This window comes from Pseudopipra pipra, chromosome 2 (assembly GCF_036250125.1).
Source record: "Pseudopipra pipra isolate bDixPip1 chromosome 2, bDixPip1.hap1, whole genome shotgun sequence".
NCBI lineage: Eukaryota > Metazoa > Chordata > Aves > Passeriformes > Pipridae > Pseudopipra > Pseudopipra pipra.
This window is the reverse complement of record NC_087550.1, coordinates 6650679-6794857: the sequence shown is the minus strand read 5'-3', so window position 1 is coordinate 6794857 and position 144179 is coordinate 6650679. Positions and strand designations below refer to the sequence as shown.

Genomic DNA, 144179 nt, shown 5'->3' with positions numbered 1-144179 from the left:
GCCGCGCTAATCACCCCAGGGGCTCAGCCTGCCGCTTAGCAGAGGACCTATTAATTAGTGGTGCTAAGCCAGGAACAGCAGAGAGTCCTGCAAAATTCATACGGGTGTCAGCCCTGAAAGTGCTTTGCCTCTATTAAAGAGATTAATAGCTGTAGCATAGAAAGTGAAAACCTGCTGTTCCATCTCCCGTCTTGCACCCCCTCGGTCTTTCATGTGGTAGTGTAAGAGCTGTCATCCCTTTGTCAGAGGCTAAAGGAGGCTGCTTTGCCCTTTTTTATATAAACTTTTTTTGCAGACAATCTCTCCTTCTTGCATCTAAAATAGATGCAGCTTCTGAATTCACATGAGACAGAGCCATAGCAAAGGATCTAGGAGGAAAGAGTGCACGAGGCTAAATCTAGAAGCCTTTAGAGAAATTCACTGTCAGATTGGAGTAAAGGGGGAAAAAAGTGCTGACTTTTCCAGGTTTGAGTAGTTTTTTACATATGAGACTCTTTTTTTTCCTAAATGGGAAACACTGGAAAAGAGTAAGGAAAAAAGAAAAAAAAACAAACTTAAACCGGATTATGTTTCTCAAACTAGTTATTTGTAAAGTAATATGTATTTCATCTTCTCCAGTAGAACCAGAGAACTAGGGAAGGTGATTTCTTTTCCTCCTATTTTCTACAGGTTTCATTCACTTCCCGTGTCTAGTAAGCGTTTCTACGAGTCTGTAAAAAGACAGTTGGGAGGCTCCCAGGCTATCAATATTCAATTAGCATTTAGTACTACACTCTCCTCTGCAAATTAAAAACTATGCAGTTTCCATAGTGACCTAAACAAGGTAAGAATCAGCTGATTTAAGTGAAGATAAACAGGCAACAATGTAGATATTTGAAATTAGTTTGGGGATTTGTTGTTTGGGTTTTTTCTATTGGATTAATGGTTGGTTTTGGTTTGGTTTTTTCTCTCAAGGTGTATTTGGAGTAATAGACTGTAATCCTCACTTGAAAGATCTCTGGCAATGACTGGGCAGCCAGACCTTATTGTGACACTGGTTTGGTTGCTCCTCAATGCTGATACTTCATAGTAAATGGCCAGGGAAGGATATTCTTCATTTTCAGCTGTTCATGTAGTTTCGCCAGCTCTTTTTCCTTGTGGCATCATGACTTAAACAGACGCACATCTGTGATCTGTGTGTTTCTCTGAAATTTGAGTGACAAATGAGACTCCTTGCAATGCAGAAGGGACCCAGTTACCTTCCATCCTGCAGTGGTGCCACTATCCCATCACTGGGACAAACCCACTGCAGCAAGAGACACTGGATTTACTACAGAAAAGACATCCAGCACAAAATCCTACTTTTTCATAAAGTTCCTTGAGCTCTGCTTTTAAAACTGGCTTTGTTTAGACAATGATAAGTAGATATAGCCATCTTCCTGTTTTGTTTGTGGAGCTTCAGAGGTAAAAAAGCACGTTGTGTTAGTTTTGTGAAGATCAACCACAGGTAAGAACCTCAGCTTAGAGAGAGTTCCTCTAAAATACTGCCACTGTGCTCCCCTTTTTAGGGTGGTGCCCTTGAGGCTGAACACAAGCTTGTGATGACTGCGACAGTCCTAAGCCAGAGAAAAACTCTGAACTGTCCATGGAAATTCTCTGGCTTTTAAGAACAATATTTCTTTTAGTTTCTAAAGTGTTTTGTTTTAAAATGAAGATGAGGGAAAGGAACTAATTCCAGACTTCCATCCTTCCAGTCTGAAGTATTTGCAGTCACTGATGTGCTCTTCCTGCTGTGGGTTCTTCCACATTAGCTGAAGTGAATTAGTCTGAGCACTGAGGCTTTTTTCTCAGCCAACCATCCTATTCCCTGTTGCTGTTTAGGTAAGAGTTGAACTCTGTGTTTAGAGCCCCTCATCGAGATTTTGGGTCCCATTAAGCCAAGTCAGTGCATGTGCTAAACTAGCATAACTAATCCAGCTACCAGTCCCAAAGTTACCTGGTGGGGTAACAAGTTCACAGAGATGCTCAGGCTGTTCATGTCACTACAACTGACACGTGTCTGTTATAGGTGATTCTCTGCCCTGCACCAAGTTGAATGAGGCAATCTTTTGCCACACCAACAAAAAAAAATGGCAAAATGTACTGTAATAGTTTATATACTTTTTTATTCTGATACATCTATTGTTTGGGAGATTCTATATGGTGTGGATAATAAGACAAATTAGGTATTCCAGCTGCAAAAACACAGAGAATGATGTGCAGTTCAGCTGCAAAAACACAGAATTCGTGTGACATTATTCAATCATCTTCCCCTGAGAGGTCTCCCCTCCTAGGTCAGTGTGGAAACGACAGCCATTGCCAACACGATGTAGTCCATTAGCCAGGCAATCAGGATACCTGCCTTTCTGCATTCGCCAGTTGTGTGCTTTTAGCAAATATTCAAGTCAAACGAAGAAAATTGGACTGTCAAGATCCAGAAGATGTTAGTAGAGAGAAACACAGCTTCATTTTTGCAGGGGGTTGTGTGTGTGTGAGAGAGAGTAAAAATATATATACTTTTAAAACATATTTAGTTTACACTAAAGAGGCAATTTCACAGCTTAGAACATTTAACAAGAGTCTTTCTTTTTGGGTCTCTTTCAAATTGAAGTATATATTTCATGTGGTTTTGTTTATTTCTGTAATTGTCATCACTATCTTCATCTTTCATCCTGGTAGGTGTTCATTGAAATGTGCAGCTCCCTGTAAGAAAAGTTCATTGATCCATCCATAATTTTCCAGGTGTGTATATACAACTGTGAATTACACACTTGCACCACTTAGGGCTGAGCAGTGAGTTAAAATTCTTGTAAGAACCTCATGGATTTCCTGTTTTTAGCATTCCTGCTGCTGGTATCTGGCTGCATGTAGTATCCTGACTCTGCATGTTCCTATCCTGATACCAAACGTGGCTTGATGCTTTAACAACTATTTAAAAATGTGAGCTCAAAAATGACAGGAAAATCTATGAATTGGCTAGTTCGAGGTTTATGAGTTTTTAAATTCTTATTATATAATGATAAAAACAGCTTGAAGGGTGCAGACTCAGAAAGTGTCAGCTGGTAGGATTAGTAAAAAAGCCCTTTTACAGCAAATCTACTGAAAGGAACAACTGAGATTTTGTGTAGTCTAAATTTTCCCCAATCTAATACATCCTGTATTCTATTCAAAACTTCACTTCGCAGTGTGATTCTTAGCTAGTGTGCATAATTCGTTTACTAATGCAAATTGAACAGTCCAGCAACAGCTCTTATTTAAGAAAAATTAAAAAGAAAAAAATAAGAAACAAAACTCCTGCAGGAAAACTCAAGTTCTCTGTTGAATAATTAAATTTACTGGTTTGTACTTTCTGTACTGGTTTTTCTTACATGCACTCTTTGCCTGCTCTGAGGCAAACCCCTGAGTTTCATCATCCTGAGATGTGCCTGCTTGCTTATGGTTCATGTTCTGACCATCCAAACTCATTGATATCGTTTGATCTAAGCTGTGGGTTTTTTAAGCTGCTGTGTACTCACAGCTCCAATTTACCTCAGCTGCACAGCAGCCAGGAAATCACAAAACCATCTTAGTAATATTCTGGAATTAATATTCTACTGACAGTAATAATGGAGAAGCCATGGCCACAAGAGCTGTACAGGCCAAGCTATGGCCTGTTTTTCTGCATCCTATGAAGATGATGGTCACAAGCTGAAGATGAGCTGCCTTTCAGGGAGACTTTGAGAGAATTGTGGAGGTCTTTTCCAACCTAAATGATTCTGTGATTTTGTGATGTGCCGTTGCATTGCCTTTGTCCATAGTGATCAGTGATATTTTATGGCCTAAGGTCAATGTGGTTAGGGAAAATCCAAAACCAGATGAGATGCAAAATAGATGTGCAAACAGGTCCACCATGATTTTGGTTATGGACCACCTGCCAGTGGGAGAGGCCAAGTGCAGTGTGTTGTGGTCCATTCTGAAATTCAAATTTTCAAGAAGCCCAGACCACAGCAACTGATTTGATTCTGAAACTTGGAGGGATGGGAGAAGTTGATGTCTTACTGGATCTGGTATATCTGTTAGCTGTAAACATTGAGGTAAAAAGGGTGCTAAGACGTTTAAAAATGGTGTGAAGAATTGTCCTCTCCTCAGTGATGGATGTGGCAACTTGATGCAGCATTGATGAGATCTGATCTGTAAGCAAACATGTTTCAGATGGGAGAAGAGCCACTGGTTAAACCATCTTGCAGAGCCTATAGTTCAGTTTGGGGCTCTGCTGGGGTTTGTGTTTTTGTGTTTGGTTTTTTGTGTGTTTGTTTTTTGTGTTTTTTTTTTCATTTCCCAGCTTAAAATGATTCTCTTGCAGCTGCAATAGTTAATGAAGTGCTGAAAATGGAGTTGTTATTCACACTGGGGGGAAAAAGCCTTCCCTCTGCTGGCTCTCCAGGAGTCGCTGGGATGAGTCATGGGGGAGGACTTGGCTGTTGGCTCAGGCAGTACAGCCTGATGAGCCAAGCTTGGGAGTTTCATAAACAAACATCTAGGCAGCTGCATCCCACCCAGGCTGGTGATGGGAGGACAAACTGTGAGGTGTGGCAGGAGAGCTCTTCAATTCCTGTGCTCCTGGCTTTCCTCTGCAGCAAGTGGAACTGCAGGCATTCTCCTACAGACAAAAAGGACTTTCAGTTTAGGATAACCCTCTTTTTTTATATTTGTCAACCAAGGTGTTGACGTTTTGTCTTCTTTTGGTGTATTTCACGTAAGTCACAGCCATAGACATTCTCCCAAATAAACAGACATGTAAGACATTTGCCAGCATATTTACTTTTCCTGTGTGAAACTAATTATTTCTTTAGCAGATGTCTTGGTTGTGCAGCCCTTTCCTGCAAAGATCATGTCCTGAGAAAGAAAAAAAACAAAAAAGTTCAAAAGCTGGTAGAATGGTAGCAAACATATAAGTATAGCTGAACAATTATTTGAAATAATAAATTACTCACTTCAGCAAGACCCTGAGTGAATCTGAATCCTGGAATTCCTGTGCTATGTAAAGAGCCCTGACAGTGTTTAAGTAGGAAACTTTCTCTGCAAGGAAATGGGTAAATAGGGACCTCAGATGTTCAAAGCTAAGGGCCTGCAGAAGAAATACCAAACCTCAGGGCCATGCCCTTGATTAGTGTATACCATTGGTTAAACTTATATTAATCAAAGATCTGTCTCTTGATAGTTGTTCACATTATTTGGTCTTACTGACCTTGCAAAAATTGATCTTGTTTGATTTTAGTCTGTAGGAGCTTCTGTCTCTTCAAGCTTTAATGATAAAGGTAATAGTAGATTAACGTGACTCAGACAGTGGCTGCCTGGTTTTGGTCCTATCTCAAAACAAAAAGCAGAGAGATCTAAGCATAGAAAAAATTATCAAAGCAGTTAAAGATATACATATTTAAAATTAAATCAAAACTGCCTGTCTCATATTCTTGAAGGCTCTGGAGAAACAATTAACCAAAGGCATTTTCTGGCTGCAGCAATCAGTGGAGATCAGCTCTTTTATTTGCCAATCCCTTCTGCAGTGTTTATGTGAGCTGAGTAACAACAATGATTTTCTTCAACACGTGTGTTTCCAGTATGTGTGAGATAAATTTTACCAAATAAGTGAGACAAGAAGACATCTCCAAAATGCCCAAATGAGGTATAACGTCGCACTTCCAGCATGCTACAGGGACAGCTTGTCAATAGAATTGCTTCTCTCTCAGCAGTGTCTGGTGGAGCTGCAGACAGAAAATCCCAAAGAAACGTCAGTGAGGCCTAAAATAACGATAAAGTCATTTTCAAGTTATTTTCAGAGGTACCTACTCCTCCCGTGGCATGACAATGAAGCTGTCAGAGATTTGAGCAGGCAGTTGGCCCCAGAACACAATGCTTCTGCCCTGTGTGTTTGCATAAGGCAGATACAGAAGTTGTAGCACAATTATCTCTGGGAATGTTAGACCGGAGATGGTCTGTGTGTTCATGAGAGGCTGAGCAACAGAGGAAGAACTAAACATTGAGAAATTCAACTTGCCACTGAAATTTCCAACTCAGTCATTGTTTGGACCACATTCTGTGTGTGGGATACTTGGTCCCCATGACACACTGGGATATTACTAGCGTTGTTGTGGAGACTGAGGGACATAACATAATGGTCTGTGCTTAGGGGCTGCCCACTAAAATGCTCTGCAACAATGCTGATAACTTCAGAGAGCATTGCATTATTAGTTTATTTCAGTGGGATCTGGGTGAGCCTAGGTAGAGCTCTTGGACCTATGAGTGCAACTCAGTTTCTCTCCTGTCAGTTCATCCTTGGTACCTCTGCCTAACTGTTCTTCAAAATCAGGTTAATCCAGAATATAGCAGAAAGCAGCATGGTTGTGGTTTGACTTTGGTTTTTCTTGTTTTGGTTTGGTAGTTTTTCCCCTCCACTGTTAACAATGACAATCTTTCTTTCATCTACTATTTGTGGAAGTGTCTGTGGGAATGGACCACCACAAAGGCATTGTGAAATGGCTTCAATTTAGTGATAATTCAGGATAATTCAGTACCAGTTCTGGCTGGTTATAACAACTCTCAGGGAGCTTTTCAGTCTGGTTTAAATCCAATTCCTGTTTAAAAACGTCCACGAGACAGCATCACTGCCCATCAGAAGGTTTGCATAAACTGCACTGGTATTATAGCCCAGTTTCTATCAGATTGCATCATACTGGGAATATGAACAGCATCTGTATCCTAAAAACCGTTTCCCTGTGCAGAGAGCTGACTCTGTCTGCTTGACCGCTTCTGGTTTCCTTGCTATAAGTGGCACCATGCATAGTTACTCAAATTATGTTTAAAAAAAAAAAAAAAGAGGAAGGAAAAAGCCTGTGAAAAATAATTTTATGCTTAAACCAGTACAAAAGTCACTCACAGGCACTAGTGGTGCTGCTTTGCAGTGCTGGAACAACTTAAGCCCTTAAATTTAGAGCCTTGAAAGGCACACAGCAAATGTTAACCAAACTGCTTTCCCCTCTGCCTCCAGGGTATTGATTTTAAACCCCTAAGCTCTGCTAGCCTTTGGATTTCCCTTTTTAGGCAGGAAGTTTGTTAGAAAGGAAATGTACATGCTGCAGGAAAGGAGAGGCCTCTGGTAGTGTCCAAGTCAGCATTTACATGACTCAGGTTCATTTCGAGAAGAATAATTTATGGTGCTAGGAATAAATAATAGTGGTGAGTTCTAACTGTCCAAACACGATACATAATACCCCGGAGAAAACTTCCTCTGCTGTGTACTAATGACTGATTGTTGGCTGTTGTGTTATAAATGTCTGTAACGAGTAAATCATTTGAAAATAACTGATGTGCTCAGGTTTGTTTAAGCAGCACTTGTCAAACTGCATCTTCAACCCAATTTGAGACATGAGTTCGATTTACTGCTGCAATCACTGTGGTCTCTTTGCCTGCATTTGTAAGCAACCAATGCAAGGTCAGCTGCTGAACTTAAAATATCAATGATTTAGTGGGATTTGCATTGCACAGAATGGCCATTATGTCAGTGTCTCTTCCTGAGGAAATAAATACACTGAAAATCAGGTAAGTGCCTAGCTCACCTGGGAAGATCATCCACTCGCTAATTTTAAGAGCAATAGCAAAAATATATTCCCTCATGAATTCAATTTGTGTGTGGAGAAACATTTTCAAGCTGTTCTTAGTATCACCATGTTGGCTGCTCCTCCAGCTGCATCCAGGGTGAGTAACTCTGCCTTTTTTCTTCTTTCTTATTGCAGCTTTACTGAAATGGCTTTTTCTATTATTTTTTTAATCATCAAAGAGGAGAGTAATTTTTGTTTCTCTCCCTGTCTAACATTGGTTCTTGAAAGAGAACCTTGAAACTTTTTCATGAAAGGAAACTATCTGAAATGTTGCTTTTCCTTTCAACTTCATCTCTTCGTTGTCACCAGCAAGAGACCTTTCTAGAGGTAACGATTTTCTGTCTATCTCTTGCAAAGTAAATAAAATTATTGGGCAGGGTGATAACTGGACATTGCAAATTTTTCCCTGCCTGGTGAAGTCTACACTGATTTTGCTGGTTTTCTGCACAAGCAGAGTTTTCTAAGTGGTTTTCAGAGAAAAACAAACAACAAAAATAGTGCAAAAATAGTCATACAATTTACAAGATAAAAAAAAATTTCTCTCCATTCTACCAATTTTCTTATCCCAGATGACAGTTAACACATTCATGAAATTTCTCCTTGGCTGTCCTCCTTGTAATATCCAGGCACTGAGGTTTATTATTAGAGCTATATAGGAAGGAAGTCTTGGTCCTTTTAATTCCAGGTTTTTGACAAGGACACAATTACTTAAATGAGATTTAGGGGGTTTATTTCTTTCAACTAACTGAGAGTGCAGGTTTGGGTTTTTAATTGCTTGATGTGAACAATTGTTCTTAATTGGATTAAGAATACAAAGCCAACCAAAAATCTCACCCAGGTATTATAATGGCTGTGGGTCACCACTGATTTGAAGTCAATCTTGAAGTACTGACATGGATTTCAAAGGTTTCATCTCCTATTTACAGTTCATTGAGCCTGCCAGTTCCGCTGCTCAGCATTCATCTTAGTCAAATCAGCTCTCCTGAACTTTTTTTCTCTTTTTCTTTCTTTTGCATGTTTTCATGAGAAGGGGAACCCATCCAGTGAATGGCTGAAACTACACCACTGATAGTGGATAAGTGGTTGCATCATTGAGCACAGTTTTATTTTGCTTTAATTTCTCACGAAATATTTGCAGTATTTTTTACTAGGTTAAAAGATGGCTCAGTTCTGATTACTTTGCATCCAATGCACTCATCTGAATTTAGTATTCAGTGAGCAATTCTCCATCTCAGTCATATGCATAGCTTCTTACCATCTGGCATCACTATGGCTACTACTGGCCCAGTGCAGTTTCCATGGTAGTCAATGGAAATTTTTGAGGCTGACTTCACAGAGCAGGAGAGAAAATACGTCAATCCAGAAAAGGTACTAACAGAGTTCACATTTTTCTTTGCATTGCCTTATTTATGTAATAGGGAAAATGTAATCCCACCTGACAAATGGATTCATCCAATATTTGTAAAGGGGTGGAGAATTGTAAAACTAGGTTTTTCAAGCCTCTGGTGCCATCTTTGAGAAAAGAGCTGTAGGATGAGAGCAAATATAAGGTAGGGGAAAAATCAGCAAACACAGCATCATATTCACAGATCTGGAAACAGATCTCTGCTCTTGCAAAGAAAGATCCCTCTAAATCCTTCCATGGTTCAGTTTGTTTTAACAAAGGTGTATGTGTGTTTGATGTCTGATTGATGCTAGTCCTCCATTGTTGCTGTAGCCTTTTCAGGAATCAGAGAATTAAAAGGTCATGTTGAACAAGGTTCTTAAATTAGTTGAATTACTGTAATCAAGGACAGAATTTGACCTGGTATCTTGATTTTATTGATGTCATCTGCTTCATGTGTCTCTAATACAATGGAAATATGAGAGCTGACAGTTTCAGTCCCTTTGACCCTCTTGTGAGTGAGGCCAGAGCCTCACCGGGAGAAAGAGAGCTACAGCATTCCAAAGTGACTTTCACGTAGACTTTCTAACTATTATCTTTTTCTCCTCTCTTCAGTGCATTCTTTTTCTGTGTATTAAAAATCACTTTCCCTCCTCCGGAGAGATTTTCTCTATCCCATGCCCTCTTTACTCCCAGCTTCCATGACCCTCTCTTTACCTTTCTTTTCACACAGTACACAGTTTGGGTTGTTTTCAAACAAATCTGAACTTTTGCTTTGTTCTGATTTTATTTGTGGCCTGAAAAACAAAGCCCATGAACTTGAAACAGACGCTGAATTGCCTATGGGGGTAACCTGCAAAGTACTGATGCTTGGAAAGTTCCCAAAAGAAAACAAAGCCCAACAGTCTTGCCTTGTTTGTAGAACTGATGGAGATCATTGACTCCTAAACCTTTGCCATCTCCTTCCAAACAGCCCCCTAAAATAACAAATACATGGGCTATGTCAAACAGTTATGGTCTTCTGGCTCTGAATCATGAGCCAGACAGGAGAGTGACATTTAGGCTCTTTCTGCACATAAACATTGGTAGCTCAGTTTAGGGGCAGCCCTGTCATGTACAGCTAAACTGTGCTGTTTACTTCCACTGAGGATCTAGCCTGATATCCCAAAGTGAACAATTGAAGTGATGGATCTGGAAAACAAAGAAAAGAATAAAAAGTTGCAAGTTAAATATTTGTATAAAAAGAAGATAATTAAAACAAGCAGATCCTGTAGTATAGATGCTTTTAAATGCTAGCTTGGAATAAAGAAATTGCTTGCTCAAAATTAAAAATTTGAAAGTGAAATTTCACTTCATTGCTAAAGAAGTTGAACTTTTTACACATATAGAAAAATGTCATTATTCATTGATGCCATGCTGGACATATAGTTGCAAAGTTTAAACAAGGAAAACTTTGCAGCCTTAAGGGAAGTCCCCACAAAGAAACAGAGAGGGAAGAGGGCACCACCAAATACAATTTTGCCCAAAGACACAAAGGTGGGAGTTATTTTCCTGCTCAAATGGGAACATAAATATGGTTAATATAAGAAGTGCCATTTATTTCTACTTCTGTTTCTGAAACAGCAGTAGTGTTTCCAATGTTGCTGCTGGTAAAATGAAGAGGCACAGCTTATGCCTTTGTAGTGTCTCCCATACCTAAAGAAAAAAAAGAGTGATAGTGTGGATTCTCTCTGCTTTTAGTAAGATTTACTACAGGCTGAACATGTGTGTTTGCTTACTAGGCTTGGTTGCCTTGCCTTGATCCATGAGAATGATTTATGCTTATCAAAAACTGTGCATTACAGTGCAACCAGTGTCCACTGTGCCCACTGTGTCCACTGAGCCTTCAAATGGCAAAGGTTCTTCTGCAAAGACTGGCATACGTTTGAAGGGCTGAATGCCAAAGATACAGGGCATATTTATGTGACTTGAAGCCCATCAGTCATTTGAATTAATGGGGAGCTTGATCACAGCATACTTAATTTTTATTGATTCCCCCTTTGTGCCTTCCTAGGATATGCTTGTTCTTTGTTTGGCTTTCCTTATCCTTCCTTCTTCCCCTCTGCATTTTACATTCATAAGTTTTGGAAATAATAAAGTCAACTATATAGAAATATAAACACCCATCTAATGAAAACAGCATGTAATAGGTATGCTAATAGAATCTATCACTCACCTGTTGTACACAATATGTGACTTTGGTAAGAAATAGGACACTGAAAACCTTATTCCTCTCTTGCAGCAGCAGCAGCATGGATCTCTGGAGTGACTCCAAAGCAGGCAATGGAGTTACACTCCTGTAAACACTGATGGGAGACACCAGCCCTGAGAATTTCCTCTCACAGCACTCCCTCTTCCACTGCATTATGCAAATGTACTGTGCGCCTTCACTGCTCTCAGCATTTCTTTTTTTCAGGTCCCATTTATACAGAATTACTGAAGTCATCTAAGTAATAACTTGAAAGAAAATAGACTCATTCAGTCAAATATTTTGAAATTGCAATTGGCCCTTGAAAAAGAGTGAAAGCAGGACAAGTTACAGACAGTGGCAGTGGCTAATCTTTCAGCCTATTATTTTACCACATGGGGGTCTATGCCACAGATTTTCATGCTGAAAATAAAAGAGAAATTAGTCATTGTATGACAATTTATTGGTTAAGTAGTGTTCTCTGTTGCAGTGGTATTTGCCTCCATCTAGAAACCATATGTAAGGCTATGGCTCCAAAAGAGATTCAGCTGCATGGGGGATGATTTTGTGGTGACAGACATCACATGACTTCAGAGGAAGAGAGCTGCACTATTTAGTTTGTACAGAGAAAATTAATTTTCTGGCTATGCTAAGAGTCTATGAAAGTAAACCTGCATGCGAACACATGGTGGACTCTAATAGGAGATGATACCTTCTCTGTGGAATTGAATAGAGAATTACATCGCATTCATGGGACTCTGTAGGATAGTTAAAAAGAGAAAATATTCCATCCTATGTTATTTGACAGTCTCTTAGATGGCCTTTTCCCACTGAAGGTAGGAGTGCTTTAATAAGTACAGGCCTTTATAACTAAAGTCTGTTCAACTATAGTAAAATTCTATAAATTTATGTATTAAATTTCAGTCAAACTTTGTAAGGTTTTTCTACAAGAGAAACACACAAAGTGTATCTATTCTATTTCTCCACTAAATGTATCCTTAAAATGCTATCAAGGTGAGATAATTTCTCCACTGGCAAACCAGAAGTAAGGCACTAAACTTGCAGTTAACTTTACTGCTAGTTATCTTCACTCTTGTTGACTGTGTTGAGGAGAAGGACCAGCTCCAAAACACTCCTGTCTCTGCCTGACTATAGAGTGTGTTCCAGAACCCACACAAGCATAACGTGGCTGCATTAGACATAATAAACTTGATTTTAAAAACAAATGTTGGGCAACACAGGTTCACACACGGTCATCACTGGAGAAAAGGTGGCCTACATGGTCCAGCTTGAGCCTGCACCATATCCCACAGCCCCACCCATGCATGGCATGCAGAGAAAAACTCTGAGAAGAGGCCAGAAATTGGTGTGTCCATCAGCAAAATGATCTGATAATTTAGTTGACCCAAGTAGAGAAAAGAACTCTCCAAAAAGAAGATGACTAAGTGGCCAGGTTGTGTTACTAATTTATAGCAGTTTGAGATGAACTGCAGCCAGGAGGACTTTAATTTATTTTTTTCTCCTTTAACTCACTGTTCACCTCTTACCTATCAAACTGTCAATAAATCCCTTAGTGCTTCATCATTGGTGTCCCTGCCTCAGCATGCCATGAATAAGAGAAGGGAAAGGCACTGCTATCCTCTAGACGCTATTGCTGAGAAGCACAATCTCTTTCATGCTCTTTTGTTATTTTGGTACATTGATTTTGTATATAAAAACAAAGTAGATTTTGTATTGTGTTTCTAAAACACAGCTCAGGTCTGTAAGAGGGACAGAATCCCTGGCCCTGTTACAGACCTGAGCGTTACTACAGTCTGAGCTCTTGTTTTGCAGGGTTTGGGCTCAGCCTAACCATGGCTAATGCTCTAAAATGCCTCTGTGAGGCACTGCCAAGGCCAGTCTCATAACAACACTATAAATATAACCAGCTTTCCTTAGTGGTTTGGAGGTGCATGCCCATGTAATGGAGCAGGGGCAATGAGAAAGCTGGAGGTCAAAAGTAAGCATGAAATTCTGAGAGGCTAAAGAAAAGCAGAGGTGAAAGTTGCACCTCTGAAAAATTTTTTCCCTTTGTGTCCTTCATTCCATCTTTGCAGAATTTTCTTTGATATCTGCACATTTTCCTGTGTGTGCATAGTAGGAAAGAAATATGCGAAATTTGGTGATATATTTCATGCATGAAGAGTTAATGTAGGGATCTATCACAATTTACAGTGCTGCAACAGGCCTCAGTGAGCAGATCTTCCTAAAAGGTCTCTGTCTACCCTTTCCCTACAGACAGGCAGAGAACACTTTTAAACTAAAATTACCTGAATGGAAGGAAATTTAAGAGAAAGTCCAAAGAATAAAATTTTTTTAAAAAAATAGAAAAATAAATTAGTCACTCCTTATAAAATCATTGTTTAAATTAGCCTACTGTTGTGGTTAGTGGTTAAAATAGCCATGGCTATACCCTCTTTTCATTTCACTTTCTTTTAACACTGACCCCTATGTTAGTGTGTTTGATCAGATTGTGTGTTACTAATCAAGGTGTAGACAGGCCTCTGACACTGTCCTTCAAATCAAGGAGTGCAAGTGAGTTGAACCATAAAATGGATCCAATTAAAATAGTTTGGGACAGAAGCTCTAAGATTAATCTGAGAAGTTTTTTAGTGTTTCTTTTTTTTTTCTTCCATCCCCCAGATCAATGTTCTTGTCATTTGGCATTTCTTGGACCTCTGTGTTACCTTTAGTCTCTTTTCGAACACCAGTAAAAATTTTACTCTGTGAATTCAGGTAGAGATGTAAGTATTTAGTATACTGTAATCCTAAAGAAGCTCTAATCTTGACAAACAAACATGAAACACAAGCTTTAGTTTCAATTTAAGAAGAAAAAAATTTTAGCTAGACATCACCTTTTTAGTACTTATCAGTTTTATATGGACAGTCATATTTAACTGATTAAAAATATGATACCACACAGAAAGTCTGATCTGTTGATCATACTGGTGGTGTCTTTCATTTCCCAATGGAACACTCAAATGTTACTCATATTTTTTGAAGGGCTTGATCGTACAAAACATGACTTCAGAAAGTGTCTACACTGAACCTTCCTCCTGGTTCCTAGAGAGCAGGAAGGAAGGAAGGAAGAAAGGAAGGAAGGAAGGAATGTGTTCGCTCAACACAAAGTTATATTTTGCTCACATTTCAATTCAAGCCTTCCTGTTGTGTTTGTGAAACGTACTGAAAAGGCAAAAGCTGAAATTACAGTCTTATCATCAAAACAGGCTGATTCAGGGTTTATATGCAGCTAATTGCTTACTGTTTAACCTACTTTTAGCTACATCCCCATATGCAGCCTGTTTCAGTCTCTAAATGCTTTCAAGTCATTTGGGGAATATTAATTTGTCCCTCAGCCCAGAAGGGTGCCCAATCGTTGGGTCAGCTGTTAAGAATGGGAGAATAGTCATTAACACCAGACAGCTTGCTTTCTTCCATTTGATCAGATTACAAATGATTAATCAAAAGTAAAGACAGTTTGAGGAGAGCCCACACTGTCTAACTCAATACATGCCTTTTGTGAAGTACCATTTGTCTTTATTATGTTTTATTTATCCAGTAGCAGTCCCTGAATGAATTAACTCTGCTTTAACTTGTGCCATCAGAGCTTGTAGTGATGCCAAATTTTGCCCCAAAGAAGGCGCAGAGGAACTGCTCAGAGACAGAGTTTTCAGTCTATAAGCAGGAGGTATTTATTTTTCATGGCCGGGAAGCAGCCAGGTCGCCCTGGGCAAACTGCTTCCCGAAGAACTTACAATTTGAGCTTTTATACACTTTTTGCTAAGCAATTACATCACATATTATGAATATTCATTACATTGCAACATCTACTTTTAATATTCATAATAGGCGGAGTTGAGGCGGAGTTAGAGGCGTGGTCTTCAATTTGGGGAGAACTTTGGTGGTCGTTCCGGCCTTTCTTCATCATGAACCCGCTGTCCTCACCATCATCTTCTTCTTAAACTTTTGAACCTTCCCTAATTTGGGTAGTTTCCTTATGCATTTGGCAGGGTTTCTCAATATCTGGCAAAAGTGCTTAATTGTTTGGCTTGTCCCTCTTCTTATCTCTCTTTGTTTTCCTTCCATATGTCCTTTTTTGTGTGTGCTAGCATTTTTTGTTCAGGTCTATGTTCTTCTATGTCAGGGTGTCCTGTATCCTAGTGGATTTATTGTCTCCGCTATTTCCTAATACTGAGCTCTATGTGCCTTTGCTGAAAGCCTGCATTTGTGCTTAACTCTCTCTGATCCTTACATTGCTTTATTAAATTCACTTCTCAGGTGTTACCTGGCTTCAGTAGTTCAAGCAGGAACACACAGCCCCTATATTATTTAGGCAAGTTAAGTTTATTACTTCGCATTTATAGAGCCTTGGTTCTTCTCTGTGCCTTGTAATCACAGAGGTCTTTTACCAGCACAAGCAGGAAATGAACTCATACCCATTTCTAACAGAATCCAGACTTACAGATTGAACGTGGAATTACAGCTTCTGTAGCTCTAGAAGAATATATTGTGACTTTTGTCCTGTTACATTACAGTGTATTTTAAAGCCATTATGGACAGTCTGACAGCTGCTAGAAATCAGTGTATCACTCTCAAATCCAAATGAGCTTCACTTGTTAACAGTTTGTTGAGGACTTGGCCTCTTCTGCTTCCAGAGCAGTGTGCTCCATGATTTTGGAGCACATGCTGCTGATGGTTTCAAATGTGTGTTCCTGAGTTGCTCAGTCCATTTGAAACTCTCAACTCCTGAATCAAAAAGAAATAAAGGAAACTAATGCACCAGGTTGTACTTGTTTATCACTGCCAAAGTAGAATAATCACATTGCCAATAATTGAAGTTCCCCTGGATGGACAGTAGTGACATTTAGAAGACAGGTGCTTTCCAATCTGGATGCTTGGAAAATCAAACAGGTGGGCAAAAATGCTTCCATGTTGCAGGAAGTCTGCTTCCCATCAGTATCCCATCTTGATAGAGGCCCTTGATTATAGCTCTCTGGGAAACTTTAGTTAGTTAAAAGTTCAAATACCTATTAAGAATTTCATCTGGGCAGCCAATATGCAATTTTTCTCTACAGAAATGCAAGCCATGGGGCAAAAGCTCAAAAAGTCTTTGCCTGCTTCCTCTTCCTACTCCACAATCGTACATGAGTACAATCAACACTTGTTCTTAATGAGGCTGTAGCTACCCTAGAGTGAGGAAACGTGCTGGGTGGAAAGCTCGGCATCAGCACACATGCTGAGACCTGGAGCTGGCTTTGCACATCTCCACCCTCCCAAGAATGGGCACATTGCATTTCAAAAAGTCCACAGTCCTTCAGGGTTTCTGACCCATGTGGTGTGAAAATGAAAGATGCATTTTGTAAGTACAGGCTTGCTCTCGAAGGAGCATGAAGGTCAGCTGCTGTGTGCAGCTACTTCAGTAAATCAGAATGGTTTCCAAGGGTGTCCAGGTCTGTTAAAGCCCTTTTGTGGATACTTCTGGAATAATACCACAGAGAAAGGCAGCATCTTACACGACAGCTGTGATCCTATAAGTGTTGCTGATCAGAATACACCTACGTGGAAGAACTTCTGGGGAAGAGAACTTCAGTTTGTACCTCAGTAACCAAAATCTCTAGGTCTCTCTGGGCTTTACCTGATGTAGTAGATGGAAGAATGAATGTTTGCCAAAATACATGATCTTTGTTTTTTCCCATCTGAAATCATAAAAGAATAGCTACATGATAATTTAGGGGACTAATTTAACATGATGTTTCTCTTCATTTACCTCACTGAGTCCTGTTAGTAGCACCTCGGACCTCAGACTTTTGTTCTTTAATAGTCATAAGTTGCAAAAAAGCAACATAAGGAAAAAAAAAGCCAATTTATCTTTCAAGGCAATGATTCACAGTAAAAATAGCTTTCATCTATCTGCCTCTTGTGTTAATGTAAAAATCTAATTTTCTAACTTTAAATTCACTCTGAATCCTGCCTCTTTAAGCTCTGTAAAATTTCTGTTGGTGACCTCTACTTCTTGCATAATTACTGTTAATAAAAAGCTTGAAAAAATGTTAATAAAAATCTTGAAATGCCTCACTGAATCGGAAAGCTATTTAAATACTTGCTATCAAGCCCAAAGTTTGAAATTACCTTTGTCTTTTGTGTACTTGGGCAAGTCTTCAGTGGAGCTGTCTTGCTTTGAATGATTTTGTGCAGGTTTGGATGAGTGCAGAAGGTAGTCCAGAAGATTTTCTTTTCCAGACTGGAACTGGAGCAAATTGAGTTTCTGTGGAGAATTAAGGCTTGAGTCTTTGATCTGTATCTGAAAGCTTTTCCTAGAACTGATTCCTGTAGCTTCTCAAGAGGTGGACTGGTGGAGAATGTACCCCTTTTCATAGAAATGAAAAAATCAGGAGTGACTGGAGAAGTAAAAACTCCTTATTTTGAAAGAAAAGGGTACCTCAGGAAGGAGGAGCTGAAGAACTTGTTTTTGTTCAACTGTGTGTCCAGACAAGATCACCGGAAGCTGGCTGGGACAGAGGAGAGACTCCCATTTAATTGAGTTCTTTAATTGTCTGAAATGATTCAGAGAAAAAAATATGAACACTAAAAGAATGAGTGAGGACATCTCTGAGGACTTTGCCCTAAGCCCAAAGGTGCTCCACTTTGGTGAGAAAACAGAAAGAAATGTGCCCATTTTATGGATACTCAGCCTTATACCTCACATGTGACTGTCATCTGTAGATGATGGTTTCTTTTTGCTAGCTTCGATGTAGTGCACTATACTATTCTATGTTATACTGTAATCTACTAGCAGTTTTTAGCTTTTATACTGTGTTGTAAAATAATTATGATTGAGATCTTTTGTCTGTTCATTTATCATAATAAATGATTCATTTAATATAAATAGATCTGATTTGCCATCATTAAAACCTGTCGGGCAACGTGGTTCAATCACACCTTATAATTCCTTAAATTTAAACCACTGACAAAATCTGAAGCTGATAAAGGTTTTAACTTGACCTTAAACTCCTTTCTGGAAAAGAAATACATTTTTGCCCCTGTGGATTTTGAAATACATGAGCTTTACATATCATTAAAGGGGGTGGGCAGATTAAAAGAGTTGAGCAATTATTATTTTTAAGTCTACTTTTTAACATATCTCAGGTATTTTGAGGCTTGATATACAGTTGGGGTTTTTTAAATGTTTTGAGTTGATGGTGACACGTTTGAAACTCCTGATACATCAGGAGTGTGGAAACAGGAAGACATGAAAGGGTCAGAGCCTGCCTTTTGCATGTTTTGTGTATCTGGAGCCATATTGTGGAAAGGAATTACTTCCGTTAAACAGGAGGTATTCTGGCCTCTGGATTTCGGGGAGAGTTTCTGATCTCAAATTTCCTTTATGTCAGCTCATGTAACCATAATTACCAGGCACCAGTTTCTCTTATCCCAGTTCCCTATCCAGCATCTGCACAGACCTCTGAAATCCCAAACTTATCGGTGTGAATCTGTGCAAGTACTCTGGTTGTGGGAATTTATTTATTTTTTTTATGTGGGGGATTTATTTCTCTTTTTTTCTGATCAGGTGCACAGCACACGCCTGGTTCCCACAACTGAGAGGAAGCAGATTCTTGCTTTTCACTCTCCTGGGCAGTAATTACAATTTGTCAGGAATGAAGCTGATTTTATAACTCAACATTTCCCCATAGCACAATTGTGTAACACCTAAACAAATATTTGTTCCTGTTAAATGCTTGGGGAAAAAAAAAATACAAAACTCCCATAACATTTTAGTGGAGGCCAGAATTGGCATAAAGTAGTCATAGGAACAAACCCTTTTATTTCCCCCATCCTAGAACATTGTACAAAATTCATTGAAATTGTCAGTAAGACTTCCATTGACTTCTGAAGGAATAATTCCAGATCCTAAATATATATAGTTCATTATGAATGTTGTATCAACATTCATAATCTATTTATATATTCAGTTGGCATAGTAAAGGTACAAGATTGTCATCATTGTCCAAGTATAAATCTTGGGGCATCAACACAGACTTCACTTCCTGTGCTCCTCCAATCATGGATTTCTGATTACAAGTCTGATAAAGGAATGAAAGTAATTTTTTCTGATTAACTTGGTACTGAATCTTCTTCTTTATACCATCTTTTATACTGTGTCAAACAGTCACAAAGGAGAGGATAACACGAGAGATAAATCTGTAGTGGTTACCACTTTCTGGGCCTTTTTTAAGTCCTTAAGGAGAAGCATTTAGAACAGAACAAAAGCTGTGAAAACTGGTAGTTGCCACCCAGGATTTCTGGTGTCTTAGTATTATTCAAATCCACAGCAGATAGAAAATCCACAGAGATAGAAAACAGGATTGTAAAGCAAGTAACTATGACTTTTTTCACATTTTCTTTTAAATTTCATTTGAAAGGAAAAAAGGCCAGGATAAGAAATATTTTAGGAAATATTTTTGATTGAATATTCATGGATACTGGTGGAAAATTATGGGATTATTAAAATATGTTTCTGTTGTATGGAAATAAGACCATCAGATGCCTGTACCCATCATGAAGCAATGCAAATGAAATGACTGTCAACTATTTACAAAGTGATGGCTCTTACTGAATCTGTCACCCTTACTAACTCCCTGCATATTCCACCCCTCCACCTGTCTTGTGGTGCAAGAAGTGTAAACTAAAAAACGGGAAAAAAAAGGTTCATGAAGACTGGGATTTTTGTCCATGTTTTGACTGGACTGGATGAATTATTTGAAACATTGCATTTTGTTTAGTGATATTTCAAGATAATCCATTTAAGTGGAAAAAAAATCTTACTTCTATTTTTTTTTTTTGAGCACTTACTCATTTGTATGAACTTTTTATTTTTTAAGAGTCTCTCCTTTTTTTTTTTCCCCATGTAAAATGGAAAGTAATGTTAGCTTCCCAGATTACATGATAAAAGTGTTTTATTTTCTTGTGTCTCACTCATCCTGTGATCTTCTAGGTCCCCATAAGAATCTGACTGGCAGAGTGTTCATGCCTCGAGTCAGGGCACACAGAAAACAGTCTTAGTGTAGTCTGCATCTTTTTTTTGCTTAAGGAACTAAGATATTTGCGGATCTAACACCTTTTCATGGCAAGCAACATACCTAGTGATACGTGTTTTTTACTTGACTCAGGAGTCAAAAACAAAAGAGAAGAGGTATCCAGTGGTGGAGCAAACAAATTTCTTGATGTTGGGAGGAAATTTCCATTAGGAAATTTTGAAGGAAATGAGAGCCATAAAGCCAAACCAGAGAAGAACACGCCAGGAAAGTTTTGTCATGTGGGAGGTACCAGGGGACCTTAAAGATCATCCAGTTCCACCCCCTGTCACAGGCAGGGACACCTTTCACTAGACCACCTTGCTCCAAGCCCCGTCCAAACTGGCCTTGAATACTTCCAGGGATGGGGCATCTACAAAGTCTATGAGCATCCTGTGCCAGGGCCTCACCAGCCTCACAGTAAAGAATTTCTTCCTAGCTTCCAATCTAAACCTGCTCTCTTTCAAGTCTGAAGCCATTCCACCTTGTCCTGTCCCTTACATGATCCTTCCTCTGCTTTATTTCAGAACCTAAATTTGTCCATGGGGTTCCAAGCAAAATAAAACTGAGATTCACTTTAGATTTGTAATTTTACAGTGCAGCTGGAACTTTATGCTTTTGTGTCAAAAGAAGCCTGAAGGTAATGGTATATTAAATTGTTCCCCTGAAGCCCTTTTGGTCCATAAGAGTCATATGAAGCCACGATCCTTTACATGTGTCTGCATGCACAGAGCCTACAGAAACAGGAAGAAATCAAATACACAAAGCTGGGTTTTGGTTAACCTTAACTGGAAAAAAAAGTGGCTAAAACCAACAGCATTCTCAAACACAACACAACAGCTAGTCACAAAAATCTAGGGAATCAAAACCAAATCAGAATTTTTAAATCAAATAAATAGAGATGCTACCTCTTTGAATTCCAGCTGTTAAGCAGTACATTTCCAAGTTTATTCAACAGCCTTGAGGGTAATATAGCAAATATGTATTTTACTGTGTTTTGATAATTTCTGCAAAAGAGATTTCTTCTGGGTTATCTACTGAACTCTATCCAGCTCCTTGGTGGAAAACCTCTTGCAGGTTGTATACATTTCACTTCTACATCATCGACCAGCTTGCTTCTAAGTAAAAAAGATGATTGGAATTTGCAGGTACGTTAGTTATTGGTGATTTTACATTGCTGAGAAGCCAGACTTTGACAGTTATAAACAGATGCCACTCTAACACATTTGGTTGTACTCAAAAAGTGGAAATGTTGTTTTTTCTTGATTAAAATAGCAATAGTAAAACCATAGCTTTACTGTGAGTAGTAAAACTTATCCATTCACAGTCAGGAAAAAAATTAATGATCAAACTATTCATACGTTTGTTCAATAGCAATATTTTCTACTTAGATCAGTTAGTTAACAGCACTCGATGCACATGTTGAGCAGAAATGAAGTTGGACTGAGGATGTTAAACCTGTGATTATTCATCAAGCATAACCTTCACCTGGAATTTCAGGGCCAAATTCAGTGGGTCTGCAGACAAAGATTGTACTGTGTGAGAAATATTGTTTTTCCACCCTTTGGGTGTGAAAAAAGAGGTCAGATGTTCCATATAATAATCTCTGAATGCAAAATTTTAACTTCTGAAAATTTTTGTGCTGTAGTAATTTAAAAGATAGATACATATGAGCTTCCAAATTGAAAGTGACCCAGACATAAACTGTGGTGCCTCAGTTAACTACAGTCTTAATTAAAGCTTGACTGTGTGCAGAAAAACTAAACTATAAAATATTTTTAAAAATAAAATAACCACTACCATCTAATGTTTGAAGGTTGTTATAGTGATTGGTAATGCTTTGCAATAATGTGTGTGCCTCTCTGCCTTTTCAGTAATAAATGGATTGCATAAATGATAGAAGCTACCATAACCTGGTGAGTTCATTATGGAATTATGTCTTTAATTCACGTGCAAAACTAATCATAGGAAGAATGTTCATGCTGAAGCTGCTTGAAAAGAATGGTAATGTGAAAAGCTTTTTTTTTAAATCCATTGATACTTTATTCTATATGAACTCATCACTAGAAGACATAAAAAAATCTTTAAAAATCAAGTTACACAGGTAACAAGACCAGAATGTGCACAGAAATCTAAGTTTTGATTTATTTCTTTTTAATTAGTGAGTGCTGTGTGGCTTTGTTTAGTACAGTGAAACAAACCATGTTTGCCAGTGTTTCCCCACTTAATGTAGGAAATTCCATGTTCTGAAGCATTTAAATCAATCTAATTGCCTTTGACATGTCTACTGCTTTTCTTTTTTTTTTTTTCTTCAGGATCTATTTCTCCTTTTGGTACCCAATTCTTCCTATGTCTCTATTCTCTCTGGCCTTCATATGACCTTTCTTACTGTTTTCAACTTCCTTTTCTTTTCATCAATGAAATTTCAATGGAAAATGTTGTTTGAATCACAAATTTAACTCCAGTGCACAATGAAGGACCAGATACCACAAGGTTATGGACATGTCTACTTTACAGACATGGGACAATGATGATGTAGATGTCCACAGTAGCTGTGAGTTGCTTGGGCAACAACACAGGTTTTTGCACCACATGGGCCAGCATGAACTAATGCAACCAACTCCTGCTGCATTGGTGCACAATAAAACCTGCAAACCCTTCTTTTGTGAGATGTAATTTTGAGGATGCCTGTTTAGATCAGGATCCTGAGACTCGGAAGATCACTGCCAGAGAAAAAAACCAAAATCTTCTCTCTCTGGTGCACAGGTATTTGTCAGTCTTTAGGCATGAGTTGTCTTTCTATTCTGTCTAAATCCTGAAGCAGCTTTCCCTGTCCTCTATTCAGAGGAGGCCGCCTGTGCTGGAAGAGCTTTTGGTTATGATCTGGATTCACACTTTGTGGAGATTAATTAAGTGAGGAATGGATACCCAAGACATTTATAATTAAGGCCTTAAGTAAGTCATAAACCAGGGCTCCAAAGATGAAAGCTCACTGCTTGACTGATTCACTAAATCACACATTCCCTCTTGACCACTGTTTTAAGGGCATAGTCTTTGCCAGCTCCTTGCACATGCTCAGAGAATTATTCCCTCTTTTTTTATAGCCAATGGTATAAACAGGCTATACATAAATAATACTGTGAGCTCAATACAGGTAATACCTGTATTGGTGGGGCTGTGTTCAATAACAAGACAACCAAAGCTGCATGATAAAATTACTGTAAGATAAAATTCCTGCTGCCTGTGTGGTGCAGGCCTGTGACATTTTGCACGCAGAGATGCAAAATGCCTGTTGATATAAAGCAGATGTTCTCATTTCATCCCGGTGCATTTTGAATACAGAGAATGTGGTTGATGATGATAATATGTGGACTTGCTACTTTAATTTTACTTGTGAGCTTCAGGGAAGTTTTTCCTCGCTAGAAAGCCTTGCCAAACCTATCTGGACATATAAGTGACCTTTATTTATATTTCTAATGGGGAATGGATATTCAGCTGTACATAACCGAATCTTAAACATTGACTTCTGATCCCTTTTTTTGTTTGTTTGTTTGGGTTTTCTTTTTGTGTTTGCTTTTGTCATGAATTGTGTATGGAGATACTAGCTGTAAATGAGCATTTCCACGTGGTTGTTGCCTTTGTTATATCTTGAGCTGTTGGGTTTGGTCCTCTTTACTGTCATATACAAAACCTTATTTTGGGTGCTATGGAGCTGGAATTGCCTGAAAATCCTTCAGGAATAACCAGGCCACGTAGAGAAACTTGAAAATATAACTTGAAAGGATCCTCCGCTTATCTGAGATTACCATGAGTATATTTCTCATACTTTTTTTGTGAAATGTTTTGGGTTAGCTAAAAAAGAAAACTAAGTAGTTTCTGCTTAATATACTTAAAATATTTCTTTTTCATTTATAAAGTTCATAGCTATCTTCACTAATTAATTCTTTGCTTTCGTCTTCATTTGCAATTTATAGGGTGGGTTTTTTCCCAATTTTATGAAAGTTGCATAATTACAAATTATGTAATTGTTAAAGCTGAGACAGAACCAACTTAATTCCCTTCAATTCACAGACAATACAACTCTGGTGAATAAAGTGCCACAAGATTATCTGCCTGCAAACAGCAGTTAAGAGTTTGCTTTCATGTAGTTGCAGGGAGCTATGAGACATTTCTCTATTTCAACCTTAGCCTGAGATAGTTCCTCCAGATCACATTTAAATAAGAGAATAGTTAAGAATAAGATTCTAAACTCACTCTGTTTATAATATCTCTGGGCAACTTCTTTCTCATATTTACCCAGATCACTTCAGACATGCTGCAGTTATTTCATGGAAATTTCAAATGCCATTTTCAGATGTTCATCTAAACGAAACGTCAACCTTTTATTATGGTGGGGAAAAACCCTCTTTGACTATAAATTTATTTTAAAAAATTAATTAAATGTTATGTGTGTATTTACAGGACTTCACAACTCTGGAAGATGACTTGCGGTTGGTTTGTCCTGGCGGAGTTTGTGCCAAAAAAAGAGCAGAGATTATCATTTTACACCGGTCTTTTTCTTGCTTAAAATACCGCCGGGGTTGTAGCTGCTCTGGTAGCTGCGGGAGAGGACGAGGATGAGGATGAGGATGAGGATGAGGATGGAGGGAGGCGGTGGGGCTCTCCCGATGCCGCAGCTCCACCGCGCGGCCCATCCCGGTACCGCGGGTGCATTCCAGGGAGCATCCCCGGGTGCCTCCGTGTTCCCAAACTACGGGAAATGGGGACATAAACACCTGTAGAACACGTAATAACAAGTCTTTAAGGAGTGTTGAGTCTGGATTTGACCAGATCTCCCCTGTGATTCAGGAGTTGTGAACAGCTTTCTCTGTTCGTTCCGTTTCCCTCCTGGAGCTGGAGCTGCCCCGGGGTGCCCGAACTGAGGAACCAATGTGGTGTGTTGTGATTTAGTAGGATGATTATAAATTTATGATTTATACTGATGCTGCCGCCCCTGAGCTCCACAGCCAGGCAGGAGCCATCCCAGCTGGGGCGCCTGGGACATTCCTGGGGCATTTCTGCATTGCCTGCCCACGAAACCCAGTGCCTGGCTCAGCACCTGCCAGAATCATCCCTAAATGCAGTATAACATTTCTTCTGAAGCTAAACTCACATGAAATTTCCACTTCTCTGCAATTCCTTCACATTTCTGTAATTTTTTTTGGAAAACAAAAAAACTGAAAACAAACAAACAAAACACGAAAACAAAGCAAAACCAACCTATTGGAGGAAAATCAGAGAAGTTTTCCATAGATAGCAATGCAATGCACATGTATTTTTCTCCACAACCAGATCTTGCATAACCTTTAGAAGGTATTATTCCTGAAAACCTGATTTATGGAACAGCAAATGGCTGGATAGCTGATCCTCAGGGGAGAAAAATGTAACTCCTCACTAACAAGGATGTGGACAGACCACCAGATTCCTAGTTGATGTTGCTGGGCTGATGACTTTATTAGCAAATATTTTATATAAGCCTGGTTTGTGTGTTCCCAGGTAACTATGTTGGGTTTAACAGCTTACATAAACATAACAAGATCTGTTGCATCCCATTGTGTCAAAGCATTGAATGAGAAACTGGCAGTAGATCATCCAAAATAATGCAGTTTGACATGTAAGGATTTTTTTCAGCTAACCTAGAAATTCTCTGGTAGGGGGGAGATATGTTTTGTCCCTTAAAATATGTGATTCTCCACAAATACAGGCTCCGGTGATAGCACATCAGTAGTTAGCCACGTGAGAAATATCCCTTTCTCACTGGTTTTAGTATCTTAATTAAATATATTTGACCAGTGAGGCAAAGGCAGAGCGGCTGAGTGGGCAGAAAAAAGTGCTACATGGCAGATTCTTCTTAATGTGGGCCATCACCTTTTGTCATGTGAGCAGGAGCTCTCCTGCCCCACAATCCAGAGTGCTTTGTATGGGATTTCTTATTTGTGCTGTCTCAAACATCCTGTGTTTGTGTTCCTCTTCAGATGAACTTTGATTCTGACCCTGCTGAGGGTGCACTGCTTGTTTTGGAAATACTTGCAATACCCTCAGAGTGTTTATTTTCCACCCCAATACATTTCTACATTCTTGCAAGCTTTCCCTGGTTGTAATGCGATGTTTGACTGGGAAACAGAGAATACAAAAGAAAACCAGTGCCCCAGTCTCAGGGAAATGTAGTGAAACTATGACAGAAAGTGTTTTATTGGAAACAAGACAAAGATTTCCAGAGAAATAATAAACAGCTGGTCAGCATCTCTGCAAGACCATCAACTTCAGATGTGTATTTCCTGGAAGGATCAGACTATTTTGTTTAACTCTCTTCCTCTGCCGTCAGCAGGTAGAAGCAGCAGAGGGCAGGTTTAGTGCTAATGTTCCAGGGCAGATAATTAGATATTTAATAAGTGTAGCAGCAATTCAATTTGCATGACCAGATAACCGTGTACAGATTGTTCCCAGCAATGGATCTGAAGTGCTGACTTTCTCCAGGTATTTGTTGAAGACCAGCACTTAGACCACACAGTACATAAAGAGTAAACTCCAAAGGGGCAGTAGCAGGAAAACACTTCTCCTCTGCAGAGCTGTGCGGAATCTGTCTAATGTCAATGTTGACATTTGGGTCTCTTTTGCCAGGGTAGTGTAGAGTATTAAGAAGGGTCAAGACAAGACGTGTGTTTTCTGAAGCAAGGCCTCCACTCCTCCACCAAGAAATAGAAGTTTCAATAACAGTGACAGAGAACCTGAGAGCAGATCCTTTTGGTATGCATGAAGCCATAGCACCATCAACTTCATGCACATGAGGTAGATGGAAGTACAGCTATTGAGTTGAGTCTAGGTCCAGGGTCAGACCTGAATCCAACAATAACTGGTTGTGTCACCTCAGAGGGCTGGATAGGAGCCTTGCTGCACTGTCACTCCACTGATAGTGCTCAAAATTCAGCTTCTCCACGACAGCTAATGCCTTTTCCTTTAAAACTACATCTCAGCAGGATACAAGATCTCAGTGCAACCCTAGAAGTAGGACATCCCCTTTGGATAGCTCACAGACTGGTCCAGGGGGACAGCAGAAGACTATGTCCTCCCAGAAGTGCAAGTACAGCTTGCAAAGCTACATAATCTAAGTATTAGATAGTACAGCTTGCAGAGCTGTATAAGACTAAAATGTTGTTGGATAGCACCAGATGCTTTAAATTCTACTTTGTGACCAACAGCAGAAGCAGAAAAATAAGTGTGATGCGAATCAGAGAAGGAGGCTTAGGTAGGAACTTCCTCATCCAAAAGCATGAGGAGACTTTAAGAGCTTGGAGTTGAGAAAAACTGAATGACAGGGCTAGAAATGAGGAGGTTTTACAAAATATTAGAGAGATATAGAATCTTATATGACCAACCTAGTCATAGTAAAGCAAGCCATATTCTTTTCAGGTTTATGAAACAGCAAGGGTTTATAACTAAATACCAGTGATGGGCTCTGCAGTGCAGGTGGTGCCTGAGCCTGGAAGAACACAGTGTGCCCAATTTACACTTCAGATGAAGCTGCTGCACTGGCAGCTACCACAGCCATTATTTTCTTGCTAAGCTAAACAGGTCAGACATGGACATTCACTGGAATCTCAAAATGCTTCGTTAACGGATCTGTGTGCAAGCTCTCTGCTGGTTTTCCCAGGGCGGAGCTTGGTTGTGCTGTCCCCTTGCGCAGGAGAGAGAAAGACCAAGCTTCCCGGTGTGTCCCGTGGCAGAAAGAGCATTTATTCTTAGAACCGCGCGGTTTATATGGGTTCGGGGGGAGGGCAGGAAGGAGAGCTGTGATTGGGTGGAGGTACGGGGGGAGGGGAGTGGCTTGAGAGCCCACTGACCAGTGGGAGATACGGGATGATTGTGTCCAATAGCCGACGAGGATTTGGGGAGAGGCGGGCACAGCAAAATCCATGATCGGGGGAGGGGGAGACCGCATGGTTGCGAGTAGGGGGGCCGCATGGACCGGGGAAAGTACATAACTCAGGGAGAAACCGTTTCAATAAAAATGGAAGGAGTTGTTTTTTCTGCTTTGATCGATCCCGGGAAGCTTCCACTGTGGTGAGTCTGTTTCTAAAGGTGTTCCTTCCAGCTTTCATAATCCTGTTGTTTACCCACACTTCGTTTGTATTCAGGTGAATTTCTGCGTGAGCATTCAGTGAGCAGCAGCACATCCATGTACATTCACCGATGTGGGTGATGGATAGGACACCTAATACATGGAAAGGGGGGGCTAACACAGAGAATTTGCCTCAGGACAGAATTTGGACAAACTTTTTCTTGCTATAAAGGCAGAGGGCTGAGAGGAAGGATTGGCTTTTGCCCTACAAGGTAAGATAACAAAATTGGCACTGCACTCTAGTGAAAAAGTGAGCCTTGTGACCAGCAGCAAAAAGCCAAAGTCTTTGAGCAGACAAATCCACCTGCCTGATCTGAAGGTGCAGAATTGATGTAAGTATATTTGCAAATCAACACTTGAACAGTGCAGTGTCTGTGCAGACAAAGGACTGGCAGCCCGAACAGCTGCAGAGTTACCTGAACCTTTATGAAGCAGCACAAACAGGCTTGCACCAGCTTCCTGCCTGTGTCAAATGCAGCTTGTTTAAAGCCAGACAGATGACTGTGACTTGCAACTGCTTCCTGGAGGGGAGATGTATTATTTGCAGGCTACACTCCTGCAGTGCTCCAGTCCACACGGTGGTTGAGCATCCAGTGGTACCTCAGGACTGCAGGCCTTCATAACATCGGTTGAACACAAGCCCCAACCAACCAGACATGAACCGTCTGTTCTCTCTGCTGTGCTTGCCTGGCACAGTCAGCCATTTCTCCTCTCTACTGGGAGGGCTGAGTGACCTGAGAGCCAACCAGCTCTTCCCCAGGGCTCAGACACGCTGACTGGCCTTTCAGACTCTGGTGGAACAGACACGGAGATGAATTTTGCACACTGGAGTTCCCAACACTCTCACTGGGTCAGTGGCAAACAAAACCAGCTGCAGTTTGCAAAAGGCAGTAGTGTCATTGCAACTTGCTTCATCACTGGGAACCGAAAGCCTGGAATAGGAAGTTCCTGGCAGGAGTTTAAACTTGGTATTGCTGCATAAAGCCAACGTGGCTTATGCTCAACAGTTTAAAAGGTATTACACTATGTGTTTATGTATAGTAAAGTGTACAACAGACATGGGAAGTCATCAGATCTCTGGATTGTCTGAAAAGTTGCTTTCTTACTCTCTGTCTGCCTCATGCAGCAGGGACAGGTTAAAAATGGTCTCCCAGTGTAGTACTGTCACAAGCATGTTTTGTTTGAGGTCAGAGATCTTTGGACCTATTGCATTTCTCCTCTGACTGCAAACATTAACCTCTGTAATTGTATCCAGGCAGGTCTTTGTCCTGGTAAAGAATAGAGTATAACTTAAATTTTGGCTTTGAGATACTCTGTGTGGATCCTCTGTGTAACAAGACAGTTTTTCAGTGGCATGAAGGATAGTGGGGTGGTTGATTTTCAACAGTAGGTGGATACCTAATGTTCCTCTGTGCCCTTGGAGATCATTCCTTCCTTGTTTTGCCACCTGCCTACACAAAGTTTCTGCAATTTAGGGGTTAAACCCAACATTCGCAACAAAAATCAGTGCACATAATGAAGAAAAACAATTTGGTTCTGGGCAAAGGCACAAAATGTTTTGGGGGTCTGTTTAATATTCATTGTGCATATTCCTGAGGAATTAATGTCTACTTTTTAAGATTCACTGGTTATTTCGTTGTTGGTTCTTTTTTGGTTTGGGCTTTTAGGGGGTGGAGGGGATGAAGGATTCTTTTTATATCAAGAGGTACAAGGGTGTAAGGTGAGACTGACTAGATCAGTCTCATCCTATGTTAGCAATGATTTCTCCAGGTTTCTGGTAGTAGCTGGACATTTCAAGTTTTGGTAAAGTTTGTTCTTACTTCTTGTAGATGAGCTAATCTACATTTTCAGCCCTTGAGATCACAGGTCATAGCTGTGCTTCACCAGCTTCAGCTGATGACGTTACTGACACCCAAAACAGAGAGAGGAACCACTAAATGCATCAACTCCTAATACTGTTAATGGTGGGGAACCTGGGACTCCTGGTATCTTTACCCAATTCAGAAGAAAGGTTGCTACAGAGTGCAAACAGGTGAGAGAGTAACCACTGAAGTTACCTGCTTTTCAATAGCTCTAAAAAACATTATCTGTAGGAACAAAATATGGAAAGATGACTCACATCATTCAAACTAATGGTTGGGCTTTTCAGTGACATGTGAAGAATTTACCAATCCATTTTACCACAAATTATTGTGATTACATTCTGTCCACTTGCTTGAAAAAAAATAAATCAGACTGTATTTCTAATTCTTGTTGGGCTATTTGCTTGAAGTCTTCCTTGTATAAATAAAGTTCAGAAAATAGTAATGCAAGGCTCATCTTGCTTTAAAAAGACTGACAGTAACTGTGCTCATCTTGTGTGAAATGGTTGTTCTCATATGTTGTATTTTTTTAAGAGACAGTCTGTGTTTTATATGGAAATACATTTCATTCATCTTTGTCTCAAATGCTAAGTGCCTGTGTGATAAACAAAGTCTCGAGTTTCTATAAGTTTTTGAATAAGAGTTTATTATATGGTAAAAGCAAGCAGCCGGCTGGGTGACAGAAATGGGGACCAGTTTCCCAAATCTGCACTCCTACTACAGGGTACATTTAGTATTTATTTTAGCTACTTCATGCATATTAATTATATCATATACATATACATTCTACAAGTTTTTGCTAAATATTTAATATATGGGTTCTCTTATAGCTAAAGCTAAATTGTTATCTCTACAACCAGTCATAATTCATGCATTCTTGGACGAACAGGTGCCTAAAAGACAATATTTTATTCTTAGGATAGTAGGGAGGTTTAGGGCCCCTTGACCTTGCAACGGTCTGTTTTATTTCTTTATGGCGGTGTAATTAAGTTTTACAATCCGTTTATGTTGATGTAATCACCCATTTGTTTCACGAATCCCAATTATTTATTTCTCACAGCCTGCGAGAGCAGCCTCTTCTTGTGGACACAGGACACCAGTCCCTCTCTTGACTCTTTGACCCAGACTAATTTCATTTCCCTCACAGAGTGGAGCACCCCAAGGACTAGGGGTTTTGGAAGGACAGTTTAGGGCAGATCCTGATGTCATCTTGGTTCACATCTGTGGAAAACAGTGAATGCAGAATAATGACTTCACTACGAAGATTTTGTGAAGCTGCCAATGAACTACTTATGAAACCTCTGAAAGATTGTGAGAGTGTGGGTAAACCTTCAGTGAGACACAAACTCCAGCTCTGTGCAGCTTAATCAATGCCTCCATTGCCCAGGGTGGTAGTATAAAGTTGTGAATTACAAGGTGATGGGGTTTGCCTGTTTCCAGAAGAAACCCTTAAAGCAAAAGGCTGGCTCCCACCCAGATTTAAAAGAGCAGATTGCTTTTCCATGGGCTGAGTTAGGAGTCTGTGACCAGCTGCTGGGAATGATCAAGGGAATAATCAAGCACTCTGTGATAGAGTAGAAAACAGTAAGGCTTGCTTTAATGACAGCTTTGTTTTGGTGGGTTTTATTTTTATAAACCGAGTTCTGGTTGATGGGAATCATACCAGAATCTGAAGAAGGGAAAAACCATTCCTGGAAAGGTAAGATATTGATGAGTGGTAGTTGTTTTATACACGGACCACTTTTTTGGGGGGTATGTTTCAAGCAAAGCCATTTTTACTTGGTTTCTTCTGTGCCACCCAAAACTTGCAACAATTCACATGCAACTTAGCATGTGCCTTACAGTAGTCTTCTTATGTCCTGCTAATTAAGTCCTTAAATTTAATTAATATTTTAGTTATGATATAATAAAGAAAACCACTAGTAAGTTCTAGAAATATTGCTCTCCATTTCTGTAGCCCTCAGGCCTTCAGCAGAGGATGATCAGAGAAGAATGATTCTGGCTCCATTTTTAGAAAAGCTAATTTTCTAGAAAAGCTTTTTATAACTGTGGAGCAGTGTATTGCTGTGTTGTGTTTTATTTACCCTTTAACTGTGGGATGAGAAACAGCTTCTTAATGAGAACTAAGAAACAAAACGCTACTTTGGAACTGCTTGCAAAAGTCAAGCAAGGCTCTCAGTAGTTTCAAGGGTTCATATTTCTTATCAGGAAAGGTGACCAAGAGATTGGATCTATAGCAGGTCTGGCATCACAAACCAGAGTCTTGTACTTTTGGTGTCTTTGGTTACTCTGCTAATGACTCAGAGATTAAAGATACTCAGGGGCAACAAGTCCTTGTTTAAGCTCCAGTTGATGTGCAAATGTGCCTGTTCAAATATAGGTGTTTGTAAAGCTGCAGGGGGACAGGACATGACACAGCCCTGACTTTTGAGCACACTCTTGCAACCTGGGTTGATGTAAATATGTCAAATGAGGATAAAAAAGTGAGCTGTGGTTTTAATTTTTTCATTTGAAAGAGGTGTTTATGTGCTTGGAGGGGCATAGAGTGGAAGAGAGAGGAAAGGAAGTGAAAATATCTATTGCATCAAATCGTTTTCTTTTTTTCTTTTTGTGTCTGTTGATTTTGGGGAGGAACGTTGTTTCAAGATAGTGTTGTTTCTAATGGGTGATTTTGGTTCCGTGTTCGTGTCCCTATCTAGCCAGGATAGAAAGCCAGTACACCCAGGTGGATTGGTTTTCTGACTTTTTGGTGCTTCCCAACTCAAGAGACAGAAACAAAGCACCATCCTACTTCGAAATGTTTTATGCTTTGTATGTTGCTGCATTTCCCATGGTCCTCATACTGAATGATGTGGCAGGGAGACATCTTTGGCTCAACAAACCTATCTTATGTGATACTAATTTCTTAGAGAATCACAGAATATTCTCTGTTGGAAGGGGCCCACAAGGATCATTGAGTCCAGCTCCTCAGTGAATGGCCCATATAGGGAATTGAATCCATGACCTTGGCATTATTAGCACCAATTTTTAACCAGCTGGGCTAAACTCAGGTCTTGTTGCTTGTGGTTTTTTTCCACATTCTTAATTTGCTGATATGCTACAAATTCCTTAAAAAAAAAAAAAAAAAAAAAAAAAAAAACCACAAAAAAACAGGCCTTTGACTTTATTTTTTTAAAACCACATAATTAAGTCCTGAATGACATAAAAGCTACATGAATTTGCACCCGCTCCATTGATTCAAGTGCCTGTAAGCAACACAGTCCCTACTCAAAACTAGAATAACTTAGCTGCTTATTCACATATTATCAAAATGTAGCTACCCCCAGAGCAAAAGGACGTGCCCAGTGTAACAATAAGGGGTACAGCTATTTTGTGGCTATAAAGTGTTTCAAAAACATGAAGGATACACCCTGTGAAGATTTCATAGGTAGTTTGGGTAGAATTTTTTGTAGATGCTGCTCTTAGCACACTATTTCTGTCTTGTTGGCACTTTTGCACCAGTATATTGGGTAATAATCTAAAATGACAGGAATGAAGGTCACTTGGCTCTGAGCTGCTGTTGCAGGACTTTAGTCAGGAAAAGATGGGACAAAACCAGTATCTCAGTTATTTTAATCACAAAGTGATGCCTCACTTTCCTCCTGGGTGTTGGCTGTTATGGCTTTCCTCATATCTAATTTTTTTGGTACGCAACTGTTATTTTTTGGCAGATGAAACATGCAATTGCATCCAAATCAGGGCAGTTATTTTGATATAACAAGGTTGCTGACATAAAGTGTGTACCTGTGATCAATGACACTGAAAGGCTAACATCAATAACAAGCAGGATGAGAATGGCAGAGAATTAGTTTGGTCACTCATTCTTTGAAGATGACAGCTCTAGAGCTAATCTTGAGCAACAACAGCAAAGGTATTCACACTTAATCTACCAGAAAACATACAGGCATTAGAGCATGTAAACTGAACTTAGGCATGTAAGCAGGAAGCTTATAAACGGGAACCAATTTCATGACTAAATTTCATTTTCAAGGAAATCAGGATATACTGATTTGTAACACACGTGCACAGGAGCTTGAAAATGCAGAGCAGGTCCAGCTGTTCTTTATAAACACAGAGTGGCCCTTGCTGAAATGATTATGCCTAAAAATACAATTAAATACATCTGATGAAGGAGAAAATACAGGAATTTGGTTACTTTCCCTCATCTTTTTCTCCATATGTAGTTTTAAGGAAAGCTTAATTTCCTCAGGCAATATTAAAGCTTAAAAATTTATCTAGAGAGCATGGATGTCTATTTGGAGAGCATATTAATTTGAGCCACCTCTTTTGATGCTGAAGATGATCACAATCTCCTGACTGAGCCACTTGACCACCAGAACAAGTTTTGCACAGTGAAAATGAACAAAGATATGCAAATACAACTTAAAATGAATAGAAACTTGCAAATGCTGCTTTATTTAATTCTTACAATAGGGAGGCACTTTTACATTTAAAAAAAGAAGTGCATTGTAACTACAAAACCCTAAGATATTATTCCATGAAAACAAAGAGAAACAGTCTGTGTGAGAAAGTGATTTTTTTCTTTCATTTCTATACAATTTATTACTTTTAAACAAACAAAACCTAAAAAACCAACCAAACAACAGCAAAAAAAACCCCAAAACCCCCAACCTTTTCTTCTGTTCCCACGCCAGCATAAGCATTTAGAACATTGCTGACACTTTGCGTCCCTCATCTCATACTTCCTGTGTTTGTTGTGCAAGGCAGAGCCTGACCGAAGAGCCTCCCAGAATTAATGGGTGCTGCTGAGATACCATAAACGAAGTGGCCACATTTGATGTCAAAAGTTCCAATTCAGCTCTGCCTTGCTTGCAAAACCTGCTTACTTCAGCCAAGTTATTTTTCGGCTTGGGCCCACGTGAAGAAAGTGTGTGCTGGGATGGTGAGAGAGCAGGGAAGGATATTCTCCTGAAGTTATCTCCCCTCCACGGAGTCAGGAGAAATCAAAGCTTGTTTTACCATCCTAGAAAGTGAAAAAAACTAGTAGTTTAGTGGCAAGTAGCCCTGGGGTGTCAGCAGCTACATATGAACCAGTGCTTGGACAGATTCAGAGGCTGTACTGGTGTGAAAGCTGGAGCAAATCCTGTCTTACATGTCACAAGTGGGAAGTGAAGTTTAACAATAACTTCAGACAGAGCAATAATGTTGAAAGATGGGCACAGATTCTGCAATACTGATGTATTAAGGTTAGCATTCCACAATGGAAGAAACCTCACTAATGTCACTCAGAATATCTCTGGAGAAAGGCAACCCTCACAATGAATATTGTCACAATCCATCCTTCTGTACATGTATTTCCACTTCAGTGTCTCAAGTGTCGAAAGCAAACCTCAGGTCAAGCATACTGGCAGATAAATGTCTCTGGTTGATGGATGAGAGTGCACATCCATAGCTCACAGCAATTCTCTTGCTATTTATTTGGTTTGGGGTTAACAAAACCACTAGGTGAGCTGCATAGGGAGGCTTGTGGTTGTGTGAAAATGAGGTTGGAAGTGGAAAGAACACTCAAAGGATGTTAAAAAATTATTAGGAGTGTCTGAAGTTGGCACACCTGAGGAAAGCAATACTTTTCTAATTACCTGCTGGTATATTAAAGTTGGCTGAGCAGAATATGACTTTACTTTCTGATGTTACCAGCAAAACTTGGGCTTTTAAGGATGTCAGAAACACAGCTCACAAATAAATCTATGCTGGAGCTCCGTGAATGCAAGGTTCACCTAAATGAAGAGAATATGATGGACCATCAGACTATGCTTATGTTGAGAAGTGCTGGATCTGTCCTGAATAGAAGAAATATTTGCCACAATTTCTCAGTTTCACTTGGCAAATTTCAGTTTGATGTCCTGTGATGAAGACTAGAGCTCCTTCCTTCAAGCCACTTCCTCTACTTTCCAAAACTGCCTAGGTGTATTTTAACCCACTTTAAATTAAATTACCTAAGCTGATCCAAAACTCTTTAAAAAAAAATCTAAAGCTGGGTTCTAAAGACAGAAGAATTAAAGCTGGCACAGTATAACAAAAGATATTTTCAAAAATTGAGCTACTTAAAGATTTCCATTTTGAAGTTGCTTTACCAGTATAAATACAACTTGTAAACATATTCACGGAGAGCTTGGGCTATGGATTCCAGGATATTTTTTTCCTTTACCAAAAGCTCATATTACAAAACCTGAAGAGATCTTTCTTTGCACATTATGCTCGGAAAAGTTTTGTTTAGATTCTAATACATTGAAATGATTTTCAACTTGTAACTTTGTGATGATACATGAAAAATGAAAAGTAAAATTGTTTCTAAACGGAAATTCCTAAGCTTTCTCTCCAAGCTAAATATGCCAAGGACATAGTATGAACATGGAAGATAAATCCAGCTTTAAGATTTACCACTGATATGAATAAAGGAACATTTTACAGAATTTTCATCTTCATTGTCTCTTTACCTCTGAACAGAGAGGGGATTTTTCTTCCATTCTATATAAAAAGGAGGAAAAACACACTATTTCCCTGGCACATCTTGCATAAAACAATGCAGGCTTTATTATGGCATGAGACTAATTACATGAATTATATCTGAAAGGAAAAAAAAAGTTAAATTAAGATCTGAATGGTTACTGCATAATCAGTGGGCACGAGTGAGATCTGATGTCGTTGTGTTTGGAAATGGCTTCATCCAGATCCAGCTGCCTGTTGTTGACCTTCACCTCCATGCAGCCATTATAAAAAGCAGTCACTGGTGTAGCACCCAGAGGAACATCTGCACAAAAGCACATTCAGTTTATTAGGCCAAGGCATGCAAATTCATATGTATTTTTCAGATTACGAAAAACATGGGGAATACTCCACTCTCCATTCATTATTTAGACATGGGACTAAATTTAGTCATTGGACAAGAGCAATTTGTCAGGAAACACTTTAGTTCTTTCCCGTTTTCTTTAAGATCAAGATAAAGTTAGTAAAGCTGAGAAAGGTCAGTAAAATTTGAAATATCCACTAGAATTCTCATCCAGAAACCGAACTACAGGAATATTTTTCATAGTAGCTTTTCCTGTATTAACAACAGTGAACCAGTGGTTTGTTTCCTGGAGTCTGCTGTTCTTGTCCTGCTGCACAAACAGATGTTTATGGGCTTAGAGGTCACAGAAAGAACTGTCTTGCTCTTGCCAGAAAGCTACTCTAGATTCAAAACTGCCAGTTCTCAACTGGGGACCCCTGGGAACCTCACATTTTACTGCTTCCTTACTGCAAATTCAAATTCTCTGTAAAAGACTCACTTTGTCTGCTACTCATTTAGGTGTTGTTTGGCAGCATCAGATTATGGATATGCTTCCAGGAAACAGCATGTTAAGCACAAAATCAAGCAGGCATTACTGTGAGGTCTTAGGGTACAACTGGATTCTTACAAGGTTACAAAGCTTACAAAACACCTTCATCAATTAGAATGAGGATGACCAGAAGCTGATCTCAAAAGCATCATCTCTTTTTTCTCAGATGTTAATCACCCTGTTCCTCCTTAGGAGACAGACTTGATCATCTGAGGAACAAATGTTGCTTCCTTGTGATTTTATTTTGCTGTAAGCTGAGGTACTGAACAAATAGTCCTAGGGTTTTTTTTTTACACCAGTGATGATAACATGTCTGCTGACATAGAACCGTGTAAATCTCATTTAGCCTGCACTGGTTCCACTGAATTAATTAACAGGGGCATATTCCCAACACTTACTAGTTTGAAGAAAGTTGTATCAAAGTGAGGGACTTATGGTCTTCATGAAATGCACAATTTAACCACACAGTTCTGTGCACTGTAGCTCAGTGTGGGGACCCCTACCTACCTTTTTTATACTGCTCAGTAATCCCAGAGGCTTTTCAGAGGTGAACCGGAATGAATAAATGCCAGAATGGCTGTACAGAGGGACCTGAACTAGTTTTTCTATACTACTTTTTCCCTCTTTGGTAACAGAGGTTGTTGTGGAAGAGCCTCCTTCACATAACATGTGGGGTTTTGTTGGGGTTTTTTGACACCTTTAAGTAGAAACTTTTTATTGGTACAGAGGGTGGGGGTTTTTTGTTTGTTTTGTTAATTTGCATGTTGAAGATACCTTTTAAAACTGATTACTTTTAAGGAGCAGTAAGTAACTAATACTTGCTTCTTATCTATTTGGGACAGCCCAAACCAAAGATCTTAACTCTTAAGAAGCCAATTGCTTTGTGGCTGGCAATGTACTAGAAAGAATAATATACATATCCCAAAAATGAAGAGGTCTAAGAAATTACTGGAATCTTAGTTGCTATGGCTCAGTTAACCTCCTGACTCACCTCTACTAAGTGAATACTGACTTCATCTCTCCTTTAAAAGCAGGCAGGTATTACAAAAACACTCCTGTGGTATGTGACAGCACTGCACCATTAGTGCATTCTTCTCATTCTACACATTACATTTGAATTGAACTCACCTGGTTATCTGGTTTCCAAGATATTGCGTATTCACTCAACAAAATTCAAGGCGAAATTGGTGCCTTGTTACATTCTTGATTACTAGTGTGTGAAGACTTGTAGAGAACAATTAAATTACAACACATGGGCCTGGATTTTGAGGGGACCACCATCTCAGACAGGCTGTGGTACCTGCAGTGCTGCCCTGAACACATTCCTTCTATTTTGACATGCAAGTCTGAGGGTGGAACTACAAAAAATACACTACCTTGGAAGAAATGCCTAAAGAGATCATATCTAATGGATAACTCCCTTCCCTCTTCTTACTCCTGTACATCCTTGTCTTCTGCAGAAAAACATGGTGAAAATAAAGATGCTGAGTATCTGGGGCAGTGCTGTAACACTGCAGCCTACATGTAAAATGGATGTCAATTCCAAACATGTTGGTCAAACCCTTGGAATTTTCTTAGGAATTGTGACTCATTCTCCATAAAATAATAGAAGACATGGAAAGGCTCTAACAGTAGTAACATTGTAACCATGGCATCTTTCCTCTGGCAATTTTCAAGTTTCAGTATCTTAGGCTTTGAAAATTCCTCCCCTGAGGCAATGCTATTTTACTTCTCGATTCACCCCGAAGTCAAACTACTTTATAGATAAGCATGTGTACAATTCCTGTACCAAATAATCCTTGTACATGTCTTAAGACTGGCACTACACTTGTAGCTTCCTTTAAACAAAATATTTTTTGTTTCAACACAAAGATTTCCAGTTATCTATTGCCAGAGTTTAATTGTTGAAACTGTATTTCTGACTTCTGCACTTCTGACAGTTAAATTACTTATGAATGCCTGGTTTTCCCACATGCGTGATGCAGTCTCTAAATTGTGCCAGCTGGTGGCAGAAGTATGCAATGCCCATTTCTTCCCAACTCGAAAATGAAGACATTTTCCAAACTAAAAACATCTAAAGAGAAACCCAGGTTTTAAGGGGCCATAAAATGGTACTGCTGAAAAGCAGGTTCCCTTAAAAGCTGGATGAAACAAGAAGCACATCTTTTTTTTTTACAATTGTAGGCTTTTCCTAGCTTGAGTAAGGCTGAATATAAACAGGCTTGTACAAATAAACAAATTAATGAAAACAAACAGAATTTACCTGGCAGCCCACCCAAGTAAGTGACAACATTTGCCATCATGGCTTGATTCAGGACAGACAGGTGCTCTGAATTGCTTCTGTCTGTGTGTGAATCCACAGACAGTTCAAGTTCCTGTTTGGTTACTAGAAGTCCAACCTGCACCTTTCTGGGGGTACACAACTTCTTTGATTCCAGGTGTGCAACAGTGATGTTTCCAACGGTCACAGTGATTTTCTAAAGAGAATAAGGGTAGATCACAAAAGATGTCACGTATAACTTTAACACATACTTATACTTTGTTCTGGTGCACTTTATATTTGACAGTAGAAGAACAGGAAATATTAGACTCACCTATTAAAAACTGGTACCCTCACCTGGAAAAGTTACCAAAGTTGATGTGTTTGATCACTTTTGGTGATAAATGCCATTCTTAAATTTGTAAGTGAGAATGTTCACTGTAAAACATCTTTGGCCATGGTTCTGAGGTGAAATCCCGTTTCACTTACAGGCAAAAGTAGTACCGCTACAGTTTTAAAGGTAACCAAGTGTTCACTATAGGGTCTTATTTAGGGCAGAAGCATGGATTAGCCATGGAATATAATCGTGATCTAGCTTGGGATGTTCAAGGTACAGCTCTAGATGATGTAAATGGATGTCAATGGAAACTTAAGGACAACAAAATCTGTTTATGAATTCAAACTAACACGATGCCATTACTATATCATCATCATTCCGCTACTGTTATATTCCCCTTTCTGCTTCGTGCATTTGGAAGGAAAGGCTAAAGAAGGAAAGATTAAAGAAATCATGATATAAGGGATCTTACATAAGATTACATAATGTAATGTAGCGGACATAATTAATACAATTATATTTTCATTAACAGAAATATATTAATACACATTAATCAGTCATTAATAGAAATATATTTTCTGATAGAAATATATTTTCTGCACATCGTTATATGATATAAATCCTTTTCAAAATATTAAGTAAGGCTACCATGCAAGTATATGTGAGTGGCTTTTGTAGCTTGATTTTTCACAAATGGGGCAGTAATTTCAGTGAGACAAAACCGAGATGTGAGACTTATATGCAGTTAATTGCTATGATAATTGTAAGATCACCTGTGAGTCAGAGGAGTTAGAGTCCACTATGGACAATGCAAGAGGCACTGTTTCATTAGAAACCAAGGCAAACATAACACCAGTGTCTGTGGATGAGCGAATACTCAGAGTCACATTTATTAGCCAATCTTCAGCACTGTCAAGGTTATCTGTTTTAAAAAGAATAACAGAAATTAATAAATCCATCTGGTAATGAAAAATGAATACAGTGTTAAAAATTAGTATTTAATCTCCTGCCCACTATGGAAAAATTAGTATTAATCTCGAGAAAAAAAAACAGTGAACTCTGGAACTTATAAAAAGAACTGTAAGTCTAAAGAAACCCAAGCAAAAAAAAAACCAAAACAAAACCTACCTAACTTTTAATCCTGGATCTTCTGTGCTTATGAAATTTTGGAGTGTTTGTTTTGGTTTTTTTGGGGTGGTTTTGGTTTGGTTTGGTTTGGTTTTGGGTTTTTTGGTGGGTTTTTTTTGCTACCTTCTCCATTCTAACACGGAACGGAATAGGTGCCACATTCATTAGAGGTCAGTTCAAAATTAAATCCAAAAAAAGAATTTACCCATAAACTACAGCCAAGAAAAACTGGCAGTTCTCACACCCTTTTACATTTACAACTTGGGTGGCATAGGAAACTGACATAAGTTGGTTGGAAGCACAGAATATAAAATGCTGGAGAAATCTTTTTAAGTGTGCTAGGGAATTTAAAACTGTGAGAGAACAGCAAGTTCTGGGATGAAAACTATTGGGGCTGAAGGGTAGCACACCATTTGGGATGGGAAAGAGTATAATGACAACAGGATTTGGGACAATGCCCAAGAGATTTGGGCTTTCAAGTGTGCACAAGGAGATTCTGGATTGCAAATTTTAAAGTTAAGGCAGGAGGTCAGGTAAGGAAGTTCTGGGTTCAGGAAGCAGCAAGAGATGCACTTACAGTCTCAAGACAGGATGTTTGTTGAGGAGCAAAACTGCATATACAAATCTGTCAGTGATCCTTTTCTAGATCTCCAACTTTTTGTTTTCCCCACTGATGAAGAGGGGACAGAATTAAATCTTTGTAAAGTGAATGTGCTGTTCAACAGTGTCCATCCTTTGCAAATAAAGAATATGCTCCTGAATGTAAAGCACTCCAGAAATTGAATAAATGACACTACTGGGATCAGAATGCTCATTCAAGCAAATTTCTAACAGAAGCTAAGGGAATCATTGGTGGATGCAGTGGTGTTTAGCTTAGTTTGTGTGTCCTTTCTTATTTTCTTTCTTTTAACAATTCATCAGTTCCATTACTAGCCCAGCAAAACAAATATAAGGATAGAAACATACTCACTATAGTTTATCTGAAATGCTGCCATTCCAGTGCCAGGGTAGAAGGATCCTCTCCCCACTGATACTAAACAGTGTTTGCTTTGTTTTTCTTGAATAACTTCTTTTACACCTGAATGTCCCTGATTCATCAGGTTCCAGGCACGAATACAACCATCTAACCGAGGGTTAATCTGTAGAAGAATTGCAGCATTAGGTGTTGGCCTTCCAAGTTGTTTTAAAAATGTTAAAAATAAGGCATTATTTTACATATCAACTTACTTCTGTGTAGTTAGTAATAGTCTTATCAATGCCATAGGCTATAGCACTGATGCTGGGAGAAAACAAAAGGCATGCTTTTAGTATCTGAGCCTTCCAAAGGTATTTTTGATTTACCATTTCCCACTTTGATGCCAGTGATCTGTACAAAAATAGACTCCTTCAACTTTTAAAGCTCATGTTGTGACCTGAACAAAAGGCTGGAAGCTTTTCTGTAGCTGAAAGACAATGATCACTAGCACTGTTACTTGTTTGAAGTTTCATCTTTTTCTTATACCAAAACACAAAGAAATTTCTGGAATTGCTCTCTATTGGATAAGGGGATGTCATTGTATTGTTTCATACTTTTTCTTTCTGCCTCACTTTTGAGCAAAAATAGGTTTTTTTTAAATAAATAAAAAGGTGTACAGTTCCCTTTTGCCTCTGTTTAGATTGCCAACTAGTTTGAGGGCTCCTGGACTGCAAGGCAGACAGTTGCAACTTGATTGAACCCATCCCCAGCATGAGCTGTTGAGGTTAGAAGACTGAAAGAATCATAGGGCTTCACCAGCCTGGGCTATTATAAAACCCAGTAGAAATGAAAGCTCGTTGTGCTGCCTGCACAGTAAATTCTGCACCCACTCAGAGCCTACCAAAAGCCAGCACCATAAACATGAATCACTCCAAAATGCCCTCTCAGCAGAAGTGGTGGTGATTTAGGAAATCTTAAAGCTTTATTAGGAAACAGGTTACAGAATCCTGAAAGATTAGACCAAAAGCTCTGTGTTTTTACAACTGAAACTTACTGAAGACAGAACACAAAGCTCTTATTTTCAAAACAGTGGTTTAATAACCAGATTTTCATTTCCTAAATGGGTTCCATGCCAAACTTGCTTCCTCTGTGACTCTTAAGTAAACAATACAAAACTGAACAAACAGAACAGTATCAATCAACATTAGTCTTGTTATTTTAGTTACCTGCTTAACAAGAGCATTGCCCACTTTGCGAGGTAATCCTGCAATGTACACCTTAGTTTCCAGGAAACCCTGGGACTGTTTAAAAAGAGTTCCTGGGCTGTTAATACTCATCACAGCTTCTTTAGCTATTTTTACACTGATGCTGTGCTCCAGTTCTTCAACTGATATCTAGAATAAGATACAAATAATTAGACATATACACACAAAAAAATGTAGCTATTTATAGATAGAGTAAGTGAGCCACGCCTTTCATCTCAAGAGAGGAAGGCTTGAAGAACAAAATGGATTTTGGTCTAGCAAATGTAAAACTTGCTCTATACACAAAGTATCTAATAACTATGAACTTGACCATCCAATCACACTTTTCAATATTCTGCCACTTCCTTTTTCATATTCAAAAAGAATAATTGCTATGTTGACAGCTTGTGGTGATTGTGCCTTTCTTGATTGTAAATAGGCAACACAATTTCCTGATGTAAGGCATTCTTGTGCATTTCTTGGTTGATTTTTAAATCTAGGGTGTGAGTGCATGTTTTTTAGTCTTTTATTGATTGCTTAGTTTCTCCCTACTTTACTTATAAACACAGAATATTTCCATAGTAGGTTAAAGGAAGGAAAGGGGAGAAGAAAACCCAACTTACTATATGCCACAGTCCATCATTAATGGCTTTGCCTCCACTGGTGACTTTTGTTCCAAATTCATTCTTGAACTGAACTTCAATCTTCCCATCACGAAGAGCCAGCAATATCCATGCTGAATTGTCAAGGGATTCGGCATACAGGATAACTCCCTCTGCATCATATGTCCGAAAATCAAACTCTGCTGTAAATCTGAGTTGTGAAGAAGGAATCTTAATAAGAAGACAGGAAACATGAAATACTGTACAGCCTACAATAACCCATTACCAGGGTTAAAAAAAGTTCACAGATATTAACCTTTTGGTATCTCTGCAGCTGAGGAGTTGTGATATTTGCATAGAATTAGTCAAAAGCAGAATGTAATGTGAGCCTTGTTTACCCAAATCCAGTGAAAAGTTTCCAGATTAACAGGCTGAGCTGGGATTTGAAAGAACCTTGATTCAGTTCCCAAATCCACTATGAGCTTTACATGTGAAGGATATCCCACTCTCTTGAATAAGATGGATGTAATATTCCCATTGTGTTTTGTGGAGATGTGATGCAGACAAAATATATGAGCAATGATGTGCTTCAGTACAACAAGGGTTGCCAAGTGTTGTCCTACAACGATTGTAAACTGGCAATTTGCTTTGGTTATGCTGCCTTTTATATGCTTTTCTCTAATTTTTGAGGGTTTGTTATCTGGATCTTGGCAGAACGTGTATATGTAGCAAAATGAGAGTTTGCATTATAGAACCTGTACAGTGCAAGAGAAGAGAGCAGAAGTATAGTAAAAAACTGTATCTCCTGAAGCTTTGGGAATGGATAAAATAGATTAAAGATGAAAGGGGAAAGCAAAGCATTTGGAAATCAGGACTTGCTGAAAGCATCTGTAATTAATTTGGGTGGCTTTCACTCGCAGTGCTGTTCCTTGTCCACCAGATGGAGCTGCCCCACCAGACCCGCACCGAGAACCGTCGTGTATTTACACAGGCATTAGTAGGACACCTTCAAACATTTATCACCTCAGAAAGGTCTTCCAGGACAGCATTAATGCCTGGCCAACCTGGAACAGCGGCACAGGAAGAAGTTCTCAGTATTTATGTCCTTCTGTAAGGCTCTGGGGATCACCAGCTCAAGAGCTGCTGCTGCTGTTACCTTCAAATTGTTCTGTCAGGAAGTCAAGCTGCAATTTCAGCTGCTGCAGCAGAGAAGTCCACAAGTAATAAAGGGGTCACCCGCACTAACAATTGCTCTGACAGCTGTAAAGAAAATCTCTAGACAAGGTGCTGTCCTTGGAACACACTGCAAAAGGAAGCACTGGCTTGCTTTTGTTTCTCAGCAGTATATGCAGAGCGTGTCACAGCTTCTACCCAGAGCAATGTGAAGTAGCAGCAACATCCAAACTGAAGGCATTCCCATATACAACTAGGAGCTGTACAGTATTTATTTTCCTATAATCTCTGAATTTTCTGTTGATAATTTTAAATGCCTTCCTGTATCTGTATCACCACCTCCCTCCTTCCCCAGCCCCTGCTGTTTCTTCCAGAGGAAGCTTCTGTCATGAGAAAGCCACAATCTTTTTGCTCTCTTCTCCACAAACCAAGAGGACCCACTGCCTATTAAACTTACGGCCCTCAATCCTCTTCCCTTTTCACCATTCAGTTCTGGATCTCTGTGAACTCCTTCTCCCAGCCCATACCCCTCTCCCTTACAGCAGCACTGGTAATTGCCTGAAGACTTCAACTTTGTTATTCACAGACGTACGTAGAAACCCGAGTTAATTCATTCTTTATACAAAGGTATCTTAACCACTGTGGAGGTGGCGATATAATTTATGCATGCAATGCACTCTTTCTAAACCCTTAATGAACACAGATGTCCATAATTTCAATGCACACTTTTATAAACAATAAATGCTTACCTTGTGACATTTGGCAATTTAAACTTTAAGTAGAGGACGGGAATTCCTATGAATTGCTCTGCCAGATAAAGCAGTTCATAATTCTTTTCGAGGTTCAGTGGGATACACTCAGTAATAGACTGAAAATGGCAGAGAAAAAAAACTGTTAATGCATTGTGATAGCTTATGAAGCAACTCCTGTTGGCTGTTGGCCTGTACTTTTTTAAAGAATGGCTTACCTCTGTTTTTTTGGGCTTTTTAAAACTTGAATACCTATGTACAAATGAAGTGGTGTGGTTTTGCTTTTGCTTGAAATGTCCATTATTTAAACTGCTGGAGGATAACACAGGTTGGAACACAGTTCTGGTGGATCAAAACTACTATTTAAATATTTAGTATTTTAATTAAGAATTCAAATCTTCCATAAGGTGCTTTCCTTTCATCAGGGATGTTTGACACCCACATACTGGGGGTCCTGCCAAGCTCCATTATTGAAGTTCTGTAGAATCTAAACCTGATCAGGTGTTAGAAGGGAATGGGTCAGAGCAGTGTCTTGAGAAGACTGCATTAAAAAATTAAAAGGTGATTTTATTTTCTTTATCAATACTGATTTACAGTTACTCATAGCTGAATGATCTCTAGTACTACTAGAATCATTTACCTGGAATAAAAAGTAACAATTTACAAGTGGATTAAGTAACAGATTAAAAGAAAATGTTTCTGTCTTGGCTGTTCCTTAAACGTACTTGTCCTATTTGAGCTCTGGAAAGGAATGTTGACAAAAGCAACACCACAATTCCTACTGAATAGCACTGAATTAATATTTCTGAGGATTGATAGTGGGACTATGAACCTCTTAAGACTACATTATCAGGGAAAGTGTAAAAAATTCTAAGTATTTGTGGCAACTACAAACAGTATGTAAAACTGGGATTAACCCTAATGCTCTTGCCAAAGTCAATGTGAGTAATCATAGTTGCAATGGCAGGGGGGAAATTGTGCTTATTCCTTCAGGTATTCATCCACTTGATGTTTTAAATGAAGATGTTTCTATTCAGGAATAATATCTATTTTGTGTGGTGCAAGTTTAAACTAGGAAAATATTCAGTAAAGAAATGTCAGGTATCCATTCTAAGGCACTATTGACTTATCTTCTGAAAGTGTAATTTTGTACTTAAGTAATATGTACGATTTCATTTAAAAGTAAAACACTGATTCCTTCAGGTTCAGGAAATCAGGCTCTGTGTGTGGAGAGAGGTGGGAAGACTGTCCCAGAATGGGGTTTAAAGTACCTGCCTCACTGAGGAGTCTAAAAAAGTCTCATAGTAGGAGTCTAAAAGTCATCTGGATCTAACCTTATCCCTCAAAACGCCCCATGACTCTCTTCTATATGATGGCAGAATAGTAGTACTACAGAACAGAATGATCAAGAATAGGTGTGAGAACTTTTCTGTTCTCAAGAAATGCTGTACTCCTGTAAAAGTTATCGATGCAGTTCCCAAACTTTGACTTCTGTATTTCCAATGCAGCAGTTCCATTAAATGTAGAGGTGCTCATCTTGAATTTTATGGCTACTTCATTTTAAGCCTGCCGGTATCACTAGTCTTTAGACTATATTTATTTTCAGCTGATTAAACTTTCTTTTTCCCCAATTAAAAGGCATGAAATTAACTTCCAGATAGAGAATTAATCTCTATCAAATTAAACATTTGAACTACAGTATTAAAAATAAGAGCATCTTCCAGCCTCATTACATGTTACCATTTCAAGGAGGAGCAAAATGAAATATAATTACTGCCAAGTGTTGTTCAGATACTAAACTTCAGAAAGTACAAACAAGATCTAACACACAGATGTCAGAACTCGTGTCAGATCTTTTTCCTGAAGTTTAATCCAAATTTTGTTAGACTCTGTTAGAGGTGGTTTTTTTGTTGGCACTTGTCATGTGATTTCCCTTCACATAACAAGTCTCAGCTTGCCTGCACCTTTCAAAGTATACAGAGAACACAAAAAAATCCTTGGACTTGAATCCTTGAATTCTGATCCTCTGGAGTTTCAAAGTTTCTGCTACTAAGAAGTGTAAATTTTCAAACTGAGCAAGAACAGCCAATTTTGGCTGCAGGATGTTCTTCGATTGGCAAGTATTACTGAGTGCTTTTTCTTAAGCTATGGCAGATGAGAACTGTGGAAAACAACCCAGTGCGGTTTTTTTTTTTTTCAATCCAAACAGGCAAAGCATAGAGTAATTCTGAAACAGTGAATGAAAACTTCTGTGAAGTCTAAGGAAAACTTGGGAACATATGGACAAATTGAACATTCTGTCTCGGAGCAGGCTGAACAGAAATTACTTGTTTGAGAGGAGAAAGCTGAGGCTTATTTTGGAAGCAGCAGAGAATAAAGATGACTGGCTAAGGCAAGTTTATTTTGACAGGACTCCTGTAAATGAGCACTTATGAACTGAATGGCATCCAAATCCCTACCAGGCCTGCTTTGTGAGCCAAACCATAGATCAGAATCTCCAGTAATTTTTAATCTGTTCTCAAATAGCTTCCCATTTGCCTTAATCTAATTTATCCTGTCATCAAGAAATACCCAATTTTGTGATTTCCCACATGGAATTTTGCATAGCACAGTCTTACCTCACAATTCTTCGTGTCCTTGGAGAGCTTGAACCCTTTCTTGCCATCACAATAGCAGCTGTAACTTCCTGGAGAGTTTACACAGAGTTGAGCACAAATATTTTCAGCACATTCATCAATATCTAGGAGAAATGAAAGCATACAGGAAGACTTATCCATGGCATAGACTGATAAACTAACATAAATTAGTGGAATAATGGACAAAATAGGTTCTCAGGAATAACAGGAATCCAATAGGTGACTGCTGCTAAGCTAAACTAATGTTCATGGATATCTCCTATGTAAAATTTACAATCCAGAATTACCTGCTGGGTGCGTAAGACTTGCTGATCTGATAGAGCCCTGGTGTGGAGAACTGGAGACAGTTTTGCCTGACTTGTGAGGCACTAAGAAGCTGAGCTGTAATGTGGTTGAAGTAGTGAAAGAGACCTCATAAATGACCACCACATATGGCAGAAATGCCATTCTGGGGCAGATCTCTTCCTTTCCCTATAAGACATCATGAGAGCTTAGATTTAATATTAAGAGTATATATGGCAAGTATGTGAAGAAAGGACCTGCTTTACTGATATAAAACCAAAATAATCTCAGGGCAAAATACCTTTTAAAATAAAATACAATCATCTCATAAATAGCTGAGTTTCAAACAGCATCTGCTTGTGGAGACAATAGTCTGATTTGAACTGCAAATAAGCTACATCAACTCAAGGAACTTCATTTTCTATTTAGCAGGTTGTACACAACAAATAACTTTAAAATGAAAGGCTGTGTAAAAGGCCAATGTAACTTTTACAGTTCTAATATAAAAACAAACAAAATCTCTCCTTGACAAGAGACTCTAATGAGGGTGATTTGGAGCCTCAGATTGAAGTAACTGCAACATTTGTTTTGAAACAAACGGCCCTCCTAGTGGGAATAAACAATTTTGTACCAATGCATGCATTTAAACCTGTTTTATACTATGCTGGGATTTTTTTAAATATTAAATTTTTTTTTCCTGTTGCTTGGAGGAAGAGAGAGGAAATATGGTGATGCATGGATATGGGGAGGCAGGGTTTTGTGTGCATTAGACAACTCATGTGGGAAGAGAAAACCTTCATCCTTTAGGAGATGAGTTCACTTCTCCTGACTGCAAGATAGACCCCTCTAGCACAATAAGTGTACTTACTAATTTCCATTACCATTTTTTTTGGCAGAGTGTTTGAACTTGCAAAAGTGAGAAAAAGATAATCAAATTATGCGTCTAAAATTGTATGGCTACTATGAAACAAAAAACTGTTCAGATATTTTCCACTCATATGTCTCCCATCTCCAGCAGGCATGAAGAACTGCAGCAACATTCTCCCAGGAATGGGTGAGGGAAAAAAGACAACAAACCCTTTTCTGTTCCAGTCTAATAGAATCTGTCATCACAGAGATAGCTGTGCATAAATGTATGTAAATTCACTTTTTCTAATAACCATAATTGAATTTGGCCACCTACACACAATATGACAATGAAAAGCTAATGTCACTTAGCATTCCTGTCAGTCTGAACAATCCTGTCCTCAGAAAGGATTTGGTGACTCATTTAATGTGGTTACAACAGGGTCTAAAAGCTTATCAGCATAATCTCCTTCTAGGAGGTGAGACTTCTCATTGTAACATCCTCATCTTGCAACCTCCTGGAATCCACGTTCCACTAGAAAAGCAATACTTACATGGGTTGCATCAAATTGAATTTATCTGAAGAAAATACTGAGAGAAGAGAGAATCAGACTAAGAAGTTTTTCTCACTTTGGTGCACACAGGAACATAAAATTGTTAGTAGCATTTTAATCCCATAGTAACTGGCCAAAGAGCTGACAAGAAACCTGCATGAAAAGTCATGGAGCAAAAGATTCATGGCCAGTAAGAAGCTACTTCTGTGTCCTTTCGAGCAGTAACATACAGGTAGCATCTAAAATACAAAAACCAGTCATTGATATATTTTTCTTAAACTGGCAATGTAGAAAACTCCTCTTCATTGTAAAACTCTAAGAGCTTTCATAGCTGTCCTACAACTGAAATTTAATTTCTGATGTGTACTAAACAAAACCTTTAACAAACAGAGAGAAATAAAATACACTCTAAAACAATTATGCAAATACTTTCAACACTTCAGAAGTTATTTTATTATGGTCTGTGTATGAATGGCTTCTTGCTACTTGGCTATCAATATTTTTCAACTTTGCTGTAATTGTTACAGAACTTTGTCTGGAAATTTTTAATTACAGATTTTCATTTCAGGAAAGATGCTTTTGGTGCAGCTCTTTTCTTTTCATAGCTCTTTTTTTTTTTTTTGATATTTAAGAACAGTTTTATTTTAAATGTGAAGAATTTATAAAAAAATCGTTTAGAGAACTGCCATGCTGTCATTTCCAGCCTAGAATGGAGATCAGTTCACTGTAACACTGTTATTTTCTAACATAAGCAGATACTTCTAGGAAGGATTAGATGAATGTTACGTAAAATGGAATTCAGGGACCTCAGTGAAATGGTCTTTCCAATATCTGAGATCTAAGGACATACAAAGAATAAAGACTGAGCTCCTGGCCATGAGGATTAAATAAGCACCTAAACAGACTGATAAAAACAATCTTTGTAGTTTCTAGAGACAGCTTGATTAAGCACAGTTTGCACTTCTGGTGATTATCTCCTGATAAATCTCCCTAACTTGCCAAATAAGTATTTTTAATTGCTTTTACTATAGCTTGTCTTGAGTTAGGGATATTTATTGACTGATATCAAATATTCCATCCTTATAACTGCACTTTTCAGCATGATGCTCCAAAGGGCCATGGCAGACCTCAATGATCAAGACGGTATCTACATTTGATACCGTCCTGATGGAAGCCTTTTCAACCTAAGGCAACTGAAGGCCCACACCAAGACCTTAAACAATCTTGTCTGGGAGCTGCTCTATGCTGATGACGCTGCCCTTGTCGCCCACACAGAAGCAGCTCTGCAGCGTTTAACATCCTGCTTTGCAGACGTTGCTGAGCTCTTTGGGCTGGAAGTCAGCTTAAAGAAGACAGAAGTTCTCTATCAACCGGCACCTCAGGAAGTCTTCCATCATCCCCACATCACCATTGGCCAATCAGAGCTCAAATCAGTCCAGCAGTTTAATTACCCAAGTAGCCTCATCTCCTCGGATGGTAAGATTGACAGAGAGATAGACAACAGGTTAGCAAAGGCATACAGTGCTTTTGGAAAACTCCATAAAAGAGTTTGGCAAAATAAATACTTGAAGAAAAGTACCAATATCAGTGTTTACAGAGCCATAGTGCTGTCTACTCTCTTATACGGATCTGAATCATGGTCATCTACCACCACCACCTGCGACTCCTAGAACGCTTCCATCAACGCTGCCTCCATACAATCCTAAACATCCACTGGTCAGATTATGTGACTAACACGTCTGTTCTAGAACAAGCAGCAATCACAAGTATTGAGGCCATGTTGCTGAGAACTCGGCTGTGTTGGGCAGGACACGTCTCAAGGATGAAGGACCACCGCCTCCCTAAGATCTTGCTTTATGGTGAACTTGCCACTGGCTGCCGCAAGAGAGGAACCCCGAAGAGAAGATACAAGGACTCCCTGAAACAACATCTCAGCCTTGGCCATATTGATCATCATAATTGGTCTACTCTGGCCTCCAATCGGGAGGTCTGGAGACACACTATCTTTAACGCTGCTGCTTCTTTTGAGAAAGCACACAGGATCACTCTTGAGGAGAAAAGACAACGCAGAAAGAATCATGCCTTGCAGAATATACCGGCTAAGGAGCCTTTCTGCTGTGCCTTTTGCAACCGGACGGGTCTATCTTGTATTGGCCTTTTTAGCCACCAGCGCGCTTGTAACAAACGTGGGTAGAGCCCTTCCCAAATCTTCGTTCACGAAGCCTAGCCATGATGATAACTGCAATGATGATTAAAAACAAAGAACAAAATACTCTAGTAATGGTCAGGTCCTCAACACATTGGTCCAAGGTACCTGCAAGAAACATGTCAGACAGTTTTTTTAGAGCTTGGACTTAAAGTCCTCCCTGCAGCGGGAAAGGAGAGATCCCATGAACTGAGAAACCAGTGTTTGGGAATAAGTCATTGCAACTGCATACACTACATGTAATATAGCCTGACTGAACCTCTGAAAGAGTAAACAATTGAGTCATCATTTAATAAACAGTATGAAGATTAAAAAATACACCACTGGATGAGGTGCTAGAGTTTGGTGTAGCCATGGATTAAAAAAAGAAAATGGGAAGGGTGAGAAGATGAAAGAGAAAAGGAGTGGGTTGGGAGCAAAGCCCTACCTTCACAGTTCTTGGAAGTTGAATTATATGTGTAGCCTTCTGCACATTCACATTCATATTTTCCCTGGGTGTTTTTACAAATGGCTGTCCCACAGATGTTTGGATATAGCACACACTCATTTATATCTAGAAATACAAACAAGTTATTAAAAACCAAGTCACTCTCTTCCATATAATTTTTTTTCCTAACCCTATCCAAACTGAGTGAGGCTGGAAAACTGGTCTACCATGCTTTCTTAGCAGACTACAGCTATAGCCATAAAGATTTCCAGAGGAAAAACACACCTCTGCATGTCCTCAGTGGAAAAAAAAGTCTCTGCCTGCCTATCTTTCTCACTCTTTCATGTGTTCTATGGGTAACAGGAAAAGTTTGTCCAGGAAGGCAGGGAGAGAAACAGTCTGCAGACTTCCTATAAACTAAGCCAGACTGCAGAATAAAATCCTACCTTAGAAAAAGACATCCAGAAAGAAAGACAAGAGATAATCCTGTTGGAGGTTCTTACATGCTACAATCAATTCACATCACAATTGTCTTTTAATTGGCTCTGCTGACAGGTGTTCACGTCCCTCACTGTCTCTCTATCCCTCAAACCATTTTAGCGTCTGTCTTCTGGGGTGTTTCCAGTTTTTCACTGTCATTTTCACAATGCAGATGTGACAACTTGACTCAGCACATAGCATCAATCTTACTAAATGTCTTTTGGACAGAAAAATATCAGATCCCTGGTAGTACTTCATCCCCACTTGTATGTGCAGGGATCATTCCAGTTTTCTCTGTGGTTTAGTAGTAGTGGAAATGGTGCACCACAGGGAGAATAGAGTCTGCCATTGGCTTGCCAGGATTCCTGGAACCTTATTAAGTCAAAGCTGTCCTGAATTTGGACTACCTTTCTATAGTTACTGTGTAAATTCCTAGTTGTATAACTGTAGTTGGATGTAATGAAATACTTAAATCCAGTTTATCAAATGACAGAACTGGTACTCGAGGTACTAAGGTATAGCCGTCTATTTTTATCTTTGATTATTTTTTAACCAAATTTTCCAGTATCTTTGCAAGAATTATAGAGATTCTAACCAACTTATCTGCTTGCCCTTTTTGACAAAACCACAATCTTTGGTTGTTGTGGCATTACTTTGGAAGTTATTAATTCACAAAAATTTATAGACTAAAGAAAGTGATAGCTGAAGATGGCCATCAGATTCAGTCTCTTAAATTATTTGACATTATCCAAAACTGTTGTCATAGTTTGGCAATAAAACATGACATTAAAATAGAATGAAGTTGTATTTTTTTCTAACTATGCAGTCAGAATTGCTAATTATGTCAGTACATGGTCTTTATCCGGAATGGAACGAAGCACGTAGGTCATGGCCAATAATAACAGACACAGGCAGGCACAGAAAAAAAATTATTCTGGGTGAATAAAAGCCAAATCTCTCTTTCCAATTTGAGAATTTTTGGAATCATTAATAGTTTCTTCTCCAATGAACTTCAAACTCCCGAAAGAGCAGCATCACTAATTATGATTCAGCCAAAACCCAGGCGGGATTTCCATGGTAACAATATTAGCTGGTCACACCACTTTAGATTCTTGGTTTAGCATGCTTAAAGCATATGTGAAACTGGTAAGGGATAAAATCAAGCTTTATGGAGCTCTGAAATGAAGAAGAATCTCATCTACAGCCTTTTTCCTCTTTCTTTTTTTCTCCTTGATCTGGATCACTATGTGATTGTCAGAAATGCTTGCAGTGAGTAACCAAGTTAAAGCATGGCTGCATCTTTCAGAGGCAATACAACCTTTTATGAACTTAGAGCATTTATGGAACTATTGGACTAAATTCTTTCCTCTCTCTAGTCAGCAGGCAGTGTATTGTCACGTAATAATGTTCTTAAGTCTCACTTTGTACCTCCACAATCCCGTTTGTTCGAGTGCATGAAGTATCCATCTTCACACAAGCAACGGTAGCTCCCAGGTAAATTGGAACAGCGTTGGCTACAACCTCCATTAAAGTCTTCACACTCGTTTATATCTGGAAGGAAAACAAAATACAACCAACTGAGATACTATTCAATAACAGCAGAACTGTAATTGTACTCCTGAGAACTAACATATGAGATCAAAGACTATACCTTCTTCACAGTTCTCTCCTCTCCACCCTGGTTTACAGACACATGTGTATTTGCCTTGTCCATCTATGCAATCCTTATATCCATCTTTATGGCATGGCAGAGGGCTGCACTGGTTTGAAATTTCTGTGGGATGGAAAACATTGAAAAGACTTGTTATTTGGGGTTATTTTTCCTCAGAAATCAGTTTATTCTTCTTCTCTTCCTACAGGTACCTGTCATGAAATGGTAAAGGGCTTGACGCAGAACATCAAGTAGCCCCACAACCATATTGCTACTAATTTACAAGTGACTGAGAACATACCAAGCCACCAATACTTTGTCAGACAGAAAACAACTAGAAGACAAATTACTTGCCAAATCATGCCAATGCCTGCAAAATATGACCAAATTCAGACTTGTTACTATTTTCATTACATTTTATGGATGTATTTCACTTTTTAAAGAACAGTGCTCTGCCCCATCATATTGCCACAAATTTCAGTAGACAGATGAAAGTTTCAAGAATACCAAGACTTCAAAATTAGATGAGTTTCTCTATTTAAGAAGGGTCACTTTTACAGAGAAACTGGCACCTCAGGTTGCCTTGGCCATCCACGTCAAGGGTAGGCTGGATACATCAGCATTTAATACTGTCACCTTTTACAAATATTAACTTCAATGACAAACAAATCTGCATTTGATATGGTTTGAAGCTGGCTCCCTGTCAAGTCTCCAAACCTTACCACAAGAAGTCCCGTCCCCCCCAAAACCTCAGAGAGAAGAGGGAAAAAACAACCAAGAAAACCAAAACGAGAGAGAGACAGCTAAAGCAATATATATAAAAATATATTTACACTTATGTTACAGTTATATACAATTGAAATATATATACAATTTCACAAGGGAAAGGGAAAGGGGAAGGGAAAAGGAACAAAACCAAAATAAAATATATATATATATATATATATATATATATATATATCCCAATCAGTAGCCCGAGATCTAGCAACTAAAAGAGTTAGCAAAGAAATATCTCACTACTCTCCTTAGGACAACAGAAAGTCACTCTGGAACGATCGCCGGCAACCTCCGTCTCCCAAGGTTGGCAAGGCCTTACCAGGCCTCGCTCCCCAACAACGACAGACTCAACAGCAGGGAACCTGCACCTCCAAGCCACTGGAAGGAAAGAGAGCGAAGGCCTTTCCTCCTTTCTTCTTATAGCCTGGCTTACGTAAAAATCGTAGGGAATACTGGGTAAATCTGGACCCTTCCTTGGTTACAAACTGGTCACCAAGGAAGGCCTAGACCAAACTACCACAGCATTATAAAGAGCAACTGAAGACTTTTTATACATGCCACCAAGATCTCAGAAAGCAAAGTTCAAAATATGTAGACTGGGGCAGAGAACACAGAATTCACTGCCTTTTTCTCTCCAACTGAAACACATACATTTCTTTCAGCAGTTCCCATAATTTTTATAGTTTTGCATCAGCATACCACATAAGGCATTGTTGTATTTGTGTCTGCTGACTATGATGTTGTCTTTTTGGATTATTTTTCTGCAGGCCTCCAAACATTATAAATGCATTGTTTCTACTTTAAAGCTCTGGAACGTCCTTCTGAGACATGCTTTAAAAAAAAATAAAATAGTGTCCTAAAAACCAGACCACAGAATGAAAAGTTGAAAAGATTCAGTGATGTTCATATTCAAAAAAGTGGAGTGAAAAGGCAAGTATGTTCCTGAAGACAGAAAACTTGTTGCAATTCTGTACATAACACCTCACTGGGTTTCTTAAACATTTCTTACTTCACTCAAAAGAACTAAAGAACTGCAGAATTTTCCTTGTCTTTCCTAGATGAGGATTAAGCAGTCAATCTATTCACTGATTTTTATAATTGTTTATCTAGAAATCTGTGTCTTTAGAATGTATGTTCCTTTGTGTTCTCAAATAAATAATTTGGACAAATTATTTTTCAATTCTGCTCGCATTGCTATTTTTATTCCTTGATTTTTTTTCAGCTTGAGATTGAAAGTATTTACTGTATTATAATACACTTAATTACAATTATTTATTTATTTCTCATTAGTAAAATTGGATTTTTCATTTGACAGTATCAAAACCATTTGGGTTGAGAAGTTCAGGAAGACAAAACTTCTAAAACTAAAAAAAAAAAAAATGTTGATATCGGTATCGCAAAACCTTTGTCTCAATAAAAACACATTTAAAAAAAAAATATATAGTTTTAATAGGAATTTTAAATTCCACTGTCTCAGCAGTGGCTCCCCTCCAGAAACGTGCATAAATTTAAGCCTTATAAACATTTGAAAATTTTATGCATACACACTTCTCCTTTATCCTAGTGACTAGTAATAATTTATTTAATTTGATTTCAAAATGTGAACCCAAAGGGAGACATACAATGATTATCAAGTAAACTAGGTTTTTTTCACTGCATAATACATATTCACACAGCTCTGCTAAATCCTTTCCTCCTGGGACCTTTAATGAGACTGAGAAAGATATGAATGGGAGCATATTTTAGCTTGTGACAGCAGCAGTCACATTGGACAAGTGATCTGGAAAATATGTTCATCCGTGACCATGTGCAGTGTAATTATTGAGGATTTTTTTTTTTGCCTACCATTGTTTTCAGTGACAAAAACAGTGTCAGAAGGTTAAGTATCCCCATTCCCACTCAAACAAACTGAAGGTTTCTTTGATATAACTAGGCTGTAAAAGTTTAAGAGGTTTAGAGAGATGTTTCAACTGTGGCAAGTAGGGAATATGGTAAAAATTGCTTCCTGTGAATTTACTAATGAGAACACAATTCACACTGGATTTACGAATGGATAAAGGCATAAAAATAAAATATTTGAGAAACATCACAAGTTTCATGCTTTCTGTCCTTTTTTGGGGAGTCAGTGACTGTGTTCCATGTAAGATTTGAATTTTTCAGCTGATGTTACCCACTTCATGAATGGTCACAGTGCAGCTATGGGCCAAAGAGTGGTCAACAGAGAATTAACCAGTTACCTTAACTAATAGAACATGACTTGCTAGATGCAAAGATTTAAAGACATAGTAGAGTACAGAGGAACTGGGGAATGTTGGTGGGTTCGTGTAGGACACTTCTGTTTCCAGGAGAATTCTGCCTTCCATTTTGCACTTAGTCATATTTCTTTTCCAGGGTGCTTCATAAAGCTAAAACCAGTCACTTAAACTGCTTTCTCTGAAAATGCTCTGTCTCACCTAACATTTTTTTGTCCATTTCTGCTTTAGATTATTGAGTTAAATGGTTATCTGTCTGTTTTTCTGCCTATGGGAACTGCTTTGTAGCCATGCACGTGTTCTTAGATGTGAGTGCATTAGGTAAAGCATTTAACAGCAGCACTTACCCTTGACGCAGGCCCTCAGGTCAGCTGGAGAATCAGGAGTAACTGCAGCAACCCTGAAAACCCCAGCTCGATGGGAGGCAAGGCAGCCTGCAAATGCAAACCCACATGATCTGCTGGTGATACTAGCACTCATTTAGACCGAAATCACAACAAGCTCATTCATCTTCAAAGAGTCTGTTCCCAAAGCTTGAATTAGGAAACTTGTCTGGGCATGTTAAGGACTGCTGATCACAGAGCAACCTCCTGAGCGCTTCTGTACTAAGGATCTAAGCACTCAGGGAGCTTCTGTGCATTATAATCAGCATGGAAATCATTTGAGTGCTCTGGGCAGAATAACTAAACCAGTATTATCCAAATGAGAGGATCAGGGAATTATATACTAGAGTTGTTTGGAGGTTTTTTTGTACTTACCTAAATATTTGGGATAAAAATACTCCTGCGGAAAGAAAAGAAAAATTTCAAGTAGATAAAATTAGAGCAAAATATATCACTGAATACATTCTAAAATATATTGGTATTAGGACTACAAACAAATTAAAAAGTTGCTTTGACTCATAGAATATAGGCCAAGCTTTCTATATCATTGTTGTTTAGCCTAAACAAGTAGGTCATTTAATACACACAAGATTCAATGGAGAGATTAAGATACTGCACTGAATTGGGAACTTGCAAAATGAAGGCAATGAAAATGAACTGGGTGTCAAAATTACTTTCAAAATTCTCTTTAAATGGGAGGATCTGGTCTGATACTGTTGATGTAGAGCTAGGCTCCTTTATTTTCTATTTTCAACCTAAAACAAACCAACCCCCCTGGAATACATTTAACTTCTCACAGCAACTTCATTCCAAATAAAATGAAAAGTGTTACTAAAGCAAAAATTATTAAAAGCAATTGACCATTGACTACTGAAACTATTTAAACTTAACAACTAGTATAGCCACATATATCCAATGTTATCAAAGACAGAACTTGGAACTGACATAGTCTGCAAAACATAATAAACCTTTTGTAGTAAAAAGGTAAATAAAATATACCTGCTACCAAACAATGTGCAGTGGTACTGAACTGAGGAATCAAGTCCTCCTCACTTTGAAAAAAATCTTGCAGCAATTAAATCTAACCCTTTCATTAAGATTCTTATAGCTTTGAAGTGTGAATTCTATGTACTTCTGGCTTTCCCTCTGCAAAGAACTATCTATGTCACAGATATTCATAAAATACTTACAGTTTCAGGATTATTTTCAAAGACTTCCCTGGCTTCTTCCTTATTGCATAATTCTTCAATGCATTCTCTTTCTAGATTTCCTTTCTTACTTTCTTCCATAAAAGAATTGGCTCGACGTTTTCTGAGCAGGAACTGGGAGGCATATTGCTGGGATAAAACTTTGGAGAAACAAAGAAGCTCTGTCATTATTTATCTATCTTTTTAACAGCTGAAAAAAGTTATAAACACTGAATAAATATGAGAACCTAACACAAAATTCTGAATTAAATGCTTAGTCAAGAGCTGAGTTCACTGTCATTTTGAAAACTGTGGTCAACAGATCCTAGGAGTCTGTTTTCTGTATCTGGGGGAGCTGTTTCTGACCAAAAAAAGAAATCCTGAGTCACCAAAATGTTTGTGCAATGCTATGTCCAAAGCATAAATTAACTCTCATATTCAGGACAAGATTTTTTTTTTTTTAAGTTATGAGTAATACAAAATGAGATATGTGACCAGCAAGCAGAAAAAAGCTGCAAAGCCTCTTATATTACCTGTCTCAGTGATCTAGGAGTAAATATTCTGGTACTATTTAAGTCATGTGAGACCAAAAATATGTCTTATAAAGTCACGCTACTTGTTAGATGTAATTAACATAAATGTAATTTTATTTTTCAGAACTTTACAGAACTTTTACAAAGTAAAAGGTGAGAAATCTCAGACAACCTATGAATACATTCACAGTCTACCAAGATAAAACAGAATCCTAGCTAACTGTTTTGTTTCAGATCCATCATGTTATGTGTTGTTACTTAATTTTCATATATCTTGTTATTGTCATTTTATTGACTTTTACACAAATAGGTGAGTTGAGAAATGATACTAAAAATGAAAGATATTTTTGCTTCGGTGTTCTTTTTAGAGACAACACTACAGGAACAGCAACTAAATCAGACTGCCTCGTGTTTAACTTTTGGACACACCTTGTGATAAAGGAAAAAATGGATGAGCATAATTGGAAAAAGTGCAGCTGACACGGTTAAAAAGCATGGATGACACATGTTAACTAGAGAGTACCTACACTTCTACACCTGCCCTTCTTTTACCAGCCTTTGCATAACTTAAACCTTTCAGAGGAGCACAACTGTTTGAGGGTCCTGACACCTGCAGCACAGACCAGATTTGGTGTTCATACCTATTCATCACAGGTCTGCAGACAAGACCAATTCAAGCAGACACAGTCAATTCAGTCTCATCATGAGCAGATAACACCTCAAACCCTGAGCACCTTCTTGAGACACATGAGCAGCCAAGTGTCAGGGAACCAGCCTCCCAATTTCTGTGCACTGACAGGAAAGAGAAAACTTAAAGAGTAGCTACTGAGGCCCAGAACCTGAATCGAGAATGGCTTTTAGATGACATATTTAATAAAACCATACCATCCTAAACACCTTACGGTCTCTAGCAAGTTCCAAGGAACACAGCTGAAGCACTCTGCAACACTGGGTAATGACCTGAAGAAACCTTTCTGTTACAGCATCCCAAATGTATTTCATGTGGGGTGAGCTTGTACCTCCAAACTGATCTATTTGCTTTCACTCTGGTAAGATTAATCTTTCCAGAAAGGCAATAGATAAAATTTCTTTAGCATAAGGTGGATGTACTACAGCACACCACTAAAGTTTTAAAGCACACCTTTATCTCAAAGAGCAACCACAAGCTGCTTAGGAATGCAAGGAGGAGAGGTCAGCTTGTGTCCTTCCCTGCTCATAAATGTATCAGTCTGGTATTTGACGATTCATTTTTTCTTATAGACATGCTAATCCATGGAGAAAAGAAGGAACCCTGCAAGGTGAAACTGATCCTCAAGGAAACTGCTTGGAGAAAGAACAATCTCATTTTCTGGGCCTCCACTTTCTGCAAAATTCTTGTCACAAAAGAAATGCTTCAAGCCTGCTTTTCTCTGCTACTGTCTTCCACCTTCACAACCCTTAAGGTATACCAGAAGCACGTCTCAAGAAAGGCTGTTAACAACATATTTCAAGAGGTGGATTTGGATTTTCTGATTGTTCTTCATTGAGCAGAGAGGAGGAGCAACGAACTGGAAACTCTGCAACTGTGGATGTCTTAGACCTTTTCTCTCAATCCAAAAGCCCACCACTAACATGCTGTCTCCTGGGAGACATGGCAAAATGCACAGAGAGATGACAGGACAAGAAAGGCCTCCTAAGACCTTTTCTGAACCCTAACTGCACTGGAAAGCACTCCCAGGAAAACACTCTGATAACTTATTTACCATCAACTGTTGCTAGCGGTGTCATTTTAATTACTTTGAGTAAATGCTTTGTCACTACACAAAAGCAAGTTAATAAGAAGGATGCAGAAGAACTATCTATTCTGAGGCAAAAGGAGTAACAACAAAAAAAGTAAAATTGTGTACCACATCTGCTGATTTTATTTGCATTGAAGGTTTCTACAAACACGCTGACATAGCTTTGGGGCAGAGGCTCTGTGGTGTAGATGAGGCCTAATTCACAGCTGACTTAAAACAATCTTGTTTTGACTTTTAGCTGCATCATTCTCATTTTCATACAGTTTTACAGTAAATAAAACACAAGAAAACTTCAAGTGCATGCAAACAGATATAACACTTTCTACGTCATGTCTTCAGTACACAGTGGGGTAATGGAAACAGGTCTTTTCCCCTATATCACAGCTGTTTATCCTTCTCCTAAGGTGATTTCCTATGGCATTGAGTTTAAATAAAACATGTAACTCAAAGCAAATTCCATGGGGTTTAGTGCAAATATTTCAACTCCCGTACACAGAATTTCTACTGTATTTAGTAATCCGTGTTTTAATTACAAAGATTATGATAGGACCTTTATTAAAAAACAATCCTGACTGCTACTGCTGCCAGTTTGATTACAGGAAACTCCAGCCCACTTCTGACCCTGCCAAACCAACAGTTAATCCTTAATGCACTTGGTGTGTTTCACTCGGTTATCACTGAAGCATCATGCCTTACAATTTCCATAGGTGTTGTACAGACACTGTATAGTGATGACTTATCAAGCACCTGTTTAGAAGTAATGCTACTAAAAAAAGAAACATTGTGGGAGAGGAAGAGATTCAGTAGTTTCTTACAGCTGTTTTATTGTGCAGATGCAACCACAAACCTGCCTTAAGTGGGCCACTTAAACCTAACTTAGAGCTCCTTACCTAATCCCCCAGTCATGGAAAGCAGTCCCGCTCTCTCCCAGAAACTCAGAGCCCCCATAAACTGAATAAAAAGGACATGTGATGCTGTTGTATTGCAAACAGCTCCAAAATTCCAGGGACTAGAGTCTCCCAAAATGCTTATCAGTGACATAAGCTTTATGCAGCCAACAAAAAAAAAGTCAGCCGCTAATATTTATCTGTTCCTTCTCCAAAATGTGTCCCTCATTGGGTGTTTGACCAAACAACTGCACTAAGACCAGCAGAGAGGCAACTTTCATTTATGATTATTGAACGGTACAAGCTACATCATTAAGCTGTTTTCTCTTCCTGCCTCCCTGCCATTCCAGAAATCCCTGCCATTGTTCAGAGAGAGGGATAGGAAGCTGGACTATATGGACCACAGAAATTTTGCATTAGCAGGACACTGCTACTGAGAAAAGAGAAAGTGACAAGGTATGCAATGGAGAACATACATGGAACCGAAAATATGATGAAAACAGGAGAAAAGAACATTATGAAACACTCATTAGAAGATTTATTTTTAGAACCCGTTAAAAAAAAAAAAGTTAAAAAATTAACTTTCATCTTTCGATACTGCTCCCTTCTCGAGTCAGAAACCCCAGCACTCAAACAGAAAGCCTGAATGGTAAACACTGGGTTTCTCTTCTGCCGGTTTAATCATTAGTAAAATGGGTCAGAAAGAGGCTTACTTTGAGCTTGTTCCAGATGCAGTCTTCTTTTACAACTAAAAGGCTCAAAGACTTCTGTTTCGAAAAGACTTTATTATTATTATTACTGTTTTTTAATCTGTGAGAGCAAGCAGCCCTTACCTAGGTCTGAACTTACCAAAAGTCAGGGACCGCACAATAACGCGGTGTCTCCCGGAGACCTCGATCTATCCCCAAGGGTTGTTCCTGGGAGGGAATCCCGTGAAGGGACACTTTCCCCTTGGCCATAAACAGCTCCAGAGCCGCTCACGGCGCCGAGTCACAACCCGGTTGTCCCAGAAAGCTTCCGAATCCCTTGGGACCGATGAGCTCCACACACTCTCCAGGCGGCCCCGTCCCCGCGACCCCGGCCCGTCCCCCCGCGTCCACCCCGCTCCTCTCCCTCTCCCCACTCACAGGTCGCCGCCTGGGCCATCGCGATAGCCACCGCCAGCAGCGGGAGCCACCGCGGCCCCATCGCTGCTGGGGGGCGGCCGGGACTGCGCTACTCAGCGGGGCCGGGCGAGGCTCCGGGGGCGGGAGGGAGGGACGGCGGGGCCGGGGGGGGGGGGGGTTGGGGAGGCCGGGCAGCGCTGCCCTGCGGGGAGCGTCAGCAGGGCGCCGGGGCAGCGGCCTGACCGGACACAGTGGGCCGGGCACATGGCGCTCCGCAGGCATCCCAGCAGAATGGACCGAAACAAGCACAGCGGCTCTAATAGACCCGTGTTATTATAGGGTCGCCGTGTTTACTTTCGCACGGGCCGGGGGAGCGAGGCGGACGGGGCGGTGGTGATTGGGTCATGCTCGCAGCTGATTGGCTGATCGGGCAGAGCCGCCCGGTCCTATTGGCCGGGTCTCGGGTAACCCTCTTGCCCGCCATTAAGTGTGTCCTTCTGCGGCCGCCGTCCGCCGTATCCCGGGGTGACGGGCCGGGGGCGCCTCACACGGAGCCGGAGCCACCTCGTGCGTGGCGGGGCCGGAGAGGGGCTGCCGCCCCTGGCTGCTCCTCCCCCCCGCAGCCTGGGGGATACCGCGACGTCCCGCCGCCGTGGACGCCTCCGCCGGAGCCAGCGGTGAGCGCCCAGGGTTGGGGGAGCGCAGCCATGTGGGGGTTCGGCAGCCGGGAGGGGGAGGTGTTCGCCCCTTAGAAAGTGGGGTTTTTTTCCATATAAGACAAAAAAAACACGTTCCGCGGTGGGACAGTCGAGTAAAGGGACCGTGCATGGGTGTCTGGATTTTGGAGTTGCTTCTTTTTTGGAAGGGGAGGAGCGTGGCTGGGAAATGCAGTGGATCTTATAGTAACTTTGCTTTTCCTGGAGAGCTGGAGGTCCTAAAGCTGTTTTCTTGTAGTGACATTTCTTTTCCAGGAAAGCTGGCGGTCTCATAGCTGTTTTCTTGCAGATACTCCTATGCTTCAAGTCTTTTCAAGACATCGAGGTTCTCGGGGTTTGATTCTAAAATCGTTCTTAAAATGCTCAGAAACGGCCGCTTGCAAAATTTAAATTTTGCTTGAGGAATAACTTTTTGGAAGTTCTCAAAAACGTGCTCTGGCTAGAGGCCCATCATTATTCTGTCTGGAACCAGTGACAGCTTTAAGGACCGATATCTTTTGACCTGGCAGAACTGAGAAGTGGAATTTTGTGCCACTAGAAGGAAAAGGTTTTCAGTTTTCTGTAAAATGATAACCCACCATCACCTTAATCTGAGAAATATGTACCTTACTAGGAATATTTCAGAACTTTTCTTTTTCTAAGACCTTGCTAATTGAGGTGCAAAGATTTTCTTAATGGATATGTCAAAACCACTGTTTGAAAACGACACAGAACTAAAATTCTGTGTAAGTCTATATATATATAAAATAAAATTCAAACACGTCAGATGAGGAACATTACAGTAGGAAATTAAATAATTAAGCTCCGTGAGGAGGGTCAGGTTTAAATGGTTTGTTTGATTGCATTTCAAAGGACGTGAAACCCTGCTGTGACTGAGAGAAATTCTCTACTATAAAAGCCTCTACTGAAGGCACAACATTTAATGAAGATTCTTACAGTAAAATGTGTAAAAGGTGCTGGTTTTGCACTTTGATATGAAAGTAGATAAACATATTCATTAGATGACTTTGGATGCTGGACTTGCTGCTACCCATTGCTTTGGATCACCAACATCAGGGCTCCTGATCTTAAGCTAGATCTTGATCTTGATCTTAATCTAGAGTGTTAGTGCACTTATCTGTCTTGTTTTTCTTTATGCTACACCTTTTTTTGTACTTAAAAGTGGGATCTTTGACATTCTTAGTCCTTGGCACTTGTGCTGACCTGCTACATAAATGGTGTATTGGCTTAACTGTGAAATATTTCTGACCTTGGTTTTGTTTGACCTTAACAGGCACAAAAAGTTTCAACTGACAGATGTAGTATCTGGAACAGGTTTTGGATGTTATTAATGCAACATATAAAATACCTGTCATGTGCCATACATATTTCAGGGATCGAGTCTCTCCAAGCTCCCATAACACGATGTGATTTGCCTTCCTACCATTTTTTCAGGAGTGTTGAATGCCCTTTGTAGTGGCATGTTTGTGAAAATTTTTGTCTTATTTGTGACTTCCTGCCCACCCGCCTTTATGATTCCATATTTAAACAGAGATTCCTGTGCTATGACATAGTAATCCTCTGCTCTTCAGTCTTTAACAAGTTTTCCTGGTCTCCTGAATCCCATTTGAATGCTCTGGGCCATATGTGTGCTGAGAGCAGTTTGCAAAGCTGGATGGTCTGCATAATATGGCGTGGGAATTGTTCTGTGGGGATGCTCAGGCACTGAAAATGCCACATTTTTGTCATTTGACAAAGTGACAATGGCACACTTTGTTCATTGAGCTGTTACATTTTGCTTTTCAGTAGAACCAGCTGAAAATTTGTGTAACTGTGTTCTCAAAGTTAGCTCTGTTGTTACTTGCTTGTGGGTTGAGGCACCATACCCCACTGCATTTTTTTTTATGATTTTGTATTCTTCAGAGCTCAATTTTACTACTTGTGATAATTGCATTCATCTTGCTCTACTTTCTAAAAACTTCTGTGTTCTTCATGCACTCAGCTCTCCTGTGGAGAAGCTCAGGTTCTCTTGTACAATGGAATATAAATGTTTAAAGAGTATCTGTCTCTGCTTCGAAAGAAATCTGACCTATTTCTGATATTAAATGACAGCAAATCCACACAAAGACATCCTTGAATAAAGCAGCTTCATGGGATCAGGAAGAGCTCTCAGTTCCTACCTGTATAAAATTGTCTAAACCACCACAGTTTTTTACGGACAACATAGGTCTATTAGGGATAGTTCCTCAATTCTTTTTCACTTTTGTCTAGATTTGAAAGATGACAGATTTGGAAAGTTGTTATAATCTCTAATTATTCAGTTTTCTGCATCATTTGAAATTACCTTGATTTGAGGTTAGTTATAATTTAAAATATGAGAGGGATTTTGAGACTCAAGCTTTAGGAGGCTTGCTGCGGTAATTCAGAGTGTCACAACTCTCAGTTCATCTTCTCATGGAGGCAGGTTGGCAATAGGGAATATATGTCTGCATCCCAGCTGCCCTAATGTGAATCCAGTTGTTTTCTTAGCTTAATCTGCTGATCAAAATGGGAGCTGAGATGAGCTGAGGTGACACTGCACATCCTATAACATAAAACTCAAATCATGGGTTATTTTCCCCCAAGTTTAAATTTCTTTGAGATGCACACTGAATTTCCCCACCCTTCCATGTTACCCACCAAGTGCACTTGAGAAGACATAATCCCACAAATGGCTTTGCGTTTTCCCAGGGGAGAAACAACCTAAACAGCCTTTTCCAGCCCCTAACAAGTGCTGGACTCTAATATACAGTAAAGTAAAAGGCCTTTACCTGGACAACTACTGTTGTTTGCCATAGGATTATTGTAACTTGGATAACTAAAGGAGTTTTAAAGCTTTTGCATCTCTGTGCCCTTGACTGCATGGTTCGTGTAAGCTTTACTGTTTCATAAATAAATATATATAAACATAAATAAATATAAATGTGTGTACAACAAAATCCATGGGTAGGCTTCGCGAACGAAGATTTGGGAAGGCTCTATCCACATTTGCTACTAGCACGCTGGTGGCTTATGAGGCCAATACGTGACAGACAAATCCGATTGCAAAAGGCACAGCAGAAAGACTCCTTAGATGGTGTATTCTGCAATACACGGTTCTTTCTGCGTTGCCTTTTTTCCTCGAGGGTGATCCTGCATGTGTTCTCAAAGGAGACAGCTGCGTTATAGATGGTGTTTCTCCAGGCCTCCCGATTTGAGGCCAGAGTAGACCAGTTATGGTGATCAATATGGCCAAGGCTGAGATGTTGTTTCAGGGAGTCCTTGTATCTTTTCGTCGGGGCTTCTCTCATGCGGCAGCCAGTGGCAAGTTCACCATAAAGCAAGGTCTTAGGGAGGCAGTGGTCCTTCATCCTTGAGATGTGCCCTGCCCATCGCAGCTGTGTTCTCATCAACATGGCTTCTATACTTGTGACTGCTGCTTGCTCTAGAACAGATGTATCGGTCGCATAATCTGACCAGTGAATGTTTAAGATTGTTCGGAGGCAGCGTTGATGGAAGTGTTCTAGGAGACGCATGTGGTGGCGGTAGATGACCCATGATTCGGAACCATATAAGAGAGTAGACAACACTATGGCTTTGTAAACACTGATCTTAGTGCTTTTCTTCACAACAAAATAGCCAAGCACATATCACACAGTTATTCTCCATTGTTTGTTTCATAGAGCAGTGTGAAAAAGAGGAATATTCTCAGTTTCTTTCTCCTTAAAGAGCAGAGAGTGGGATTGTGAAATGATGGAAGTAATTGATACTTCTATTTAATTTAGTGACCATTACTAGATACAGTTGCCAGTTCCTCAAAATACTCAATAGAGAACCCAGTTTCCTTGTTGTGGGATCTTTTTGTGTAAAAGTAGTTGACAGTTAAATGAATACACTTAGCAGGTAGGGACATTCTGTGTTTGCTTTTAATGCCTTATCCTGTTACGTTCTTATAAGCCTTACTCATGCTTGAAATTGGTCCTTACTTTCCATCCCTCAGCAGAACTGTGGGATGTGTCAGCAAGGCAAGCACTGGAATTTTGTAGCTTGATACGTCTTGCTCCTCTAACTTGCAGGTTTCCTTGTGTGCAGTTGCCTTGCATTATTATTTTATGTGAATACTGTGTTGTTGCTGCCCAGATACGTAAAATGGGGGCACATGAAATTTGAGAGGATGGAAAAGAGAAAGAAATAATGGGACTGTCATGGGCTAAGTGAACATGAACAGATAGGGAAATGCCTTGCCTTGGTTAAACATAGGGGCTAACCATGCCTTTTTTTCCCTTCTTTTCCTTGCTAGCAGCAGTGACAAGACAAAGTCTTTTTGGGTTGCTCTGGCCTGTCCACATTGTTTCTGGATGGCTCTGGATGGATAGTGAAGAGGGATGTTCAGTCTAATGGCCAATTGCTGCAACTGGTTAAAACGGTGGCGGGAACCTGTCAGGTAAACATGGGAAGCTATTCTACATTTCTGTGCTGATCTTCCTGTATCCCGCCTATACTTTACTTCATTTGCTTCGTATTTTTTAATTCAGTTACAAAAATCCATCAGTTTTTTTTCTCCAGGAGATTATTAATACATCTTCTGATCTTAAAAATGAAATGTTAATCATCTCCAATTTGAGTGCTTTGCTTCTGACTTCAGGAAAGTATGAAATTCAAAATACTGTCTTTCATGTTCTGTTTCCTCAGGTTGAGCATTATAGGGTGGTGCTAAAATGTTTGTTACAGAATCATAGAATGGCTTCGATTGGAAGGGATCTTAAAGATCATCTTGTTCCACCCTCATGGGCAGGGACACTTCCCACTATCCCAGGTTGCTCAAATCCCCGTCAACTTGGCCTTGAACACTTCCAGGGATGGGGCATCCGCAGCTTCTCTGAGCAACCTGTGCCAGGGCCTCACCACCCTCACAGTAAAGACTTCTTTCCTAATACCTAATCTAAACCTACTCTTTTTCAGTTTGAAGCTGTTCCTCCTTGTCCTGTCACTTCAAGCTCTTGTAAAAAGTCCCTCTTAGCTTTCTTGTGGCTCCTTCAGGTACTGGAAGGCTACAATTAGGTCACCCCAAAGCCTACTCTTCTGCAGGATGAACAATCCCAATTCTCTCAGCCTTTCCTCGTAATAGAGGTGCTCCATCCCTCAAATCCACTTGGTGGCCCTCCTCTGGACTCACTCCAACGGGGATCCCTTCATCTCTGTCATTGATGAAGGTATTAAATAACACTCACCCGAATATGGACCCCTGAGGGGCACCACTTGTCACTAATGTCCATGGGGACTCTGAGCTGCCACCATTCCCCTCTGGATGTGTCTGTCCAACCAATTCCTTATCCACCTTGGAATCCGTCTCTCCAGTTTAGGGAGAAGGATGTTGTGGGGCACCACGTCAAAGACTTTATGGAAGTCCAGATAAATGTCATCTGTAGTCCCTCGCTTGTCCACTGATGGAGTCACTCCATGGTAGAAAGCCACAAGGACTACTGTGTTTGTTTGGGTTTTATCTTATTGTTTTAGTTTTTGCATTTTGAAATTTTCAAGTGTAATGTGTTAAAACACTTTGTTGTCAAGAATAGCCCCAGTGTAAAACTAATTTTCTTATGATTGTCTAAGTATCTTAATACTGCATTTCCTGGGTAGCTTGGTGATCCATTCTCATTTATGGAATTCTGCTGTTGTTCTTTGTTTCTATTACTTTGACATCTTGCTTTTTCCTCCAAGTAGCAGAGAGGCACAGATAGTACATAGTTTGTTTCAAACTATGTGCAAACTATGGAAAATAAATAAACTTATTTATACTTCACACTCATGTAGGAGGGTTTGCTCTTTTCTTCAGTGCTACATAGTTTAGATTTTACAGAAGGTGCTACTGTTCAAAGAACTATATTGGATTGAGTAGCTTTCTGACACTACCAATGTGTTAGAGACAATTGTGAGTTTATAAAAGTTCTAATTTTAGATTCCTGTTAAAGTATAATGTATTATGATCCTACTCTTCATTTTTAGATTCTTTTCTCAGAGCTTTTTGGCTCTTCTGAAAGAACTTGCATAAATTATACTTCATGTTTGATACTATTACAGTTTTAAGTCTGGAAATAACAATGTTTTTAGTATTACTTCACTTAAAGGGGCATAAAATTGAACAAATTTCATTTGACTGCTCTGAGTGTTTGTGAATAGGAGGAAGAACTGAGGAGTACACAGTCATGCTTTTCCTATTGATTTCTTTAAAATCCTCTTCTGGTAAATATTTACAGCATCTGGTGCTGTCTATACAAGTTTTGTGTACTGTGTAGTGTTGTTCAGATGCACTCTGGAGACAGAAATAAATTCCTAATACAGGAACAGCTTTGAGGCAGAGAGATGGTAAAAGTACAGGGAAATGGAAATGAAATTACCGTTTTACCAGGAATTGTTAAAGGGACCATGACCACACCAAATAAAATTTACAGTACCATGAAATTAAATTTCAGCAGGCAAATACAAATTGAAAGCAAAATCGTTGTCTCATATGAAACTTAGAACCACAATAATAGACTTCTCATTTCATACCATGTTCTGCTGTTCTGTCTATTCAGGCGGTTTGACATACTGAACACCAGATACGCAATTGTAACAATGCTACTCCTTGGTATGGTGGTAAATTTGCTATGCATGTGTTAAAAAAATATAATAAGTGATGTCTAGCTGGAGGGAGAAAAAGATTTTAAATATCTTTCTCTTTTATTTGTATCCTTATGGAGGAAGGTGACACTAATAATGGTCGGTCTTGATAATGCTGGTAAAACTGCTACAGTCCGAGGAATTCAAGGAGGTAAGGAAGTTATTTATTGTCTAAATGGAGTACTGAGAGAGAATAATTCCTAATTTTCAATCATTTAAATCTGAAAAGCCCAAAAAAACAAATGTTCAGAGTATCTTGATGCTTATATGCCTTGAGCTGACCACTGTATTGTTAAGTGTGCAAAATGCTAAATGGCAACAAAAAATGCTAAATTGCAACAAAATATGTTCTGGGTTCTTTTTAAATTTCATGAGCATCATAGGATATTTTTGACAAGAATAAGGTCTTTTCAGCAGTTCAATAAATAGCTGAAGGAACATTGTAACTAAAAACAAGCTGCTAGTCTCCGTCAGTTGATTTAAGCGAAAGTGTAGGACAAAAACTCTGAAGGTTGTAGACCATATTCTATGTAATAATTACTTTCAATTAATGCCATGATACAAAATATTCTGGTTAAAGATCTGCTTCACATGTTGGTGTACATTAGAGAAATCAATGGACTTCATATTTTTCTTTTTTACTTGTGTGCCTGTGCTCAGGTTGCTCTCAGGTGACCATCCAGTAACGTGCAAACTTTATATAAAAACCAGTGTTGTAATTATATATAATGACAAAAAGGTTAAAAAGAGGGAAATTGCATACGTGTGTATAATAACATTAAGGATGGTTCTAATAATACATATTTTTTGTCATCATTTATCATCAGAAAAGCACTGAAATTAGTGCCTAAAAATTAGCAGTAAGAGACAACTTAATTTTGAAGGGTGCTTTGAACCATCCGATGACACAGTGCAAGCAGGATGTAATTTGAGATAAAACGAAAATTCTCTGTAGGATTTTTTCCCCCTACTTCTGGAATTGTCTTTCTAAATAACTTTGATCTTGTGCAATAACAAAAATGTATTTAGTAGTGTTTTGGCAGACTTGGAGACTCCACCTCAACTTTCTGTTTACTTGTGTTATGTAAGAAAGCAGGAATAAAATTAAGGATATTCTCTCATATTCCTGAATCTTTGCCCTGAAAACATGAGTGTTTAGTTATTTAGCCTTCCATTCTATATCAAAATCCACTTTAATCCCTTTATTCGCTCAATATGACAGTTATTTCTAAAAATCCTATTTTTCTGGGGAAAAAAGATGAGGTAAATATGGGTATTTCTAAACTCAAGGAAAAGATAGTTCTGATTTCTGTGACTGTTTCGCAGTGTTTAAATAGTTGCCTTATAATGCAATTATGGGGGTTTTTTCCCTTAGCAGGGCTTGCAGAGATTAGAACCAGTATTTTTGGCTGTGCATCAGATACCCAGTCTGTAGGAGGAGACTGAAGCTGCAGTTGGTTTCTGCTAAAACCCAGCTGTCATATCTCAGTTTTTAGCACTCTGGGTAAATCAGCATGGCCACTAAAGTCTTATTTGCCAAAATAACTGAATCTTACACCCGTTTCTCCTGCCTTGTGGCTACCAAACTACATAAAACAATTGAATATATCCAATTATCTCAACCCTGCAGAGAGAGCTTAGTGGTGTGAGGCAAGTACAAGCTTTCTTTGCCCTCAGGGAAGGCAGACAGTGAGCAAGAGTTTTAAATATAAAACTATAATAGTTTTAGCATATTGCATGGCAAACTAGAAACACAGAAAATAACAATAAACAAACAAAGGCTGAAACTTGTTCTTGAATTAAGAGAGTTAAGTAGTTTACATCTCAAAGGAACATGATTTCATTCACTTCATCTTGGGCCTTGGTTTGAACTTCTGAAGTTGTTTTGGCAACCATGGAGGATAAAGAATAAATTTAGCAGAGCACAAAGGTTCCCAGGTCATAATGCATTAACTGTTTTGTTTGTTTTCCTTCTCAAACTTGAATTAATACCATGCAAATGCTGGATAACTGTTCAGATGGCGGTGAGGGGGAAGTAAAAATGACAGTACACTGACGACCGCTGCAATGGAACTATCTATATTAAAATATTAAATATTCAATATAAATATATTAATTATATTATTTATAAATAGCAAAATAAATCTATTATATAAATAAATATATTTTAATATAAATAAATTATTAAAAACTGCATTTTTGGCTCCTTTCTTTTCTCCACCGCCCTGACCTAATGCTCCTATCTAAATTAATGTAAAGCAACTGGCTAAAAGACTAATGTGTTAATTCAGAATTACCTGAGAAAAGGGGAAAATCTTAATGTAAAAATAAAAATGTTGTTGTCAATGTGATGCCATTTAACAGAGAGAGATTTCACTCCATGTTTTTAAAATATTAATTTTGCTACACAAATCACGATATTAAATCCTCTTTAAACTGAAAGATAAACTTTCTTCTTTGAACTCTGACAGAGTCTCCTGAAGATGTGGCTCCAACAGTTGGGTTTTCCAAAATTGATCTTAAGCAGGGACGCTTTGAAGTGACAATCTTTGATTTGGGAGGTGGAAAACGAATTCGGAATATCTGGAGGAACTACTATGCTGAGTCCTACGGGGTGATATTTGTGGTGGATTCCAGTGATGTTGAAAGAATGGAAGAAACAAAGCAAGCCATGATAGAAGTTTTAAACAGCCCTAAGATATCAGGAAAACCCGTATTGGTGTAAGTAATGTAATAAATGTTCTCCTAATAATCTGAAATTTGGGAAATTTAGACCTTCTGAGGAATCATTTATGTATAGTATGAACATAAGTTAAAGTAATATAGTAATACTAATAACTAATACTACTAAGTTAAAGTACACTAATACTGCTGTAACTTTAGCACTAAGCAATATTACAATTAGTTTTATGATATTTATGTTTATTTATGTTACTCTCATATCATGCTGGGGAACAAAGCCTCGTCTTTCTCTCCCTCTTTCCCTTCCTCTTTCCCTCCATAGTAGCTGGTGATATCCTGAATCCATTTACTGCCTGTGACTTTATATCTTATTTAATCCTTCTCAGGGATATTTATTTGTCTTCTCTTTCTTTAGCAGTGGAAAAACAATAAGATGGGATTTTTTAATACTTTAAAATTGTAATATTACTTGAAATGACAGGCTTTACAAATCTGGCATGACAACACAATGTAAAAATATCATTACTTAGGCCTGCATCAATTACTTAAATTGTAAATGCTTGATTATACTGAGCAATAGTGGTGATCTCTCAGCAATAAATGTCTTGTTCACTTAACACATGGTGGTGCTGCTGATACATGATCAGCAAAATCTTATTAAAGAAAACTTCCTTTAATAGTGTTTGGCATGTGCTTTTTTTCTGCTTATTAAGCTTTGTAAAATATTGGAAATAACATATTTCATTCAATTCAGGCCCTTGTTATCAAATACCCTTGTTATCAAAAGGGTATTTGATAACAAATACCCTTTTGAAGTTACAAAATAAAGTTTTTAAAATGGTTTATCAGGACAATATCTGGTGGGCATAAGACCTCCATAATGCCTTAAATTGCACAACATTTCTGTGCTATCATAAGGAATCTGTAAAATTAAGAGGAGAAGTGTCTTACTTTAAAGAAATAGTGATGCTGTGGTAACCACCAGGATGCAAGTGGCTAATTGTTTTGATGAAGTGGAGTGTAGTTCAGCAAGCTAATGGTGTATATGTTGAAAATAGATTAGACTTTACCTTCAATTGCTCTGAATGTTACTAGTGCAAGGGAAGGCAATAAAGGCCGCTTAATGTAGTGGCTTTAACCCAAATCTGTTCTGAAAATGCAGCTGTGACAGTTGACAACTGTTTCTAATTAAATACAACTTCAGGGTGGTTTGGGGTTATGATATGGGGGGGTTGTGGGGTTTTTTGTATGTTTGTTTTCTTGTTGTTTCTTTTGGGGTTTTTTTGTTGTTGTTGGGGGGGGTTGTTGTTTGTTTGTTTGATTTCTTTTTTGTAGAAATCTCTGTGCCCTAATCCTGTAATGGAGTTTATTTGGAGTTTATGTGGGTGGCTGGCTGTACCTGCAGAGACCCCACTCACTTCCCTGGGACTTGATCCTGCTTTATGATACATTTCAGCGACTAATCAGAAGGCAAAGTGTATTTATTAACTGAGTTTACTTAGACTAAACTAAATTTGTTGATGTTATTGCCTTCTAATAGATTCTTAAAGTGCAGAAGGTATTGGCTGTTGTTGACTCTTCGTACAAATTACTTTGAGATGTTAACTGTTAACATTTTTAAAAAGTTTTTCTTCCTCTTGAGTGTTATCACCTAATTTATGTTTGCTTTGCTCATGTTCAACACTCAAGTGCTTAAGGAGTTACTCGGTCTGTTATTTATGGGGGCACTTAGTTGTAGAAAGTAGTTCATACAGTTCTTAGATTCATTGGTAAATTCTTTCAGCATCCTCAAGCCTTATACAGGTATACAGGTTTAAATTTTCTTCACTTAGAATGTTTTTTTTGTCCTTCCTTTTATCAGAAAGGAACACACAGACTTCCTATTATTTAGGCAAATATTAGTTTTGTTTGGGGTTAATTGTCTGCTGGGGCTTTTGTTTTAGTTGTCTGGAGTTTTTTATGTTGCAAGAGGAAATACAAGTCTGTGTGCTATGGCTGATGTTTTTATACCAGGGAAATTGCTGGTCAGGTATTTTTATTTTAGTAGAAAGCTCCTTTCTGCCTGTTATTTTGGTGATAAGGGATTATAGCTATTAATATTTTATTTTTCTTAGTAGAACACTCAGAGCTCCGCTTTAATTAGTTTGCTCTTCTGTATGATTATATAACTAACAAAAACACTGGAAAGTTACTTTAATGATCACTGCAAAATTTCTGCTGTTCATAATTTTGAATGCTCAATATCAAATTCCCATGATTTCAATGTAAGTTTTAGTTAATGCTATTTATTTTCAGTTATTACCACCCTGTATTAAGAAAAAGCTTTCTACAAGTCCTGGTTTTCTCACTTCCCTGTTCTTCTTCAGTGTGTTTTATATGTTTCTGTTTTGCCTGTTTCTAACCAAATATACATCTGAGAACTACTTGAATTGTTCACTTTTGTATTGTTTTCCTACGTATTCGTGAAACTCAAGTTTTACTCCACAATTTAAAGCACAGCTCTTGTTTAACAAGATCATGTTTGCTTCAGAGAAACATCTCTGTTATATGAAGAAGGTGGCTGGCCCAGGAACACATTTCCCTCTCAGATAAGGATGTGAACACCTCTGCATGGGAGATACTGTGTAAACCAGTGGTGTTTGCTGTGTTTTGATTTTTCTCTCCTGTCAATCCTGGCTGCAATAATCCCTCAAGAAGTACCACAATGCCTTTCTGTTTAAGGGCCCAGGAGAGAAGGAAAGTTATGTACCTTTGTTTTTTCTAAAAGTAAAAACAGGAAAGGAAGATGGGGTGGTGTTGATGTTAGGTGCATATTTCTGTGTGTATTATATAAGTTTATATACATAAATACATACATACATACATATATATACATATATATATATATATATATGCATATATATATATATATATATATATATATATATATATATATATAGGTTGACATAGCAACTTTTTTCTCTCTATTGTTTATTGTCTGGTTTCTACTCTGCTCTTGAAACATAATGGTAGTTTCCATATATGCAGCAGTTACGGGAGGTTGTTTAATGAAATAATATCTGTGGTGTCATTAACTTTATTTCTTATAAATGTTATAATATTTTTCTCTTTAAGGTTCAGACCTTTGATTGTATTTTGATAACAGTTAATTTCAGTTGCAATTTTAATGTGGGATGGAAGGAATCCAACTATTTATAAATATCATGATGTAACAATAATTCAGTAGTGCCCTTTGATAGTGGATTGATTTTTTTTTTTTTTTGTCCCACTAGATGAAACTGAAGACATGTAGCTCACTTAGTGCCTTGTAGAACTGTAATGCAGTTTGTTATGCCTTCTCTGACTGTATACAGATATAGTAGTATTGATTGTGCCTTTGCACAGCACAAAGAGTTCAGAAATACATTTCTGCTTTGGAGTTCGGTTTTAGTGTGGATTTTTTTTTTAATTTCTTTTTGGAAATAACTTTTTTCACCTTGGTTGCAGTGTTATTTTCTGTTAAATTTTATTAGAGAGCTGTTTCTTGTTAAGTTCCAAAAGCAGTTGGGAATGGGGTAGAAGCCAGCCATTGGGAATATGGAAAGCAAAAGCACTCCTTTTCTGCTTGCTGGTTTAGGTACTCAGGGGAGCTGTTCTTATTTGCTGCTTTAGGCATCTGGTTTTCATTCCTATTTGAAGATCCCAAGCTTCTACAATCAGCAGAATTTCATGGAACCATCTAGAGTTGTGGAAACCCTCCATTAGCAGTTCTGGCAACTCCTGTAGAGTACAAATAAAGGCATGTCCTGCACCATTCTGGACTTCCCACCACAGGACTACCATGAAGATAAATGTGATTATTATGTAGTGAGTCCAGTTGGGTACTGGAGCATGTGACATATCAGGAGAGTCAGAGAGCTGCTTTTGTTCAGACTAGAGGTAAAGAAACTAAGGGAGAGATCTTCCTGCTGCCTAAGCAATAAGGTGTGAAGATAACAGGGTTCTTTTCAGAGGCATGTGGTAGGATCAGAAGTGGTAGACAAGAGCTGCAACCAGGAAAATTTCTGTCTTGATTTGAGCAAACATTGGAGCAGGAGGATGATCTGGAGGTCCACCAGGAATTCCTTCCAACCCTAAATCATCCTCTGGTTCTAGGTTATTTTTTTTTAAATAAGTATGGAGTTCTATTGGTTTTTTATATTTTTCCTTTAATTTTTGTACTAGCAAAAGTGAGACTGCAGATGCAACTGAATGTTTAGATAGAACAGGCAGCAGTAAGAAAATGCCTTAACACTGTGTGATAAAGTATCATATTCCCCTGTCCTTACCTAGTGGAGGGTCTGCCTGTGTAGCTGAATAATATAAATATCTGTGTCGGTTTGTTAATGCTTGGCTTCTCAGCAAGCTGCTGACAAATATCCTTGTAGGTTTGGTGATGTGCTCTGCTGCTGCTGGTATTCTTTAATTTGTTCAGAAAACAGCAGCTCAACCCCTATCTGTAAGAAATACAGCAGAGTGTTATTAAATAAATAACCCAATGTCTGTGAGTAACTTTTCCTGTAGAAGTTGTAGTGAAACACTCCAGATAACTCTCTTCTGACTTCTTGTTTGGTTTAGGCATCACATTCTGGATTGTTACTAATGGAGTCTGCTTTATGCGTAGATTGGTTTTGTAGAATTTCAGATTTCTGGGGAAAAAAAACCCTTAGAATTTGAATCAAGTAAATAAAAGTGCTAAAAAACACAAGGCAATTAAAAATACCAATTATTATTTTGTAAAAAGCAACTAGACCATTATTATGAAATCTGTCTTTGAGATAACAATGCTTTCAATGCTTCCCAAAAGCACAGTTTGTTGCCACATTATTTTAGTTTGAGTCAGAAGAACAAAAAAGTGGCACTTTTGTCCTTTCATCCTTTCCCCTTATTCATGTGTTTATGTGAAAACCATAACATTCTTTGCATTCTTCTAACTCTCTTTGGATAAATAGACAATTTTTCCTGAGAGTGCTGTTGAAGGGAAAATGAGATCCTAAGACTACTTTTCAAGATCAGTTTGCTGTGTAGGAACCATTGGTATTTCCAGGAGTTCATTTCTTTTATCATTTGCAGCATGGACAACACCAGCAGCATATTGCTCTGCAGGGGTTTCTTTTTCTATACCTGACTGCAAGCCCAAATTTTTCTTTAGATACTTGAGTATATTCTTGAGTGTTGTTCATACTGATCTCTATGTTGTTGATCATCTCCCCCTGCTCCTTCACCAGCACTGATATCTGGATAAAAAGTTCCTTTATGTCTTTGATCTGGTTCTCTAGACTGACGAGTTCTTTGTGTCTCTGCTCGATCTCCGAAAGCTGAGCTTTAGTTATTTTGGCTTCAGTGAGGAGATTTTCATTGAAAATCTCCCATTTTCCTTGTTGGAGCATGTCATTGACTTCTTCTTCAGACACCTCCTTACCAGCTACTTCGAGCTGACGGACAATAAACCTCCTGCATTTCTCCTGCTTGGCAGTTATGGCTTCATTGTAGGACAGCATGGCATTGAGGTAACGGTGGGATAAGAAGGCATGTTGAAAAGTCAGGATTCTCACTGTGGCACGTGATGGCCCATGCTCATTTTCAGCTTTTTTCACTGTCTTTGACAGTTCATCCAAACATTTTCTTATGTGCTCTGCTTGAATTTTTATTTCCCTTGCTATGTTAGATTCCTTTTTCAGAACACTGAATCGCCTCATTGAAGACACCAGGCTTTTTTGTTGTTGGCTGAATTTATTAACTTCTTCCACCAAGTTATTAATTTCATTCTGAAGCTTCTGGATTTCATGCAAGTGCCTTTCAGTTATGGGCTCTTTTTCATAAATAATGGCCTGCTGTTCAAAGTTCTGCTCCTCTTCTTGGACAGCTACACTGTTGTTTTCTCCACCTATCTGTAGTTCCTTAGCCCTCAGTTTAAGCTCTTGCAGTCGGTCTCTCATGGCTTTTGTGTTCAGGGGTTTTTTTTCCCCGGGCTTTTTTTCCCCCCTCTTGCAACACAGGAAGTTAATCCAATATCTTTTTTTGTTGGTTTTGTTTCACTGTAATCAAAACGTAACAACAATCAATGTTAGCAGTTGTATGTATAACATAAAAAGTAGTTTGGGAGGTTAGAGCCACTTCTCTCTGCACAAAAGTAAAAGTGGTGGGTATTCTGAACAAATATATGAGATAGGTGGTATCAGTGCACTCCACCATTTATTCCAGGCTCTTGAGGAGTTTATCGTAACCACCTTCACATGGGTCTGGTTACAGTCTTTCCTCAGCTTCTTCACTACAGTGTTCCTTCCACATACAGTGATTTGGAGCCCAATCCCATTTTTGTGGCTAGAATGCAGAACTTGGACCAGTGAAGAACATAATGTGTGGAGAGCACTTTTATTTTGGGGAGGAAGAGAGGAGTAACTCAAATTCTTATTTTATCCTAGTTCTTTATCTGATTAAAATTAATCAACCTTTAAATCTTTTGGGAAATAGAAGTGAATCTACTGTTCCATTTTTGGATTCTCCGTAAGAAACACAACTCTTGTAATTTAAAAACTAATGATTTAGCATGAAAATAGATTATTTTTTTTACGTTTGAGTTTTTCTGGAGGTAAATCCCCATCACTAATGTTGCAGCATGAAGATTTTCTAAGCCTATTTTCAATTACTGTCTTATATTCTTACATTATCATTTGCAGTCTTCATAAAATTTATGCAAATGTGTGTTGTGCACCATAGTGGGATACAACTCAGTGCTGTTTCTTATTTAATAGAAAGTGGATTTAGTTTTGTTTTATACCCTAGATGTTGTGAAGATGTAATTCACAATATATTCTTAAATATATATTTTATATTCTTAAATATATAGCTTTACTGAAGATATAATTAAGAGAAAGTTTCCATTGTGCATGTTTTAGAAAACATCTGAGTTCAACTGGTTTTAATTATAGGGAAGAAAGTGTTTTTCTCAAACTCTACATGAGTTATTTGCTTGGACTGTGATCAAGAATGGAAAATTTCAGTAAGAAGTAAAATGTTCAGGACTAGAAGATTATGGGATTTTTTTACTTGGGGTCTTCTGGTTAAATCAAATGCATGTCTTCCAAAGGGCTACTCAAGCAGTTAAACAGGACAGAAGTATCTTTTGCTTGTTTTTAGATGTTTCAGGAAAGACTTAAAGGTGCAATTATTCTTAAACCCTGATTCTAAAGATTTATATTTGCTTTTTATTACTAAGCAAATGTAGTACTTCTTTATAGTACCCAGAAGGATGCATTTGTAATAACTGCAAAGGATCAATCAGATAACCTGTCAATATGCAAATGATTTTGTTGTATTTGAACAGTTTGAAATGATACTTCATATTTAAAGTCCCTAAATAGATTTTTTAATAATATAAGTCATGGAGTTAAACAGTGTGGACACATCTTCACAGATTTAATGTGGCTTTCTGCAGGAGGATTAACTGAAAAACAAAACTTGAACTGCTTCAGGGGTCAATCATGAGAAAGAATGTTGATATTCTACCCTAGTGTGGATTTCCCATACTGCTTTTTCTTTTCCTTATAATCCTTTAGTATTTGAATTTAGTGTTTGATTCACATCAAGAGAATCCAAAAAGTTACAGTAATGTACTGAAACTCGTGATCAGAAAAGCTTGCAGGTTATTTATTGAGGAGTATTATTTTGGGGTGGAGAAAATGCAACATGTATTTGTTTCATTACAGTAATGCCTCTTCATTGCTGAACTTCCTATGTATCTCCTCACAGCACAAGTCAGGCTATTCCTTCAAGATAACATCCTTTAGGAATGTTTCAGAGCTGCTGCAGGGAAAGTGACCTGAAAATGTGTTTCAGTGTAGCCCAATGCTGCTGACGCATGTTAATTTAGCCTGGTTTGGCAAACCTGGGATTAAAAGCAAGTTCTAAGGGCACCATTAATGTTTTTGATGTGTTGTGGCAAGACTTTCTTGTATCCAAGAAAATGCAAGAAATTTCTGAAAAGCTCTGAAACATGCATGAAGTCATTCATTTATTCCTTCAGACCACAAATGGCAGTTACCCATTTTTCATATGATTAGTCTCCTATGATTTGAAAGTAAGTTAAACATTGGAGCATATGCTGGACTTTATCTTCAGTAGGTATATGCATTAATGATTGACATCTGCTTTTCAATGTTTTAGGTGCATTTGTCTTCAAATAATTAGGGGGGGATGGAGAGAATGAACAAAATTGCAAATCTCCAAACATTCTCAACTATCAAACTTGCAAAGCAGCAAGCAAAAAATACTTAAGGTTTTTTTTCTTGTTTAAACATTATTCTCACAAAAGAATGGAATGCAAGCAATTGAACCTTAGTTTCATATCTTATATTCTGTCAGGTTTGCCTTCAAAACCTGCCACTGAACGTACCTGGCAATAAATGTGGTTGATTATACTGGCAACTGAAACACATGCTGGTTTCAAATAAATAAGGATGTCTTCCTGACAAAGATAACCTTGGAAATTGTTGGCTTGGCTTCTTGTGTGTTCCACAACAAGCTTTGCTTTATAAGTCCTTGTTTTTGTCCTGTGTGTTTGCGTATGTGGATAGGGGCACGTCAGGTTTTGATTGAGATGAAAGATCCATTTCCTTGAAGTTTTTGTCAATAACAGGAGAATATGCCTATTCTTTTAGACTTAAGTAAACAGAATATGTGGACTGGAAGCAATCCAGTGAGTTAATGTGTCCCCTATATTCAAAAAAATATTTAAAAAGATGATATTTTTACAGTGATAAAGTAGCAAAGACTGGCACATCCTCATCAGAGTTTCTGTTCATCAGAGGTTGGAAAATTTGGGTTAAAGCAGCCAAGAGACTGATTGCAGGAAAGCCAAAGCAAATCAGTAGATGGGGAAGCATTTACTTGTTAAACTATAGCTTTAAATTATTGACTGTATTTAGAAATAGCTCTAAATGCTCTCATACCTATAAATCTGAAAAGCATTAGTGAGGTTTGCCTGTGTTTCTAGCCACTCCTCAGTTATAAATGCTGCTGTGACATCTCTTATCTGAGCTATTACTGGTGCTGAAACCATGTTTGGAGCTGGAATCGCAGGCTGGTGGTTAAAAAAAGATAATCTGTAGCAACGGAGTTGCTCTAATAATATGGCTGCAGTTACTTATTTGAACTGATGTGGCTGCAGGATGGATTTGAGGAGGGGGCAGAGATAAAGGAGGATGAATCAGGTCCAGTTTTGCCCAGTTCAGGGATTATTGATATGCTTTCATAAATTTATCTGGGGAGAAAAATTAGGAATGCACATCTCAGTGTGGTTGCTCTGGTATTTTGTATCTCCCAGAAATGCTTTTTTCCCTGCTCCTCTCAGTGTTTTTATCAAGCAAATCCACTGTTGATTAAGTTTGTATTTGTTCTTCTAGTAGGCATCTTTATATATAGCTATGTATAGTTAGATATATAATTGTCAGGTTTAGAAATGGAATTTTTACATTCTTATCAATATATTTTAAGGGGATTGCAAGAGTCTTTGCCTTCTGATAACTTGACTGTTTTGCTCATCAGGATTATGTGAATCTCTGCAGTCAAACCCATGACGTAAGTGACTGGGAAAGTCTTTATAAAGACAATTACATCAGCACACTGGTGGAATAATAGATCCTGAGAGCTGGACCACCATTATTAATCTGTCACGATGATAAAGTATGTCCTAAATTCAAAGATAACGAAAATTTTTATATTCTCTATTTTTAAAGGAAAAAAAAAAGACAAGTTAAAAGGTCCATTTGCTTAATTGCAAAGCAACGACATAGAATATTCTTCCACGTTTTAAATACACCCAATAAAAGTGGAGCCTACATCCAAAAATGAGATTTGGGCTGCATCAAGTTAAAAGATACAATTGGATGGAACTCGTGTTGCTGGTTGTAATTAGATGTAATGGCTTCTTTTTTGGCTTTGCTGGATTGTTTTATTTCTTCCCCACCACCCTCAATTTACCAAAGCTTCCTGTTTATTTTAATTTCCATAATTTTCTTCACTATTTCTTGGTTATTTGTCGCCTTCATTAAAATGCCTGGCACAATTTACCAAAGCCTCCTGTTAATTTTAATTTCCATAATTTTCTTCACTATTTCTTGGTTATTTGTCGCCTTCATTAAAATGCCTGGCACAAAAGGTTCTCTTTATATTTGATCTTTGATACAATTTTCATGCCTTCTTACCTTCATTTTAACATCCTGCATACTCTTTCAGAGAAGAGGACTTGGAGGCAATTAAGAAACAGAATTCTCTCTTTAAAAGCTCTTTGATATGTATGATCTGTGTTCTGGATCATACTGCTTTCTTTACCTTGGTTGAAATAGATATCTTTTGTTGTTAGGGGGGGTTTTTGTTTTCTTCTGTTATTTTGGGGTTTTGTTTTGTTGGTTGGGTTGGGTTTTTATTTATTTTTACAGTTGCAACAAAAATAACGGTTGGTTTGTTTTCCTATCCCATAGTTACGAGTCAGTTAAGGGCACTGGGTAGAGGATGTTTTCAGGCAACATGTCCCAAAGGAATTTTGGGTCACATGTCATCTTAAAATTTTATTCATGTTCCCAGCTGCAGTGAAGTTACATTATAGCTCTGTTATATGATGACAACAAACCTATATAACTTCAGAGCACAATGGCTGTGGATAGTGTTTGGAGTCATACTCTGGGCTGGAAGTTGATTCCTGCTTAAGTATCTTAAGTTAGCAACAAAAAAATTAGTGAGACACATATAACCATTTAAATGCATATAGTTTAAAATACTTTTAGTAGTCTGTGAGGAAAACTAGTTGAGTTGAAATTTAGTTTGCTCCAAAGGCTGTGGTCTCTCATATATTCTCACAAAAATGTTTGATGGGGTTTGATGGGAATCTTGCCCTATTTGTCAAAGATTTATCTGAAGTAATTAAAGTAGGATTTCTTGCTACAAGTCACATTTATTTTCTCCTTTATTTAAAAAGTGTCCTTTAACTTAAATACTTGATAAACAAACATGCTTAAACCAAGGATTACCGGGCAGAAGCTGGTTGGGTGAAAATATCCTCTTAAAGCATCTCTGTCTTAAGATAAGTCCTTAGAAAAACATGCTTAGAAATAGTTGTAAGTTCAAGTTTCTGTTTGTGGAAAGTGTGGGAGTGGTTCAACAAGAAAATACCAGAGGCAGAGAGCTTGCCCTGCCTAAAAATATGCCATTTATGAGATGAGAGTACAAAATCGGTAACATTTTCAGCAGAGGGGACTTACAGGCTAAGGTGTCTTATTCTCAATATTGAAAAATACTAAAGTGCAAAGGTAGTTTGTGGAGAAATAATGATATTGAGTAAAAACATGGGATTAAAATAGAATTAAGCAGTCCTGAGTATTCAAGGATTTCATAAGGTGTGTAAGAATTAGTCCAAAGTGCAACCAAATCGTGCTGCTCTGGAGTAAGTTCTCCAAGGGAGATGTAGAGAGGGAGAAAATAGACCTTAATTACTTAAAATAATGCAGATGTTCTTGGGCCTTTGAGCATAAATCTGTAACACAGTTATGATGTAGGAAATGTAGGTGTCTTGTGTTTTTGTGTGGTGCTGCATGAAATGGGAAGGAATCCTGAGAGAGAAGGGAATACTACTTAGTGGAGTGGGAGAATCAGCAGTTGGTGAATCACCTGGTACAAGCTTTTATACTTTCAAAATCTCTACAACTGTCAGTTCTTCTCTTGTGTTTCAATTAAAAATATGGGGGATTTTTGCTATTTTATGAAGTATTTGGTTCAAAGATACAGTTGCAAATCTGAGATTGTTCCTTGGAGTTTTGAAACCCTTTGTTGTGATTGTGTGGCTGCAGATAGAGAAGACTTGAGGAAAAGCATCTTCCACCATTTCCGCATGTCCAGACAGCAGTTCTCATGTTCCCTGCTCATACTCTGGGAAGTGGGAGGTGGTGACTTCATGCTTTTGCACTCACATAAATCACGGTTGTGGTGACACACACACTGCACCTACAAGTCCTCACTGACACAACAGTGATCTCACTCTGCAAATCAGTTAATCTGTGCTTTATTCTCTGTAATTGTGAGGGAATGGTGTATCCCTTGATTAAAAGCAAAACTGGAGAACTTATTTAATGTTTTGATGGTCATTTTTCTCACCTATTTAACCAAAAATTTCAATAATGCTCTTTGAGTCCTCAGAAATGAGCAACAGAGAGAAATAAATGTATATGTTGTAGGTACCTCGATTTATTTGTTTATTTCCAGCAAGAATAAGACTAGAAATCAGCACCTTCCCTTAGTTAGCTGGTGCAAATATGATGGCCACCTACAGGTCACAGAAATCCAGAAAGAAAATCATAATCTCTTCTGCTAAAAGATCACATAATTAAAGTCTAAATATTCATATAATTTAAAGCAGTATTTGAAAATAAAATAGGAGCAGGAGAAAGGGCTGCAACAGGATAGGAGACAGGAGAAATTCTTTCAGTTTAATAGGATATATTGTTATATGTATATCCTAGTTAATGGGTTTTTATTGCTCTAAATGGTTTGAGATTTTTGTCTTCCTGACAGTGGAATTGTAGATTCAGAATTTGTCCTGTACAATATCCCACCTACTTTCCATTCCCATTTCACTTCTGTCAGACCACAGAGCTTTGTATCACAGCCTTGGAACTCACCTGGAATAAATGTAAGGATTTTCAGGCAGGTTTTTTATAAATTTATAGCCAATTTGACTATACTTTGTTTGCCTAGGTATTGATATATCAAGGTGAAATAGAGTATAAAAAACCAATTCATGTTTACAATTTTTTTTAAAATCTTGTCCAGAAATATATGGCAACATAACTTATTGTTATTTCTTTTGGAATTACACATCTGGAAGCTGAAAATAACATGTTTTATGTGAGCTCAGACATCTCTTTGGATGCAGCCTATTTGACCAACAGGTGTGATTGAACTGAGAGCAGAGCAGAGAAATATGTTTTCAGTAAATATGAATATGATTCAGACCTATGGTAAGAAAACATAAAATTTAACAAAATAAAACAAATTATAATTATTGACAACCTTGTGACCATTTCAAAAGGTAATATGAGAATGAAGTTGCCCAGAGATATTATAACAGGATGAGTTTAGAATCTTATTCTTAATTATTCTCTTATTTAAATGTGACCTGGAGGAACTGCCTCGGGCTAAGCTTGAAATAGAGAAATGTCTCATAGCTCCCTGCAACTGCATGAAAGCAAACTCTTAATTGCTGTTTGCAGGCAGATGATCTTGTAGCACTTTATTCATCATTTCTTCATTATAGCTTAGCCTAATATCCAAAGGATTGTTTTGCATAAGGGTTGAAGGCATGAAAAGCAAACTAGAGGAATGAGGTAAGTTTATTTGAGGAAGAGCTATGTGTCAATCAGTAAAAGGTTACTGATGGGTTTGTCATTATTGTCAGCAACCAAGAAGACCTGAAACTGTTGGTCTATTCTCCTATCTGTTTGTTTGCTAAAAATATAAAGAATTTTGTGTTCCATGACTTCCTGAAAAAGCTCATTAACTGCCAGTAACTGAAGAAGAAAGAACAAGCAAAACAAGCTGGCAAACTGACATGTTTGTGGATCAGGAGTTTGACTTTTGTGGATGTTTAACATAAGCACAGCATAAAAAGACTAATAAACTTTTTCGTGCTGTGTCTGCTGAGGCCTCCCTTGTCTAGGATAAAACATCCTTCTGATTGCTGTCCAAGAAAAAAGTTAATAGATGAGAGATAAAATTTCTGAGGGGAGAAAAGGTAGAACAGCATTTTTAAATAGAAGGTTGACTGTACACTGAAGAATAGAGCACTGTTCTTTCCTGTGTGTAGGCTGCTGTTTAAATTCAAAGGTTCTGTCTTCCTTCTTTCCCCAGGAATTCTGACTCCGTCCCACAAAGCTACAGCTTCTTCAAGGAGCCTTAAAGACTAATGATCTCAGAGTAATCATTCTTGTAAAGATGCATTTTCCTAAACTTGCTTTTAACCTGTTGATAGCTCTGATACTGTAATATTTTGACCTCAGGGATGCTTTGCTCTTCATTTTGATGGCCACCATGGGTTTGTGATCACTGATTCTGATTAAACTTAACCCCAAAAGCAGCACATCTGAGACATTTTTACAGATCACCCCCCAGTGTGTACCCACTGTAGTATTCACTGTTCAGTATTATGTTACTATATAAGAATCCCACACAAGTGGAGGGAAATGCATCAGTTGGAAAGTAATAGTACTTAAAAAAAACTCCAACTCTGCAGAACAGGAAAAGAAACACGTGCACACGCATACCCTCTCACATAAAACCCTCTTCCCACACATACCCTTTCTGTAACACTTCTTGGATTTCTGATGAAAGCCAAGATACAAATGTGTCCATTTCATACATTTTTTTTCACCAGATCTTTTCTATTGTAAAGTAAACTTTAATACTGGTTTGGTTTTTGTTTTGTTTGTTTTTTTCCTCTTTGCTCAGTAATTTTATAAACAGCTCAAGAATAGATTGCATTCCGACTTTGTTTTTCTCTGGCATGTCTTCTGGCTTCTAAAGAAATATTGTCACTGAACTGCAGATGTCACTTGTGCCAGTGCACACATACACTCCCTTTCCACATTGTTTCCTGTGACTTTTAAAGTTCAAAAGCTCTCTTAAGTTGCTTAGACAAATCCTACTTGATATAAAAGCAGTAGGTGCCTACTTTTTCTTTATTTCTTGCATGAGTAAGTTTGGTACACCAACACAATTCCAAATATACTTTATGTGAAATTGAAAGCAAGCCAAGCATGATTTTATATATGAAAGCTTCTTACTCAGCAAACTTAACATGATAAACCAACAGACACGCTCCTGTGCTTTCAAGTATGTTTTGATATATACCTCTTATGGGGTTTTAAACATGAAAAATTGCTATATAGGAAGTAACGGACTTGGAAATTTAAAACCAAGCTCTATCCTTTAAGATAATTCTGATGTATTCCCTGAAGAAGGTGTTTTTTTGCATAAAACTTGCCCCGAAACCTGGTGTTCCTGTGCATGAGCAGTAGAGCTCTGAGACCATATTCACCCACAGAAATACCTAATTCTTTGCTGGGTCGACATACATTGTTTGTATGTCTTGACACTTGAGCACATTTCCATTCTAAATCCCCAATACAGAGCTTTTTTTTCCAGATATTTGCAACTTTATGTATATTAGGTAAGAAAAAAGTATATACCTCTGAATCCAGTGCTGATGGCTTTCTTTTTTATCCTTTCCAGCAGAACTCCTGCTTCAGTACAATCTGAGAAACATTTTTCGGACTATTTCCCAAAGTAACATGTCCTGAGTGACTTTTCCATTAAGGATTTTCTTCATTCCTTCTGCTTCTAGTTCTTATATAGTTGTCCAAGTGTTCAGGAGGGTGTAGTGTGAGAGAGAAACTTCTGCCACTGCAGTAGACAGGCAAATTGATTACTTTCTACTTGGGGAATCTGGTTCTGCCTGTTTGAAACCCAGCCTTGCTGAGGGGTGGATCCATTGCTGGAACTGCCCAGCAACAGGAAGTGCCTGGGAGCAACTCCTTGGATAGAGAGGCCTTAAGAGCTGGAAGTGGAGCACAAGTGTAAGTGCAGGGCTTGCTTTCTTCTACACCAGAAGGGAAAAAGAAGCAAGGTTAGCTGGATCTAATAATAGATGGAAAACAAAACCCAGCAAAATAATGTCTTTTACTATAGTATCTTAAAAATATTTTAACTCCATTTATGTGTTTGACCTAAAGTCTGAGGTGCTCAGTAAATGTATGACCTGAGCAAAACCACTTTGCTTCCTGGGGAGCATTAGGTGGAGGCAGTTATTTGGATATGCTGCTTTTCCAGATGTAGCACCTTAGCCATATTTTTTGAATGCTCAGTCAGTGTTGCTGCAGAGAAGATGGAAACTAATTGACCAGAAAGATAAATATGACACCTTTCAAGCTATTAGAGGGTAAAAATCAGCAGCTACTGCAAGCTGTAGGACTTTAGTGTCACACTGACACTGAGCTGTGCAGCTCACCAGCATTTCATTCTGCCTCAGCTGTGCTTTGTAGAGTGTGCAGTCCAATAACATAGCACAGAGTACAGTTATTTACTCTTCAGGTGAGAAAGGAATAGGCTGTGGCAACAAGCACTACTCAGAAATATTTTCTTCAGTTAGATCTGGATGAATTGACAGCGCTGCTGAGCAATGCTTTTGGAGACTGAAGGGCAGCACAGTAGGATTTTCAGACTGTAACAAAGATGTTAAGTGGTGGGGAAAAAAAATGGAGATAATTTTTTCCAATCTTGTAATTACTTTCCATAGCTTTCTTGAATTTAATTTAATTTTTTCACTGGTTTATCCCATTTCATAGCTAAACACTGAGAGGACATTTCATGTTCTCGCTGGTTGCTGAGAAGAAGCAGTGACACAAACATTGAAAATATCATAGGCTCTGTATATGTATTCACCGGGAATCTCTGCAGTGAATCATCCGAAGTGCTGAAGAAGTTCTCTCTTTGAGAAGTGGGAACAAGTTATCAAAGGAGGGGCAGGGAGAAGAACCTTATGCTCTTTTTAGCTCTGCAGGCAAGTCAGTAAAGTTCCGATTATCAGTGGGATGTAGGGATTGTATTCCCAGCATGATTATAAATAAGTGAACCGTTTGGACCACAAATAGTTAAGAATGATGAAGGTTGAGAGAGACTGGACATTTGAGAAGCTACTTTTCTATGGTCTCCTTCATAAACAAAATCTTCTAGAAAAGATGAAAGATTAGATAATGAATCATGAGGTTAATGATGACAGGGAATGTTTTTTTGAGCTGTAGATGCAATACAGCTTTTTCCCTATTGTTTCTTTGAAAGTAAAAACTCTTGGCAGTAAAATAATTAAGAATTGAAACTCTCATACTGCGATTCTGGAAAATAGGAAAGAATAAGGTCTTAGACCAAACTGATGTGCTGACAAGTTCTCCTAACTGTGGAGTGAATTCTTACCATTGTTCCTTCTCAGCAAGGAGTATGATAAATCCAAAGTACAAGCTTTGGCCTAACATTCCCTAAAAGCCATTTGAGTTAATGAGGATGACTTGATTTCTGGTTCCAAAACCTTCTGCCATTGAGTTCATGAAAGCCAAATATTTGTCTTCTTATCCAGAAGGTTGAATCGGAGTTCTCATGTAATTGAAATGTTGCTAAATTTCAGAACAACATTATTTTAGTGGAAGTCTTTTATTACAGAGAAGCAAGTGCAATTTTCGGATTCCCTACTGCTATGGAATACTCCTTCTTGCAACTTTTGCACTTAGCTTGGATTATTACTGTTGCAGAATGTGCAAAATAAGATTGTGTTGTATTCTTGTAATCCGAAATGGATGTCTATCTTCTGGAGTCCTCTTTGGTGCCATATATCTAAGAAATAAGAGAATGATGGCACTTCATCTTACAGAACACTTTTGTATTTTTAAGCTATGTAGGGTTTTTTTGCTTCCTGCTATTTAATAAGGTATGCTTCCTCCCTCTGGGCTTTAAGTTTTACTTAGGAAGAGCAAAGCCCTCTACTCAGCGCTGATGGTCAAATTCTTCTAACAGATAAAACCTCCATTCTGAATCGATGGTCTGAACATTTTCAGACTCTTTTCAGTACTAGCTGTGTAGTTCAAGACTCAGCAATTCAGTCCATCACACAACAACCAGTAAAATATGAATTGGATACTGCCCCCACTTTAGGAGAAACCCTCAAGGCTATTCAGCAGGTGAAAATCGGCAAGGCAGCTGGGATTGATGGAATTCCACCCGAAGTCTGGAAATATGGGGGCCTTGCACTCCATACCAAATTTCACGAGTTCGTGGTGCGCTGTTGGGAGCTTGGCGAACTACCATCAGACCTTTGTGATGCAGTCATCATCACTTTGTACAAGAAGAAAGGTATTAAATCAGATGGCTCAAACTACCGTGGTATTACTCTGCTCTCCATTGCTGGCAAAATCCTGGCAAGAATACTCTTGAACAGACTAATACCTTGAACAGAAGGAATCCTACCTGAAAGTCAGTGTGGCTTCAGAGCCAACAGAAGTACCACAGACATGGTATTTGTTCTCAGACAATTGCAAGAGAAGTGTAGGGAACAGAACAAAGGTCTTTATGTAACCTTTGTCGACCTCACCAAGGCTTTTGATACTGTGAGCAGAAAAGGTCTATGGCAGATTTTGGAACTTTTAGGTTGTCCCCCCAAGTTCCTTAAAATGATCATCTCACTCCATGAGGATCAGCACGGCCAAGTGAGACATGGCAACACACTTAACACACTTTCTGAGCCCTTTTTAATTAAGAATGATGTGAAACAAGGCTGCGTTCTCGCTCCTACCCTATTCACCGTCTTCTTTAGCATGATGCTCCAAAGGACCACAGCAGACCTCGATGATCAGGACGGTATCTACATTTGATACCGTACTGATGGAAGTCTATTCAATCTAAGGCGACTGAAGGCCCACACCAAGACCTTAAACCATCTTGTCCGGGAGCTGCTTTATGCTGATGACGCCACCCTTGTTGCTCACACAGAAGCAGCTCTGCAGCGTTTAACATCCTGCTTTGCAGACGCTGCTGAGCTCTTTGGACTGGAAGTCAGCTTAAAGAAGACAGAGGTCCTCCATCAACCTGCACCTCAGGAAGTCCCCCATCATCCCCACATCACCATTGGCCAATCAGAGCTCAAATCAGTCCAGCAGTTTAATTACCTAGGTAGCCTCATCTCCTCGGATGGCAAGATTGACAGAGAGATAGACAACAGGTTAGCAAAGGCATATAGTGCTTTTGGAAAACTCCACAAAAGAGTTTGGCAAAATAAACACTTGAAGAAAAGCACCAAGATCAGTGTTTACAAAGCCATAGTGCTGTCTACTCTCTTGTATGGTTCCGAATCATGGAACTGCCACCACCTGCGACTCCTAGAACGGTTCCATCAACGCTGCCACCGTACAATCCTAAACATCCACTGGTCAGATTTTGTGACCAACACATCTGTTCTAGAGCAAGCAGCAGTCACAAGTATTGAGGCCATGTTACTGAGAACACAGCTGCGCTGGGCAGGGCACGTCTCCAGGATGAAGGACCACCGCCTCCCTAAGATCCTGCTTTATGGTGAACTTGCCACTGGCTGCCGCAACAGAGGAGCCCCAAAGAAAAGATACAAGGACTCCCTGAAACAACATTTCAGCCTTGGCCATATTGATCACCATAACTGGTCTACTCTGGCCTCCAATCGGGGGGCCTGGAGACACACCATCTATAACGCAGCTGTCTCCTTTGAGAACACACGCAGGATCACTCTCAAGGAGAAAAGACAATGCAGAAAGAACCGTGTCTTGCAGAATATACCATCTAAGGAGTCTTTCTGCTGTACCTTTTGCAATCGGATATGTCTGTCACGTATTGGCCTCATAAGCCACCAGCGTGCCTGTAACAAATGTGGATAGAGCCTTCCTTAATTTTCGTTCGCAAAGCCTAGCCATGAATGAATGATGATGATGATGATGATGATGATGATGATGATGATGATGATGATGTATTCTTGTAATCCTAAATGGATGTCTATCTTCTGGAGTCCTCTTTGGTGCCATATATCTAAGAAATAAGAGAATGATAGCACTTGATCTTACAGAACACTTTTGTATTTTTAAGCTATGTGGGGTTTTTTTGCTTCCTACTATTTAATAAGGTATGTTTCCTCCCTCTGGGCTTTAAGTTTTACTTAGGAAGAGCAAATTCAAAACATCACATATGAAGTTGTTTGGTGTTAGAGAGAAATATTTGATAATAAGGCAGACCTGAGGTGATCATGAAGCACAGGAATTGCTTATGGTTTGGAAAGTTGCAAAGTTCTGGAACTTTCATCCAGTGACTCCAACAGATTAACTTAACACTGTGTAACTTAACTGGAGTAACTTAACACTGTGTAACTTAACTGGAGTAACTTAACACTGTGTAACTTAACTGGAGTAACTTAACACTGTGTAACTTTCGATGTAAAACAGGATGGTCTTTTACATCTTAGCTGTAAATATAATTGCTTTCTCTATGAATAATTATTAAGGAATTACTAAGCACCTTAGTGATTGTTTAGTTTTAATATCTGATGAAAAGGGTGCATGGACTAAGTAGAAAGTTTAAGTAGAAAGGATAATGAATTAAAGATGAAATAAGACATTTTATCTTTCCTTTCTCACTCTTTCCCTTCTTCCTACTTTTCTCAAAAACTTAGCTTTTGGAAATTCGTGAATCTCTCTTGTGTCAAGGTGCTAAGTGTTTCTTTTGATCTTTTCTCCAGGCTGGCAAATAAGCAGGACAGAGAAGGAGCTCTGTCAGAAGCAGATGTAATCGAGTCCTTGTCTCTGGAGAGGCTTGTCAATGAACACAAATGTCTCTGTCAAATTGTATGTATATTGTAACATGCTACATTTTCTAATTTCTAATTATATATATGTAAAGCTTCAATCCTCCAGTCGGGAGGCCTGGAGACACACCATCTATAACGCAGCTGTCTCCTTTGAGAACGCCCGCAGGATCACTCTCAAGGAGAAAAGACAATGCAGAAAGAACCGTGTCTTGCGGAATATACCATCTAAGGAGTCTTTCTGCTGTGCCTTTTGCAATCGGATATGTCTATCTCATATTGGCCTCATTAGCCACCAGCATGCCTGTAACAAATGTGGATAGAGCCTTTTTTAATTTTCGTTTGCGAAGCCTAGCCATGAATGAATGATATGTAAAGCTTCCAGTAAGGTAGAAACTAAAATCCTGCGTTCCCAGAAAAGATACAGTCCATGTATCTGTTCTGCAAGAAATTCTACTGCTCACCTTGATGTTCTAACAAATGTTTACAATAGAGATCCTCAAAATGTAATTGCTGCTCTGTTCTGAAACCATGTAAGAATAATTAAGTTACTGATGTGGTTTAAAACTTGTTTAATTGAACAGCAAATTTAGTATTCCAGCTTTTTTAAAAAGAAGCAGAAATGGAATTTGCCTGTGTTGACATTCAGGAAGGATCACTGTTCAGATGTGATTTTTCTCTTGGCAAAAAAAGGATTTGTAAATATTTCTGAATTTGCGGAATGCCTAAATACAAATTTACTTCCCATACTTCTCCATGTTTTGCAGTAAACAGTAATTGTTTAGCTAATTTCTTGTTTTCAGTCAAGGAATGTGATCTGAACTGCAAGTACTTTTCCCCTCCTTCCCCTTACATTTACAGGAACCTTGCTCAGCTATCATGGGCTATGGGAAAAAAATTGACAAATCAATAAAAAAGGGTTTATTTTGGCTTCTACATATCATAGCCAAAGATTTTGATGCCTTAAATGAGCGAATCCAAAGAGACACCACAGAGCAAAAGGCATATGAAGAACAGAAGAAACTGGAACGAGCTGAGCGAGTGAGAAGGATACGAGAAGAAAGGTATTGTCTCTGTAATTTCTGCTTCCTCCTCTTCTTCTTTTCTCTAAGATAATTGATTCATTTCTGTAAGTGCAACCAAGCTGTCAAGGATTTAAAACTTACAATCCAAGAGTCTCCATATTAAAAGTACAGACCTGAATTCTAGAGTTTTTCTGCAGGACCTACAAGTTTTTGTCTGGTTCATACCCTTTATCTTATTTGCTCCCTTCTTGAAATGTACTGTGAATGAGAACTGCATGGTGGTTGTGGAGTTACTAATATAACTTCACAGAAGGCTAACCCAAGAAATAAATCCTGGCATTTAGTCTTAAATTGCCTTCAAGTATGTTCTAAATTAAACTTCTGTTAAGTTAGACTCTGTAAGCAATATGTGAGTATCAAAGACTAGGTGAGAAACTGTATTCAAGACTATGCTTAATAAACTCCAGGATATCCAATAGGTGAGGCATGAAGAAACCAAAGATGGTGCAGTGAGGGGAAGTAGGACAAGTGGTTTATTACTTCCCTTCAAAGCCGTTTCTGGTCTTCAGCAGCCTACTGTGGTTCCTATTAAAGCCTGATGTGAATCATTTTACTGAGGAATTATTAAAATATTTGCTGAGCACCTCGTCCTCCTTATAAAGGCAGAGTTTTGTGAGTCTCAGTTACTGTGAGAAGCTCCTGTGAAGTGCCTTGGCTTATACTCTTGCTGTTTTGGTTTACTTCAGCAAGTAACTGAAGCACGTTTTAAACCCCTGGAACTTGACATGGTCTTCATGCACATTTCACAAACTTACAAACCCATATACTGTTAGTCTGCCAGATATCTCTGTACAGACAAAACCTTCTGACCATGATGAATTGCATTGGGTTAATGCCATGCTGGGAAGTGTGGGGAGGAGGAGTAACTTTGAAACATGTCTCAAAGAAACTGGCTCATGATATGGGCATTTCCTCTCCCCACTCAGTGACCTTAGTTGTATTTCTTCACTGGAAAAATTGATTGGGTCTGAATTGGATTAAAGGCTTAAAAGTTTTGCTAAAGTTCTTGTGCCTTAAAGGAAACCTGAGTAGTAACTTCTGTTGGTTTTGCTTGTCTCAGGTATAAGAGATGACATGAACTCTCGATTTGCTGTTTTGCATCAAGTCGATTTCTTGTTGTAAGAAATAGGTTAATCTTGATTCAGTTGTAATTCTGTTTTATTTTGTGTTTCACTAATTCCCCAGGCTTCTTTTTTGTTCAGAAAGTGCATTTCCTCCACAATATGTTAGTAGCAACGACCTTGTTTCCAATGGAAAACCAGAGACAGTGGTAGTGCTGTGAAGTTTTCAACAGCACTGTCTGTTCCTTCCAAACATTATGTTTTCATAGGCAGATTACTGTCTTCCTTTTCATTCCCATCTGTGCCTCTGAACAAGGAGTTTGTTCTTTCCTCTCTCAGCACTTACAGCTGCAAAATAGATGTAACAGTGACTTCTATGTGCAATTACCATCAGATGATTCATGAGAAGTATTTGATGAGAACGTACCTTATCAATGATGTATTATTTAATACATAGCAATGTAATATTTCTTATATAAATATCTGGAACATAAAACGTAACTAGGGCTGGTAAACTGAGCATTATGTGTCTTTCTGAACTTTTCTGAGTCTGGGCGAAGGAAGTGTGATTCCCTTCACAGAACCATAGAGTAGTTTCATTTGGAAGGGACCTTTAAAGTCCATGCTGGCATAAATTGGGACATGAGTTGGGTGATCTAATAATTTTTCTCTATAACATTTATGGCTTGGCTTCTCCAGAATTCTTTGTTCATTCTCCCCCTCTTGCCTCTGCCCCCCCCCAAAAAAAAAACCAAAACCAACCAAAATCCACAAATGCCAAAACCACTGAAACAACAACAACATAAATCCACCAACAATGCCAAAGGGAAAAAGAAGAAGGAGCTGTACCTGATCAGGAAGACCCTGAGCCTGGGAAATATCAGAACCCCTTCCAGCCTATATCTGCTGTAATCTCTGAGGTATGAGATTGTGTGGAAATCTGGATTATTTTAGAACTGCCACTAACAAATGTCTGAGAGGTCATGAGAAAAATGGTTAATTTCCAAGAATTGGTCTAAGTCTGTCTGCACACCATTTTTTTAATTTGTATTTAATCTTGGCAGTCTTGTTTTGTGTGCATTGAATCAATGTTTTCATGATAAGAAACCCCCTATTATTGATGTGGGGACAAGAGTGGTGTAGGCATAGTAAAATAGATCTAAACACACAACTGAACATATTTCCTAATTAAACCAGTGGAGATTCAGAAGTGGAAATATTCAAGGTCTGTTTGCTTCTTGTATGATGTAGTGAGTCATAAAATCTGACTGACTTCTACAACTGTTTAGATTTCTGAGCATAACCTGTTTTCAGTTGAAAATTGACACTATTGAGAAGTTTTTTAGTTTTGAAATATGAAAATCACATTCATATATTTAAGTTTCTTTAACCTGTGTTTCTCAGTTCTGGTAGTTCTTATTTATTGTGCCATATTTTTTTATTCAGTTGACTGGGGATAACATAATCTAAAGAAACACGTAAACTTTTCCAGTAAGTAACTCAAACATTTGCTTTTCTCCAGGACAAAAGCACCCACATCCACACAGCATGTAAAGTCAGCTGCATGCACAATAATACACTTAATAATAACATACAGAGGAGGAAGATAGAGTGTGCATATTGCAGAAATGGTGATTTAATGATATAGAACTTGTGAAACAGCCTGGGATTGAGTCTGTATGACACAATAGATATTTGTCCAAATTGTGGTGATATTTTCAGGATACTTAAGCTTTGCGAAACTGTATTTTGTTTTAAATAAACATAAAGTAAAACGTAATCGAAGAGGAAGAAATTAGAAGTTTTCTAACCTCAGGACTGTTGATATTGTTTGTATTCCTATTTTGGTTTATTTTTTTAATATGACCAAAAGTAAAGGAAGAAAACAGTCAAAAACATAAAGATAATTTCATTTTTTTGTTAATTCCCCCTCCCTCCCTCTGTACAGCATATTTAAAATTTAATTTCTTCACCTATTTGACAATAAATTCCATGCTGTATGTGGGACAGAAAATTTTTTTTCATTTTTTAATAACCTTCCTGTCTTATTAGTCAGTTTAAAAAAATTCTTACCCATTTTTGTTAGAATGAAAAGCAAATAGAAAAGGAGAAGAAGCAGCAAAGGTTGGAGACTGAAAAGGCTACAATTGTCTTGAAATCACAAGCAGAGCAGGACCAGATGGATGCCCAGCACCTATCAAGTAGCAGCAGCCAAAACACAACTGACAGCAGACTAGAAATGTGCAATTCTGCAACTACACAGCTTTTGCAGCACTCGGAAGAGAATGATCACCAAGCCTCAGATTGCCTTGACTCAGGTAGAACTTCCTTTGAATGTGTCATTTCATGTGATTTTTCACATTGTTTTTCCATATTTTTTATTATTTTTAATTATATTTATTATATAATATATTTTTTGTTTATTCTTTATTATTATTTTTCATGATACCACACATCAATTTAATCTACTGAAAACATGAAAATGCAGAATTAGGTTGTTGTATTGGAAAATCTTCTTCCAAAAAGTGCATGTTTGTTGGTGTGATACTGTAGCTGAAATTGGGTTTGTTTTTTATCATCATCAAATATGCAGTCCACTTTCCAACAGGACCCAGCTAAGTTGAATTTCGTTATGGAAACACAGAGTTTGCATATATTTTATGCTTAAAATTTGTTTTCTCTAGCAAAATGCTGTGTAACTTTTACATTTCCCATAATTTGTGCGTAAATTTGGACTGAAAACACTCATGTGTCTCCTCAATAATTGTTTTAGAAGATGATCTAAGATATTCTCTGAATATAAGTGTATGATATGTAATGTTTTATTTCTGTTTACTATAGATAACAGTAAGAAAAAAAGTAAAAAACCAAAATTAAAAAGGGGCCACAGAGTAGAACCTATTAATCCAGAGGATTCTCTTCCCAAAAATCCAACACCACCACCAGCACTTCCACCAGGTGAGTGTACTAACCACCAGTAATTGATGTCTCAATTTGTGGTTGTTAATCCTTTAAAAGATTCACTTGGGAATAATGAAACTGGAATGATCTTCGTACAGAGAAATGCTACTAAACCTTCCTCTCTAGAAAATCTTTGATGCAGCTTCCCACTTCATTATAAGAACTTCCAGCAGTAGTGATTTGGCCTGTTCCATGGAGGAAGACATTATTTTCCCAAAAAGTGAGTCAGAAACTTGACTACTCCTGAAAAAGTAATTAAAATTATCACTATTTAAGGGGAAATCAGCTTCTTTTAAAAGTATTTCATAGTTATTCACCATGGATCCAATATATTGCATACCTTGGGTGTTTGTAAATGCTTTGATTTCCCCCAAAATGAGCTGGTTTCTGTTCAGTTCCTCAGAATCAAGAGCAGTCATGGCATGTTTTGACAGTCTTTGTTTTCCTTTAGTTGGCTGGGGAACTCCCAAACTTAATAGACTTCGAAAACTCGAGCCTCTTGGTGAAACACATCATGCTGGTAATTGAAAGTATTTTGGGTTTTGTACTTTTTGAACGCGTTCTCCATTGTTCATTCACTTCTACATTCATTTCATTCTTCATCTTTTTTTTTTAATGTCTTAATTCTGATTTTCATTGACCAAAACCTAAACCTTTTGCTTAGTAGAAAGCATCTTTTTGATTTTTCAAGTTTTCCTTTTTTTTTTAATGGAAAGGAAATTTATCTTAGATTCCCTTATAAAGTTTAAAATGGCTTGGGATACCAGGAGCTATTAATGATCTGAAGTTATTTGCATAGCAGCAGTACCTAAACATTAAAAAGTGCCATATTGCAAACAGTAAGAGGACCAGTTCAGGACCAGTTATTTTAAGAGTCCAAATGAAAACTAAATTACTGGTCTGGAAGTAGAAATGTCAGTGAAAAAGCTTGGGATCTGCTGCTTTACCTGAAGAATCAGAGTCCCTTAGAGTTCATAACCTGCGAGCAGAAATAAGTTTAATAACTGGAAATATAAAGGTGAGGTAGGCAGATGCTTGATTTCTTGCTTCAGTAATGGCTGTTTTCTATTTTTGGAAGATCCTGGAAGATTGTTTTTCATATGCTCACACTGCATTTTTTTCTGAGTTTTAGAGGGTACTTTCTTTGTTTTTCTTACATTTTTATTTTTCAAATTTTGAATACCCTAGTGAACATGGAGGCATCTGGAGTAACACGAGAGGAGAACAACCAAACTAAAGCAATGAGAACACTTACACAAATTGAATAAAGAGAACATTAACTGAGAAACTTAAGGAGAAAGGAGCTGTGGCTGTAGTTACTCTTGAGCTTAACCCTGACTTGAATTAATTGAACTATTGTCATGAGAAATTCTGAAACAACTGAACATAGAGCTTTTCTGCCAAAGAATCAAAAGCTGCCTAAAGGGAAAATAAGATTTCTAATCCTGAGATATTTATTTCTCACAGGAATGAGATTCATGTGCATAAAATGTAATTTATTATCTTAATCATAAAACCATCTTGCTCTTTTTTTAAAGGCACATAAAGAGAAGGCTGCAAGAGAGAAAAGCCAGATGAAGAGGTAGGGAGGGGAAGAAAGGGAATTTCAATTTTTATCTGTTGCATTTTGTAGCAAGAGCATGGGTGGGAACAAAGAGAAAACCAATTAATTTGGAAGCTAACACTGGAAAATATGTTGGTAGGGATCTCTTAACCAGAGGTGTCACCACTGAGATAGAGCAAACTTGAAATGCTCAGAACTTTGCAGCTGAATTCAGGACTTTGGCTGCTCTTTGCTGAGATTTATTCTTTTTTTCAGGAATTTTGAGACTCACAAGTTTCACACAGAACAGAAAATCCTAGGAAAGCAAGAAAACATCCATTAGGAAAGCACTATTTAAAAATTAAAAAAGCTCTTCAAATGCACAGTCAAACCTTCAGTTAGGTCCTGATACCCAAGAGCATCAATTACTTATTTTGGTTAAAGCAGCTGTTTTCATTCTGACCATTTGAGATCCATAGGATCATGGAATCATTTATGTTGGAAAGGACCCTTAAAATCATTGAGTTCAACTGTTAACCCAACATTGCCAAGTCTATCTTGCACTGATTTAACTTGCCATCTGTCCTTGCAACAGTGTTTTTCAGTGAGTTTTTACATATTTTGCAGACTGAGAACCTGCTCTTGATGGGATACTTATTGGAATTTTTCTAAGGCCAGTGATTCTTTATTTGGAATATTCCCTGAATCGCATCTTTCTGAAAATCATCTTTTTGGCTATCCCTTCAGCAGAGAAATAACTCAGTGTTGATTTTTTTCCCCCCAGCTTTCCCCAAAATCCTCTCCCAAGTTGGGTTTAAAAGTTTTCTCAGACATTCAACCTTTGTGAAATAAAAAGGCATTTTTATTTCCCTATTGGTTTCATGATTAATTTATATAAATAGCTTGAAGGAACAATTTGCAGTGAAAGTAGAGATTCTAGTAGAGATACTTTTCAATAAGGAGAGTAGTAAGTCCTTTGTGTTTGTCTTGAATTATTTTTTTATTTTAAGTGTCAGATATTTGGTAATTCTTGCTGCTGAAATATGTAAAATTCAGGTAGTGTGAGGCTGAAACAACCTCCAAAGGTCTGGTTTTTAATGCTAGGCTTTCTCAAACATATAATTCTGCCTTAATTATGCAAACTGGAAAATTTAAGTGTTGATTTAAACACTTAAACAGGCTATTTAATGTATATATTGAGTCATTTTTGTGTCATTCTTAGAAGAGAATGTTATATTGGCTGTTAACAGGTAGTAGAGTCAATTATATAAGTCTTTAATTATACACTTATTTCACTAGAAACTGCAATTTTTCCAATCATGATAATGATTCTGGCACAACATTAGGTAATGAGTGTCTGTTTATTGTCGGTGGAGGATACATTTGCAAGAATAATAAACCTCTTCCAATATAGGAGGTACAATTATCTGTCATTCCTAAAGTGGTCTGCCAGACCTCAAGAAATTAATAAATTGACTAATAAAACCATCCATTGTACAGGTTTTTATTTGCCTTGTACTCATTCGTTGCAGTTTTCTTGCTGCTGTAATGCTGAATTAGCACTATTAAAATCAAAAGATTTACTACAATAACATAAAAGTGTTATTATTTTGCTGATTAAACGTAAGGATAACTAAAACCTTGATCCTGCAGACATGTACACATAGTCTCAGAGTAGTGTAATCCACCTTGTTTGCTTTTGTTAATTCTAGCTCAGGAGTGCAATGTTAAGTTATTGCATATGTAGAACAAGTGGAATATATTCTTCTTGGGAAATTCTGATTTATTAAAGCTGAATTTTATGTTGGCAGGCCATCAAGGCTTTGCTGGGGAAGAGGTGGTCTGTATAAATAAAATTGAGATTTGAATGCTTCAAAAAGCTGCTTTTGTTTTTTCTTGATTTCTACCTGTTTCCTCTTACCATCTCTCATATTATTTTGCTTGTGAAATGCTTTGCATGTACCCATTTGCATGGTTGTTTTTTAATTTTATATCAATTACAAATGTTTGAGAATACTTGTCACTCTCTTCTGATATACCTATTGACTTTGTCTAGAGCAGTTTTACTACTTGGAACTCCTTTATTGACAAAAGAAAATGTTGCAGTTTTTTTTGAAAAATTCTTAATATAATTCTTTTAGAAAGTTAGTATGACTTGCAAGATAAATGCCATGCATAAATGGTTCCAAAATTTTGGATGCTGCATAGTGTTACTGTCACTTAAAACTATATTGCAATGAAGACTTTACAGCAACATTCAAATTTTGATACTTGATTTTTTCAGTTGTTGTTTGCATACTTTGGATTTCTCATTTCCTATTTTTAGGGATGTTTACAGATCACCTTTGGGCTTGATCTTGCAAATGCTTCTGCATGTTTAATAAAATGTAATTAAACCCTCTTTTGGCCAATACATCTCTAGACATTAATTAGCACTAGATTTGAAAGTTGCTTGTAGGAATTAGCTCTTAACTTGTAGACTACCTAGCTTTCACTAAAGGAAGCAAGAATTTGCCATATGTAAAAATCCTTTGGGTGACAGATTGATGTGTTTTTCTTCTCTGGAATTTCTTACACAGATTTCTATGGAAAGCCTCTGCCCCCGCTGACTCTACGCCAAAGACCCAACAGTGACACCCATGATGTCATTGCTTAACTGGATCCCAAACAGAATTTAAAACCACAAAATGAAAAAATTCCATCAGAAACATTTTTTTTGCCCTTGAAGGAAAATTTTTAAAGTGACACTTTATCAGCATGTTGCAAAATGACTTGGTGACAATTAAATCTGGAGTTTGTTCTCTCGAACTTAGTTGATCTTGTCATTCCACATCACCAGCACTTCTTCAGGGTTTAGTGTGAAATAAGAAAGGTCTGTGTGTCCATGGATGTGAACATGGTATTGAATATTTACTTGTGAAAATACATATCCATAAACCTGAAGAAAAACAACTTCAAGATCACAGGATTGTACCATCCCATCAAAACCTTCCTCCAGGTGCTGTGCAGTCATTGGTATTTTTTCAGCTCATAAATTATTTTGTAAGATTCATTGTATGATAGGGTGACTATAGAAAGGCTAAACAAATATTGAGTATATTTTTCTACCTTTTTATAAAATGATTTGGAAGTTTGAGTGGACATGGGTACCTGCTACCAATAAAGTGATACCTTGGAAGCATTAGAAAGCTGATGGTCAAGTTAATATAAATACAGTGTGTTTGACTCTTACAGTAGCAAAACGCATTTATTAGGGATTATATTACTAGGTGTAGTATTTCATATTTCTGGCAACCTGAAGCAAGGACTAAGACAGAAAGTTTAAAATAACTACATTTTATACAAAATATTGCTATTTGAACTGTCTGAAAGTTTTCTTATCTGTTGTTTTCTTTGTTTTGTTAACTGAATCTGACATAGGTAATAAATTCTGTGGAAAAAAATTTAGTTGGATATTGTATTGACTACTACAACATACAGGAAAATTGCACATAGTGTAAGTTTTGCACTAATTGAGTCATGAATTTTGATGGAAAACTGAATCAACCAATATGCAGATAAACTCCAACAGGGTTTAATCTCGATAACACTAAAATACCATCTTGAAAACTAAAGAAACCCTGGGGTTTTAAGGATTTAAACAATACTTCCATGTGTTTATCTACATTAAAAAAAATCACATACAAGTGATTAATTAACAACAAGGGTTACAAATTGATATATTCCTGTTTAAATGTTTTTCCTCTTACACTAGAGACAACAATTGGTGTCTTGTGTAAAGTATATTGTTATGCCACTTAGTTACAGTAAGGATGAAACCCCCATTCAAAGGGATTTTTTTGAAGGAGTATTTGATTATTGATTATTTTATATTACTCTCCATCTTCAATAGCATGGTAATACCAAATTACTTCAGGAGATGTTAAAGCAATGCAATGTTTATGTTCAGCACTTTGATATTGGAAATCTTTGCCATATGCCCCTTACAGCAATGAGTTGCACAAATAGACATCCACCATAATAATCAAAATTAAATTTTATTAAGATTTTTACAGAATGTGTTTGTGGGGGGTGGAATCCATCTTGAGATAAGTTTGGAATGAATGGAGAGGTAAAATCCAAGTTTAGTGAAAGGATGAAGCACTTTGTACATGACTACATGAGAGTATTTTTTTTGTATTCTAATAGTGTAACATAATTTGATTATTCTCAGAATTTGGTCATTTTCACTTGAAACAAACACAATATTAAGTGGAGGGGAGGTTGCATAAATGTTTATGTGTGCAATCTCAATTTTAACTTTAGCTCTGTTACCACTTAAGTTTTCAGCTTAAAGGCTATACTTATTTTTTTTACAGCTTCAGTTTCTAGGAGTGTATTACCCTTTTATTTTACCTCCCATCAAAAATAAATGAATCAAAGTCTTTACTGAAAACAAAGCTGAATGTGCTGTTGTAACAACGCCTGAGAAACTAAAATGTCAGGTGTTGATACATATGAACTGTGTGTTATGTATGTTGTGTGTGGACACATGTATCATTTTTGATTTTGCTTTTAAAATAAATTTTACCAGTATGTGACCAAAGTACTCAGAAATGTTTTTTACAGTTTTGTCTATTATTATGCTCTGTAATTTACTATGGTAGGGTTTTTTTCAGTAATTTATCCAACAATGACTTTTTTTTTGCTCAAGCTGACATTTATATATGGAATAAAACTAATGCACAGCATCAACATGTTTCCTGTATTATCATAAATTTACTTTTTTTTGGAAGCAAGTATGGTCATAAATATTTAAGGGCTGCAAGTCTCACGTTGCTAAAATGTACAAAATAGAGACCTTGTAGACAGAATTTCTGCATATTTTTGCAATAGCAGTGTGGTCAAATTTAGAATATATTGATAGATTGGCACTTAGTTATGTGTATATGTGTACATATAAAGTGCTTTTAATATTTGAGAAGTAAATTGAGAGGTAATTATTGCACAAATTAGAAGATTGATGCTTTTTGTTGTCAATAATATCACTTCCAAAATGTATCAGTGAATTCAGCTGAGAGTATTTGTACCTAAATACAGGAGTGGTAAGTACACAGAAATGCACTGTATAAGCAGAACATTTTGCATTGTCTGTGCGACATTTTAAGTACATATTTTAAAGATAAGTTAAATGTATCTTCTAAAATAAGGATTAATAATTCTCATGAGCTGAATTAATGTGAAGGAGAATCAGTGCATCAAAATCAGTTGTTCTGCTTGTCTTCCTTTTTAGTTAAAACCGAGAATCCACAGGACCTTACTCATAGATTTAAAGGTTTTAAATGCACATTAATAACTATAATTGTATTATTGAAATTAGGTATATTTGGTATCCATTAGATTTAGTTTCACATCTCTGATGGTAACTGTGATCCTCTGAAGGCCCATTTGTCACTTAAAAACGGATTTCCCGGTTTTGCTACTTTAGGTGGCTTTTGAAATAAGATTGCTTGGAGTGGTCTCATGACAATTTTCTTCTCCAGTAGAAAACAGTATATTTCCTGAAAACAGTTATTTTTGGATCTAATGATGTCACATTACAAAAGATTGATGGACAGTAACAAAGTAATCAGCACAGGCTTTTTTTTTCCTTTAAGATTCAAGCAGTATTTTTTCCAGTAATATATTCTAGTATATGCAGAGGGATCTGGATAGACTTGAGAGATGGGCTGATTCCAATGGGATGAAGTTCAATAAAGCCAAGTGCCGGGTCCTGCACTTTGGCCACAACAACCCCATGCAGCACTACAGGCTGGGCACAGAGTGGCTGGAGAGCAGCCAGGCAGAAAGGGACCTGGGGGTACTAATTGACAGGAAGCTCAACATGAGCCAACAGTGTGCCCAGGTGGCCAAGAAGGCCAATGGGATCTTGTCCTGTATCAAAAATAGTGTGGCCAGCAGGAGCAGGGAAGTGATCCTTCCCCTGTACTCTGCATTGGTGAGGCCACACCTTGAGTATTGTGTTCAGTTCTGGGCCCCTCAGTTCAGGAAGGATATTGAGGTGCTGGAGCAGGTCCAGAGAAGAGCAACGAGGCTGGTGAAGGGACTGGAGCATAAGTCCTACGGGGAGAGGCTGAGGGAGCTGGGGTTGTTTAGCCTGGAGAAGAGGAGGCTCAGAGGTGACCTCATCACCGTCTATAACTACCTGAAGGGAAGTTCCAGCCAGGTGGGGGTTGGTCTCTTCTCTCAGGCACTCAGCAATAGGACAAGGGGACACGGGCTTAAGCTCTGCCAGGGGAAATTTAAGTTGGATATCAGGAGAAAATTCTTTACAGAGAGAGTGATCAGGCACTGGAATGGGCTGCCCAGAGAGGTGGTGGATTCACCATCCCTGGAGATTTTTAAACGCAGATTGGACGTGGCACTGAGTGCCATGATCTAGTAAATGGACTGGATTTGGACCAAGGGTTGGACTCGATGATCTCGGAGGTCTTTTCCAACCCAATCGATTCTATGATTCTATGATTTTAGTGGAAAGCTTGACACTGTAAGTTCAGGATGCCACCCACTAACTTTGCCATAGTCTTTTAGCTTCCTACCTTTTGGAATTCTTTCAACTTGAAGTACTTTAAGCCCTAGATTTAGGGGGAGGGTACTCAGCATAATTTTTTGTTTCATTGGTACTGTAAAATTCAATTACTGTATATATTTTCTTCTGTGATACTGGCCTTGGCAGAATTACAGCCACGGAGAACTGTACTTTTCATACCACTTTTGTTCTGTATCTGTTGGTACAACTCATTTATCCGAAAGTCTTTCAGGTTTCCTTTCATGTTTGATACATAGGAAGTATCCATTTTGCCTGCAGGCCCTTTGTCACAATCCTGATTGAAACATTTTAAATAAGCTTTCAAGTGTGATGGTAATTGGCATAAATGTTCTTAGCCTTCATGAGTAGTTGCCTGAAACTCAAATATTTATCTATACGATAGCTCTCCTACTATCATATAGATGACCTTTGCACCCCTTTCCAGTCTGGATTTCTGAGGCTAGTTTCAGCCCTGGTTCACTTTCCAGAGAATGGCTTATCTGAAAACACATGTAAGATACTTGTGGGAATAATTCTCAAGTCTCCATCAATTTTTTATGGCAGTAGCAGCAGGTTGAGCTGGAGCTGATCCCCGGTGTGGTTCAGAGGAGGCTCTTGGGCAGCTGGACAGCAGCTGCAAAGCCTGGACCAGCCAGAAGTCTAGGTCTGGTGAAAAGGCACTAGCAGAGTCCTGACTGGTGGGTGGGGTGGGATGGCAGCAGCCCCTGGGATGCAGGTGCTGAGATGAGGATCAGTTTTGTAAGTTGACTGAGAATCCAGTTGCTGCCTGATCCTGGTTTATTTCCTGGAGAGGCAGAGGAGGCAGGATGGCAGTACAGACTCCTAAAGTAAGAAAAGAAAATCACAAAGAAACCAAAATCAAATGAAACAAAAAAACCACAAACAAACAAAAAAAAACCCACACAAAAAACACAACACAAAACCAACTAACCAACCAAGCAAAAAAAAGGCCAAAAAACCCCAAATGAATTAACACATTCCCCCCAAAAAAACAAAAAACACACAACAAAACCCGAAAAACAAAAAAAAAACCCAAACAAACAGAACAAAAAATCCCAAAGCAGAACAAAAGCAAAAAAAAAACCCCAAAACAAACAAAAAAACACACAAAAAAATTCAACAAAAAACCAACCAAACAAAAACCAAACAGCCAAACAAAAAAACAAACCAACAACAACAACAAAAGTCCAAACTAAAGAAACATAAAGGTCAGGAACTGTAGTGACAGGACAAGATGGAATGGGTAGAAATTAAGAGGGGAAATTTAGGTTACACACATTAGGTAGAAATTCTTTACTGTGACTGTGGTGGGACACTGGCACAGGTTCCCAGGGAGGTGGTGCATGCCCCAACTCTGACGGTGTCCAAAGCCAAGCTTGGATGGTGCCTTGACCAACCTGCTCTAGTGCGAAGTGTCTCAAACCATGGGAGTTGAGACTAGACGGTTTTTCAAGTCCTTCCAACCCATGATTCCAAGGTAAGACCGTAGGGGGCGGGGGGCCCTGCCCCCTGCCCTGCCCCGCTGTGCCGGCGCGGGGCGCGGCGGCCGCGCCGGGTGCGGCCATGCGGCTACGGGCGCTGCTGCCGCTGCTGCCGCTGCTGCCGCGGGGGGCGGCCGGGAGGACACCGGGGCAGGGGAGCAGAGGGACGGGACAGGTGAGCAATGGGCCGACAGGGCCAGGGCAGGGGAGCAGTGACCCCGGGCGCGCCGGGGCCCAGCAGGCGGAAGTGCGGCGGGAGCGGCGCTCGGCCTCTTCCTGCGCGGCGGGACAGTGGGAACAGCCCTGTTTGCTATCCCTCCTCCGAACCAGCGGGTGCATCCTGGGTTTTCTTGCCTTGTACGAAAAGCTGCAGGTGCCCAGCCTTGCCGTCTGTGCCGAGCCCGGGATGATCTTTCACGGCTCAGCGTCATGGAGGGAGGGAGGGAACCCCCGGCCCCGCTGATGCGCTCGGTGCCGGGTGAAGGAACCGGGAGACAAGAGGAGTAGCTCCGAACTTAGTCCTTCGGGTTCTACCTTCCGTCAGCTGTTCCTGTTCCATGGGGATCGTCAGGAAGCTGCTGGGTGCTGTTAAGGGGAAAAAAAAATATCCAGCAAAATTTAGGTGTTTGCCTTTGGGGTTTTCCTTATAGATAGCACGAGTTTACTTAGAAACCGAAAGTTCTTCCCCCCCCCCCCCCACATACAAAATTTAGGAGGTTAAAACCCAAAATGTGTAGTGCTTTTGATTACTCATGGAGTAGTTATTGCGGTGCTTTGCGGATTAACTCAGCTTGTCTCCCGCAACGGTTCAAATTCCATTCTTTTGGTTTACACCTTGGCAGAGCTGATCATGCTGATCATAATCATACCTTGCTTATTTTGCTCCTGGTAGATCAGAGTCCCAGAAACTACTGTATTATTAGCATTATTAGTATTATTAGTGGATATGGAGGGATAGCAACAAGCTTTGATTGACTTCTTCACAGGCAGGGAAGAAGAGTGTACTCCAGCTTAACTTGTTCACTCTCTGAAATTTCTGTTACATCTTGATCACATCTCCTGTGATCTTGATATTTGAATGTCCTTAACCATGTTGAAGAATTAAGGAGGGTTTTATTTGTTTGTTTTTACTACTTTTTTTTTTTCCTTCCTTTCTCCAAAGCTGGAAAGTAAAACAAAAGGGAAACTTCAAAAGCAAAGTTGTCGAGTTATTCTGGATCACTTTGACAAGCAGTACACGGCAGAACTGGGAAACGCATGGAGCAGTGTCAGGTCTGTTGTTTTGGGGAGATGGGGAAGGGAGGAGAGAGGAATTGATATTAATGACATGTGGTGAAGGCTGTCGCTTAATTTGGGCCTTGATCACACCGCTGCTAAAGAACATTCCTTGAAATGAAAAATGCTCAGAGTCTTAGAAACCATGTAATTCCTCTGAGTGCCCTCTTTGGTTTATCCTCTTTGAATTAAAAAGTAATTTAAATTAAATGCCTTCATTGTTGTTTGGTTTTTTTAATATATCTATTAAAAAGCATAGGTGTATAGCTTCAGTTTAATTGAATCAACTTAAAAACTCTCTTAGTTTGGATCAGTGTTTTTTCTGCTTTAGGCAGTGGATACTCCTGAGGAGTATTTTTTGAGACCAAATGAAAAATTGCTAAGAGGAATTCAAATGGAAAAGGGGGGAAATCCATGCGAAATAGGCCTGAAAAAGTGAACTGGAGAGCAAACAAGCATGTTTCTACCACATAAGCACTGCTTTCTGACTGTCTTCTAGGAATATCTATTGCTTTAAGTTTTTCTGGCCCGGTGTTTGCAGAACATAAAATGTAAAAAAGAAAAACTGTAAAAACTGCATATTATAGTGTCGGCCGGAATGGCCTTCGCAAAGGTGATATGATTCTTTTTGCTGTGATAATTGCAGCTAATATTGCAGTTGTTCTTTGCCCCCAGGGAAGTAAGTAGTAAGTAGATGGAAAGACCATTATGCTTCATCATGTATATCTTTTGCAGTCATTTGTTAGAGTTAAGAAAAATGGAGAACATCTTGTCTCTGAAGAAATTAAGTGTTTCAAATGCAATAATTAGAAAAAAATGGTGTCTTGATTCCCTATTAAAATTATTTTCCTGTGTACTCTTCTTAATCATATCTAACGAAAATGTTTTAATTTCTGATTACACCAGGATCATCCAATGGTGAGACTGTAAGTAAAGGGTTTCTTGGAAAAGATAACTTGACTTATTTGTCAGGTTATTAAGTAGCTTTTCCTTTTTTCCCTGTAGAGATGTCCTCACGTCCCCATTGTGCTGGCAGCACTCCATTCTGCTGAACAGGTTCAGCCCATGCACTGAGCTGGAGAACAGCTTGTGTGTGCAGGGATATCACCCTGCCTTCCAAGGAGGTTTGCCCTATCTTCCAGCAGCATTTAAGTGCTACATCAGGAGAACTCCTGGGAGATTCCCTGCTCAGAAACATCAGGCTGGTAAACTGAAAGAGTATTACCTGCTGAATGCGGCTTCACTGCTGCCGGTGCTGGCCTTGGAAGTGAAGGATGGGGAAAATGTTTTGGATCTCTGTGCTGCACCTGGGGGTAAATCAGTGGCTATCCTGCAGTGTGCCTGTCCAGGTAATGTATCCAGGTGCTGATCACTGGCACTGTGTCTGTTTTCAGTACACGATTCAGGTTGGGGGCAAAAAGCCCAAAAAACAATAGTTGTTCCACGCTGTTTAATAAAATTTTTATGAACTCAGTTTACCTAAAAGAGGATGAGAAATACAGTAGTCACTTAACTATGAGTTACTTTTGTCCATCAGTCTGCAGTAGAATAGCTCTGTGGTTTTTTTCTCTGCTGGTTCCCTTATTGGTACTTCTCCAGAAGTTATTTAAAGTCATGTATACTTGTTGCCACAGGGATGAAAGTAATCTGCAATTTTGGAATACTTCTTTTTTTCTTTTCCTCTGCTATATGTTTCGCCAATGCTGTGCAAATATTGTAAATAAATTTAAGTGTACTGATGTAAAACAGAGCATAACAAATTAAATGGGCAAGTTATAGGCAGAGGGAGAGAGTTTATAGTGAGGAATTGGTCTGTATCAGGATTTAATAAGCTCTATGTCTGAAGCCACCTAGATGTTAGAGAAGGACTCTAGTCACACTTTAGAAGGCAACAGAAAGCAGCAGCTCTGTTCTTCTGGGCCAGGGAGTTAAAGCAAGTTGCGATTACTGTTTCCACGTTTATGTGTTAGTTTGGGTAATAATTGTCTCAAAGTGTTCACAGCACCTTACGCTCTTGTTGTTGAAACCATTACTTGATTACAACTGATTTTCCCTCTGTATTGTAGAGGAATGAGGTGATGCTAATGAAGTAAATTAAATAGGAATTGTCCTTTCAAAAGGTTTAAAAAAAAACCAACCCACTTGTACCCCCTGGCTGCTTCTGGAGAGACCAATTTGTTGCTGAGAATGTAAGATTTAATTCTTAATATACCTCAGTGAATGCTAAGATGTACCGTCTGTGGCAAACCTGTTGTAGGACAACTTGAGGAGACATGAAAATAGAAATTTTATAAAATTAGAAACCAGGAATAAGAGGAAAAGTATCATTCTGTGTTTCTGGTATGAGTACGACGTTGAGGACCAAGAATCGGAATGGGAACGATTCCAGAAATGGAAAAATATGTACAGCGATTGAACGGACTTTATGATGCAGGCTTTATAGTTATTATGTATACACACATTGCATGTTCCCCCAGAATTTGTATCTTCTGGGCATGTCCCGGCCTGTCCACCTCCCTGCTTCTCTGTTTCTCTGCCGATTGGCCGGAGAAGCTGCAGACAGGAGACAGCCCCCGTTTGCCCTTTCCTCCCCTGGTTCCTCCTGCATTCCTCCCCTTTTGCCCGTGTCCCTATCCTGGCTTGTCCCCCCACCTGTCTGTCTCCTGCTCTGCCCTATGTTCTGGCTCTTTCCCTCCGGAGCTGATAAAAACAGCGTGCGCGCTGGAATAAGCTCTCTACCTGCGTCCCACCTTTGTGTCCCGGACCAGTGCTGTGCCATGGTCCCATCCCCTCCCTTTTCAGACCGCGGCAGTACAAGATGAGGGGGTAACTATTCTGAAGTGGTAACTACTCTGGCTACATTGTTAAAAGTAAGACTTCTGTTAAAACACTTCTAGCTTAAATTTCAAATAAATAAGGGGTTGGACTGCTGGGCTTAGGATACATGAAACTGATGCTTTATTTATTTAAAAAGTAATTCAATAATAAGGGGCGTGTACTTCTGTGGTGGTTTGAAAAAGCTTTTCTCTGAGGTAGTAATGGTTTGCCCCACTGATAATACTGGACCAATCAATAGTCCACGTGCACCCTACAGAAATTACATGCCCACAGAAACGGAAGAGAAGGTGGGTAGCCATGATCTGAGCCACGAGGAGGCAGGGGGCCAGTGAGCCCCTCTGGGGGCCAAGGGCCCCCAGCCAAGGCAGCGGGAGACCTGGTATAGTGTCAAAGCTGGACCGGGTCCCGTAATCAAGAGCTGGAAAAGTTTCTTTACTGTCAGCAGCAGCAGAAGACACTGAAAGCGGCAGCGGAGCAGTCCTGAGCAGACAGCAATGGCTAAAAGTCAAAAGATAGCCAGTAGCAACGAGATAACGTGAAGCCGGCTGAAGGACGCAGAGATGATCCTGCAGGAGGGAGAGCTGGCAACAAAACAGAGGAAAACTCAACAGAGCTGGTTTGGGGTAAGACTGTATTATTTTCCCAAAAACCAGAGACTCTCTGAAGAGGAGGGGTGGACTTCCAAACCCTTAGGGAGTCCCGAAATGCAGCAGCAGCTAGAGAGAGGGAGAAAGGAGCTGAAAACCTGGAGTTGTCCTGAGAGCTGAGCCTGGACGGAATGTGGAGGAGGTGGCCGTGTCCTCTGCTGCTGCTGTTGCTGTTTCTATCAAGCTGTCGAGCTGAGACAGAGCAAAAGAGCATTGGTAAGACTGAACTGAAAGCTGCCTTCAATGTTCTAATCTAAGAGGAGTGAAGATCTACAAGGAAATCCCCCGAAGGCTCAGGCTCGGGGTTGAAATTTCCACAAAGTAAGAATAAAAATCCTGACTGCTATACTTAAATTTGCTGCCTCAGGAAAATGAAGGACACTAACCAGTGCCACAAAAAAACTGAAATGAAGGAACTGTGGCCTGAGAAGTGACAGAAAGACTTTTTTCTTCTTGGACTTTTATTGAAGAGGAGAAATTTAATTTAATGTAAATATATATGTGGGTGTAAATAAACCTTTGTAAATATTTTCCCCTTCCCCCAATAACGAATGGCTGTGTTTTGTCTGAAAACTCTCCACATGGAGTGAAAAAGATATCAAGTCCATACCATCACTAAACCCTCTCACAGAGGCAAAGTGTGGGAGGGGAGGCTTGACCTTAAAAATTAGATTCTTGGGAGTTTCAAACCACCACAACTTCATTTAGACAGTGGCTCAAGGAGCCCAGAAAGGCACTCAGCCCTAGTCTTTGGATACGGGTTGTGATTAAACGAATTTGTTTTGCTGTCGAAGTCTATTGCTACAGAAGCATTTGTCTGTAAATATTTATGGCTTGCTCTGTAGAAGCATGTTGAAATTTAGGTTTATAAAAATACAGTAAAAAGTGCAGTAACAGGCTTATAAGGTGTTAGCTCTAAGTTAGTCATGGCAAAGCAGTAGAACTTCTAAAATCGGTCTAACTCCTTATGTTTGTAAAAATAGAAAAAAAAAACCGTAAAGGCTTATTTCTTTTGTCTTTTTTTTTTTTAAATTTTCCAAGGTCAGTTTCACTGCAATGAATATGATGATTTGAGGGCAAGATGGTTGAAAGAGACCATAGAATCCTTCATCCCACAACCTTTGATTAACTCGATAATGGTCTCCAAACTGGATGGCAGACACATTGGAGATCTTAAGCCTGAATTATATGACAAGGTAACGTTATTATTAGCAAATTGTATTTCTCCATTCTGATTCTTTTTCTTCCTACTGTCTTTTTAATTTTTTTTTTCTGGCCCCCACAAAAATATCTGACCTATCAAGGGGAACAAATCGTGTACAGGATATGCAGAGCCACAGAAAATATTTTATGAAGCCTGTTGTGCATTTTTTCATGTGTTAGGTGATGTTGTCCATTCAGCCTTGGTAGTGAATTCTGAAGACCTTGTAGCTGTATTAGTTTGCATGATGTGTAATTAGGAAGGGCAAGGGAACAAGTGAGAGCTGCTTAGGTAGAGTTTACTTTTGGAGTTCTAATTTCTTACTTCCTCACCTGATAACTCCATTAAAAACATCTCAAAATAGAAGTTGGATCATTTCACTCCTGAAAATGGAAAATAAAAAGGGTGTTTCTAAGTATTTGCAGAAGTAAGTTGAATAGATTTTTAGCACATGGTGTTCAGAAACTGAGTATCTTTATTATGAATGATCTTATTTGCTTTTATTGTGTAGGTACTGGTTGATACTCCTTGTTCAAATGACAGAAGTTGGCTTTTCTCTTCTGATATTCATCAAGCTACACTCAGGGTGATCCAAAGAAAGGAATTATCATGTTTACAATTCCAGCTTCTGAGGTGAGAAATAAAAAAGAAAGCTATTCAAGTAGTCTTTTATAATGAATAAAAATTACCAGGAGGGACACAAGATTTTTCATTGCTTAATGAAGAAAACCAGGATTGACTATGTGAAAATTAAGTGAAGAATATGTAGTTGTGCTGCTTTTTAGAATATACAGTGAATCTGGGTTAATATGAGTGTGGAAATCTGGGTGGGGTGAGATCAGCAGTGAGCCCTAAGTCCTCTACTACCCTACTGATGTCATGGCTAGGCTTCGTGAACGGGGATTTGGGAAGGGCTCTACCCACATTTCTTACAAACACACTGGTGGCTAAAAAGGCCAATACGAGATAGACCCATCTGGTTGCAAAAGGCACAGCAGAAAGACTCCTTAGGTGGAATATTCTGCAAGACATGAATCTTTCTGCGTTGTCTTTTCTCCTCAAGAGTGATCCTGTGTGCTTTCTCAAAAGAAGCAGCAGTGTTGTAGATGGTGTGTCTCCAGACCTCCCGATTGGAGGCCAGAGTAGACCAGTTATGTTGATCAATATGGCCAAGGCTGAGATGTTGTTTCAGGGAGTCCTTGTATCTTCTCTTCGGGGTTCCTCTCTTGTGGAAGCCGGTGGCAAGTTCACCATAGAGCACAATCTTAGGGAGGCAGTGATCCTTCATCCTTGAGACGTGTCCTGCCCAGCACAGCTGTGTTCTCAGCAACATGGCCTCAATACTTGTGACTGCTTCTTGTTCTAGAACAGACGTGTTAGTCACATAATCTGACCAGTGGATGTTTAGGATTGTACGGAAACAGCGTTGATGGAAGCGTTCTAGGAGTCGCAGGTGGTGGCGGTAGATGACCCATGATTCGGATCCATATAAAAGAACAGACAGCACAGTGGCTCTGTAAACACTGATCTTGGTGCTTTTCTTCAAGTGTTTATTTCGCCAAACTCTTTTATGGAGTTTTCCGAAAGCACTGTACGCCTTTGCTAACCTGTTGTCTATCTCTCTGTCGATCTTACCATCCGAGGAGATGAGGCTACTTGGGTAATTAAACTGCTGGACTGATTTGAGCTCTGATTGGCCAATGGTCATATGGGGATGATGGAAGACTTCCTGAAGTGCAGGTTGATAGAGAACTTCTGTCTTCTTTAAGCTGACTTCCAGCCCAAAGAGCTCAGCAATGTCTGCAAAGCAGGATGTTAAACGCTGCAGAGCTGCTTCTGTGTGGGCAACAAGGGCGGCGTCATCAGCGTAAACCCTACAGTCGTCTTATCTCACTTGTTCAAATATATGCCCATTTTCAGATGACTCACAACAGTCTAGTACAATGTCAAAATATTTTTGGTGTCACAACTAAAATGATTTTGGATTTATTCCACAACTGAAGCAAAAACAGACATAATTTGTAATAGTGGGGGTTTTTTTACCTATCAGTGAAAGCAGTCTATACACCTGCCAAGCTCTACATTCTTCTCCAAAATCCTTTTGTTCTTGTTGTTATTCTCTCACAGAATTATCCCTTATGGTTCTTTATTATTTATTAGTCTTTTTGATGACTGAGCTGTAAGTCAGGGCTGGTTGCCAACCATCGCTGTGGTCATTAGTCAACACTACTTCAGAATTTGCTTCTGAGCTCTTTATATGGAGAAATTGAGTCCACTACTGTACATTTTTACGTGCAGCTTGAATTTAATACCCAGCTGACTATTGGTAGTTGATATGGTTTGAAGCTGGCTCCCTGCCAAGTCTCCAAACCTTACCACAAGAAGTCCCCCCCCCCACAAAACCTCAGGGAGAAGAGGGAAATAAAACAACCAAGAAAACCAAAACGAGAGAGAGACAGCTAAAGCAATATATATATAAATATATTTACACTTATGTTACAGCCATATACAATTGAAATATATATACAATTTCACAAGGGAAAGGGAAGGGGGAAGGGAAAAGGAACAAAACCAAAATAAAATATATATATATATCCCAATCAGTAGCCCAAGATCTAGCAACTAAAAGAAATTAGCAAAAGACTGTCTTACTACTCTCCTTGGGACAACAGAAAGTCGCGCTGGAACGACTGCTGGCAACCTCTGCCTCCCAAGGTCGGCAAGGCCTTACCAGGCCTCGCTCCCCAACAACGACAGACTCAACAGCAGGGAACCTGCACCTCCAAGCCACTGGAAGGAAAGAGAGCGAAGGCCTTTCCTCCTTTCTTCTTATAGCCTGGCTTACGTAAAAATCGTAGGGAGTACTGGGTAAATCTGGACCCTTCCTTGGTTACAAACTGGTCACCAAGGAAGGCCTAGACCAAACTACCACAGTAGTACAGAAAGACTCCTGATTCTAATCAATAGAGTAGAAAAAATAAAACAGTGTGAGGTTTGGTGAGGGAGAGAGGATTGTTTGTTTATTTTTAAGAACATCCACCCAAAAATCCAAATCAAGGCTGTCATGCATTACACATTTTAATGATACCAGCCATAGGCTGGCATGTGGAAAGCATTTATAACTCCACGGTTTTTCTCTTTGGGATTAAAAAAAAGACTTCTCAATAGAACCTTCTAAACTTGAATGTTATTTGCAAAGTAACAGTCACACCTGAAGCTCATCTGTCAAAGCAAATTGAGGGAAAAATAACATATTGCAAACAAAAGAAACAGAGTTTTTATGGAAAGTTCCCATTGCAGCAGTTGAAGATAGTTTTGCATGAGTTCCTGTTGAAAAAGAGCCTAGCAGAAGCCTGTGATTTATAACAGAAATATGAGTATCTTATTGCAGTAATGCATCATGTCACCCATTTCCCTTGAAATTCACATTTAAAACACTGGCCTGTTTCTGTTTTCCCTTTTCAATACCTGACATACAAAATCCAATTTGTGAACCTGTACCAAAAGAAAGCATATATCATGCAGAGAAATTTTGAGAATTTGTATAAATCATTCCAGATTGTAGTCCTGGAGAACTCATGACAGCAGGAACCTTGTTTTTTAAAAAAAGATACATTCCTGCCAGCCCAAATCAGATTTAATTGAATTATTCCTAAATCAAGAGAAAGCTTTCTGTTGAAAATATATTTTACTCTTGCAACAGTAATAAGAATTAGATTGTGAAGGACAAAATAGTTTTGGTATGTAAATTGTAGTAAAAGGATGGTAATTTCAATCTTATTGCTCAACATAGGTCTGAGTAGTTCTGTAGGTCAATCAATCTATTGCTGTGTGCCCTTGATTTTTGGGGTTTTTTATGGTCTTTTAAAATATTCTGGAGCATTTGAAATAAATGGTTAATTTCAAGAGGTAGGTATTATAAGGGTTACTGGGTAAAATATTTGATGTATAGTTGTCCACTGTATTGTTACTGTTCTTTTTACGTGGTCACTTTAGAATGAATTCGCAGTACTAAAGATGTCTCAGATCCCACATGAAAGGGTAAAAGTAAATGATAAAATGAGATCAGGAAAGGCTAAACATGACAAGAGCATTAAAAGTTTAGCAAAACTAAAACGGTGGAATGCAACTCTATTCAAGTTTGGGTAGGGTCCATAATTATAAATTAAAAAAATTGAGTTTGAATCCCATCTCAGATACTTCCAGTAATATTTGGAAGGGCTGAACTTATATTCATCTGGCTTTTTACATGACTCAGCTCACGCAGGGCTGTACTGGTTTATGGATTCAGGTTCCCTGGTGCTTTATGCTCCCAGGCATTTCTCACCTTGATTCCTGTATCTGCAAAAGAAAAACAAGTCTAAGACTGAATCCCAACAATTTTATTGAGGGTACTGTTAGAAATATATTACAAGAGGGAATGGTTTAAGACTGAAAGAGAGTAGGTTTAGATTGGATATTAGGAAAAAATTCTTTACTGTGAGTGTGGTAAGGCCCTGGAACAGGTTGCCAAGAGAAACTGTGGCTGCCTCATCCCTGGAAGTGTTCAAAGCCAGGTTGGACAGGGCTTGGAGCAACCTGGGATAGTGGAAGATGCCCCTGCCCATGGCAGGGGGTGGAACTGAATGGGCTTTAAGGTCCCTTCCATCCCAAACCGTTCCATGATTCTATGAAATGTTGTGTGATTTGAAGACAAAGCTTGAAGTATGAGAACCAAGCATTATTTCAGCTTAGCAGTAGTATTAAGAATAACATACAAATGAGAAGAATGAAATCAAAGTGGGGTTCTATTTGTATTTCTATCAAGCAACACTCAGCCTAAAATTTGAGATTCCCTTCTTCTGAATTAAAGAAATGCTTAACTTGTAATCTGGTGTCATGGTTTGAGATAGTCCCATAATCCAATCCCCTAGCTCCATCCCCCCTCCCACATCTCAACCTAATGTGAGATGGGTTTTTCCAGACAAAACACACCAGACTCAAAGTGGGGGAAAGGGAATATATTACAATGACTGTACAAATAAATACCATATCACATTATACACACAATCACAACTATCTCTACCATGACATATAGTATTTACAATGGACCAGATCTCTTCTCCCCTCCAAATAAAAGTCCAGGAGGGAAAGAAGGACAGATCCCTTCTAGTCCTTAAGCAGCAGCATCTTCTGAAGCAGCAGTCTGTCTGTCTTCTCCACATGCAGCAGCTGATAGCTGGCTTTCTGCCAGCACTCACGAGGGAGGTATTCAAGCCTCTCTCTCGGCCCCATCGCCTCACAACCGAGGGGTCTTCCGTGGGCTTCGTAACCCCAGACAAGGTCGTTTCACCACGTCATATCACGAAGACACAGGGGGGTCTTCATGACGGTCTGGTATCTTTTGCAGGGCCTCTGTGCCCTGTCTCTCAGGCTGCCACCGTGGCAGCAGTGCAAGGGGGGGGGAGCCAAGGTCAACTCCCCCCGCATTCCATCTGGCTGTCCCGGTCCAGCTCCGGGACGTCTCTGAGCTTCTCAGCTCCTCTCTCTCCGGTGCTGCATGTCTAAAACTCTTCTCCTAAATAGGAGTCCATGTCCCTCTTCTCCAAGAGGGTCTCCAAGGGAGTTTTGGGGAATCTGGTACAGTCTTACCCCAAACTCTGTCTCTTTGCTCCTGGCTCTCTTTCTCCTCCCTTTCCAGGAGTCTTCTCTGCGGTGCTGCATGTTGTTTTCTGCTGCTCCTCCAGTTCAGGTCCTTATCTCTGGCTCTCTGCCACCGTTTCTCTGGTCAGCGTCAGCTGCTGCTCTGCGCCCATGGAGAAGAACATCTCCCGGCATAACTACAGGCACATAGCCCAGCTTTATGCTGTTCCAGGTCCCTGCAGCCCCCCAGCCGGGGCTGGGAGGGGGCCAGAGGCCCCAAGGGGCACAGAGCCCCTACCTCGTGGCTCACAACATGGCCACTTCTCCTCAACAACCAAAAAAACTACAACTCATCTCTTCCGGTCTGGTTGTGATATGTTTACATTTCTGCAGGAGCGCCCATTGGACAAAATTTCAAAACTTCTAGGGGTTTCCACCCCTTGGGGTCTACCACTTTTCTTAGCCTCTGGGGGAAAACAAGGTCCAAACCATGACATCTGGTTTTCTTGATCTGTTTTTGGGGGGAAACTGGGGCATCAAAGAGAAAAGTGAAGGAAGGAAGTAGGGTTTGCAATAGGGTGTAATTATTTAAGTGAATAGATGCTTCAGAGAAGGAAGATCTGGAAGAAGTGTTGAAACTGCTGCAACAACCTTCCTACTCCAGTCTATATGAAATCTGAAATGTAAATAAGTGGCATAAATGTTGAACAGCAGATTTTATAAGCAGTGAAGGCACCACTGACTTGTAATGATTGTTAGTACCAAAACCAGAGCATCCCTACTGAGTGCTATAATCCAAGAACTGCAAATCTTATTATTTGGAGTGTTCATGCAGAAAACAAATTGCAAAGTAAGGAAGGAATAGTCATTTCCTGATGCTAAATGCTAGCATACAGTGGTTCCCAAAAGTGACTTTCCCAATGTTATCAGGTCTCAGACAGAAATTAAATTTTAGGGCTAAGCTTGAATACCTAATAATGTAATGGTTAAACTTATGAATATGTCTGTGAAACCACATCACTGATTTTCACATATCAGAGAAAACAGCAGCTTTTAACTGCAAGTTTGTTTATTTGTGTCCGATGTTTTCACAAAAATTTTTTGTGATGAGGTTTCATAGAATATGTACAATTTGTTGAAAAAAAGAGTCTTTTTCACATAGTAGTAAATACTGTGATTTACTGGAAAAATCATGATATTTCTTTTCCCTCATTCAGTGCCATCTCTGTATTTTCACTGAAATGTAGAGTTTCCCACATGTATCTAGAAGAGGAATTGTGTGCTCTTAGTTGTGGGGGGGTTAAAATAAATGGTTTCTGATTTTAAGAACTGCCTGGATCCTTAAGCCTTTGGCAACATCCTGAGAGCAACTTACAGATTAAGTTGCTCATGAAATGTTGAAAACGAAGTTTATTGAATGTATAAATAACTGTATGAATAAACAAATAAGCCACCCAATGGCTAGTCAGTTGTTTTTGGGATCACATATTTAAGTTTAGACACGAATTTTGCTTTAATTCCACCTTCAGTCCTTTTTGTGTGTGTGTGTTTCAGAAGCAGTAAGGAAAACCTCTAACCCTGAAGTTGGGTGGCAGGGTTGGCTTTAAAAGTCTTTCATTCTCCCTTCTGTAGCTGAGAAGGTTCTGCTTGGGTTCTGTATGTTTTTCTTCTTGTAAATAATAAGTTTAATTTGGGAAGAGAGATGGACCTGTGAGAGTGTATAAGTTAAGAAGGTACTTCTGGGATGAGTAAATGGCAGAAGAATTGAAGGTTTGTCACAGTGGACTACATTTGTGGGATTTCATTGTTTGGTTTAGGATTTTTTGGTGCCTGTGTCTACTTCTACTTATAGTTCAGTTTAATTCAGAAGAATTCAGTTCATTTTCATGATTTTCCTGTTGCTGCTGTGTTTTTCTGAGCTGCAATGTCTCTCTACAGTAGCAAAGCTTAGAGGAGCAGAGGAGTAGGTGCTCGGAGTGTGGAGAGAGTACTTGAACTTTCTCTTGTGCACCTCTTTCACTGCCCATCACAAAATATTAAAAAAAACAAACAAACAAAAAAAAACCTGGTATTTTGACACAGGAGGAATTTCTTTGTAATTTTGGCTTTGTTTGAAGAAATAAAAGCAAAATCTTTAACATGCACATCATGTTACCACAAAGTATCTGGACTCTTGTAAGAGGAAAAAGGTAATGTGGGTATCTTTAGTTAATAAAAAGTATTAGAATTGAGGATAAAAGCAAATTACAGAACAGATAAGGTTGGAAGGGACATCCCAGAGCACATGGCAAGATTGTGTCCTTGAGATGCATTTGTTCTCAAATTGCTTCTAAAAAGGTTGGCATTTTTTATTCTGATAAGACATTATCTGGCATATTGAGCAGAAATACATCTTAGCTGCCAAAAGATGGCACTGTTGAAGTGTTGTAATATTTTAAAATTGCCCTAAAAAATATGTAATTAATACTGAAAATAGTTGGGTGATTAACATAATTAATACTGATCCTTCCAATGGCATGCAGCATAAACCCAAGCACGGGACGAGTAGGCTGGACATGCAGGTGGTAGCTATAGTATGAAATATATGTATTTTTCTGCCCATTTTTACAAGGGTGTTTGAAACACCAAGACTTTTAGAATGAAAAAAGTCAGCCCCTCACGTCTAATTTTCTGTAAGTGGGAAAAATCCTCTTTTTAGGTTCTGGCTAACTACATTTTAGTGGCATAAAAGAGTTTTCTGGACTTAGAATTCTGGCTCTAGCATGGTCTTTTTTTCCCTGAGATATTAAACAATAATACTGCTCTGTTTTCCCTAATTTAGTAAAAAAATCTTGATAAACAAACAAACAAAAAAAGCTTTGAATTAATGTGTTTCTTTTAAAAGTCTTATCTGTTACTCTTGTAATACAGGGGGTTAGGATAGATTAATCCATCTTTTGTACCTCTCACCTCCACAGTACAATATCTGCCATTGAACTTGTACCCAGAGACACACCCTGCAAAAACACAATGTATTGCTAATACTTTGGGGGGTTATTTGTTTATCTGTTTGGTTTTATTGTTGTAAAACCTCATTTAGAATGAGGAGGAGAGCAATCTGCACCTGTTAACTTGTTTCACAGAACTTCCTGAATGGGATGGACATCAGCCCCCCTTTTTGTTTGGATTACAGATGGGTCTTCTGCTGAAGTGCTGGAAAGATTTAAAGGTGAATTTGGTGGCTATAAATTGATAATGGGAGGAGTTCAAAGCAAGTGTGGAGAAGCATCAAGAAGTTTTTGCAGAATGATGTGCCAGTGAATCTCACTCTTATCATGCAGGTTTCCAGCTATTGTAATTCCAAACTGTTGATTAGAAAATGTCATTAAAATTTCAGACTCTTTGCTATCACTAAAGCCTAAGTTGCGATATGCTGGTATGTACTAAAGTTGTGTTCAGCACCCCAGAAAACAGTTGACTAAATCAAAAATGGTTGTAGGGAAAGGTGAACAAGTCATGAGGTTCCAGGAAAAGTTTCCAGTGCTTTTAATGTGTGTTCTCATGTTTCTCCATATGAAGCTTGAAACCTTGCAGTATTAGTGCCTGTAAACATGTAAAATTCATTACAGTAAATATGCGTACCTGAAATAAAATTATGAAGTTAAGTATCATCTATATTTAAACTGAAAGTTTTAGTTATTTAATGAACATGAATGTCATCTGTACTAGTAAGAGAAAAATAACTGCAGATTAACTACCTTTAGTTAATGTGTTTTACTTTTAAACAAGGTATTATAATAGGAGGAAAGTGAAAAAGTACTTCAGGGTCATTTGCACTGGCATCTTTTTTAATCATGCTAGATTTGAAGCCTGGTTTTGGAAGTTACAAAGTACCCTATAGCAGGTACTAAATTTCTTAAACTAAGAATTGCGCTTTAAGTAAGGATTTGGGGCATAATCAAGATTCCCAGTGAAAGAGGAATCTTACATTCTTAGATGGTGGAGTTATAGTAGCAGTGGTGGGTTCTGTTTCATGTCCAACCTATCCCTTGGATGCGCTTGTTTCTCTCCACTGATTAGAGAGGAAGGCTGGTTCCTTAAATTTATTTGGACAAATTCCTTTACGACTGAATTCTCTGTCATGCTGATGAGGAGAGGACCAAACTCCCTGAATCTGCTCACCCAGTGGAGTCTCACTCTGTGACTTTCAGCCTGGCACTTCTTCACTTTGAATTTTGCAGCTCAGTGCAGGTTTATCAAAAGCTAAGTATGGCTTAATCAGGGCTGGCTTTGAGCACAGGCACTGAAACAAGTGTTGCTGGACTTGACAAGATGGATAGATACATTGATTAACCTTACAGTGGAAAGTAATTCTCCTCAGATATTTTAATTCATGATTTAGGTTCAAAATAAAGACACCTGCAGTGAGCAGGCCAACCTTTTTGGGTCATGTGCCAGTGCAGATTCACAGGATGAGGAGGCTTAGACAAGTTTTGATGTGAGATTTTCAAGCTTGCATTCAGAGGCCTGTGCTGCTCTGGTGGACTCAGTTGTAGGAACATGGTGCCTTTGAAAATTACTTTCATATGGCTATATGTTACTTTCTGTATGGTAAGTAAAGGACACTTACCAAGTCTCCAGGCTTTTAACCCTGTAAGCAGTAGCTTCAACTACTTATATATATGGTAAAAGTATTTTCTCACTTGTCTAAATGCTTATATAGTACCTGCCTTATAGGTAGGAAAGGAGTGCCATTATCTGCTTCTGTGAGTAAAATTATCAGTTGTGCTAAAAGTATATCTTGATTGTCAGGTCAAAACATTTTCAGGCATTTCTAGATACCCTCTCATGGCTTGGCACTGCTGCACACATGGAAAAGGTGTAGCTGGAGGAGAAAATTTTGTCAAAAATGAGTTATCTAACTGGATTCTGATAATAATAAGATCAGCTTAACTTTATGAGAGCCCATTTAGACTTCAGCCCTGTTCTCTTTGAGTTCTAATGTGAAAGCCAGAAAGGAGGATCTGTTACATGAGTGAAAAAATGCTTTTAGATTTCCCAGAACAGGCATGAGGACATTAGGATTACAGCTGCTCTCTTTTGCTGTCTCAAGGTGGCATGTAAATGTTGTGCTATACCTGTCTGTGACAGAAACATTCTTAAACATTTTGCAGGCTTTCAAAAGCTACTCAGAGGTGTGAAATAAGCTTGCAGTTTTGTGATATGTCTTACTAATTTTCAAAGTATCCTGGAATGAGTCCACTAGGCCCAGTTAAATTGAAAATATTTAGACTACCTAAGTGCAGTGTAACCTGTTTTTTACCTATAACAGACTGAACTTGAACAGCTTACTCACTCAGGCTAAATGTGCCAGCCATCTACTCACTCTCCATCTTTTTACTGATACAACAGAGGTATTAAACACTTATTTTTCTTACAGCATCATCAGTTGAGAGAGCTCTGTTCTTTTACTAAAACTGAAAAAGCATAAACTTCAGTAAAGTATGTACTTGGCTTGCTGATTGACATAATCAAGACTCATAAAATAAATGAGGTTATGTGTATACTCCCAAGAGAAGCAGATTTAGTTTTCACCTGTCTGAAACAGTAATTTGTCCTGGTGGTTCCTTCCTATTTCGGACAGGACTTTCAGTGCAGCTTTGATCTCTGATTGGCTTTGATCCTGCTTGTGATGAAGCTTTTCTTTATTGATTCTTTTCCTGAAAAGTCCCAGTTCTGTTAAAAGGGATTATGTTTTCCCCTTTATATTTTCTTCTTTCATTTCTCAACTGCTTTTGTTCAGAAATCACCTTTAGGAAGTTCTCAGCTTGTCTCTGGAGGAAATGCTGTTTCAATGGCATTGTATTTGTTTGTCTGGGCTTGGAATCAGACTTTCTGCATTTGGAGGCTGCTCACCTCATCTAGTTTGAAGAGTTTGTTGTTGTTTTTTGTTTGTTTGTTTTTGTTTTTCTTCTTTTTATTTTTTCCCAGTACATTTTTTTTCTGAGGTATGAGTGTGAACACAGAATTGTCAGTAATATCTACAAATCTGTGATTATTCAGTGTCTTTCCATACAGTGTGACTATGTCATTGTGATCCATGCTTCCAGTATCCCTGCACCTCCTGCACCTCCTAAATTCCCAGTGACTCACTTGCAATCCTCTCAACCCTTACCTTTGTTGACTCTCTGATATTCATAAGCTAAGTAACATCATTCACTTGTTCAGATTCTCTTGTTTTTAAACAAATAGAAGGAGCAATTGTATTTTAATGTGGTATTTGCTTCAGACCAGTAGTATCTGCTTGAATATTAGCTTACAATTCAGTCTTTGAGCCATATGTCCTTCAAGGCTCCAAAATGTATAATTTAATGGGATTTAATAGCAAATGAACCTTTATTGTAGCTTTCTCTTTTAGTAATATGGTGGTATTAGATTTGAAGAATGCTCTTCTGTGGTGCAAGATTTTGGATTTTTCTCCTTACTTTCTTAATTTGCAGTAGGTGAATATGGCTTGAATATCACTTCTAACTCTCATAGGTTATATTTTATGTTGCTGAAATAAGGACTTTGCAGATCTGCTTTAATGCAAAGTCAGCAGCTTGTTTAAACTCAGTTTCAGTGGAAAAGTGATAAAGAACCTCTGTTCCCTTCACCCACCACTCGTTATAAAGCTTTCAGGCTTTAAGCCACTATTTTGCCTTTGTTGAGTCAAAATTTGTCAACAGGTGGTTGAAGGGCACATAAAGAACATATGATCCTTAGGAAATCAGGTTGAAAAGTAGTGACTCAGTGAAACCCCCAAGTCCTCTTACCTGATAAATAAGTTGCAGAATTTGCAGAAATGTTTCTAAAATTACAACCCAGTAATTAGTTCAGGCCATTAGTGCAAGTGTACATTCTGATATTTGTTCATGCAAGCAGCCAGCTCAGGATCCAGCCAACACGTTTGATATGGTGTAACCCATTCTGTATGCACAGTTGCAGCATTTTCACAGCATGTAATTGTCTGAAAGCTGCTGTCATTCTGCAGCTCTGAATGGATGCTGCTTTATAGTTGTCACTGCTGTGTAAAAAATACCTTCAGTTAACTGAGAGTACAATAATAAGTGAGAAAACAAAATTGCAGTTTCCTGTACAGTCAATTATATGCTGTTAAGACATTTTCATAGTTTATTTTTGTCGTATTTATTTACACTCTAGATTTATAAGTCCTTACATGTTCTCCCACACCAGAATGTCACTTTTATGTTGACTTTTTTTCCCTTTTTTCTTTTTTTTTTTTTTGCTATTTTCAGGTCTGCTATTAAAGCACTGCGTCCTGGTGGATCCTTGGTGTATTCTACGTGCACTCTCTCAAAGGCAGAAAACAGTGATGTGATAAACCTCATCCTAAACTCCTGCAGCAATGTTATGCCTGTGGATATAAGTGAAATGGGCAGAGCTGTTTCTCAGGAATTCACTTTTCTTGATGGCTTGCAGCAGCATGAACTTCTGGTGCTTCCAGAGAGAGGGAGAGCGTGGGGTCCAATGTACGTGGCTAAATTAAAGAAAATCTAGTCCACCTGGTGCCTGTTAGCTCTTTGTAAGGAATATATGATAAATTAATATTGATTTAGAGTATAGGATGTGTATATGAACATGTTCAAGGCAACTGAATTTAGAGCATTGCTGCCTAATAAAAAGGAAGCTAGATATTTAACTTATTTTGGCTTAAAATACTCATAGTGTCTTCTAATTTGGACTTGTGGGCCTCTGTGAAGTCCTTATGAAGTCAAGGGAGCTTTGTATTTTCAAGGTGGTGCTTTTAAAGGGAATTTTATTCTAGAATAGGGCCTAATGTGGTGGAGTTTCCCACTTTTTTGGTTTGTTTTTTTTATTGATTAATTCAGTTTTAACACAGTACGTTTTTTTAAATAAATAGTTTCTATGGTCTGAGGTCACAGAAATCCTGCATTCTCTCTGAACACATCTAGAAATTTGTGTTTCTGTGAGAACTGATTTCTATGTAGATTCTGTCATCTTAAATGCTGACTATTCCAAGCACTGGTAAAACAGGTTTCATATTTGCAAAGTTGTTTACTGTTTAAAAGCTGTCTTTTGTTTACAGTTGCAAAGGTCAGCAGCTATATGGACACCTTGTGTCAGCAGCTATATGGACAGCTTTTTATTTTTTTATATATTTTTTTATATGTTTGAGCTTGCAAAAATACAAATTGAAAGAGTAAATTACATTGAAATGTCCTTAAGATTCAGATGTGTTTTGTCTTGGTACATTATGTTTGTAACATAATGCAGCATATCTAGAGCACATATTTGAAACAGAAGCAGAATGATTAATAACCACAATAACAGCACAGTATTCAGAGGGTTTCGTTACATAATTACAGTCCTAAAGTGCAAAGCAGGCAATCTGGAAAAGTGGTTTATCCACCCAGGTAAGAAATGTTATGTGAATTCATGATGTCCTGTCTGTGGTGTGTAAGACCAGGTGAAAACATGGACTGATGGTGTTTATATTTTTCCTTCATAAATATATAGACAGATGTGCACATGCAAACTGTGTTTTTGTTTTCCTGTGTGTTACCTGTAAAAACTTCTGATCCAGCAGTGCTTGAATTATGCTCTTGAGTGGATCACATCGTGGTGTATTTGTTTCATCCTGTGCTTGTCTGGAAGTAAAAAGGAGTCCTTTCATCCCTCTCTGACCAAAGGGTTCTTTCCCAGATGGAAGTTTATAATCATTGTTTTTAAGAATGGTGTTTTAAAAAACAGAGGAGTTAAAGAAAGAGAGAGTTTATGAGTTGCTCATGGGGAAATGGGGGTGTGTGTGACACTGTACATTTATATATTTCATAGAATCATAGAATGGTTTGGGTTGGAAAGAACCTTAAAGATCATCCAGTTCCAGTTTCCCTGTCGTGGACAGGGACACCTTCCACTAGACCAGGTTGCTCAAAGTCCCATCCAACCTAGCCTTGAACACTAGCAGGGGTGGGGCATCCACAGCTTCTCTGGGCAACTTGTTCCAGTGCCTCCCCCCCCTCACTATAAAGAATTTCTTCCTAACGTGTAATCCAAATCTACCCTCCTTCAGTTTAAAAACATTTTATACGTTTTGTGTGTACATTACATACTTTTTGCAGCCACAAACAGAACTTGTTAATGCAGATTTTTTTTATTTTTTTTTCTGACTACAAAAGGACACGTCATAAAGAGCTTGTAAATACTGGAGTAACTACCAAATTGGTGATTCTGCTCCTCATTAACAAACAGGAATAAAGTTCATCACATGAGGCCTTCTGTAAGGAGCTCCATGCAACTGCTTGAAATGCAGCAGTTCTCAAGTGATTCTGTTGGCTGTGAGATCACAAATACTTGTTACAAGTGTGACTGAACTGCCTTTTGTCTCTGAAAAATTCAGTTGGCTTTTCACTGCCTTTATTCTCTGCACACCTTGTTATGTTGCTGAGCCTCAACTCTGGCTGCATAGTACAGCCATGGTCATGGAGCACTCAGCATTTGTCCTTGCTGGAAAGGTCCTGTCCATAAGCTCTGGAACAGTGAGAGGACAGTGCTCAGAAGCACAGCGGCTGAACTGAATAAAATCTGAGTTGCCTAAAAGCTGATTATGAGCAGCAGCTTTGGTTCTTCAGGTTTCTGTGATTAAGTAGAGGAGGGTTTGGGCAGTTTGCCCTCAGAGCAGTGTCTCACTGCTGTAGCTTTTGCTGAAGCAAATAAGTGCATACGATGTTCTGCCTCTTGCTTTCACAGTTATCCTTTCCACTGCTTTGTGATGAAAAATGTTTGAGGTGCCCCTGTAGTATTAAATTATCAGCAATATCTCTGAAAACTTAAAGAGTATGTAAAGCATATGCAATTTAAGACACAGAAGTTACTAATCTATGCAGATGATACTCTGCTCCTGTGAAAAGACTTAAGAGCATCTGTCCCAGAAACATTTAATGTCATATCCAGATTTGGAGTCATCTCAGGCTACTGGATGAAATAACCATACCTTTGTCAAAAAGCTTTCCATCAGTTTTATTTGCCCTGAGGAAATTGAAATGGAAAGCCAAGAATGTAACTTAGGGATGGAATTGAAATATGTGGTTCAATTGAATGGTTGAGGAGTACATGAGCTGGGTAATCACAGAAGGAACAAAGGGACCCTTGAAAACTGAACTTCCCTCAATCTCAGCATATGGATGGATCCCTGTGAATTGCATTAGACCTGGACTATGCGGCAGTGCCTCCTGGTGTTGTATATAAAAGCTGCACTGAGTTCTGCATAAGCCCTATCTGGAGTTTCTTCTCAACCAGTCTGAAAATGCATCAAAAAGGGAGTTAAAAACAAGGCTAATTAATAAGTGATATTTATTTTGCTTTGCAGTTGATAAATGCTCTTCCAGAGTGCTGGGGAGTTTTTTTGTTCTATTCTAACCAGTTCTGGCTGATGACAGGAATTTGTCAAGCACATGTGGAGGGAGAGGCAGTGAGAAGCAAAGAGCAAGAAAGGATGGCAGTTCACACCTGTAGAGGTAAGGAGCAGGGTTTGCACATGGTGGGTAGTGTCCACTCAAGGTCCGCTCTTGAAAAGGCTTTGTGTCCCTTCAAGTATCTCTTGGATACTTCTGACTTCTGCTTACCTTCAGTACAAGGCGACAACATTTTCCCTTTTCACACCTTTTTTGCCAGTGAATTGTAATTAAATCCAATGCTACGTCCTTCTTCCTCTTTCCCGAGTAAGGCTGATGGAAAGGGGATAGTAAACAAGTTGGCTTCTCTATCTTAGAGGAAATTACAGTCTCAGGGAAAAGGCAGGTCCCTGCAGATGAGGGAGAAGAAAATGACCATTTTGTTGGATTGTGGGGTCCCAAAAAAAATCTTCATGATCTCTGATGAAGGCAATGAAGAGCTTGTTTGTGCTGCTGCCCAGTGCCACATGCAGAGCACACATCAGTGCCAGTACCACAGAGATATCCTTTGAGAGTTCCTTTGGGGGAGAGAAGTGGGAGAGCCACAGGTACTCCCACTGTGCTGGGGTGGGAGTATCCCCTTAGTTCATTTGGCTGTCTAAGAAGGAAAATTGAGGACATCAGTTAAGACTGCAGTGGGATTGTTTTAAATTTGCAAGGTCTTTAGGTTAGCTATGAGCATTTAAATAAAGCATGTCTACTTTTTTCTTGTAAAATGAACAGTTGTATCAGTACAGGGTTCCTATTTGAAAAATTGATTTTGTGGGGGGAAATTTTGAGAATCTGACCTGACTTAAATAGTCTGTTCTGTAACTGCTGAGCTGATGCAACTTTACGCAGTATTAACTATAAATTATAGTCTTTGTTCCAGGGGAAACTTGAACAGCACATATTGGTAGTGTCTTAACTTCCAAGTAAAACTGAAACTTCAAGTTCTTACATTGTCAAACTTGGATCAGAGAACACAGGGCACACACACATCTTAGCTTTTAGATGTGTCCTCACCACGTGATTTCTGACTAAAGATAGGTTTTTATAAGATAGATCATAGCAATCATGAAACATTTGTCTGAGAATGTATTCTTTAGCTAATCTTCCTGCCTGCCTCTAAAGACTTAAGGTCAAGGTCTAATGGCCTTGGAAGGTTTTAGTTTCTTAGTAGTTCTACATAGTTTTCAACAGGGCAAGCATCATTCAGCTACCATGGCTCCATTTAAAAAAAACGTTTTGCGTGCTTCCAAAATAAAATGCCTGGATCAAAAAGTCACAACTTCTCTTAAGAGGTGCAACATAAACCTGGGTTTCATGTCAGCCTTTGTATCTCACTGAAGAATTTCTGCTCCCACCAGCTGTTTATGGTGGTTGAATGTCGGGGTTGACAGAGAACCTGTCAGCAGCCTGGAAATTAGTGACGAGGAATTTTAACAACTTTTAGGAAATATTTACTGTAATGCCGGACGGAACAAACGTAATGCAGCCCAGACCAAAGGTCACCAATCAAAATGTGCATAGTGTCACCAATAGCATGTCACAGCATGGACAGTGTCTTCAGTGTCACCAATAAGAGTGTGTGCAGTGTCTACAGTTTTTTATGTTTGAGACTTTTGACCAATTGTGTTGTGGCACAATAGTGTACAAAGAGTATAAAAGAAACACTTGAGAGCAATAAACAGCTTCCTGATCACCTTACACCTGGACTATGTCTGATATCTATGTCGCTTTGGCCGTTCCGACATTATCAGCAACAGTTGAAAACATATTTTTGTTGAAAACATAAATGTTTTCTCTCTGTTTCACTTTGGGATGGCCCTTTGGACATGGTGACCATGGTCACCCTTGTGTCAGGGTGATGTGACCCTTCATGGTCTCAGAGGAAAAGGAAACAGATATGTTACCCTAAAACCGCAGGTAATGATCCCATGGTAAGCAATGCTGCAAAAATTGCTGCAGAACTAAGTCTTTTGTTGAAGAAAATAGAAGCACTGGAAGGCAGCACAACAATCCAAATTTAAATGAAACCTTAGCTGGTTAGTGACATCCTTACCTTTTTCTTTCCAAAATGATGCTTCCCTGATGTGTGGCTTTCATCTATAATGACCATAAGCGCTTGGCCTGACCTTACTCCTGACAGGGCTAATCAAATAAAGCAGTCAAAACAGACAAGAGGCTCATCTATTTGCAGTGTCAGAGTAAATCTTACAGATATCCAACTGTTGCTGTGTCTCAGTCACCTGTTCTGCCCTGCTGTAACACTTGTACAGCAGCATCTATTTGCGGATGGATTCTGACACAATTCCTGCTGGTTCTCCCCTTGTCTCCATAACTCTTTGCTGCTGGGGAGATCTCTGGAGACACATGGCTGTCTTTCATGAGAATCTGTGATATCTTCCAAACCATCTTTTGATGTACTCTGGTGTGACACAGAGTAGCAAGACAAAACTTCTGTCTCAGAATAGATGTTCTTGTAGCATCTTAACCCGCTTGAAGTCCCTTGATTTGAAAATGTGTCAAAATGTAGGATATATTTTAGCTGCATTTTTTTCCTTGTTTATTTAACATACTCGGTGCTTATTAAACATCTTAAAAAATAAAGAAGACTGGTTATAATGAGATAGAGAATGAAATAAAATATTAGATATTTAGCTATGAAGGTGTGCCTTTGCAAAATGTAAAACTGCTTAAAAGTCTCTGACCAAACTGTGGGCAATTGAGATAAAAAGCTTAGAGAATAGGGAAAAGCTTTTTAGCACGTAGAGAAGGGTGTATAACCTGAAACTGTTTGAAGTGATAAAACTTTAGGTAACTACTCTATAATGGTAAGAATAGGAGGTAAAACTAAGTGTCTATTTAGATAAAGCAAACTGCAAAGGAGTGTATGTGTATAACCTCTAACTGTTTGAAGTGATAAAACTTTATGTAACTACTCCATAATGGAAAGAATAGGAGGTAAAACTAGATGTCTATTTAGATAAGACAGACTGCAAAAAGAGTGTGTGTAAAGATAATTTTGAGCTTGCTACTTTCAAACTGTATAAAAGGCTATGTTATTTCTTGGCTCAGCGGAGTGCTCTGGGGAGAACACCTACCCCTTTGCATTCCCCGGCCATAATAAAAGTGCTTTTCAGATTGGCAGAGGTTTCTTTGAATCAATAAGAGGAAATTCAGAGCAATGTATCATATTTTTTTTAATAGGGTATTTTGCTTTTTTTGATTTACTTTCTAGGAAAAATCTGTCTCATCTGACTGTGTGATTAAGTAGCTGATGCAATAATTTTTTACAGAGAGGAAAAGATGCCAGAACATCTGAGTGGTGTAAAACTTGACTACAGAGAGGATTAGAAAAGGTACAATGTGAAGGAACACGATTCAGGATGGGAACAGTTCCGGGCGTGGAGAGAAGCGTGCAGCAATTGGCGGGACTTTGTCGTGTGGACTTTGCTGTTATTATGTGGTTTCATTGTATTCACACTACACAGTGCACAGCCTGGACAAGCCCAGGCTTACCATGTGTTTGCCTGCTCCCTGCTTCCCCCACTCCTCCCCCTTTTGCCGGTGTCCCTATCCTGGTCTGTCCCTCTGCTTGTCTGTCTCATGCTCTGCCCTATGTTCTGGCCCGTTCCGCTCCCGAGCGGACAAAAAGAGAGTGTGCATGCCTGAATAAAGGATTCTGCTTGCACCCTTCTTCGTGTCCCATCCCCCCCTTCGGACCGCGGCAGTACAATGAGGAATAATTTGTCTTGGCAGGAAGTAGACTTAATAGTACTTTTTTATCTGTAATTTTTATGATTCTATGTCTAACCAGGGAAATGTTTAATGTTCCTTATACAGCAGGTGAAGGTAGAAGAAGGAAAATTGACATACCCAGCACTGTTATAATTCATTTCATGACTTCACAAGGGGGTTTTATATTGTCACACCCATAAAGCTGCAGCGTGCACACTTATAGCCAATCCATCTCTATATACTGCTCCTGATCCCATTGAAGTGAATGGCAAAACTCCCATCAATTTTAATGGCAGTGGGACATGGCCCATTTTGTAGATATACAATGTATATTTCCTGTATACACTATTTTTTGTGTGTAACATCCAAAATTCAGAGAATGTTTTATAAAGTGGCTGAGTCACAGCCATTGCTGGAGTCTCCAGCTGAGGAGAAAACGTGATCTGTCTTCAAAACAGGATTTAAAGGCTGGCATTTATCTATCTATCTATCTATCTATCTATCTATCTATCTATCTATCTATCTATCTATCTATCTAATTTTAATTTATTTTAGGCACAGCATGCACATAGAACATTTCCACATGTAAAGTACTGTCTTTGAAAAACTTGCCCAAATAAAGTGCATGAGGTAAGTATGTTAGAAATAGGTGTTACACTTGCAAGGTTAACATTATACTACAGCATTTGAAAAATAGGGAGCATCAAAGAAAATTGAAGGCAGTGTGGATGAGTGGGTTAGTACCTTACACAGCAGTCTGCAACACCAGAGGCTAAGAAAGGTCCCTTTTGAAAAGGATCTATTTGAATAGTGACTCAATTAGCAAGGTACAAACAAGGAAAAACCAAAAAATTTAATTGGATGGATATTTTAACTAATGTTCTAATTGGGAAATGTTTTAAACGGTGATAAGGTGTCTGTTTCCTCCAGAACCCTTTGTCCTTGATGCTATTTAATGAAAATATACAAAGTATGAGCCATATTTTAGCATTTGTAAACTTTGCTGGTTAGGCATTGAAAGATCTGGATTTTTCATAGCAGCATTCAACATGTGCACACTGGAAATGGAATTACTTGACTTCAATTTTAGATACAAAATGTCTTCACTCAAGAAGCTTCTTTTCTTCACAATAAAGTGTGCTGGAGAGCACTCACATTCCCAGCTTAATGCAGGAACAGGGTTTGCAGAGGACTCAGAGGAGAAGTTTGCAGTTTAACTAAAACTCTTAGGATATAGTTGTGAGTTATGTACTGGTAGAGACTAAATAATTCAGCAGGCAGCCCTGTAGGTGATGGATCACTGAGCCACACTGTACAATACAATCTTCCACTTAGTGCTTGCAGGAGTCAAAGGGCCTGGAATTGGATTATGCAAAGAATTATGAACTCTTTCCATAACTGGATGTACACAGGAATGTATCCAGCTTGTTGAAGTGCCATGACATTGAAGAGAACCTCTTTATGAATATATTGATTTAAGTAGCTGTGCTGTGTGGGGGTGACACAGTAATTGAACAGAGTTTCTGAAGGACGTTATCATCATCTAAGTGTACAAGCAGTCCACTTGTATCCAGTCCCTTACAGACACTCTTGGAAAACAGCGCTTATTTAAGACACCATATGAATTAACTGGTTTTGGTTGGCTGCTTTTCACCATCATGCCATTTTCAGAGGTTTGTGGGGTTTTTAAACATGTAAGTACTGAAATGTAAGTATTTAAATATATAAGGTTGAGGGGGTTGTGTTTTTGTCTTGTTTTAATTTTAGATACAAAATTGGCTTGAACTGTCAGGCTGGCATTTATATTCGTAAGTGGTTCTTAAGAGAATGCAGACTTTGAATTCAAGTGCTGAAAACAGTGTCATGTAGAGCTGGGTCTCAAGTGCTGGACTGTGCACCATAGCACCATTCCTTGTAAAGCACCTATAAACCACTTTTGGCTTTGTGGAGAGGATGGTGGTGTGGCTACAGTACCAGCTGGAAGCTCAGGAAGTCAGAGTTCAGCTCCTAGTTGTTTGGGTTTTTTTAATTATTATTTCCTTTAGGCAATTTGCTTCTGATGTGATTTTAAAAGCACTTAGTGTAGACCTTGCTGTGAAAAATCAAAAATTCCTATTGACTTACCTGTAAACAGAGTTAAGACTTATTGAAGCACATTTGCTGTTTTGGCCTCAAAGTCTCCAGGAATTATTTTTTCATCTGTCTGCTGATGTATTTTACTCATAGAAATGATGACAGGATAAATTCATGCACATGTGTGAGCCGCAACAAAAGCAAGGCTTTGCCGAGTAGCATTTGGTTACTTCCAAGGAATCATGGAATCATTAAGGTTGGAAAAGACCTCCAAGACCACTTAGTCCAACCTTTGACTGAACACCACCATGACAACTAAACCACAGCACTAAGTGCCATGTCCAGTTGTTTGTTGAACACTTCCAGGGACTGTAATTCCACCACTTCCTGGGAAATCTGTTCCAGTGCTTGACAACCCTCTCAGTGAAGAAATTCCTCCTCATGTCCAAAGTGAGTCTCCCCCAGTGCAATTCAGACCTTTGTAAAGGTCTGACTGACTCCACCAATTTCCAGAAGCCAGCTAAACTGGGGATTTATTTTCTAAGTCATGAGACTATTTTTCATTAAGAGGATTCACTGTTTTTGCTGAGAATGTACAATACTTTAATGGCAGAGGCTGGGGATAAAGAAAGCTTTTTACTACAATTTTTTTCCGGTGTAATCTCTCAAATGACAGGGTCTTGCAACCCACAGTAGCTGTCAGTAGCCTGCAAATTATTTCTGCCCTCCCTAGCAGATGTCACAGTGGCAGTTGGCAATATACTGTGAACTCCAGAGATGCCACAGATTAAAATATGTGAAAGTTGTTAAGCAAAAACAATATAAAATGTTCTTTCTTAGACAAAAAAACAAACCAAACCAAACCAAAACATAGATGTTTAGCCTTCTGACAAAAGCCTGTCTTGCTTACTTTTTTTTTTTTTTGTAGATTCAAAATGCTTTAACTTCTGAACTCAGCTTTGCTTTAGTCTGAGGTATATGCTGCTTTTTAAAATTAGTGATGCTCGACCCATGAAACAATGTCATAGGTTTGCTTGTTTAAAGAAAAAAACCTAGCTGGGAATTTTTTCCCTGTCCCACTGTGAAAGAAAGGTGTTGAACGAGGGAGGGAGAGGGCGTGGCTAGGGTGATTCACACACACAGAAGAGCTAGCCGGTAGCCCCACATTCCGAGCTAACAACTATCTGGAAGATCTAGTAAAAAGAAAACTAAGATAATTATAGTAATGACTGGAACACCAATTTGTCTGTTATTTCCAGATGTTTTCAAGTGATAGAAAACTTTGAAAAAAAGAATCATGGGAACAAAACAGTACTCTGAACTGCTGGGTTTGTCCCCTTTCTTTGGTTCTGATTTGCATAAATTTGTAACTATGGAGCTTCTTATATTATGCAAGCAGTTACCATTAAAACTTGGGAAAATCCATGTCCAGGAAGTTTGTTTTCACAAGATGCTTCTGAGAATGGGGTCATAATAAGCTGTGACTCAGAACAGACAAAATTATCATTACTGGTGACCAGTTTCTGACCATTTGCTTTAAACGCATACATTGGACAGTTTCTTGGACAATATATGGAAGAATTGCTCTTTGCCAGCCCTGCTGAATGGATCCACATTTTCCTCTCAAGTGTTTCATAGTGACTTTTTGAAGACATTCAGGTTTGGACTAGATTGGACTATACAGTCTTGCTTCAATGCCAGAAGGAAATGTCTGTGTTTGTGGGAAAAATGGTCTAAACTATTTAAGTGTTTTGGGTTTTTTTTTTAAGAAATCTTTGCACTACAAACACAGACCTTTTTAGTTTAGACTCCTCTACCTGAAGGAGACTTACAAATAACTAGAATGTGAGTAGGTTCACAGGCTCAGAGATGCATTGGGGTGTGTTTTGCTTTGTCTGTTTTATTGAACCTGTTGGATTATTGATTTTTTTTTCTTATACTCTGAGTAAGCAGCGCATTTGAAAAGAAAAAAACAAACCTCTGCTAGGAAAAAGTATCACAAAAATTGTAAGACTTTCAAAGTTTCTTCTTTTTACTTTTTCTTTCTGTAAAGAAAAGGAGACAGAAAAATTGCTGTTTCTGAAATAGACTATAAAACAAGGAGAATATAAAAAACTTTCCAAGAAAGCACATCCTCTGTTGAATCTGACATTAAAAGGAAAATGGGGACTCTCTTTCGCTCTTCACATGATACCTTTAGTCTGTCTGAAATGTAGTAAGGTTAACAGCGGCTAAATGACCTCTGTGTCAAAGTCCTATTCACTTCCTCAGAGACTTAGGCTTTCAAAATCATTTCAGCACTTTGAAAATGTTAACATAAAGCTCAAAGTGGACAAAGTTTCAGTTGGTTCTATAAGACAGCTCTTCAGGTGAACTTAAGGTACACAACTGCTACTGCTGATGGAGAATAGGAAAGTGCATTTCATCTGCCACAGGGGATTTTAGTCAAAACATTGTGTAGATTTGTTTGGGAAAAGCAAAGGTAAAGTTTGTTGGAATACCTGACATTGGTTTACACTATTTAATAGATGATTCTTACAAAGGACAAAGCAGGATCAGGCATGAATGGGTGTGAAATCTTGCAGTAGCAACCGTGGTGCAGTCAGAAATCAGAAATGCCATCGTAGCACTTCATTTCTAACAGACTGTATGTCCCTGTTTAAATTATGTGACAGGGTGTTGCAAAGAGGATACCTTTAGGAGAAGAGGATGGCAGGGCATGTCTCAAAGAGTACAAGCTGGTGTACAAGCCTGCTTTCAGGCTTCAAAATGTATTTGAACCCTGATAGCCCACACACCAGGAAGACGAAAGTTCTGTCCTGGGCACAGCAAGTCAATATAGGCACACAAAGAGGATTCACCTTCATCTGTGAGAAAAGCCCCATCCCTTTGGATAGCAACCTTCTCCTTGTGCTCCCAGCTGAATGGCCTCTCCTGCCTCCAGGGATCTCCACTGCTCTCCCTGGAAGGAGCACGCAGGGAAGCTCAGCCTCCCTGAGTCACCTTCTCCCTGTGATGCTCTGCAGTTGTGCAGCACCCCCCTGTGCTTGTACAGAACTCTTTCGTTTCTTTCTACCTGAAATCTTAGGGGAGGCAGAAAGAAACTTTCCTGCTAGAAGCACAGGAAAGGCAAAAGTGACCCTGGGTTCAGGGAAACAGGATGGTTTAGTGGGAGGGACAAGAGAATGAGTGCTTAAGGTGGAATACAAAAGAAATCCATTCGATTTGAAGCACCATCAGGATTTACTCTTATGATTTTTAGGGAAGCTAGAAAACACATTAAGTCTTTCTCTCTTGCACTTTCTCTCCCAACAGTCTCTGTTTGCTGTACTTGTGTCAGGGTATTGGACTAGCTGTGTGTGTGGTCTGATAACACATGGAGTGAACTTTAGGAGTTCTCACAGCGGGATGGCTAATTTCACAGGCTTCTCCCCTCCAACAGGTAGCATCTAAAGAAAATTCAATCGTCTTTAAAAACTAGTCTTACTATTGAATGTATAGTAATATTTTAAAAGCTGTTTTTGGTTTTCAAATTTCCATGGGCACAAAGTAAACATGAAGATTTTCCTTCAAAATGTCAATACTGGTACTTCTGAGTCAGCAAACTGTACACCTGGTGTTTGCTCCTCTTTCTTTGGTGAGCCCCTTTTGTGAAATTATTGATGTAGAGCATTGATAAGTCTGAAAAAGTCAACCCTAAGTATAGCCAGTGTGTCAGTGGCCTTTCCTGGAGGAAGAAGTTAACAAATATAACAACTGATAGTAGAATATCACTGTGTTAATGCCTCCTTATTGTTTATGCCGTATATTTGTTCAGTGAGCCTGATGACATGAGAGTGTGATCCAATTCTTTCCCCTTTTTGTCCTTAACTCACAGTCTTTAATGACAAGTCTGTGATGATTTCTTTTAACTTCTCTCATAATCAGTTCAGTTTGTCTCTCAGAGGCTTCATGTGCTTTTCTGTTATATAATATCTGAATATTATTCAACTGAATAACTGATTTTTCTCACCTCTTCCAAAAGGTCTGAATATGCTACACTAAAATGCAGAGTCTATAATGAATGCCAACCTCATAAATTTACAGGAGGGTGGGAAAACGGTGAAAAATTAGTGGTTGTTTTATTTGAAATTGGACTTAGTGAAGTTAGGCATCATTTCATTGGGTTAATTTATATTTGATCTGAGCTTTGCAACCTCTGCTATAGAAGAGCTGTCTCAGTTATTGTCACATTTGGCTATAGACTTAAATGCAGCTTATTTTCCCTTCTGTATTTCTAGGAAGGATGAGTCTCTTGCGCCTTGCATACAGGCCTGTCAACTTGTTTCAGCGCACAGCTATTTCCCAGGGCCAATATTATAACACATTTATCTCCCAAACTTACTGTATGAAAGGCTGTAATACATACATATGTTAGACTTGAAGACTTCCTAACTGCTCTTACCTTGTAGCAGTCCTTGCTGTTCTGAATCTACTCCCTGAAAACATCTCCTGTCTATGTCAGGAGGTCCTTTGCTCTGTGTTCTTTCCCTGCAGACCCATTGTACTTTGCATGCTGTATTTCCCCTTTCAAGGCTGGCAGGTGTCCTCACAGACTTACAAAGAATTTGTTAAGATGTTATCTTGAGTCCTCTTGTGTCTTATGCAAATATAAACAAGTCAGCTGCAGTGCTTGAAAAATGGAGGAAAATACATTTTTGTGTGAAGGGAGACAAACTGCCTTGGGATTGTAGCCACTGGAACTGCAATGAGGCAGGAAGCAAATCCTTAATAGGTATAAATTGTCTCTGGGGACAGATGTTCCACTTTAAATTCTTACCATTCCAGCAAAACAATGGTAGCCAATACCAGGCAGGAGTCTGTTCCAACCTTTGAGAGGGAACGGCTTTCTAAATGTTTTCACTTGCAAGTTCTAGGCTTTCATGTCATGTTGGCTTAGCAATTATTTTAGGACTATAATCCCTAAATGATCTTGGGTACAAGCCTAATCGAGTGAGCAGTGTGCTTTGAGCAAAAAAAAAAATATATATACACACAGAGAGAGATGTATAGTGGTATGTATATGCATGGAAGACTCTATTAAAATGTAGTGACACAAAATTAATCTTCGGTTTCAGAGAACAAAGCAAATCCATCTTCTCTGGGTCATACTTCTCCCACATCATCTGCCTCAGAGAATGAGATTTGAATATTTTTCAAATGAAATTAGAATGTCATGGCCTTGACCTGGATAGAAACAGATATTAAAAAAAAAATCTATATAGAAGATGCAAGTGTAATCCATGGGACTTCTACGGCTGTTAATTTGTGATCATTGTAAATTCAGTAGCAGTAACCTCCTATATAAGTGCAGCTGAGTGTCAATAGTAACACATGGGATTATATGCATTAAAAATGCTCCATTTGCCTTCCCCCCCCCCCATTCTAACATGCATGATCAGTTGCAAGTATAACACTCTAAAATTTGTATTATATTCAGCCAATCCAGATCTCATTACATTAGACAAACACTGTACAGGAATAAAGTGGATCACATAAATGCCTAATATTATTCATGAACTTTCCTACTGCAGTAGGTTGGAAATATGCTACAAATATTCTCTTGTACATTACCTTGTTTAAGTTCTGGAATTCTATTTCTGTATTTTTTGTATTTTGTATTTCTGTATTACTGTTTTGAAGGTTTTGATATATTGCTTCAGATAAGATTCAGTGCTTTGTGTTTGAAAACAAAGTGTTGCTGTTTGTTCTCTACCATTGATGGTCATGTTCAGCTCTCTTACCTCCTGGAGCCTCTTCTTTTTTTTTTTAACATGCTTTGAATTAGGCAGAATTTATGACTGTTCAATACGATTTCAGCTACTGTAGGTAATATTTTGGCTCCCTGTTATCTTCTGATGTAAAACTGTTTGCATATTGCCCGTTGCAGGTGGACATGATGGTGTAAAACAGTCCAAAATATGGGACTAGAAATATATAATTATTTAGATTATTTATACACTAAATATGTAAATAACAAATATCAAATAATAAATATCTAACATATTGATCATTTAGTATATATAATGTTATAATATATATGTTAAATGTATAAGTTAAAAACGTATAAGATATTGCATATGGCATGCATAGGGTCTAGGACAACTGCAGGTAAGTCTTCTTATTAATGGAAAAGCTCCAATCTTAAATTGGACCATGTTGTAGTGTTTAATAAAATATTATATATGACCTTAATTTCTATAGGATCCTTTAACACCATTTTAAAACAAGATTCTATCTAACAAATTGCACAGATTGCCATAATAATTTCAGTATAAATCCAGGACATTTCTATAGCACTTTATTGTCTCAATTTCTTATTTTTTTTTTATGTTGCACAAAACCTTCCACAAAGAACTACAGTATCTTCTGTTTGTGGTTTGCTGAAGACCTGTGGTATAAAATGCAAAATTAATATACTCTTGAGGAGAATGGGTCTGTGTTTACTGAGCATTGCTGATTACCTGAAAAGATCATTTGTGCATAATTATTCAATAAAGCTCTTCTCTTGGTTGTGGTATGTGTAGATTAAATGTCTTTTCTGGTCTGTCATCTGCTTTGGAAGGAAAGGTGAGTAATGAGCTCTGAGGGGACAACAGGTCAGATGACCTGCTACTGGCTCTTTTATTTGTTTACCAAGTTAATTTATTTTTATTATTTGCTTATTTCAAACAGGTGAAATTATGCATGATTCTGATTTACTTGGCCAACCCAAATCTCTTTTAATGTTTTAATAGATTCCTCCAGTCATGACCAGGCCAATGTAAATATAAGCAGTGCTTGAATTGCTCGTTACACTTACATATGAATATTCAGTGATGTATTCATTTTGGTGGTGTGTTATTTTCACACAGTAATGTATTATTTTGATACTCTGATTATAGCAGACC

At 38.7% G+C, this 144179-nt stretch overlaps 4 protein-coding genes across 16 annotated transcripts; 2 read left to right on the top strand and 2 right to left on the bottom strand.

Annotated features, from left to right (window-relative positions):
• Positions 1 to 34815: 34815 nt before the first annotated feature.
• On the bottom strand, positions 34816 to 64454 carry PROS1 (protein S). 2 transcript variants are annotated; one of them, XM_064643734.1, is made up of 15 exons: positions 64227 to 64454; positions 59905 to 60062; positions 59090 to 59114; positions 58679 to 58765; positions 55303 to 55425; positions 55080 to 55202; positions 53172 to 53297; positions 48839 to 48960; positions 46221 to 46339; positions 44320 to 44509; positions 43679 to 43846; positions 42468 to 42636; positions 41143 to 41291; positions 40036 to 40249; positions 34816 to 37204 (listed from the first exon to the last, which is right to left on the bottom strand). In XM_064643734.1, exons 1-15 carry the CDS (start codon positions 64285 to 64287, stop codon positions 37059 to 37061), a joined length of 1980 nt encoding a protein of 659 aa, XP_064499804.1. In that variant the 5' UTR covers positions 64288 to 64454; the 3' UTR covers positions 34816 to 37058. The 2 variants fall into 2 exon arrangements, with proteins under 2 accessions (XP_064499804.1, XP_064499806.1); XM_064643736.1 differs by lacking the exon at positions 64227 to 64454 and adding an exon at positions 63949 to 64131.
• A 140-nt stretch (positions 64455 to 64594) lies between these two features.
• Positions 64595 to 105932, top strand: ARL13B (ADP ribosylation factor like GTPase 13B). 12 transcript variants are annotated; one of them, XM_064643747.1, is made up of 11 exons: positions 64595 to 64882; positions 71666 to 71732; positions 74053 to 74302; positions 94629 to 94734; positions 95556 to 95758; positions 97667 to 97760; positions 98927 to 99158; positions 99682 to 99798; positions 100253 to 100321; positions 101340 to 101383; positions 103924 to 105932. In XM_064643747.1, exons 1-10 carry the CDS (start codon positions 64610 to 64612, stop codon positions 101345 to 101347), a joined length of 1419 nt encoding a protein of 472 aa, XP_064499817.1. In that variant the 5' UTR covers positions 64595 to 64609; the 3' UTR covers positions 101348 to 101383; positions 103924 to 105932. The 12 variants fall into 12 exon arrangements, with proteins under 12 accessions (XP_064499817.1, XP_064499821.1, XP_064499825.1 ...); XM_064643751.1 differs by lacking the exon at positions 103924 to 105932 and adding an exon at positions 101972 to 102214; XM_064643782.1 differs by lacking the exon at positions 101340 to 101383 and adding an exon at positions 69222 to 69362 and having other exon boundaries at positions 64681 to 64882; positions 71662 to 71732.
• STX19 (syntaxin 19) lies at positions 77476 to 89850 on the bottom strand. The gene is made up of 2 exons (XM_064643800.1): positions 89518 to 89850; positions 77476 to 80319 (listed from the first exon to the last, which is right to left on the bottom strand). Exon 2 carries the CDS (start codon positions 80218 to 80220, stop codon positions 79345 to 79347), a length of 876 nt encoding a protein of 291 aa, XP_064499870.1. The 5' UTR covers positions 80221 to 80319; positions 89518 to 89850; the 3' UTR covers positions 77476 to 79344.
• Positions 105933 to 109481: 3549 nt separating the features above from the next.
• Positions 109482 to 129617, top strand: NSUN3 (NOP2/Sun RNA methyltransferase 3). The gene is made up of 6 exons (XM_064643797.1): positions 109482 to 109589; positions 110577 to 110686; positions 111695 to 112038; positions 115216 to 115370; positions 115887 to 116008; positions 128275 to 129617. The coding sequence occupies exons 1-6, from the start codon at positions 109497 to 109499 to the stop codon at positions 128534 to 128536; spliced, it is 1086 nt and encodes a 361-aa protein (XP_064499867.1). The 5' UTR covers positions 109482 to 109496; the 3' UTR covers positions 128537 to 129617.
• Positions 129618 to 144179: the final 14562 nt, after the last annotated feature.

What these genes read in the sequence shown, in the direction of transcription:
- PROS1 (XM_064643734.1), bottom strand. Translation starts at nt 64,287, where the DNA reads ATGGGGCCGCGGTGGCTCCCGCTGCTGGCGGTGGCTATCGCGATGGCC. An exon ending in AGGAGAGAACTGTGAAGAAG is followed by an intron (nt 55,203 to 55,302) that starts GTATAGTCTTTG and finishes TTTTCCTTCCAG; the next exon opens with ATATAAACGAGTGTGAAGAC. An exon ending in AAATTGCCAAATGTCACAAG is followed by an intron (nt 44,510 to 46,220) that starts GTAAGCATTTAT and finishes TTCACAACTCAG; the next exon opens with ATTTACAGCAGAGTTTGATT.
- ARL13B (XM_064643744.1), top strand. Translation starts at nt 64,610, where the DNA reads ATGCTCGCAGCTGATTGGCTGATCGGGCAGAGCCGCCCGGTCCTATTG. An exon ending in AGTCCGAGGAATTCAAGGAG is followed by an intron (nt 71,733 to 74,052) that starts GTAAGGAAGTTA and finishes GAACTCTGACAG; the next exon opens with AGTCTCCTGAAGATGTGGCT. An exon ending in CTCAGATTGCCTTGACTCAG is followed by an intron (nt 99,159 to 99,681) that starts GTAGAACTTCCT and finishes TGTTTACTATAG; the next exon opens with ATAACAGTAAGAAAAAAAGT.
- STX19 (XM_064643800.1), bottom strand. Translation starts at nt 80,220, where the DNA reads ATGAGAGACCGACTGCAAGAGCTTAAACTGAGGGCTAAGGAACTACAG.
- NSUN3 (XM_064643797.1), top strand. Translation starts at nt 109,497, where the DNA reads ATGCGGCTACGGGCGCTGCTGCCGCTGCTGCCGCTGCTGCCGCGGGGG. An exon ending in AACGCATGGAGCAGTGTCAG is followed by an intron (nt 110,687 to 111,694) that starts GTCTGTTGTTTT and finishes TTTTCCCTGTAG; the next exon opens with AGATGTCCTCACGTCCCCAT. An exon ending in AGCCTGAATTATATGACAAG is followed by an intron (nt 115,371 to 115,886) that starts GTAACGTTATTA and finishes TTTATTGTGTAG; the next exon opens with GTACTGGTTGATACTCCTTG.